The 125534-nt window shown below is 45.2% G+C and overlaps 1 protein-coding gene across 11 annotated transcripts; it reads left to right on the top strand.

Moving 5' to 3' along the window:
• The first annotated feature begins 59781 nt into the window (after positions 1 to 59781).
• ABI1 (abl interactor 1) lies at positions 59782 to 124388 on the top strand. 11 transcript variants are annotated; one of them, XM_077268427.1, is made up of 12 exons: positions 59839 to 60057; positions 82263 to 82430; positions 94046 to 94222; positions 105430 to 105444; positions 106154 to 106254; positions 108296 to 108436; positions 110414 to 110514; positions 112412 to 112483; positions 115349 to 115525; positions 118548 to 118634; positions 121570 to 121755; positions 123241 to 124388. In XM_077268427.1, the coding sequence occupies exons 1-12, from the start codon at positions 59941 to 59943 to the stop codon at positions 123414 to 123416; spliced, it is 1518 nt and encodes a 505-aa protein (XP_077124542.1). In that variant the 5' UTR covers positions 59839 to 59940; the 3' UTR covers positions 123417 to 124388. The 11 variants fall into 11 exon arrangements, with proteins under 11 accessions (XP_077124544.1, XP_077124545.1, XP_077124542.1 ...); XM_077268429.1 differs by lacking the exon at positions 112412 to 112483 and having other exon boundaries at positions 59782 to 60057; XM_077268432.1 differs by lacking the exon at positions 118548 to 118634.
• The last annotated feature ends 1146 nt before the right edge of the window (positions 124389 to 125534 follow it).

Raw genomic sequence — 125534 nt, 5'->3', positions numbered from 1 at the left:
TTTATTCCCAATAACCATATCTGCCAACTATCCCAAATTTTCCAGGACTGTCCCCACTTTTCAGAGTAGGAAACAGTTCAGGCAAATTTGTGGTGTGGTGACACAGGGCTAAAAAGGGCGAGGTTTACTCCAATCCGGCCCATAAATGTAGTTGTGATTGCGGTGGCCTCCCTTGAGGACGGTACTAAAGTGTCCCCAAATTGCCAACACCAGAGCTGGTAACTATGACCCACACTTTTTCAAGCCCCAAGTCAGCTTTCCCAACCCCCTGAGTTCAGTATTTTACATCAGTATTTGTAAGCCAAAATTATAAGTGTTTCTATTATACTTTTCCTCTGATTGTTCCACTCCTGATTTCGGCTTACAAATACTGATATAAAACACTGACTGTGGACTAATGAGCATTTCGCCATTACATGTACCCCCAAGAAATCTACAAAGTGCTTCTTCTTGGAGGGTTTTGAAGGTGCCAAGAAGTTTTCCAACTCTTCCAAGAGTCAGGAAATTCTTCCCCTTCTCCGGGAGCCTTAAGGACATTTCCAGAGAGTTGACAAATTTGCCCTTAGGATGATGTTTGTGTTTTTTATGTGGGGTTCTTTCCTTACCTAGTTTGTTGGGTGGAGGTGCCCTTCCAATGGTAACAACTGATCATCAAGCTCCATCCATGGTGATCAGATGATTGCCACATCGGCGTTGTTTTTCAAAGGCTTTACACTGAAGAAACAACTCATTTTTATGAATACAGGCAATTTTTTTTTACATAAAGAGGTTGTCTGTTGAAAACAGATTATCTCCGATCTGCTTTCCTCACGGGGAGAGGGATGTCACGCTTGGAGGCAAGGAAGGATAATATTCACCAGGTATACACAAGCATGCAACATGTTCACACTCCAGGCCACAAGGGGGAGCTTTTGATCCTATTCCTAGGTGACTCCCCTATATATATTGTGGTTTGGAGGGAAAGTTAGTTAATTCCTGTTAGTGAGGCAGAGGGAAAGGAAGCAGAGGGGCCGTGCAGCCATGAGAAAGTGCTGCAGCTCCTGGACAGAGACAACACCGAAAGAAGAACAGATTGTAGTGAGCGTTTAGGAGAGAGAGGCACAGGCGAGTGACACCTGGGGAGGACAGCAGTGATCAGACTGACTCCATGGTAAAGCGCAGACATCGGTAGCCCGAAGACCAAGGCTTTTGTGGGACCCTGAGACACATAGCAGAAACCGGCAGGACAGCTGAATTGCAAGTTACCTGTTCACCCTAATACCCAGGAGGCACAGTGACGCATAGAGCCCGGGTCGTGATAGAGACCCTGTAAAAAGGCTCGGGTCACCAGCCATACGGGTTTGTGTCTTAACCCATATGGGGGACAGAGAGAAGAACTGTGAGGACCTTATCAGAAGCCATAGGCAGTAAGGGACTACATTACCACCGCACTTGAAGGAAGGCTTTAATCTCCACCTGGAAAAGGGGACTCCCAACGTGCCTCCAAGCTGGCCATACCCTGCCTATCCTGTGATCTGGTGCTCTAGACTGCGGTTGCCTGAAGCTACAGTAAACTAGGTAAAAGACTGCAAACCTGTGTCCTCGTTCTTCACTGCACCTCTCACCATCTTCACCTATACACCCTGGGGACCTACTTCACCTGTGGGAAGTTATACCATCTAGCTGCCATACCATCGCCCCAGAGGACCCCTTTAGGCAGCGTCGGTCCCTACTGAACGTATACCACAGGTGGCGTCATGAACATAAACTTTAATCAATATCCCTTTTACATGGGCGCCCAGGGCCACGGACCGGGTCGCCGCCGTGACACGTCTTCTTAAGTATTGGACCCGGTACCGAGTACCCCACGGCCCAAACAGGCGACTCAGTACAGGAAGGAGGTGGGGAGCTAAGGGAGACCGAAGATAAAAGATGCAAAGTCAGTAAGAGAGGGAAGAAGAAGAGAAGGGGAAGGAATAAGGAGAGGGAAAAAAGGGAAGCGGGATGGGATAGAACTATAAAATAAAAGGATCAGAGGAAGAGGGTACATGTGAATAAATCTTCCCATAAGATATTACAACATGCGTCACGGTACTCATAGTCTGATGAAATTCCAACCAGGTGTTTCGAAATTTCGTGAACGTATCATGGATGGAAGAGGTTAAATCTTCCATATACTGCATACCTCCCAACCGTCCCGATTTCAGCGTGACAGTCCCGCTTTGGCACCGGGGTCCCGCTGTCCCGCTTCGGGCATTTAAAATCCCGAATTTGCGGCCGCCGGTGAAGCCCCGCCCACTTCCGGGACGTAGAGAGAGCCCGATTAGTACCCGCTGTTTGTTCCGTTCCCTGGGACTGCGTTGTAGCCACGCCCCCTTGAGTTGCCTCACCGCCCGCCTCCGGCTTCCTCCTCAACTATAGACGTGGGCGGACTCTGAGGACAGAGCGGCAGCACCCGGACTGGTTTCTGGCACGGGGGCAGAGTTGTGAGACACTCCGTGTCTGTGTGACCGCGGGAGCAGCGAGCGGATCTCCAGACTGTAAGTGAATGTATGTGTCTCTCCCCCTCTCCATGCAGCGCTGCCCTGCTGCGGTTACAGCAGAGACTCTGACAGCATAGGAGGACTGACAAACTAAACTTTGTCTCCCCATGGTGCGCGCACCCCGCTCCCACTCTCCCCCTGGTACCCATCCATCGGATTCTCCACCAACCTGGTGCAGCACCCCTTACATTCTATGGGGGCTGCCACCTGCCTGCGTTACATTCTATGGGGGCTGCCACCTGCCTGCGTTACATTCTATGGGGGCTGCCACCTGCCTGCGTTACATTCTATGGGGGCTGTGCAGCATTATATTCTATGGGGCTGTGCTGTATTACATTCTATGGGGACTGAGCTGTAATGCTGGATACAGCAGTCAGCGGCGCAGCTGGATGACACCATTCAGCGCCGTGGGAGTGGAAGCTGCCGGCTGCTGCGAGGGAGCGCGGTGAAAGGTGTTTGTGTGTACTGATGGAGAAGGCAATGATGGGGGTGGGGTAACCATGTGTGGCCATTATACTGCACCCAGCATTGTGTGGGGCCATTATACTGTACCCAGCATTGTGTGGCCATTATACTATACCCAGCATCGTGTGGGGCCATTATACTGTACAAAGCATCATGTGGCGCCATTATACTGTATGGACCATCACGTGGGGCAAGTATACTGTACGCAGCATCATGTGGGGCCATTATACAGTATGGAGCATAATGTGGCCAATGGCCATTGTACAGTATGGAGCGTCGTGTGTGGCCATATTTTTTTGTTCATAATTATTGTTAACGAAACATTGTGATCAGAAGTGCTAAATGGGTGTGGTTGGGGCGTGGCTAGTTGTGAAATGGGTGTGGCCTAAAATTTGCCGCGGCGCGCTACGCGCGCTGCTGACTTTGTCCCTCTTTCCCTTCCCCTAAAGTTGGGAGGTATGTATACTGTACATAATATCGTTAACCTTCGCCAGACAGAGTGATATAGGAGGACAAGCTTTTTTCCCCACAGTAATTAAATGCAGACACATCCAGCCATTATCAGGAATTTTAATAAAGAACTTTTCTAAGAAGCAACAGGAATCTCACAGTGATGAAGTAAGAACAGGGCAGGATCCAACTCTCCCGCAAATCCTGTGACTTTTCGTATGATATCCTTAACTTCTGACCAAAATAAGAGTATTTTACAAGTCCAGAAGATGTGAAGCAATGACCCTTCTGTCTCGCCACACCTCCAGCATGCGCAAACACACAGGCTTCGTTTTCTAAAGGTGCATTGTTGGAGAGACAACTTCCAAGTATGAATACAGGCAATTTTTTACTTAAAGGGGTTGTCCGTTGAAAAAAGTTATCTCCTATCTGTAACAACCGAGATAAAAGTGACTCATTCTGCCAATCGCTGCAGGTCCCAGCAGTCGAACCCCCGCCATCTATCCTGTGGCTTGATTTCATTAAACAATCCATTTAAAGAGTATTCCAACTATTGTCAACTGTAGCATGTCCTGGGTCGGTGTCTGATGTTCTCCTGCTGAGCCTGTGCTATGCCTGAGGACAAGAGAGAGGCCGTCCTAGTAGGCCCGTGCCAGATGACCCTGGACTGCATGAACCCGTGATGACCCCTGCCATAGTCTGAAGTCTGTTCGAGGTCAGTGTCTGATGTTCTCCTGCTGAGCCTGTGCTGCACCTGAGGCCTGAGAGAGAGGCTGTCCTAGTATGCCCGTGCCAGATAACACTGGACTGCATCAACCCGTGATGTCCTCCAGCCTTCGTCTGTTATCCTGAGACGAGTACCCTTCCTTGATGTGCGGAATTGGCATCCTGGAACCATTATGTTTTGCTTATGTACTGTGTTTTCATTTAAGTAATCTTTGTTTCTTCATACCTGAAGTTGTGCGGTGTAATCTAGTTCTGCATATCGCCATCTGCTCAGCTGTCACCGACCCTGCTCGCTGCCCTTCCCCAGTCTGGGAAGGTCCAGGTCACTCTATGTGGTCCAGTGGGTCCACATTCCGCTCCCACTTGGGACGCTCATGTGGCGCCCCAGGGTCCTGATCGTCACAGTAATGTCGCTTTCCTCGCGGGGAGAGTGATGCTACGTTTGGAGGCAAGAAAGGATAACTGTAACCAGGTACCACAAACATGCAACACATTCACACTCCAGGCCACCAGGGGGAACTTTTCATCCTATTTATTAGGCGACTCCCCATATATATATAACTGGTAGTCTGTAGGGAACGGGAGAAAGTTCCAGACAGCCGTCTGAGGAGGACAGAGGGTTTACGGAGCTGTGCATGCCCCCAGAGCTGCAGTCCCAGAAAGAGACATTTAGAAAGCAGAATTGATTGCAGCGAGCGTGCAGAAGAGGAAGCACAGGAGAGGATACCAGAAGGGGACCAGCCCCAAGCAGGCTGCCTCCTTCTGAGGCGCAGAACACCGATAGCCGGAATACCGAGGTTGTAAGGACCTCCACGCCTTACATCAGAGACCGGCAGGACAGCTAATTGCACGTTACCTGTCTGAACCTACACCCAGGAGGCACAGCGACACCCCGCAGAGCCAGGTCATCTAAGACAGTGATTTTCAACCAGTGTTCCGCGGCACACTAGTGTGTCGCGACACATGGTCGGGAGTGCCGCGGGGAAAGTTCCCCAAACTAATGGTGCCCCCTTTGTTTTGTTCCCCGGCAATGCGCAGCGATGCGCAGTCACGGAATAACACATGTGTGTGTCGTGTGTGTCTTTCCACCATTCCTGCCAGGATATCCCTTTTGTGTTTTTATCGAAACAGGCCCAGGTTTCACACTGAGTGAGTATAAATACATTTAGAATCTATATTATTAACTATATGTAGAATATGTACTGTTTTAGTGTCATTTTGTGCCATTTTGGTTGGTGGTGTGCCCCGGGATTTTTTAAGTATAAAAAGTGTGCCGCGGCTCAAAAAAGGTTGAAAATCACTGATCTAAGAGACCCTATAAACAGGCTCAAGTCACTAGTCATACGGGTTTTGTCCTATCCTAACCGGGGGACAGAGAGAGAGAGATAACATCTGTGAGTACATTATGTGAAGCTTCTAGCAGTAAGGGACTACACCACTACAGCGCAAGGAAGGCTTTTACTTTCCACCTGGATAAGGGGACTCTGGACTTGCCTCCGAACCGTCCGGACCCTACCTGCCCTGTGATCCAGTGCCCTGGACTGTGGCTGCTGAAGTCTTCAGTAAACGAGGTAAAGAGACTGCAAACCTGTGTCCTCGTTCCTTACTGCACCTCTCACCATTCTACCATCTACACACTGGGAAGCCCTGGGGATATACTTCACCTGTGGGAAGGTATACCATCTAGCTGCCATAACATCACTCCAGCGGACCCCTTAAAGCAGCGTCGGTCACCCTGACCGAATACCACAGGTGGCTTCATGAACATAAACTTTATTCCCTTTAAAGACCTTTCCCTTTTACATGGGCGCCCAGGGTCACGGACCGGGTCACATCCACTGTGACATCCCCTCTGAACACCGGACCCGATACCGAGTACCCCACGGCCTTGGTGGGCGACTCACTCGATCCACGTCATCATGGACTGGTGACGTGGAGGCGTCAGCTGGGCCGCGTCTGCGGTCGCAGCCCTAACACTCTGGCAGTGCTCCTCCTGTTCCTCCTTGCACAAAGGCTGAGGTAGCGGTCCTGCTGCTGGGTTGTTGCCCTCCTACGGCCCCCTCCACATCTCCTGGTGTACTGGCCTGTCTCCTGGTAGCGTCTCCAGCCTCTGGACACTACGCTGACAGACATAGCAAACCTTCTTGCCACAGCTCACATTGATGTGCCATCCTGGATGAGCTGCACTACCTGAGCCACTTGTGTGAGTTGTAGAGTCTGTCTCATGCTACCACGAGTGTGAAAGCACAACCAACATTCAAAAGTGACCAAAACATCAGCCAGAAAGCATTGCTACTGAGATGTGGTCTGTGGTCCCCACCTGCAGAACCACTCCTTTATCGAGTGTGTCTTGATAATTGCCAATAATTTCCACCTGTTGTCTATTCCATTTGCACAACAGCATGTGAAATTGATTGTCAATCATTGTTGCTTCCTAAGTGGACAGTTTGATTTCACAGAAGTTTGATTTACTTGAAGTTATATTCTGTCGTTTAAGTGTTCCCTTTATTTTTTTTTAGCAGTGTATATATATATATATATATAGTGGTAGATTGGCTCACTCGGCTGCACTCGGAGGTAGTCAATGGAACACTACGCCTTTAAGGGTGCACTTGGTTTATTTAGTACAGCATAAACCAAGGTTTTAAGCACAAAAATAAACATGGCCCTCTGGGCAAAACAGCAAAACAAAACAGTAGCACTTTGTGCAGTCCTTGCACTAGTGGGGGTCAGCCCACTCTGGGTTAACAATGTCCTTGCACAAGCACTATGTGCATAAACACTGTCCTGGAGTCTTCCTCTCCAGACCCTCAACAGCCCTGACTAACCCTGTGGTTCAGCTATTTAGAGCCAGACCATGTGACTCTTTATCATGTGACTGATCACATGATCCTGACATCACACAGGTCCTGTCAGGACTCTGCAGGTGGAGATACGGTGGACCTCCTCTCACCCACTCAATGAAGGTCCACTAAATCCAGCCCACAACATAACTCTCATTTCATACTCTCAACAGGTAGTGTGCTGGAGGAAACTACTCTTGTTTTACATCACTGACACCATACTGCGCAGTGACACGTATCTCCCCTTCATCACTTCACCAGTGACTCTGTATATACAGCATATATATAGTGTAATGTGAACCATGTACTGTGGTTTTAGTGTATGTTGTAAATACACTGTAAGAAGGAACAGAATAAGTACTGTTAATATCGTTATGTAGCATGACAATGTTATGGGACATAAGATAAGGGCAATAAGCTTAGTATATACTGATTTAGTTAATGTTTGGGGCTAGCCCACTGTGGGAGGCGAAATACTGAGGTTAGAAAAGGGTCTCCCTTCCTGGTAGTTGTGAAATAGGATCTGAGGTTGTGAGTGTCACAGGGTTACCGCGACATAGAGGAGGCAGAATACTGCAATGTCTGATTGCTCCTACTCCTGCACTAAAAATAAGCACTTCACATTCTTTTTAAATGGTGTAAATTTCTTCTGGCAGTACAGGGGTTAATCGGCCATGTTGGGAGTTCTGGGAGCTAGGGCTCTCTGTCCTTGGACCACAGTGCTGTTGTTCCACAACTATATCCACTACAATTCCCCTCAATAGTTTCTTCACACATTTCCAAATTCCTACTCATACTGTCTTCTCTTATATCCCCCTTGCTCCCCATTCTGTGTCAGCATACATTCTTCCTCTTGCTCCTCATATTGTGTCCCCACACATCACCCCACTCACCATACTGTTTCTGCACCCAACCCTCCTCATACTGTTTCCTCATACAGGCCCCCCATCTACCACCTGCCTCCTCATACTGTGTCCTCAAATTCCTTCCGATCCCCATATTGTGTTCACACCCATCTCTTCTTCACTCCCAAACTGTGTTCTCAGATCTTCCCCACCTTAGTTACAATAAATCTTTGGTGTCTTCAACTCCACTGGAGCACTTACCACCAATGCTGCATCGGAGAGTGATGTCAGCAGAGTGATGACATGACCTCATCACATAACCTGATCACGTTGCTGACATGTCTCTGACCCGGCGGTCAGGGTTTCAATTGCACTCATGTCTACTAGTACAATTGATCACTGGGAGCTGGCAAACTGCACATTTAATGAGCCGGCTGTCAGCTTGATCACAAAGGTGGAATGCCCATTCACTGTAATTACCAGGGAGGTTCTTCCTTTAACTCTGGCTCTAGCAGGGGTCACTGAGTTTTTTGCTAGGGCGCAAGTCTTTCTGATGAAGTATATTAAAGCACGTTGAGCCTCCCACACACCAAACGCCCCCCTTCCTAACCTGTTGCCCTGATACCAGCTGGCCATGGTACCGTATGTTAAAGCTGGAACTGATGGCCTTGCTCACTCGTGCTGCCCTTCTGCAATCGCAGGCGTGCCTCTCCAGTCATTGTCTCCTCACGGATCTTCTCTACTTGACCGTTGGCGAATATCTCCTGGGCCTGGAGCGGAAAAGACTGACAAGTGACATCTGGTCTCTGGGTCTTGACCGGCATAGGACGCAGGTCCTGGTCTTGACCGTGAACTCTGGGTCTTCTTGTATGCATTCTGAACCTTGTCAGGCTGTGATTGACACCCTGGTGGTGTGGACATCCTGCTGAGGGCTGTCATGTTTGCCTCAGCGCCATCAATGGTCCGCGTCTGCTTCTGTCTTTCTCTTGGCGCAAAATCTGCCTGTGGTTTGGCGTGCAGACTTTTATATCCAGGAACTCTGTCCTGCGAGTCACCTTACTAGGTCCAGCATGCAAAGCTTCTCCCCCTTCAGTTCTTCCATTACAAATTGGTTCCACCTGATTTTGCCCAGCCAGCAGATGGCAGTCTTTCTTCACTATGGTCACATCCCGCAAGGGCTCTTCTACTCACTACGCAATATGCTCTTCAGACCCTGCGTACTATTCCATCTGAAGCCTGGGACATCTGTAGAGACCTGGTTCACAGGCTATCATCGGCATTGGACTCCCTCTCCTTCCACATAGACTCCAAGAGGCTATTTTCCCTGCACCCTATGGAATCCTATTTTTCTACTCTGCAGCACTCCCTGATTTTAATTTTGGAGCACCTCAGTCTAGAACCTCCTCTTTGACAATGCCACCTCTGGATTATTAGTAATGATGCTCCTTCCTAGGACTGTCCTGGCAGCCCATCCTCCTGTCAGAAGAGTTACTCCTCTTTGGCTTCTTCGGCACCAGCTGCTTTGACCGCCAGTGGCCTTCATCATTCTTATGAACTGGTAACTCCTAAAGAGTTGTTTTTCTAAAAATCAATAGTGTAACAGGTAGCAGAAAAAATGTAATATATCTTATTATAGAAAAATGCCTCGTTCTCCAATTATGAGTCACGTCTTCTCTCCTGCACTGATCATTCACTCTTATAAACAGCTCAAATCTGTCCACAAATCTGTATTCCGTGAAGGAACAAATTACACATTCTACTTATAGAGTCTATAGAGAAGAATGGAGAAGAAGCTGGGGGAAGACAGGAAAGAGAGAGAAAACGAGAAGCTGCTGACGTTTTTAGTGCAGAAGCAAAAAAACTGCTAGAAAAAAAACAGGATACAACTCATATATTGACCAGAAATAGTGGTATTCCTCATGTAAACACATAGGACAGCTTATTATGGAAAGTCATATTAAGCCGGAGATAGTTTAACCCCTTGGTAACATGTAGAAAGGATGTGCACGACGCATGGGTACGCTGGTGTGTTATGCAGCCAACGTCAGGGTGTAGCTGCTGCAATAGAAGAATTGGGGATGAATCCCTACTAAAGTCATTTTTTTTAAGTTTTTTTTTAAATTTGTATTATCAAAAAAACCTATATATACATCTGGTATCACCTTATGTTTAGTAACCCATACTCAGAAAACTATGGCGCGTAATTGCTCTTTTTTTTTTTATTCTACCCCATTCGGATTTCTTTTCTATTTTTTAGTACATTCTATCTTAAAATGAATGATGCCATTCAAAAATACACATCTTCTTTCAAAATAACAAGCCCTCATATGGTTATGCTGATGGAAAACTAAAAAAAAAAGTATGACTCTTGGAAGAAGAGAGGAGAAAAACGAAAGTGGAAAAATATATATCTATCTATCTGCGTCTCCAAGGAGTTAAGGGGAACGTGACAAATCATGCTCTGTGGCCAAAGATTTGGGGGTATAGAGGCTGTACTGAGTTGGGATTTGGCCGCATCTTACATCTGCATCAGAGCAGCTTTGTAATTGAGTTTCATTTTTTACTGTTAATTTTTGTTATATACTTTTTTTTTTGCTAACAGCTTCACGTTTTTTCTTGTTGTATTTTGTTCTCAATGAAGCAAGAATATTCAAGAAAAATTACCTCCCCCGCTCCTCAGTTTCACAAAAGAATAGGGTCATCATGGGGGCCTTGATGTTGAGAGTTTTGGTTATAGGAAGAAGAAGTGCAAAAACATTTCTGTAAAAGGAGAAGGACTTGGGTAAGTGCTCCTCATATACAGTAGGCAGTTACATTTTTAGCACTGAAGCAGAAGTTGATTTTCTATTGTATATCTGATTATTTGCATTTTAGGTAAAAGATTTGATATCACTTCACAGTTTTTTAACTGAACGGTGCTTTGTAGTTACATGTATTTCCTTCTTGAAATTAATTTCAAGGCAAGAGCTAGCCAACTGGCAGTGAAGGCTTAGACTCACAGTGTTCCCCAACTCTGGTCCTCAAGAGCCACCAACAGGTCATGTTTCCAGGATTTCCTGTGTATTTGTCATGCCGTTGCTGCTGCCGCCGCCTCTCCCCACTGCAGCTCGCCGGGTGCGTGCACGCGTCGCATTCAGCTCTGCGCGTGCGCACATCTGATTCCTCTGTTGGCGTTCTTTCCTGTCCTCTCTGTCATCCTGGAGGACTGTAACCCGGAAGTAGCTCCCACGCTGCTATGTAAACTGCTTCCTGCTGCTCCTCTGTGCCTGATGTTTATTTGTGTTTACAAGTGCTTCTGCTCGCCTGTGGTCTCTGTGCATTCCTAGCTCTCTGACCTTGGGTCTCCTCCTCTCTCTGCAGTGCCCGCCTGTTTCCTGTATTCCTGCCGTGTTCCTTCAGTTCCTTTTCCTCTGCAGTACCTACCCGGCTCCTATATCCTTTCCTTGCTCCCGTCAGCCTCAGTGTCTCCATATTGTCCTGCCAGCCCCCGTGCCTCTGTAGCGTTCCCTTCTTCTCCCTCGTCTCAGTAGTTCCTTTCTGTTCCCTCTTTCCCTTTGTGCCTGCTGTGTACCCGTCTGATCTCAGTCGACCCTCCAGCTTCTGTGGTGATAGTCCCTCAGGGGCCTGCCCCTAACTCTCCCTGTATAGGGGGCGGTCCACCTGGTCAGCTCGTCCGAGAGGGGTTCGTCGTCACGGTCCAGTGGGTCCACTCTCCGTTTTTCCCTGTTTGAATCGACACGCTCAATAGGACTGCACTCGGGTGACATCCGAGTGCAGCCAGATTCTTACAGCATCACAGTATTGCACATGTGATAACTGGATCACCTGCACAAGCAATAAGTCCATCATGTGTGCATTACTAATAAAATCCTCAAAACCTTATTTGTTTGGGGCCATGAGGCCTGGAGGTGGGGAACAGTACTATAGTCTACTACTTTGGCTCAGCATCATTTATAGATCTGTAGAGGCAATAAGCCAATTTATCTGAATTTAATGGCTCAAGACCTTAAAAGGAATCTGGCAGTAAGATCAACTGGAGCGCCCCCACTGCCGCAGGGCTGAGGGGTACCCGGCACCGGGCCTCAGAGTCTCTGTGCTGGGGGGTTGTCACGGCGGCTAAGCCCGGTCCGTGGCCCTGCCTGTCAGGGGGATGTCCGGTAAAAGAGTGGTGAATGATGGTGAAGTTGTGAAGTGCCGGTCGCAATAAACAACGAGGACACCAGGTTGCAGTCTCTTTACCCCTTTACTGAAGGTTTTAGAATCCTCAGTCCAGAGCGCTGTCAACAGGGCTGTTTGAGACCGGCCGGTCCAAAGGCACATCAGGAGTTCTCTTTACAGGTGGGAATCAGTGTCTACCTTCTAGCGCTGTGTGTTGTAGTCCTTCCCTGCTGAGCTCCCGGGATAGTCCTCACAACTGATTCTGTCTGTCTCTGATGTTCGTTCTCTCCGTCCCCCAGGTGATATGGTAGGACGCACCCGTATGACGGGGTAGGCCTGGAGTTCTTCCGGGACCCTAGAGACGCCCCTCTCCCACAGCTGCCTCCGTTGTCTGCTTAGGTGATTTGTGTGAGACAGCCAACCTATAATTAGCTGTCCGGCCGTGGTTTGCAGTAGTACTTAGAGTCTCTTACTTGCTCGGCGTTCCGGCCACCGACTGTTTGCGCCTCAGAAGGATGTTGCTTCGGTCTAACAGCACGACTCCTTCTGGTCCTATCGCCTCTTTTCTGTATTCCCGTTGTTCACTGGTTAGTTCTGCTCTTAGGAATCTGCCAGGATCCCATCCCTGACAGGTCCTCTCACTAGCTCTTCCCAGTTACTTCTCTCCCTGTCTTCCTGTCCAACCCCCAGTTTTACCAGAGTGTGAGGAGTGGCCTACTAGATAGAACCACCCCCCCTGGTGGCCGGAGTGTGAAGTGTAGTGTGAGTGTTACCTGGTCAGAGAAACTCCTTTAGTGCAATCAGACGTAACATCACTCCCCTTAGTGGCAGAGCGACATCACTGCAACGACCAGGACTCTGGGGCGCTGCACAACCCTCCAAAGTAATCTACATGGGCATGTGGGTCATAGGAAGCTGAATGAAATGATACCTTGATATCGGTGATCTGGTGTCTTATTCCAGAGAAATCCACATTTTTCTTAATATGTAAATGAGCTGTTAAGATCTATGGGCCGGACATAGATCTCATTGAGAATCTGCCTGCAGAAATGAAAGGTGGCATTACCAGTGTGAGACATGTAGGTCAGGAGAGTAGACTGTCAGTCATTACATGTCTCACACTGGTAATGCCCGTTTTCATCTAAAATAAGCTCTGGAGGCAGATTCTCAGGAAGATCTATGTCCGGCCCATAGATTTTAACAGCTCATTTACATATTAAGAAAAACACGGATTTCTCTAGAATAAGATATTTGATCACGGATATCAAGGTATCATTTTATTCTATTTTCTATTACCTACATGCCCATATAGATGGCTTAGGAGGGATGATCATGCAGCTGCAGGGTTCCTACCGCTGAAGACACCAATCACATTATGTGTATTGTATTATGTGATACGTATTTGTATACATTGTGTCATGTGAATTGTGTTGTAACGTAGAGTGTAGAGTAGTATTATATTCATATATAGTGTAGGATGTGATAGTGTAAGGCATAGTGTATGCAATTGGTGGTGTAGGGATTAGTGATGAGCGAGTGTACTCATTGCTCGGGTTTTCCCAAGCACGCTCGGGTGACCTCCGAGTATTTATGACTGCTCGGAGATTTAGTTTTCATCACGGCAGCTGAATGATTTACAGCTACTAGCCAGCTTGATTGCATGTGGGGATTCCCTGGCAACCAGGCAACCCCCACATGTACTCAGCCTTGGTAGTAGCTGTAAATCATTCAGCTGCCGCAATGAAAACTAAATCTCCGAGCAGTCATAAATACTCGGAGGTCACCCGAGCATGCTTGGGAAAACCCGAGCAATGAGTACACTCGCTCATCACTAGTAGGGATAGATAGTTGACTGTAGTATAGATAGTGACATTAGGGTAAGTTAGGAGACAGTTAATGTTTGGGACTAGCCCAAAGGGGTGGGTTAGTGTTAAAGGTACCTTCACACTAACCGACTTTGCAGCGAGAACGACGACGATCCGTGACGTTGCAGCGTCCTGGATAGCGATCTCGTTGTGTTTGACACGCAGCTGCGATCTGGATCCCGCTGTGATATCGCTGGTCGGAGCTAGAAGTCCAGAACTTTATTTCGTCACTGATCACCCGCTGTCATCGCTGGATCGGTGTGTGTGACACCGATCCAGCGATGTGTTCACTTGTAACCAGGGTAAATATCGGGTTACTAAGCGCAGGGCCGCGCTTAGTAACCCGATATTTACCCTGGTTACCATTGTAAAAGTAAAAAAAAAAAAAAAACACTACATACTCACATTCTGATGTCTGTCACGTCCCCCGCCGGCGGCTTCCCTGCACTGAATGTGTCAGCGCCGGCCAGCCGTAAAGCAGAGCACAGCGGTGACGTCACCGCTGTGCTCTGCTTTACGGCCAGCGCTGACACATTCAGTGCAGGGAAGCCGCCGGCGGGGGACGTGACAGACATCAGAAGGTGAGTATGTAGTGTTTTTTTTTACTTTTACAATGGTAACCAGGGTAAATATCGGGTTACTAAGCGCAGCCCTGCGCTTAGTAACCCGATGTTTTCCCTGGTTACCCGGGTGCTGCAAGGGGACTTCGACATCGTTGAAGAGAGTTTCAACGATGCCTAAGTCGTTCCCCTGATCGTTGGTCGCTGGCGAGAGCTGTCTGTGTGACAGCTCCCCAGCGACCACACAACGACTTACCAACGATCACGGCCAGGTCGTGATCGTTGGTAAGTCGTTTAGTGTAACGGTACCTTTATAGAGAGCAACAGCCTCCTATTAGTTGATGAGATAGGGTTTGGAAAGTGAAGCGAGCAGAGCTGCATAGAAGCGTGATCCTAGGTGAGGAGACTAAGCACGAAAGGATAGTGTGATCAAGAAGAGAAGTGAGTGACAAGATAGAGTGGCCTTTTTGTCCTTGGATAAGACGCTGAGTCACAAACACCGGAGCTTGTAACGCAAAAGGTAATGGACCTAAGCAGGACTGAGTAAGATGGACTAGTGGTGATCCTGAGTGAGAGGGTTCCAGGGTGCCAATAGCAGAAGAAATAGGATGCAGAACTGAAGAGCAAGTAAGAAGACTTGCTGATCAGTATGGTAGTATAGTGAAAGCTGGTTTGTTGCTGTTGCTTAGGACTAAACAGTGTGCCTTAGTAGCCCTGGAGTAAATTGCGGAGGAAGGAGACTGATAGTGGAAAATGCTTTATATTTTAAAGGAAATGTCCATAAGACTTTGTATCTGTTATCCCTTGTATATAATTTTAACCAAGTTACCACCCAGTAAAGAATTTGGTTGGAACTGACGTCTCCTTCATTGAACTGTAAGACTCACGATTCTGGCAAGCCCTCACCACCAGCTACATGCGGCCTGCACACCCAGCCAGGATCCTCACTTTCATGTTGCGCACCATGGTGTAAAAGGAAAAGAGTACATCACTCGCGGATACTGTCCCGCATCACGCTACAATTCTGATGCCAGATTCCCTTTAACACCATTCCCCAAAAGCAGTTCTAAAAGACCAGCTCCATCAATTTTGTGTCATTTCAATGGAATGGGTATTACATTGAATTGTTTATCCACTAAATATTGGGGACCTCCTGTGTGTCCCATTCTGCAAGTCAATAAGAGACATTTCCATCAGGTAGTAAATGAGTAAGATTTTAGAGGGTCAGAAAATGACACATATTGCCTATAATAACAAAGCTTATAATGTAGAGTGTTTGTTCTCTGCTCTGATACCGTCATATTGCAGATTGTAGCTTCATGCAGATCTGAAGCTTTCCATCTTGTCCTGACTGTAAGGCGAGGGTTCTCCTGTAATTTCTTAGTTTTCTAGGTACTAAAATAATAATTGGTCTATGACATCATAAAATATCTAGAAGCAAAACTGAACCTTGCAGTGGCCTAAACTATGTGCAATGCTGACAATAAATGGAGAGATATCCAAAATGACAGCAATGACCTTGGTAATATCTGCATACATTCAGATGAAATTGTTGTTAGCCGTTGTAGCGAGCTAAAGGAGACAAGAGTGGACCCTCTGGACCGTGGGGAGACCTACCCCTGGGCGAGCGGCCTAGGAGAGAACGACCCCTATACAGGGACCGCAAGGAGCAAGCCCAGAGGTCACTTACCCACGGTGAGATGCTAGTAGGGACGGCTCCAGGAAGAGAGACAAAAGAGGCTGGGTATGGAAGGAGACTCCGGGAGGTAGCGGAAGGACCTGAGGACAGGAAGGCAGGAGAGGAGCGGACCTGAGGGAAGAAAACAGAAAACAAAACCAAGGAACACAACAGGAACGGTAGAACAGGGACAAAGGTAAATAACAAGGAGGGAGAGGAGTAAAAGGGAAGGTAGCACGGAAGGGCACAGAGTACGGGCCAAGAGGCAGGAAAACAACGGTGGGCCAAACGTAATAGCAAAGGTGCTAAAACAATCAGGCACCAGGAAGCAGGAAGAGCTACCTTTAATAGTAGACGCTGGAACAGGATTGGTTGAGGGAACCCCATGACCTCAGGAAGCGGTAGCAGGGAGGCTAGACCCGCATCCAGGAGGGAAGCTAGAACGCCTGCGCAGAGACAGGAGACCTGCTACGGACCTGGCCACCGGAAGTGCAGGGAAGGCGGAAGAGCGTGCAGACTCGGACGCAGCAGCGGCGGACCGAGAGCGGAGGAGTGCAGCGCTGGAGCGGTGAGAACCGCGACGCAGAGGCGCAGCAGTGGGACGAGGATGCAGGAGCGCAGCGCTAGAGTGGTGAAAACAGCGCCGCGGGAGAGCGGTGTGTGTAACAGTACCCCTCCTCTTACACCCCCCTTTACGAAGAGTAGCAAAAAATTTATTAAGAATACGAGGGGCATCAATGTTCTCCAAGGGTTCCCAGGACCTCTCCTCCGGACCAAACCCCTTCCAGTCCACCAAAAAAAACTCTTTACCCCGAACCTTTTTAACAGCCAAAATGTCCCTAACTTCGAAAATATTGTCCGTGCTGGCTGGTAGAGAAGAGGTACAAGAGGGGGAATGAAAACGGTTAAAGACGGCTGGTTTGAGGAGAGAGACATGAAACGTATTGGGTATTCGGAGCGAGGCAGGCAATTTCAGCTTGTAGGCGACATCGTTGACTCGACGTAGAATCTCAAAAGGACCGATGAAACGTGGACCCAGCTTGTAGGAAGGAATCTTGAGTCTGATGAACTTAGAAGAAAGCCAGACCTTATCACCAGGGGAGAAAGGAGAAGAGTCTAAACGCCTCTTGTCTGCTTGTTTTTTCATTCTGGACGAAGCTTGATTTAACGTCTGTTTGACCTCGCCCCAGATGGAAGAAAAGAGAGCCATAGAGTCAGCTGCAGGAACACCAGAGGCAGGAGAAACCGGTAAAGGAACACTCGGATGCCGTCCAAAAACAATAAAAAATGGAGACTTCGCAGAGGACTCGCTGGAATGGTTGTTATAGGCAAACTCCGCCCAAGGAAGTAGTTTGACCCAGTCATTATGGTGAGCATTAGAAAAATGCCGAAGATAGACAGCCAGAGTCTGGTTAGTGCGTTCTGCTTGACCGTTAGTTTGAGGGTGATAAGAGGAAGAGAAGTCCAGATTCACCTTTAGAAGTTTGCACAAAGCTCTCCAAAAGCGGGAGGTAAATTGAACCCCTCTGTCTGACACGATGTGCTGAGGGAGACCATGGAATTTTAAAATGTTAAGAATAAAAATGTTTGCTAATTCGGGGGCTGAAGGTAGACCGGACAAAGGGATGAAGTGAGCCATCTTAGAGAATCGGTCCACAACAACGAGGATGACCGTGCAGGCAGAAGAGCAAGGTAGATCGGTGATGAAGTCCATTGCGATGTGTTGCCATGGGGCGGACGGAACAGGAAGAGGAAGGAGATTTCCAAGCGGTAGTCGTCTGGGTACCTTGTTTCTGGCACAAGAAGGACAAGAGGCTACGAAGTCCTTTACGTCTTGACTTAAGGTAGGCCACCAATAGTATCGCGAGATGAGAAGGAACGTCTTTCTAGTACCGGCATGACCAGCCAATTTAGAAGAATGGCCCCAAGATAAGACCCTCTTCGTGTCAGCATCCAAGACAAGAGTCCGGAGGAGGCTGGAACATCCGTAAAGGAGCAACGGTGACCATTTTAGTAGGGTCAATGATGTAAGCAGGCTCCTCTATGGCATCGGATGACTGGAAAGACCTGGACAGGGCGTCAGCTCTTATGTTTTTGTTGCCGGGCCGAAAACGAAGTTCGAATTCAAAGCGAGCAAAAAACAAAGACCATCTAGCTTGACGAGGATTTAATCTTTGCGCAGTCTGCAGATAAGTAAGATTCTTGTGATCGGAGAAGATAACAAACGGATGAACCGAGCCCTCTAGAAGATATCTCCACTCCTTCAGGGCCAGTTTAATAGCCAGCAGTTCACGATCTCCAATAGTGTAGTTTCGTTCAGCGGAAGAGAAGGCTTTAGAGAAGAAGCCGCATGGAGCCGTTAGACCCTCCGGGGTCTTTTGAGAGAGCACTGCTCCGGCCCCGGTAGAGGAGGCATCAACTTCCAGAATAAAAGGCTTGTTCACCTCCGGGTGATGCAAGACTGGGGCAGAAGAAAAAGATTTCTTAAGTCGAACAAAGGACTCCTCGGCCTCAGGAGACCAATCCTTGGAGCAGGAACTTTTGCGAGTGAGAAAAGAGAGAGGACGGATTATGGAGGAGAAATGCGGGATGAATTGCCTGTAGTAGTTGGCGAATCCGATGAAGCGTTGGATGGCTTTCACTCCGCAGGGCCGCGGCCAGTTTAAAATGGCATTCACTTTCTCAGGGTCCATCTTAAAGCCGGAATCAGAAACAATGTAACCAAGGAAAGGCAATGAGGTTTGCTCAAATAGGCATTTCTCAATCTTGGCATACAAGAGATTATCTCTTAAGCGTTGTAAGACCTCGCGAACACTCCTGCGATGTGACGGAAGATCAGAAGAAAAAACAAGGATGTCGTCCAGATATACCAAAACACAAGAGTAAAGAAGATCCCGGAACACGTCGTTGACGAACTCTTGGAAAACCGCGGGAGCATTGCAGAGACCGAAGGGCATAACTAAATACTCATAATGTCCATCCCGGGTGTTAAAGGCGGTCTTCCACTCATCGCCAGAGCGGATCCGGACCAAATTATAAGCGCCACGTAAATCCAGCTTAGTAAAAATACGGGCGCCTCGGAGGCGATCGAAGAGCTCTGGTATAAGGGGCAGAGGATACCGATTCTTGATCGTGATGCTGTTTAGTCCCCGATAGTCTATACAAGGTCTTAAGGAACCGTCCTTCTTCTTCACAAAGAAGAACCCTGCTCCAGCAGGGGAGGAGGATTTCCGGATGAAACCCTTAGCTAGGTTCTCTTGTATGTACTCGGACATAGATTTGGTCTCAGCAGCAGAAAGCGGGTAAATTCTTCCCCTAGGAGGAGAACGACCGGGGAGAAGCTCCACAGGACAATCGTAGGTACGATGGGGAGGAAGGTTTTCTGCCTCTCGCTTGTTGAAGACGTCAGCGAAAGACCAGTAAGGGGAAGGTAATCCATCAGGAACTTCAGCAGGCTGGGTACGAGAAACTGGACAAACAGATCGAAGACAGCGATCATGGCACGAAGGACCCCATCGAAGTACGTCTCCTGTGCGCCAATTCAATGTAGGCTCATGTAGTCGAAGCCAAGGAAGGCCCAGCAGGAAGGCATAGGAGAGGTTAGGCAGAACATAAAAAGCGATCCTCTCGTGATGAAGGGCCCCAATTTGTATCTCCACCTCTTCAGAGACGAGAGAAATAGTGTCTTGTAAGGGTCTTCCATCCACAGAGGCGATTAAGCGGGGGGTGTCCAAAGAGATTACAGGTACGCGAAGCCTCCGAACCGCTTCAAGACTGATAAAATTGCCTGCCGCTCCAGAATCCACATACGCAACTTCGGAAGATTGATGCTGGTTAGAGATAAAAAGAATGGAAAGAGTCAGAGGTAGAGAGGAAACGTGAGCACCTAGGGAGACCTCTCTTACCTGGCCTAGGCGGAAGAGTTTTCCGGTCTGTCAGGACAACTGCGGAGTAAATGGGTAGCACTACCACAATAGAAGCAGAGACCCTGGGTGCGCCTCTCCTTGCGGCGTTGTTCCGCCATTTTAACTCGATCCACTTGCATAGGTTCGGAGGTTGGGACAGAAGGGGGAACAGTAACGGGAGCACGAGGAGAACTAGGCAAACGGAGGGTAGAAGATACAGGCATAGGTCTCCTCTCTCGAGCAGACTCCCGCGAACGCTCCTGGAAACGGAGGTCAATCCGGGTGGCGAGAGAGATAAGGTCCTCAAGGGTAGTGGGAGTGTCACGACCGGCGAGCTCGTCTTTAATACGACTGGACAAGCCCCGCCAAAAAGCACCCACAAGAGCTTCGTTGTTCCACCCTAACTCTGAGGCCAGAGTACGGAAGCGGATGGCATATTGTCCTACAGAAGAAGATCCCTGACGTAAATTAAAGAGAGACTCCGTCGTAGAGGCTAAACGTCCGGGCTCATCGAAGACCTTCCGAAAGGTCTCAAGAAACTCATCTAGATGGCAGACAACGGGATCGTCACGCTCCCATAAAGGATTCACCCAGGCTAATGCCTCTCCCTCTAGATGAGACACTATAAACGCCACTCTCGCCCGGTCAGAAGGATATTGAAGTGGCAGAAGCTCAAAGTGGAGGCGGCATTGATTTAAAAATCCCCTGCAGAGTTTAGGATCGCCGGAGTACCTGGGAGGTTTTCCTAATCGAGGAGGAGGGTGAGCGGTGGACGGAGAACTGGAATCTAGGGGAGGGGCTTGCGCGACCACAGCTGGGACAGACTGAAGATTAAATAAACGGTCATCTATAGAGGCCATATAACTCAGCATGCGGGACTGGGTATCGCGTTGTTGGGCAAGCTCTTGTTGGAGGCTAGCTAGTTGGGCGGCGTTAACTGGGTCAGTAGATTGAATCGACGTGAGGCGAGACTCCATAGACTTCAAGAAAGCCATTATGCGCTGATGGTTATCGCGCAAATGGGTTAGCTCTTTCTGGGCCGAAAAAGGGGTACCAGCGGGGTCCATGGCCTGATTGTAATGTAGCGAGCTAAAGGAGACAAGAGTGGACCCTCTGGACCGTGGGGAGACCTACCCCTGGGCGAGCGGCCTAGGAGAGAACGACCCCTATACAGGGACCGCAAGGAGCAAGCCCAGAGGTCACTTACCCACGGTGAGATGCCAGCAGGGACGGCTCCAGGAAGAGAGACAAAAGAGGCTGGGTATGGAAGGAGACTCCGGGAGGTAGCGGAAGGACCTGAGGACAGGAAGGCAGGAGAGGAGCGGACCTGAGGGAAGAAAACAGAAAACAAAACCAAGGAACACAACAGGAACGGTAGAACAGGGACAAAGGTAAATAACAAGGAGGGAGAGGAGTAAAAGGGAAGGTAGCACGGAAGGGCACAGAGTACGGGCCAAGAGGCAGGAAAACAACGGTGGGCCAAACGTAATAGCAAAGGTGCTAAAACAATCAGGCACCAGGAAGCAGGAAGAGCTACCTTTAATAGTAGACGCTGGAACAGGATTGGTTGAGGGAACCCCATGACCTCAGGAAGCGGTAGCAGGGAGGCTAGACCTGCGTCCAGGAGGGAAGCTAGAACGCCTGCGCAGAGACAGGAGACCTGCTACGGACCTGGCCACCGGAAATGCAGGGAAGGCGGAAGAGCGTGCAGACTCGGACGCAGCAGCGGCGGACCGAGAGCGGAGGAGTGCAGCGCTGGAGCGGTGAGAACCGCGACGCAGAGGCGCAGCAGTGGGACGAGGATGCAGGAGCGCAGCGCTAGAGTGGTGAAAACAGCGCCGCGGGAGAGCGGTGTGTGTAACAGCCGTATTAGAAGTTTCGTTGTGAAGCTGGGTGCTGCACAGAATAATGTGCCCATTCAATTTTCACTTATTGGCAGTCTTTTAGGCTTACTTTACAAAGCGTTAACAGCGAATCAGAGGATGGGGTCCTTGGACCAAAGTTGGGGACCTCAACATCACTTCCAGAGGGCCAAGGCAGGCGACAGATAAAGCCACTACAGTGAAATGCAAAAGAAAGAGGTCAAAGACAAATTAAAAGGGTAAAAAACCTTCTTTATTAAAGTAGTAAAATATGAAAACACACTGGTCACCATGAAATTCCACAATACATAGCCAATTGGATGATCTATGGTAAATTGTAACCGTCATTTTAATTTTTATTTCATAAATGAATAGTCCACATTAAAATAATAAACTTTGTAATATATCTTATCAGATAAATCTGCTTCTTTCTCCTCCAGTACTGTTCATTCATGGTCAAAGTTCTCAATTCCCTGGTAAAATTCTGTATTCAGTGAAGACAGACGGCTGCTACTGTTAAAATTCTATGTAGAGATACGGTAGGAAGAGGGACAAGATAGAGGTAGAGCTTTTCTCTCCTCCTTATGCAGCGCCCCAGAGTCCTGGTCGTTGCAGTACTGATGCTCCGCCGCTAAGGGGGGCTATGGTACGTCTGATGGCACTGAAGGAGTTCTTCTGACCAGGTATCACAGTCACCAATACACTTCACAGTCTGGCCTCCAGGGGGAGCTAAGGGCGCTATGTATTAGGCCACTCCTCACAATCTGGTAAAACTGGGGGTTAGATAGGAAGTTAGTCAGAAGCTGACTGGGTTGGAACCAGGCAACATCCTGTGGCAGAGGGTGTTGCAGGGGAAGATTCAGGGGGGTCCCTGTCAGGGGTGGGATCCTGACAGAGGCCTAGCGAACAGAGAGAACGTTACGGGACCGCGCCTGCACTTCATTGCTGCGGTACCCCAAGAAAGGACAAGAAGCGAGGTTTATTGTGCTGAGTGAGAAACGAGATCAACGCAACAAGGAGAAACACCAGTAGGAGTCGTGCTGTAAGACGAGGCAACATCCTACTGAGGCGCGTAGCCGGTGGCCGGAAACGCCGAGGAAGTATTGAGCTCCAGGCCTTACTTCAAACCTACAGCAGGACAGTCAGTTATAGGCGGGCTGTCTCACCCAAATCACCTAAGCAGACATAGGGGGCAACATTAGGAGAGGGGCGACTCTAGGGTCCCGGAAGAGCTCCGAGCCTACCCGTCATACGGGTGCATCCTAGCCATATCATCTGGGGGATGAAGCAGAACATCATAATCGAGTTGTGAGGGGACTTCAGAAACAGACACAACAGTTGTGAGGACTATCCCGTAAGCACAGCAGGGGAGGACCACAACACACAAGCGCTAGAAGGTAGGCACAGATTTCCACCTGCAAAGGGAACTCTGGAGGTGCCATCGGACCGGCCGGACTCAGGTAGCCCGGTTAACCGTATTCCGGACTGAGGATCCTGAAGCCTTCAGTAAAGAGGTAAAGAGACTGCAACCTGGTGTCCTCATTATTCACCGCGACCTGCACCGCACCACAACCTCATCACATTCTCAACTTTCACTGGACGCCCCTCAGCAGGGTCACGGACCGGGCCTAGCCACCGTGACAACCCCAGAACCGAGACACAGAGGCCCGGTACCGGGTACCCCTCGGCCCTGCGGCAGTGGGGGCACTCCACTTATCCTCCCGTCTACATAGAATCTTATCATTAGTAACGTTCATCGCATACCTATGTAATATAAAAATCTGTCTGCACTGAATACAGATTTTACCTGTGAATTGTGAATTTTAAAAATTGATGATCAGTCCTGGTGGACTAACAATGTAGATGAGAATAGGGTATCAAAAATAGTTCTCCAAGAAAAACCCTTTAAAGGGAACCTGACACCCCCAAAATCGAAGGTGAGCTAAGCCCACCGGCATCAGAGGATTATCTACAGCTTTCTGGAATGGTGTAGATAAGCCCCCGATGTATCCTGAAAGATGAGAAAAAGAGGTTAGATTATACTCACCTGTGCGGGCGGTTTGGTCCAATGAGCGTTGCGGTCCGGCGCCTCCCATCTCATGATGACGTCCTCTTCTTGACTTCATGCTCCGGCTCCGGCGTGCTTTGTCTGCCCTGTTGAGGGCAGAGCAAAGTACTGGAGTGCGCAGGCGCTGGGCCTCTCTGACCTTTCCCGGCGCCTGCGCACTGCAGTACTTTGCTCTGCCCTCAACAGGGCAGACAAAGTACGCCTGCGCCGAAGCCGCAGTGTGAAGTCAAGAAGAGGACGTCATCGTAAGAAGATGGAAGGTCCCGGACCGCGACGCCCATCGGACCGGACCACCCCTGGGTGAGTATAATCTAACCTCTTTTTCTCCTCTTTCATGATACATCGGGGGCTTATCTACAGTATTACAGAATGCTGTAGATAAGCCCCTGATGCCGGTGGGCTTAGCTCACCTTCGATTTTGACGGTGACAGGTTCCCTATAAAGGGAACCTGTCAGCAGGATTGTGCTTGGCAACCTACAGAGTGTCAGGTCAGCGCCGTTATACTGATTAAAATGATATCTTGGTGATGAAATCCGTCTTGTGGTTGTTGTTTAATCTTTATTTTCGGTTTTGAGTTAATGATATGCTCGTGCTCTGGGGCAGCCTGTGGGGGTCTTCATGTGGTGCTCTGATTAGGTATTCATAAACAGACTGCTGACAGGTCACTGATCCCTCACTGACCTGCACCCTAGTTCAAATAAAGATTACCTGTACATAGTGAAGAAGAAGAAAAAAAAAACCTTCTGTAGGCAGATGCCAGCCATGGCCCCTGCGCTGCAGCATAATCACATGGTTACTGTGCAGTTATTACATGTGGTTGAGCTTTTCCTGAGGAGTATAACAAATTTTTTTTTTTAAATGGGACCCGCTGCGCCTGTGCAGTAGCAGCTATTGGTGTACATAGCCAAGATCCGATAGCTGCTATTGTGCATGCGCCAGGGACACCATCTTGCTAGAGAAGAAACAAAAATTCCTCCTCCAAGATGGCGCCGCCTGCGCAGTAGAAGTTGTCGGCAATCGCCAAGAGCTGTTACTGCGCAAAGCTGTGGTTTTGACCCACATATGGTGTATCGCATGCTGAGGAGAAATTGCACAACAAATTTTGGAATCCATTTTTTCCTGTTAGCCTTGTGAAAATAAAAAAAATTGGGGTCTAAAGTAAAATGTTTGGTGAAAAAAGTCATTTTTTCCTTACACATTCTAAAAATTCCTACGAAACACCTGATGGGTTAATACATTTCTTGATTATAGTTTTGAGGACCTTGAGGGGTGCAGTTTTTAGAATGGTGTCACTTTTGAGTATTTTCATATAGGCCCCACAAAGTCACTTCAAATGTGAGGTGTCCCCTAAAAAAATGATTTTGTAAATGTTGAAAAAATTAGAAATTGTTGGTCAACTTTTAACCCTTATAACTTCCTAACAAAAAAAATTATATTTCAAAAATTGTGCTGATGTAAAGTAGACATCTGGGAAATGTTATTTGTTAACTATTTTGTGTCACATAACTCTCTGATTTAAGGACATAAAAATTAAAATTTTAAAATTGCAAAATGTTCAAAATTTTTGCCAAATTCCCATTTTTTTCACAAATAAACACAAGTCATATCGAATAAATTTTACCGCTATCATTAATTATAATTTGTCATGAAAAAACAGCTTTGATGTGGGCTTCGGCAGTGAGCTCACATCTTTTCTACAATAGTCGCGGGTGGAATTAACTAGTTAAATGCCGCTGTCAAACTCTAAATTCGACATTTAAATTGCACTTCCGGCCATCGGGCCGGAAATACGCACACCGGTGACCCCCGTCACGTGATCAGGGGTCATCGGTTTGCCAGCATGACAACCAGAGGTCTCCTTGAGACCTCTATGGTTGTCAGTGCCGGAATGCTGTGAGCGCCATCCAGTGTTCGGCGCTCATAGCAATGCAGTAATTCAGCTACATAGAGGCGATCTGAACATTTCCTCTATGTAGCAGAGGCGATCGGGTTGTGCCAGCTTCTAGCCTCCCATGGAGATTATTGAAGCATGGCAAAAGTAAAAAAAAAATGTTTTTAAAAATAAGTATATATATATATATATAGTTCAAATCACCCCCCTTTCACCAATATGGTATAATTAAAAATATTAGCTTGGTGCGCAAAAAATAAATCCTCACGCAACCCAAGATTACGAAAACTGGAGACGCTACAGGTATCGGAAAAATTGCTCGTTTTTTTTAGGAAAGTTTGGAATTTTTTTTCACCACTTAGATAAAAGAGAACCTAGACATGTTTGGTGTCTATGAACTCGTAATGACCCGGAGAATCATAATGGTAGGTCAGTTTTAGCATTTAGTGAACCTAGCAAAAAAGCCAAACAAACAACCAGTGTGGGATTGCACTTTTTTTGCAATTTCACAGCACTTGAAATTTTTTCCCCGTTTTCTAGTACACGACATGGTAAAACCAATGATGTCGTTCAAAAGTACAACTCGTCCCGCAAAAAAAATAACTCACCCTCACACGGCCATATTGACTGAAAAATAAAAAAGTTATGGCTCTGGGAAGGAGGGGAGCGAAAAACAAAAACACAAAACCGAAAAAAGCTCCGGGGGTTAACTGAGAATTCCTTAGAGAGCTCATTCTGATTGTCTGTCAGGAGAGTTTGTAGCTCTTTTCTGTCTTTTTCTGAGCTCTTCTCAGCTGCTATAAAGCCAAGACAAAACCGTTCCATATACTCTGATGTGGCCGTTTTCGGATACTGCAGCTCCCAATTACTTTAAAAGGATCTGAACTGCAGTACCTGAGGACAGCCACTGCGCAGTGTAGGGAGCTGTGGAGTTCAGTCTCCGTACACTGTTTACTTCTGCCCCCCCTCCGCAGTATCTGCGAACAGCTGATCGATGGGCTAGCGGGTGTTGGATGCCCACCGATCTGATATTGATGACCCATCCAATAGGCCTGTATGTGCTGAACAACCTATTTATCTCTAAAACCATAAGTGGGGGTAGTGAGGCTCCCATTTTATCTGTGCCTTGCATAAATGCCTTCTCCTCTGATCTCTACCAGTAGCCTCCCGTTTCCTTTTGTATTCATCACGCCGGAGTTGTTCTCGCAATCACACATAATTATTTAGTAATCATTGGCCATTGTGCGTATCAGCTACACATAATAAGCGCTGATGAGTTTGCTTTGTGCTCCTATTTTGGAAGCGCTGACACTATTGGTATTCAGGAAATCGACCTTTATTCACCCAGCGCACAGAATAAACGGAGAAACTATTTTCTCCTACTGTTCAGAATAATTATATTCATCAATTAACCCGAATGGCACCACATTTATATTCAGACTATAGTCTAACAAACAAGATGATAAAGGGACACTGTATAAGTGTTTTTTTTGTGCCTATGTTTCTTGTCTTTTAAAGGGGGTGGCCATTTATTACTATTTTATCAGATTTGTTCAGCACATGATTCTATAGCATTTGCTAATATACATGTATTATAGTTTCCCCTCTTGCCCTGTAAAGATAAAGTGATCAACCTTTTTATAGGCAATCAGTCAGAAGGTTTTTGCTATGTAATTTGAGAGCAGCATGATGTAAGCGCAGAGAGCCCGATTCCAGGGATGTGTCACTTACTGTGCTGCTTGGTGCAGTTTTGATAGAATCCCTATTTTCTCTCCTGCAGATCTAGCAGAGCTCAATATGCTGAGCTCTGTATAACCCCACCCACATCACTAATTGGAAGCTTCTTGTGCACACTGTCAGCAAGCTGCCGTTCGGTGGTGGGGGCGGGGTTACACAGATTAGCTGGACTGGCTTGCTCATGAGACCTGATCCTTTAGTGATAATCTCCTGCTGATAAAACACTTATTGTATTGAAATTATATGAAACCAGGAGCATATGGAGTGCAAATGGTTTTTACTAGTGATGTTTGATTAGAAAAATACTTTTTTTAATTCCATTTTTGTATTTAGAAACAGTCATGGGTTATCAAAATAAGAGGTAATAGGAGACAGTATCCAAATAAATACTAATAGGTAGATGCAGCCCAAACTAACATGTATTCAAAAGTTACCCGAGCAAAATGGGTATCATTAGTATTAAACTGTCGAGGGCACGTCTTACCTATATGGATAACTCAGGCTGTCATAGAAATGGATGGCACAGTCCCCGACGCGCGTTTCGCGTGGTTACATATCACTTTCTCAAAGGGAAACTACAGCGCACAGCCTAGTAAGTGACACATCGCTGCAATCTCTTCTTTTAATGTTATATTATTCTGCTCTCAGATTGAATAACAAAACCAGTTGACAGATTCCCTTTAAGAGCTCATTTAGATGAGCCGATAATCGTGAACAAGCATCTATCTGAACGCTAGTTCATGATTATTGGTTTGCGAAAACAAAAACCAAACGCTCATGTGTAGGGTGATTGGACTGTTCATGCCAACGATAATCACACAATCACAGTACTCGGCAGCACATTGTTCTATCTGAACAGGAGATGTGCTGATCATAACTATGCACAGAATGATTGTATTAAAAATCATTCAATTGACATAGAATTTGGGCCGGGCTGTCAAAACAGGCCATGAAATGACTGTATGTAGCCGGTCAGTGGTCATTTAAAGAGGACCTTTCGCTGGATTTTTCTCATTTAAACTGAGTCCCTCCTCCAATTGCTGCTGCTTCACTGATTCTGGAACAGTTTTTCTTTTTCTTTTGTGCTCTTCCCTTACAACTTTATGCCCCTGTTAATAATGGTGCAAATTTTGCCTTGAACCAACTGGGCGTGTTTCACAGAGTTTCTATCATAGAGGAGTAAAAGAAGTCAAATGTTATATGCCCGGGTGGCAGATGAGAAACTTTGAACCTTTATTACTGGGGGGCATCATTTTGAGACATAGGGGCACAGAATTAAAATAAAAAAATGTTCCAGACTCAGTGAAGCAGCAGCAATTGTAGGAGATACTCAGTGTAAAATAAAAAATCCAGTGAGGGGTCCTCTTTATCGTCCGAGGCCTTTTAAGTAATATAGAAACAGTCATTCCCAATATTAAAAGTTTGATGCGCTTTTTTTTACCATATTCGCTAAATGCTAAAATTGACCTGCCAATATGATTCTTCAGGTAATTATGAGTTCATAGACACCAAACATGTCTGGGTTCTTTTTTATTTATTTTAGTGTAAAAAAACAATCCAACTTTGGTACAAAAAAAAAAGGTGCCATTTTCCTAGACCTGTAGCGTCTCCATTATTCGTGATCTCGGGTTGGGTGATGGCCTATTTTTAGAGGGGCAAGCTGACGTTTTTATAGATACCATTTAGGTGCAGATACGATCTTTTGATCGCCCGTTATTGCATTTTATTACAATGTCGCGGTGGCCAAATAAAGTAATTCTGGCGTTTTTAATTTTTTTCTTGTTACGCCGTTTAATAATTTTTTTTATATTGATAGATCAGGCGACTCTGAACACGGCAATACCGAATATGTGTATGTTTGATTTTTTTATTTTATTTTGAATGGAGCGAAATGGGGGTGATTTGAACTTTTATATTTTCTTTAATATTTTTAAAAACTTTTTTTTTTTTGTTTTACTTTTTGCATGCTTATTCAATAGTCTCCATGGGAGACTAGAAGCTACAGTAGTCTGATCGCCTGTGCTCAGAGATTTACAGCGGCATTTAACAGGTTAACAGCCGCAGGTGGATGGTGATTCCACCCGCGGCTGTTAGGGGCACATATCAGCTGTTCAAAACAGCTGACATATGTCGGGAGAGATGTGGGCTCATCGCCGGAGTGCTATGGGGTTCAACTATTTGCAAAGTTTCTTGCTCTTTTTCTTCAACTACTTGCAATTTTAACCATTTATGTTTATGAGAATAAACCTTTAGGTAAACGACATTACTGGATGGTCGAAGTGTTATAAAGAGGTTACGATCCCCAAATATTTCTGGTCCAGTCCTGATAGATAACACCTGCTGTTATTTTGGGTCCCGTGTCGGCAGTTAATGCAAATATTGTTTTGATTTTAATAAAAACATCAGAAAATATTCCTCTGCGATTTCTCTCCTTTCTTATTCTTTAAGATTGACCTAAACATGGACAGCATTACATTTTACGCCTTCCATAGACACTTTAATGGCAGGAGAGCCCTCTCATCTGTGTGTACAGTGTGGGAGAACATGAAGGACTTGGCACATGATGTCAGCTTTGGCTTTGCAGCCGGCTTCTTAGCGTTTTCTTCCGCTAATCTTCTTTAGAAATCCACCGGGACAGACAAGCTTCATCCTGGCAGCGATCTAATCTTACATTTCCAATTCTTCCCCTATTGATAAAGTATCATGTAATGTTTTTCTAAACTGTTGGAAAGTTACAGTTGGCGAGGAAGAAAGCGCAGCAAGGAAGGACGGGGGAACAGGTTGCCATTAAGGGACGACAGTTGGGAAATGGAACGTGACATTATGTTGATGTCCTGGTGTCTTTTCCAAAGGTCTCAGGCTTCCGGAAACCATGTGAATGGCAGCGTGCTTCCAATGTTGTGGCAGCTTTTCAGTAAGAATAATCCCTGAGCAACGCCAAAAGGGAATCGAGTTCTTCCTCGAAGACTTTCATTCTGAAAACCAGTGGCAGACTCAAGTGCAAAAATACAGATCCACCTAAAGGGACTGTCCATTTTTAATTTCCAATTCCCCAAAGGATTTCTTAGTGTAAACGTAACAACCACGGCTTTTCACAACCTCTGCAAGTCCAGCAATGCCTCTCTGCTGCTGCCCCTGATCTTTATTGACAGGCTGCAGCAGTGAAAACTACTGCACATGTGACAGCTGCAGCCAATCAATAGTCATGCCAAGGCGTGTGATACGAGACCACGGAGCTCAGTGATTGGCTGCGCTGTAGGCATGGTCTCACTGCTGCAGCATGTCATCAAAGACTCAGGGCAGTAGCAGAGAGGCATTAATGAACCTGCAAAACTATATTTGTTAATTATAAGCCATTGTAGGATAGAAAATTAAAAACGGAAATGCCCTTTAGAGATGATTCATGCTGTCTAAACCATGGGCAGCATGAAAAAAAAAGGGGCCGGCTTACTCCTTTGCATCTAAGTTTTAGGGCCCCTGCAGATGAACGTATGAGAAATCGTGAGATCGTCATTTTGAAAACTTGGATTGTTTTTTCTAATTTTCATCTGTGTGTCCGCTTTTTTTTACCTCTTTATGATATTCGTGTGTGATCTGTGTTCATACTACTGCAGTAAAAAATGTACATGATCAAATACTGTACATCTCTCTATTAATAATGGAAATGTTTCAGACGTGCCGGGGAGGGGAGGAGTTGGGGTCGGGATTGATTGTTATACTTCTTTCAAACTACACTTTCTGGATATTGCTATGCCCTTCTTTGTCTTTATATGCTATGTACGAGGGGCGATCCAAAAGTAATGATAATCAGTTATTTCTATTGCACACAGAAATTAAAATAAAATGTTTTCTTCTCTCTTAGGTACCCACTAGTCCAGGAAAAAAAAATCACTTAAATAGACCACGATTCCCGGGAGCTACATTCATTTGAATATGAACTGCAGAGGAATGAACACCAAAATGGAAAAAAACGAGCTCAGAGCTGTCATCAAATACCTCTGCTTGAAAAAAATGACTACCAAAGACATACACAGCGACTTGGTGGAAACATTGGGGGACTCTTCTCCTCCATATTCCACAGTTGCACGCTGGGCCAAGGAATTTAAGCTGGGAAGAACATCGACGGAAGATGAACATCGTGAAGGACACCCATCCACGTCCCTCAATGAAGAAAACGTGAAAAAAGTTGAAGAAGTTGTATTGGCAGATCGAAGAGTGACTATCAGGCATGTAGCTGAGGTCACAGGGATCTCATATGGCAGTATTCAAAGAATCCTTGCAAAAGAATTGCATATGAGAAAGGTCTCCGCGCGTTGGGTGCCAAAAATGTTAACCGACGAGCAAAAGAAGAAACGAGTTGACATTTCAATAGCAAATCTCAAAAAGTTCCAAGCAGACAAGGAACATTTTTTGTCACTTTTTTTTACCATGGACGAGACCTGGATCCACCACTTTGATTCCGAAACTAAACAACAATCAATGACATGGCAACGAGCCGACGAACCTACGCCGAAGAAATTCAAAGTGTCAAGCTCAGCAGGGAAGGTTATGGCGTCCATTTTTTGGGACGCTGAAGGAATTATTATGGTGGACTATTTGGAGAAGGGAGCCACTATTACGGGCTCCTACTACACAGAACAAATAAGAAGATTGCGGGAGGCTATCAAGGAGAAAAGGCGCGGCAAACTGCGGGCTGGAGTGCTGTTTCACCAAGATACCGCGCCGGCTCACAAAGCTGCAGTTGCCATGGCTACCATTCAAAAAGCGGGCTTTGAACTGGTGGAACACCCCCCCATTCGCCAGATCTAGCCCCCAGTGACTTCTTTCTCTTTCCTCGGCTCAAGGAACACCTCCGGGGCAAGAAATTTGACAACAATAGCGACGTGATAACCGCTGTTGGGGATTTTTTTGAGGGTCAAGATCAAGAATTTTTTTCGAAGGGAATTCTAAGTTTAGAAAAGAGATGGACTAAATGTATAGACTTGTTAGGAGACTATGTCGAAAAATAAAATTTTTTTTTGACTATATTCATTGTGTTTAGTATTGATTATCATTACTTTTGGATCGCCCCTCGTATGTTACTGATTCTTATCTTGTTTGCAGGCAGTTATTAATAAATATTTTTTAAAAAAATAATGGAAATGTATCCATAAAACTCAGATGTCACTTGCATGTATCGCTTGCCCTCCCCCACCTAGATACACCACTGCTGGGGAGACATTAACCCCTTCATGACCTTGGGATTTTCCATTTTTACGTGTTCGTTTTTCACTCCCCTCCTTCCCAGAGCTATAACTTTTTTATTTTTCCGTCAATTTGGCCATGTGAGGGCTTATTTTTTGGGGTACGAGTTGTACTTTTGAATGACATCATTGGTTTTAGCATGTTGTGTACTAGATAAAGGGGAAAAAAATTCCAAGTGCGGTGAAACTGCAAAAAAAGTGCAATCCCACACTTGTTTTTTTGTTTGGCTTTTTTGCTAGGTTCACTAAATGCTAACACTGACCTGCCATTATGATTCTCCAGGTAATTACGAGTCCATAGACACCTAACATGACTAGGTTCTTTTTTATCTAAGTGGTGAAAAAAAATTCCAAACTTTGCTAAAAAAAAAAAAAAAAAAATTGCGCTATTTTCCAATACTCGTAGCGTCTCCATTTTTCATGATCTGGGGTCAGTTGAGGGCTTATTTTTTGCGTGCCAAGCCGGCATTTTTAATGATACCATTTTGGTGCAGATATGTTCTTTTGATCGCCCGTTATTGCATTTTAATGGAATTGCGCGGCGACCAAAAAAATTTAATTCTGGCGTTTCAATTTTTTTTTCGCTACGCTGTTTAGCGATCAGGTTAATGCTTTTTTTTATTGATAGACTGGGCGATTCTGAACGCGACGATACCAAATATGTGTAGATTTGATTTTTTTTAATTGATTTATTTTGAATGGGGTGAAAGGGGGGTGATTTAAACTTTTATATTTTTTTATTTTTTTCATATTTTTTTTAACTTTTTTTAACTTTTGCCATGCTTCAATAGCCTCCATAGGAGGCTAGAAGCTGGCACAACGTGATCGCCTCTGCTACATAGCAGCGATCTTATGTTCGCTGCTATGTAGCAGAAAATCAGGTGTGCTGTGAGCGCCGACCACAGGGTGGCGCTCACAGCTACCGTGCATCAGTAACCATAGAGGACTCAAGGACCTCTATGGTTACAATGGAGAAGCATCGCCGACCTCCGATCATGTGACGGGGGTCAGCGATGCGCTCATTTCCGGCCGCCCGGCCGGAAGCGGTAGTTAAATGCCGCTGTCTGCGTTTGACAGCGGCATTTAACTAGTTAATAGGAGCGGGCAAATCGCGATTCTGCCCTCGCCTATTGCGGGCACATGTCAGCTGTTCAAAACAGCTGACATGTCCCGGCTTTGATGCGGGCTCACCGCCGGAGCCCGCATCAAAGCGGGGCTTCTGACCTCGGATGGGATAGTACGTCCGAGGTCAGAAAGGGGTTAAAGGTGCAATAGGGTTTTATCCCACAGCACAGTAGATAACATAAGTGGTTCTGCTCTCAACACTGATCAAGTTTGGAAATTAGTTGATCCTGCTTTTGCAGGCCCAACAGGATGGAGATCCCGATGTATTAGTGTGACGCCCCAGGGTCCTGGTTGTCACAGTGGCATTGCTTTCCTCACGGGGAGAGTGATGTCACACTTGGAAGCGATGAAGGATTCCTTTTATCAGGTAACACTAAGCACACATGTTCACACTCCAAGCCAGAAGAGGGAGCTCTGATCCTGCTTAGGGGTGAACTGTGAGGACCTTGCAAGAAGCCATAGGCAGTAAGGGACTACAACACCACCATGCTAGTAGGAAGGCTTTCATCTCAGGGGACTCTGAATTCGCTTCCAAGCCGGCCGGACCCTGCCTATACCTGTGATCTGGTGCCCTGGACTGTGGATACCTGAAGTCTCCAGTAAACCAGGTAAAGAGGCTGCAACCTGTGTCCTCCATTCTTTACTGCACCACTCACCATCCTCATCTACACACTGGGAGCCCTGGGTGTTGTGAATTTGGTTTTTGGGCTCCCCCGGTGGTCACTGGTGGTACTGGACTTGTGTGCTTCACTTTCTCTGTTCACCTGTTTCCATCAGGATATGGGAGTATCCTATTTAGCCTTGCTGCTCAGTTATTCTAGTGCCGGCCATCAATGTAACCAGAGCCTTTCTGTTGCATGTTCCTGCTTCTAGACTACTATCAGCTAAGTTGGACTCTTAGTCCTAAGTTTGTTTTGCATTTTTGTTCCAGTTCACAGTTATGTTATTTTTCTGTAGCTGGAAGCTCTTGTGGGCCGAAATTGCCACTCCGGTGTCATGAGTTGACACATGAGTCTTAAAGTAATTTCGGGATGGTATTTTAATAGGGTTTTCAGCTGACCGTGAAGTTCCCTATTGTATCTTCTTGCTATCTAGTAAGCGGACCTCGCTTTGCTGAACCTACCTTCATACTGCGTATGTCTTTTCCTCTGAACTCACCGTCAATATATGTGGGGCGGTCTTGTCGCAGAAAAGTTCCGACTGCTCCGTGATGAGACCTTGTGCGTTCTTTTCTCGAAAATTTTCGCCCGCCGAGCGAAATTATGATATTGGTAATCGGGAGCTTTTGGCTATGAAGTGGGCTTTTGAGGAGTGGCGTCATTGGCTTGAGGGGGCTAGACATCAGGTGGTGGTATTGACCGATCACAAGAATTTGATTTATCTTGAGTCTGCCAGGCGCCTGAATCCTAGACAGGCGCGCTGGTCGTTGTTTTTCTCTCGGTTTAATTTTGTGGTCTCATACTTACCAGGTTCTAAAAATGTGAAGGCGGATGCCCTTTCTAGGAGTTTTGAGCCTGATTCCCCTGGTGATTCTGAACCTACAGGTATCCTTAAGGATGGGGTGATATTATCTGCTGTTTCCCCAGACCTGCGACGGGCTTTGCAGGAGTTTCAGGCGGATAGACCTGATCGTTGCCCGCCTGGTAGACTGTTTGTTCCTGATGATTGGACCAGTAGAGTCATCTCGGAGGTTCATTCTTCTGTGTTGGCAGGTCATCCCGGGATCTTTGGTACCAGGGATTTGGTGGCTAGGTCCTTCTGGTGGCCTTCCCTGTCTCGAGATGTACGAGTTTTTGTGCAGTCTTGTGATGTTTGTGCTCGGGCCAAACCTTGTTGTTCTCGGGCTAGCGGATTGTTGTTATCTTTGCCTATTCCGAAGAGGCCTTGGACTCACATCTCTATGGATTTTATTTCTGATCTCCCTGTTTCTCAGAAAATGTCTGTCATCTGGGTGGTGTGTGACCGTTTTTCAAAGATGGTTCATTTGGTGCCCTTGCCTAAGTTGCCTTCCTCATCCGAGTTGGTTCCTCTGTTTTTTCAAAATGTGGTTCGCTTGCATGGTATTCCGGAGAATATCGTTTCTGACAGGGGGACCCAGTTCGTGTCTAGATTTTGGCGGGCGTTCTGTGCTAGGATGGGCATTGATTTGTCTTTTTCGTCTGCGTTCCATCCTCAGACTAATGGCCAGACTGAGCGAACTAATCAGACCTTGGAGACTTATTTGAGGTGTTTTGTGTCTGCGGATCAGGATGACTGGGTTGCCTTTTTGCCGTTGGCGGAGTTTGCCCTCAATAATCGGGCTAGTTCTGCCACTTTGGTTTCTCCTTTCTTTTGCAATTCGGGGTTTCATCCTCGTTTTTCTTCCGGTCAGGTGGAGTCTTCGGATTGTCCTGGAGTGGATACTGTGGTGGATAGGTTGCATCGGATTTGGGGACAGGTGGTGGACAATTTGGAGTTGTCCCAGGAAAAGACTCGGCATTTTGCTAACCGCCGTCGTCGTGTTGGTCCTCGTCTTCGTGTTGGAGACTTGGTGTGGTTGTCTTCTCGTTTTGTCCCTATGAGGGTTTCTTCTCCTAAGTTTAAGCCTCGGTTCATCGGCCCGTATAAGATTTTGGAGATTCTTAACCCCGTGTCCTTTCGATTGGACCTCCCAGCATCTTTTTCTATCCATAATGTCTTCCATCGGTCATTATTGCGCAGGTATGAGGTACCGGTTGTGCCTTCCGTTGAGCCTCCCGCTCCGGTGTTGGTTGAGGGTGAATTGGAGTACGTTGTGGAGAAGATCTTGGACTCCCGTGTTTCCAGACGGAAACTTCAGTATCTGGTCAAGTGGAAGGGCTACGGTCAGGAGGATAATTCTTGGATGACAGCCTCTGATGTTCATGCCTCTGATTTGGTCCGTGCCTTTCATAGGGCTCATCCTGATCGCCCTGGTGGTTCTTGTGAGGGTTCGGTGCCCCCTCCTTGAGGGGGGGGTACTGTTGTGAATTTGGTTTTTGGGCTCCCCCGATGGTCACTGGTGGTACTGGACTTGTGTGCTTCACTTTCTCTGTTCACCTGTTTCCATCAGGATATGGGAGTATCCTATTTAGCCTTGCTGCTCAGTTATTCTAGTGCCGGCCATCAATGTAACCAGAGCCTTTCTGTTGCATGTTCCTGCTTCTAGACTACTATCAGCTAAGTTGGACTCTTAGTCCTAAGTTTGTTTTGCATTTTGTTCCAGTTCACAGTTATGTTATTTTTCTGTAGCTGGAAGCTCTTGTGGGCCGAAATTGCCACTCCGGTGTCATGAGTTGACACATGAGTCTTAAAGTAATTTCGGGATGGTATTTTAATAGGGTTTTCAGCTGACCGTGAAGTTCCCTATTGTATCTTCTTGCTATCTAGTAAGCGGACCTCGCTTTGCTGAACCTACCTTCATACTGCGTATGTCTTTTCCTCTGAACTCACCGTCAATATATGTGGGGGGCTTCTGTCTCCTTTTTGGGGGGAATTTCCCTAGAGGTAAGCCAGGTCTGTCTTTTCCTCTATTAGGGTTAGTTAGTCCTCCGGCTGGCGCTAGGCGTCTAGGGATAAAACGTAGGTACGTCACCCGGCCACTGTTAGTTGTGTGGTAGGTTTAGCTCACGGTCAGCTCGAGATTCCATCACCCAAGAGCTAGTCTGTTATTTAAGTTCTCTGACGTTCCCTTGCCATTGGGAACCATGACAGTAATTCCCCCCAAAAAGGAGACAGAAGCCCCCCACATATATTGACGGTGAGTTCAGAGGAAAAGACATACGCAGTATGAAGGTAGGTTCAGCAAAGCGAGGTCCGCTTACTAGATAGCAAGAAGATACAATAGGGAACTTCACGGTCAGCTGAAAACCCTATTAAAATACCATCCCGAAATTACTTTAAGACTCATGTGTCAACTCATGACACCGGAGTGGCAATTTCGGCCCACAAGAGCTTCCAGCTACAGAAAAATAACATAACTGTGAACTGGAACAAAAATGCAAAACAAACTTAGGACTAAGAGTCCAACTTAGCTGATAGTAGTCTAGAAGCAGGAACATGCAACAGAAAGGCTCTGGTTACATTGATGGCCGGCACTAGAATAACTGAGCAGCAAGGCTAAATAGGATACTCCCATATCCTGATGGAAACAGGTGAACAGAGAAAGTGAAGCACACAAGTCCAGTACCACCAGTGACCACCGGGGGAGCCCAAAAACCAAATTCACAACACCTGGGGACCTACTTCACCTTTGGGAAGGTATACCATCTAGCTGCCATAACATCACCCCAGTGACCCCCTTTAAGCAGCGTTGGTCCCCACTGACCAAACACTACAGGTGGCGTCACGAACACAAACTTTATTCAAAACCCCTTTAAGGACATTCCTTTTAACGTCGGCGCCCAGGGCCACGGACCGGGTCGCCGCCACTGTGACATCCCCTGTGAGTACCAGACCCGGTACTGAGTACCCCACGGCCCTGGCGGGCTTTCCAGTAGTATATGGAATTGGAATTGTGGGTAATCTGCGCTGCTGGTATCAGTCACAATAACGTGCAGGAGGAGGCTGAGGATAGATATGCGGTGTTATTTTTGATGCCTTTCTAAGTTGTCACAATTATTCAGGAGAACTACAACAATTTCACAATTCAACAAGTGTATCATCTTTGAAATGCGTCGAGAATAAAACCACGTAGCTATCCTCTACCTCATCCTGCACGTTGTGACTGACACCAGCAGCGCAGATTACCCACATTTCCTATTACATATACTTCATGTTCCCTAGTCCTTCTAGACCATGTTGTCTATAGTAATGCATAGACCCTTACAGTCAGGGAGCCTGTCCCTGATTGACGCCGTCTGTGGTTTGGGCACTTGACAGATTTCCTTTAATCTAGAGCAAGGAGATTATTAATCTGTGGTTGATACTGTGAACTGTCGTTATACATGAGCTGCCCCTGTTGGTGCCTTGTGGCTGTGGAGCGCCCCTTGTAGGGCAGTGGGGTACTTGGTATCGGGTACTTCGGTTCTCGAGGGGGATGTCACAGTGGCTGACCCGGTCCGTGGCCCTAGGGACGTCCGTTGTAAATGGGGGAAAGGTCTTTAAAGGTCTTTAAAGGTATAATGTTCGTGACGCCACCTGTGATATTCGGTCAGGGTGACCGACGCTGCTTAGGGTGTCATGGTTCTCAATGGCAAGAGACCGTAGTAAAGCATACAAAAGGACTAGCTCTTGGAAGATGGGAACTCGAGCTGACTGTGAGCTAAACCTACCGCACAACTAACAGTGGCCGGGTAGCGTGCCTACGTTTTATCCCTAGACGCCCAGCACCAGCCGGAGAACTGACTGACCCTAGCAGAGGAAAATACAGACCTGGCTTACCTCTAGAGAAATTTTCCCCAAAAGGCAGACAGTAGCCCCCACATATAATGTTGGTGATTTTAGAGGAAATTGACATACGAAGTATGAAGATAGGTTTAGCAAATTGAGGTCCGCTTACTAGATAGTAGGAAGACAGAAAAGGGAACTACACAGTCAGCTGAAAACCCTTTCAAAACACCATCCTGAAATTACTTTAAGACTCTAATATCAACTCATGACACCAGAGTGGCAATTTCAGCTCACAAGAGCTTCCAGCCTCAGAAATATTCAAACACAGAGAACTGGAACAAAAATGCAAAACAAACTTAGGACTACAAGTCCAACTTAGCTGATAGTAGTCTAGGAGCAGGAACATGCAACAGAAAGGCTTCTGGTAACATTGTTGGCCGGCATAGAAATGACTAAGGAGCAAGGCTAAATAGACAACTCCCACATCCTGATGGAAACAGGTGAACAGAGGAGATGAAGCACATAAGTGCAGTACCACCAGAAACCACCAGGGGAGCCCAGAAACCAAATTCACAACAGTACCCCCCCCTCAAGGAGGGGGCACCGAACCCTCACCAGAACCACCAGGGCGATCAGGATGAGCCCTATGAAAGGCACGGACCAAATCGGAGGCATGAACATCAGAGGCTGTCACCCAAGAGTTATCCTCCTGACCGTAGCCCTTCCACTTGACCAGATACTGAAGTCTCCGTCTGGAAACACGGGAGTCCAATATCTTCTCGACAACGTACTCCAACTCACCCTCAACCAACACCGGAGCAGGAGGCTCAACGGAAGGCACAACCGGTACCTCATACCTGCGCAACAATGACCGATGGAAGACATTATGAATAGAAAAAGATGCAGGGAGGTCCAAACGAAAGGACACAGGGTTAAGAATCTCCAATATCTTGTACGGGCCGATGAACCGAGGCTTAAACTTAGGAGAAGAAACCTTCATAGGGACAAAACGAGAAGATAACCACACCAAGTCCCCAACACAAAGACGAGGACCAACACGACGACGGCGGTTGGCAAAATGCTGAGTCTTCTCCTGGGACAACTTCAAATTGTCCACCACATGCCCCCAAATCTGATGCAACCTCTCCACCACAGCATCCACTCCAGGACAATCCGAAGACTCCACCTGACCGGAAGAGAAACGAGGATGAAACCCCGAATTACAGAAGAAAGGAGAAACCAAGGTGGCAGAACTAGCCCGATTATTGAGGGCAAACTCCGCCAAGGGCAAAAAGGCAACCCAATCATCCTGATACGCAGACACAAAACACCTCAAATAAGTCTCCAAGGTCTGATTAGTTCGCTCGGTCTGGCCATTAGTCTGAGGGTGGAAAGCAGACGAAAAAGACAAATCAATGCCCATCCTAGCACAGAACGCTCGCCAAAATCTAGACACGAATTGGGTTCCCCTGTCAGAAACGATATTCTCCGGAATACCATGCAAGCGCACCACATTTTGAAAAAACAGAGGAACCAGCTCGGATGAGGAAGGCAATTTAGGCAAGGGAACCAAATGGACCATCTTAGAAAAACGTTCACACACCACCCAGATGACAGACATCTTCTGAGAAACAGGGAGATCAGAAATAAAATCCATGGAGATGTGAGTCCAAGGCCTCTTCGGAATAGGCAAGGATAACAACAATCCACTAGCCCGAGAACAACAAGGCTTGGCCCGAGCACAAACATCACAAGACTGCACAAAACCTCGCACATCTCGCGACAGGGAAGGCCACCAGAAGGACCTAGCCACCAAATCCCTGGTACCAAAGATTCCAGGATGACCTGCTAACGCAGAAGAATGGACCTCCGAGATGACTCTACTGGTCCAATCATCAGGAACAAACAATCTACCAGGCGGGCAACGATCAGGTCTATCCGCCTGAAACTCCTGCAAGACCCGTCGCAAATCTGGGGAAACAGCAGATAATATCACTCCATCCTTAAGGATACCTGTAGGTTCAGAATTACCAGGGGAATCAGGCTCAAAACTCCTAGAAAGGGCATCCGCCTTCACATTTTTAGAACCCGGTAGGTAAGAAACCACAAAATTAAACCGAGAGAAAAATAACGACCAGCGCGCCTGTCTAGGATTCAGGCGCCTGGCGGACTCAAGATAAATCAAATTCTTGTGGTCGGTCAATACCACCACCTGATGTCTAGCCCCCTCAAGCCAATGACGCCACTCCTCAAAAGCCCACTTCATAGCCAAGAGCTCCCGATTACCAATATTATAATTTCGCTCAGCGGGCGAAAACTTACGAGAAAAGAACGCACAAGGCCTCATCACGGAGCAGTCGGAACTTTTCTGCGACAAAACCGCCCCAGCTCCGATTTCCGAAGCGTCGACCTCAACCTGAAAAGGAAGAGTAACATCAGGCTGACGCAATACAGGGGCGGAAGAAAAGCGGCGCTTAAGCTCCCGAAAGGCCTCCACAGCCGCAGGGGACCATTCAGCAACATCAGCACCCTTCTTAGTCAAATCAGTCAACGGTTTAGCGACATCAGAAAAACCAGTTATAAATCGACGATAAAAATTAGCAAAGCCCAAAAACTTCTGAAGGCTCTTAAGAGAAGAGGGTTGCGTCCAATCACAAATAGCCTGAACCTTGACAGGGTCCATCTCAATGGAAGAGGGGGAAAAAATGTACCCCAAAAACGAAATCTTTTGAACCCCAAAAATGCACTTAGAACCCTTTACACACAAGGAATTAGAGCGCAAAACCTGAAAAACCCTCCTGACCTGTTGGACATGAGAGTCCCAGTCATCCGAAAAAATCAAAATATCATCCAGATACACAATCAAAAATTTATCCAAATATTCACGGAAAATGTCATGCATAAAGGACTGAAAGACTGAAGGGGCATTTGAAAGACCAAAAGGCATTACTAAATACTCAAAATGGCCCTCAAGCGTATTAAATGCGGTTTTCCACTCATCCCCCTGCTTAATTCGCACTAAATTATACGCCCCACGAAGATCAATCTTAGAGAACCACTTGGCCCCCTTTATTCGAGCAAACAAATCAGTAAGCAGTGGCAAAGGATACTGATATTTAACCGTGATTTTATTCAAAAGCCGATAATCAATACACGGCCTCAAAGAGCCATCTTTTTTAGATACAAAGAAAAAACCGGCTCCTAAGGGAGATGACGAAGGACGAATATGTCCCTTTTCCAAGGACTCCTTAATATATTCCCGCATAGCAGCATGTTCAGGCACAGATAGATTAAATAAACGACCCTTTGGAAACTTACTGCCCGGAATCAGATCTATAGTACAATCGCACTCTCTGTGCGGAGGTAGTGAACCAATTTTAGGCTCCTCAAAAACGTCACGATAATCAGATAAAAATTCCGGAATCACAGAGGGAATAGATGACGAAATGGAAACCAAAGGTACGTCCCCATGAGTCCCCTGACATCCCCAGCTTAACACAGACATTGCTTTCCAGTCGAGGACTGGGTTATGAGATTGCAGCCATGGCAATCCAAGCACCAACACATCATGTAGATTATACAACACAAGGAAGCGAATAATCTCCTGGTGATCCGGATTAATATGCATAGTTACTTGTGTCCAGTATTGTGGTTTATTACTAGCCAATGGCGTGGAGTCAATACCCTTCAGAGGTATAGAAACTTCCAGAGGCTCTAAATCAAACCCACAGCGTTTGGCAAAGGACCAATCCATAAGACTCAAAGCGGCGCCAGAGTCGACATAGGCGTCCGCGGTAATAGACGATAAAGAGCAAATCAGGGTCACAGATAGAATAAACTTAGACTGTAAAGTGCCAATTGAAACAGACTTATCAACCTTCTTAGTACGTTTAGAGCATGCTGATATAACATGAGTTGAATCACCACAATAGAAGCATAACCCATTTTTTCGCCTAAAATTCTGTCGTTCGCTTCTGGACAGAATTCTATCACATTGCATAATCTCTGGCGCCTTCTCAGTAGACACCGCCAAATGGTGCACAGGTTTGCGCTCCCGCAAACGCCGATCAATCTGAATAGCCATTGTCATGGACTCATTCAGACCTGTAGGCACAGGGAACCCCACCATAACATCCTTAATGGCATCAGAGAGACCCTCTCTGAAATTCGCCGCCAGGGCGCACTCATTCCACTGAGTAAGCACAGACCACTTACGAAATTTTTGGCAGTATATTTCAGCCTCATCTTGCCCTTGAGACAGGGCCATTAAGGCTTTTTCAGCCTGAATCTCTAAATGAGGTTCCTCATAAAGCAACCCCAAAGCCAGGAAAAACGCATCCACATTGAGCAACGCAGGATCCCCTGGTGTCAAAGCAAATGCCCAGTCCTGAGGGTCGCCCCGGAGCAAGGAAATTACAATCCTGACCTGCTGTGCAGGATCTCCAGCGGAGCGAGATCTCAGAGACAAAAATAATTTACAATTATGTTTGAAATTCTGGAAGCGAGATCTATCCCCGGAGAAAAATTCAGGTAAAGGAATTCTAGGTTCAGATATAGGAGCATGAATAACAAAATCCTGTAAACTTTGAACCTTCCCAGCGAGATTATCCAAACCTGTAGCTAAACTCTGAGGATCCATATTAATCAGGTGAAATCAGAACCATTCAAGGATTAGAAGGAGAGAGAGACGAAGGCTGCAGTAAGCAGAGATGCTAGTGAATCAACTAATGAGCAAACTCAGGAAAAAAAAAAAAAAAAAAATTCTCTGCAGACTTCTTTTCTCTCCTTTTTTCTGCCAATTATTTTAACCCTTGGCCGGCCAAACTGTCATGGTTCTCAATGGCAAGAGACCGTAGTAAAGCATACAAAAGGACTAGCTCTTGGAAGATGGGAACTCGAGCTGACTGTGAGCTAAACCTACCGCACAACTAACAGTGGCCGGGTGGCGTGCCTACGTTTTATCCCTAGACGACCAGCGCCAGCCGGAGAACTGACTGACCCTAGCAGAGGAAAATACAGACCTGGCTTACCTCTAGAGAAATTTTCCCCAAAAGGCAGACAGTAGCCCCCACATATAATGTCGGTGATTTTAGAGGAAATTGACATACGAAGTATGAAGATAGGTTTAGCAAATTGAGGTCCGCTTACTAGATAGTAGGAAGACAGAAAAGGGAACTACACAGTCAGCTGAAAACCCTTTCAAAACACCATCCTGAAATTACTTTAAGACTCTAATATCAACTCATGACACCAGAGTGGCAATTTCAGCTCACAAGAGCTTCCAGCCTCAGAAATATTCAAACACAGAGAACTGGAACAAAAATGCAAAACAAACTTAGGACTACAAGTCCAACTTAGCTGATAGTAGTCTAGGAGCAGGAACATGCAACAGAAAGGCTTCTGGTAACATTGTTGGCCGGCATAGAAATGACTAAGGAGCAAGGCTAAATAGACAACTCCCACATCCTGATGGAAACAGGTGAACAGAGGAGATGAAGCACATAAGTGCAGTACCACCAGAAACCACCGGGGGAGCCCAGAAACCAAATTCACAACATTAGGGGTCCGCTGGGGTGATGTTATGGCAGCTAGATGTTATACCTCCCCACAGGTGAAGTGTGTCCCCAGGGCTTCCCAGAGTGTAGATGGTGGATGGTGAGAGGCGCAGTGAAGAACGAGGACACAGTGTTGCAGTCTCTTTACCTTTACTGAAGGCTTCAGTATCCACAGTCCAGGGTACAGACCACAGGGTAGGTAGGGTCTGGCCGGTCTGAAGGCAAATCCAGAGTCCCCTTATCCAGGTGGAAATCAGTAGCCTTCCTCTAGGGCCTGGATGTTGTAGTACCTTACTGCTGAGCCTCTCATAAGGTCCTCACAACTGTTGTAGATGTTCTAGATGTTATGTCTCTCTCTCTCTGTCCCCCAGATGGATAGGAACAACCCGTATGACTGCTGGCCTGAGGCTTTTTACAGGGACTCTAGCACGACCTGGCCTCTGAGGGGTGCCACCGTGCCTCCTGGGTGTAGGTCGGGCAGGTAACATGGAATTGCTTGTCCTACCAGTCTCTGGAGCAAGGCATGGAGACGGTTGCTCCCTCGGTGTCCGGCTACCGGATCCTGCGCCTCAGAAAGGAGGCAGCGTTTTGCAGGGGAGAACTCCTTCTGGTTTCCTCTCCTTTTGCTATGATTTCGTTTCTCACCCTCTACAATACAATTCGCTGTTCGTGTCTCTTTCTTAGGATGCTGCCGCACGTGGGGCAGGCGCAGCTTCATGGCCTTCTGTCTAGGCCTCTGACAAGATCCCACCCCTGTCAGGGACCTCTCTGTCTGCAGCGCTTAGATGTTCCTCCTTCCCCTCTGGCTGCCTGACAGGTACTGCCTGGGTGAAACCCAGTCAGCTTCTGACTAACTTCCTATCCAGACCACCAGTTTTACCTAATTGTGAAGAGTGCCCTAATAGATAGGAGCATAGCTCCCCCTGGTGGAGTGGAGTGTGAAGTGCGTTGTGCGGTTTGTGATACCTCGTAAGAAGATCTCCTTTATTGCCTTCAGACGTAACATCACTCCCCCTGGTGGAAGAATGACATTACTGCAACGACCAGGACCCTGGGGAGCTGCAGCTGTAATTGTGGGTGCACTATAATTGTTATTATGGGGGCTCAGCAAATGTCATACTTGGGGCCCTCTGGATTTTATAATGGGTGCACCGACGGTTACCGTAGAGTGCACGTATGGCTTTTTTTTTGCTTTTATAGATACGTTGTGGTTGTCATTATACAAGTGGGCATCCTAATCGGTGCACGGTCATTGTTATGGGGGCTCTGTGACTTATTATGGAGGCACAATTGCTGTCCCTAAGGCTAAATTGTGAACATTAACACTTCTATAATGGTCCAGAAATATATCTCAATTAAGATAATGCAATCATATCATGATATAGTAACTCCACATAAATATCAAAGACAAAGCAGGAGAAGGCAAGGCTGCAAGAAATGCCAAATTTTATTGATATTGAATTAAAACTTTAGGCTTATTACAAAAAATGATTTTCATTCTACAAAATGGCACATGCTGTCCACGAATGTCACAAAATAAAATATGTTTTTTCTATCTGTCTAATGCTTTTTTTGCGACATTTCAGCAACAAGTGTTGTGAAATTGGATTCTGGGCTCCCCCGGTGGCCACTTGTGGAATTGTACTTGTGTGCATCATCCCCTCTGTTCACCTGCTCCTATCAGGATGTGGGAGTCGCTATATAACCTTGCTCCTCTGTCAGTTTCATGCCGGTCATCAATGTAATCAGAAGCCTTTCTGTGCATGTTCCTGCTACTAGACAACTCCCAGCTAAGTTGGACTTTTGTCCTTGTGTGTTTTTGCATTTTGTTCCTGTTCACAGCTGCTGTTTCGTTACTGTGTCTGGAAAGCTCTTGTGAGCGGAAATTGCCACTCTGGTGTTATGAGTTAATGCTAGAGTCTTAAAGTAATTTCTGGATGGTGTTTTGATAGGGTTTTCTGCTGACCATGAAAGTGCCCTTTCTGTCTTCTTGCTATCTAGTAAGCGGACCTCGATTTTTGCTAAACCTATTTTCATACTACGTTTGTCATTTCATCTAAAATCACCGCCAATATATGTGGGGGCCTCTGTCTGCCTTTTGGGAAAATTTCTCTAGAGGTGAGCCAGGACTGTCTTTTCCTCTGCTAGGATTAGGTAGTTCTCCGGCTGGCGCTGGGCATCTAGGGATAAAAAAACGTAGGCATGCTACCCGGCCACTTCTAGTTGTGCGGCAGGTTTAGTTCATGGTCAGTATAGTTTCCATCTTCCAAGAGCTAGTTCTCATATATGCTGGGCTATGTTCTCTCGCCATTGAGAAACATGACAGTTTGACCGGCCCAAAAAAAAAAGGGTTAAATTACTGGCTGAGAAAGGAGAGAAAAAAGAAGTCTGCTACAATTTTTTTTTTTTTTTTTTTTCCTCTAGTTCTGAGTGTGCTCTTAATTGAATCACTTGCTAGTCTGCCTATACTGCAGCCTTCCTCTCTTTCTCTCCTTCTTATCCTTGAATGGCTCTGTGTTCACCTGTTTCAAATGGATCTTCAGAGTGTAGCTACAGGTTTGAATAATCTCGCCACAAAGGTACAAAATTTGCAAGATTTTGTTGTTCATGCACCTATGTCTGAGCCTAGAATTCCTTTGCCTGAATTCTTCTCGGGGAATAGATCTCACTTTCAAAATTTTAAAAATAATTGCAAATTGTTTTTGTCCCTGAAGTCTCGCTCTGCCGGAGACCCTGCACAGCAGGTCAGGATTGTAATTTCCTTGCTCCGGGGCGACCCTCAAGACTGGGCTTTTGCATTGGCACCAGCGGATCCTGCGTTGCTCAATGTGGATGCGTTTTTTCTGGCCTTGGGGTTGCTTTATGAGGAACCTCATTTAGAGCTTCAGGCGGAAAAGGCCTTGATGTCCTTGTCTCAGGGGCAAGATGAAGCTGAAATATACTGCCAAAAATTCCGCAAATGGTCTGTGCTTACTCAGTGGAATGAGTGCGCCCTGGCGGCGATTTTCAGAGAAGGTCTCTCTGATGCCATTAAGGATGTTATGGTGGGGTTCCCTGTGCCTGCGAGTCTGAATGAGTCCATGACGATGGCTATTCAGATCGATAGGCGTCTGCGGGAGCACAAACCTGTGCACCATTTGGCGGTGTCTACTGAGAAAACGCCAGAAAATATGCAATGTGATAGAATTCTGTCCAGAAGCGAGCGGCAGAATTTTAGACGAAAAAATGGGTTGTGCTTCTATTGTGGTGATTCAACTCATGTTATATCAGCATGCTTTAAGCGTACTAAGAAGCCTGACAAGTCTGTTTCAATTAGCACTTTACAGTCTAAGTTTATTCTATCTGTGACCCTGATTTGTTCTTTGTCATCTATTACCGCGGACGCCTATGTCGACTCTGGCGCTGCTTTGAGTCTTATGGATTGGTCCTTTGCCAAACGCTGTGGGTATGATTTGGAGCCATTGGAGGCTCCGATACCTCTGAAAGGGATTGACTCCACCCCATTGGCTAATAATAAACCACAATACTGGACACAAGTGACTATGCGTGTTAATCCGGATCACCGGGAGGTTATTCGCTTTCTGGTGCTGTATAATCTACATGATGTTTTGGTGCTGGGATTGCCATGGCTGCAATCTCATAACCCAGTCCTCGACTGGAGAGCTATGTCTGTGTTAAGCTGGGGATGTAAAGGAACTCATGGGGACGTACCTTTGGTTTCCATTTCATCATCTATTCCCTCTGAGATTCCTGAATTCTTGTCTGACTTTCGTGACGTTTTTGAAGAACCCAAGGTTGGTTCACTACCTCCGCACCGGGAGTGCGATTGTGCCATAGACTTGATCCCGGGTAGTAAATACCCTAAGGGTCGTTTATTTAATCTGTCTGTGCCTGAACACGCGGCTATGCGAGAATATATAAAGGAGTCCTTGGAAAAGGGACATATTCATCCTTCGTCATCTCCCTTAGGAGCCGGTTTTTTCTTTGTGTCTAAGAAAGACGGCTCTTTGAGGCCGTGTATTGATTATCGACTTTTGAATAAAATCACGGTTAAATATCAATATCCGTTACCACTGCTTACTGATTTGTTTGCTCGTATAAAGGGGGCCAAGTGGTTCTCTAAGATTGATCTCCGTGGGGCGTATAATTTGGTGCGAATCAAGCAGGGGGATGAGTGGAAAACCGCATTTAATACGCCCGAGGGCCATTTTGAGTATTTGGTGATGCCTTTTGGTCTTTCAAATGCCCCTTCAGTCTTCCAGTCCTTTATGCATGACATTTTCCGCGATTATTTGGATAAATTTATGATTGTGTATCTGGATGATATTCTGATTTTTTCGGATGACTGGGACTCTCATGTCCAGCAGGTCAGGAGGGCTTTTCAGGTTTTGCGGTCTAATTCCTTGTGTGTGAAGGGTTCTAAGTGTGTTTTTGGGGTTCAAAAGATTTCCTTCTTGGGATACATTTTTTCCCCCTCTTCCATCGAGATGGATCCTGTCAAGGTTCAGGCTATTGGTGATTGGACGCAACCCTCTTCTCTTAAGAGTCTTCAGAAATTTTTGGGCTTTGCTAACTTTTATCGTCGATTTATTGCTGGTTTTTCTGATGTTGTAAAACCATTGACTGATTTGACTAAGAAGGGTGCTGATGTTGCTGATTGGTCCCCTGATGCTGTGGAGGCCTTTCGGGAGCTCAAGCGCCGCTTTTCTTCCGCCCCAGTGTTGCGTCAGCCTGATGTTGCTCTTCCTTTTCAGGTTGAGGTCGACGCTTCTGAAATCGGAGCTGGGGCGGTGTTGTCGCAGAGAAGTTCCGACTGCTCCGTGATGAGACCTTGTGCTTTTTTTTCCCGTAAATTTTCGCCCGCCGAGCGGAATTATGATATTGGGAATCGGGAGCTTTTGGCCATGAAGTGGGCTTTTGAGGAGTGGCGTCACTGGCTTGAGGGGGCCAGACATCAGGTGGTGGTATTGACTGACCACAAAAATTTAATTTACCTTGAGTCTGCCAGGCGCCTGAATCCTAGACAGGCGCGCTGGTCGTTGTTTTTCTCTCGGTTTAATTTTGTGGTGTCTTACCTACCGGGTTCTAAGAATGTTAAGGCGGATGCCCTTTCTAGGAGTTTTGAGCCTGACTCCCCTGGTAATTCTGAGCCCACAGGTATCCTTAAAGATGGAGTGATATTGTCTGCCGTTTCTCCAGACCTGCGGCGAGCCTTGCAGGAGTTTCAGGCGGATAGACCTGATCGTTGCCCACCTGGTAGACTGTTTGTTCCTGATGATTGGACCAGTAGAGTCATCTCTGAGGTTCATTCTTCTGCGTTGGCAGGTCATCCTGGAATCTTTGGTACCAGGGATTTGGTGGCAAGGTCCTTCTGGTGGCCTTCCCTGTCACGAGATGTGCGAGGCTTTGTGCAGTCTTGTGACGTTTGTGCTCGGGCCAAGCCTTGTTGTTCTCGGGCTAGTGGATTGTTGTTACCCTTGCCTATCCCGAAGAGGCCTTGGACGCACATCTCGATGGATTTTATTTTGGATCTGCCTGTTTCTCATAAGATGTCTGTCATCTGGGTGGTGTGTGACCGTTTCTCTAAGATGGTCCATCTGGTTCCCTTGCCTAAGTTGCCTTCTTCTTCCGAGTTGGTTCCTCTGTTTTTTCAAAATGTTGTTCGTTTGCATGGTATTCCGGAGAATATCGTTTCTGACAGAGGGACCCAATTCGTGTCTAGATTTTGGCGGGCATTCTGTGCTAGGATGGGCATAGATTTGTCTTTTTCGTCTGCTTTCCATCCTCAGACTAATGGCCAGACCGAGCGGACTAATCAGACCTTGGAGACATATTTGAGGTGTTTTGTGTCTGCGGATCAGGATGATTGGGTTGCTTTTTTGCCTTTGGCGGAGTTCGCCCTCAATAATCGGGCCAGCTCTGCCACCTTGGTGTCCCCGTTTTTCTGTAATTCGGGGTTTCATCCTCGATTTTCCTCCGGTCAAGTGGAATCTTCGGATTGTCCTGGAGTGGATGCTGTGGTGGAGAGGTTGCATCAGATTTGGGGGCAGGTGGTGGACAATTTGAAGTTGTCCCAGGAGAAGACTCAGCTTTTTGCCAACCGCCGTCGTCGTGTTGGTCCTCGGCTTTGTGTTGGGGACTTGGTGTGGTTGTCTTCTCGTTTTGTCCCTATGAGGGTTTCTTCTCCTAAGTTTAAGCCTCGGTTCATCGGCCCGTACAAGATATTGGAGATTCTTAACCCTGTGTCCTTCCGTTTGGACCTCCCTGCATCCTTTTCGATTCATAATGTTTTTCATCGGTCATTGTTGCGCAGGTATGAGGTACCGGCTGTGCCTTCCGTTGAGCCTCCTGCTCCGGTGTTGGTTGAGGGTGAGTTGGAGTACGTTGTGGAAAAGATCTTGGACTCTCGTGTTTCCAGACGGAAACTCCAGTATCTGGTCAAACGGAAGGGATACGGTCAGGAGGATAATTCTTGGGTCACTGCCTCTGATGTTCATGCCTCCGATCTTGTCCGTGCCTTCCATAGGGCTCATCCTGATCGCCCTGGTGGTTCTGGTGAGGGTTCGGTGCCCCCTCCTTGAGGGGGGGTACTGTTGTGAAATTGGATTCTGGGCTCCCCCGGTGGCCACTGGTGGAATTGTACTTGTGTGCATCATCCCCTCTGTTCACCTGCTCCTATCAGGATGTGGGAGTCGCTATATAACCTTGCTCCTCTGTCAGTTTCATGCCGGTCAACAATGTAATCTGAAGCCTTTCTGTGCATGTTCCTGCTACTAGACAACTCCCAGCTAAGTTGGACTTTTGTCCTTGTGTGTTTTTGCATTTTGTTCCTGTTCACAGCTGCTGTTTCGTTACTGTGTCTGGAAAGCTCTTGTGAGCGGAAATTGCCACTCTAGTGTTATGAGTTAATGCTAGAGTCTTAAAGTAATTTCTGGATGGTGTTTTGATAGGGTTTTCTGCTGACCATGAAAGTGCCCTTTCTGTCTTCTTGCTATCTAGTAAGCGGACCTCGATTTTTGCTAAACCTATTTTCATACTACGTTTGTCATTTCATCTAAAATCACCGCCAATATATGTGGGGGCCTCTGTCTGCCTTTTGGGAAAATTTCTCTAGAGGTGAGCCAGGACTGTCTTTTCCTCTGCTAGGATTAGGTAGTTCTCCGGCTGGCGCTGGGCATCTAGGGATAAAAAAACGTAGGCATGCTACCCGGCCACTTCTAGTTGTGCGGCAGGTTTAGTTCATGGTCAGTATAGTTTCCATCTTCCAAGAGCTAGTTCTCATATATGCTGGGCTATGTTCTCTCGCCATTGAGAAACATGACAAACAAGTGTTGCAAATCCTTAAAGGGAATCTGTCACCCCCGGGATGTATATGACCTATTAATATGGCCAGACAGGTAATAGAAATGTTACACCAGTCCTACCTGTGTGCCTCATATTAATGGTCTTGTTGCTGAGAAATCTTATTTTATTTCCTTATGCTAATGATTTCTTCCAGGCTCCGGGGCATGCGATACGTGGAAGAAATCCCTTCCTCCTGTCCTCATTGTAATGTCACCCCATGCACGTCAGTTATGGCCTGCACTCCCTTAAAAATACATACCTCATCCTCCATTCTGTGGGCTCTGCTTTCAGGGGTCTTCTGCGCAGGCGAGTCACTGTGACCTTCGGACTGCGCTCCGATAAGATGCTCTCCCCACTCCCTCGCTGGCACCTGCGCAGAAGATCTCTGTATACAGCGCCCATAGAAGGGGGGATGAGGAAAGTATTCCTGAGGAAAAGCAGGGCGCAGGCGTGGGATTCCGGAGCCGTAACTAACATACATGGGAGGGGGGTAGTATAGTAATGAGGACAGGAGGCAGGGATTTCTTCCAGGCACCGCCTGTTGCAATACAACGCAGAACTGTGGCAGATGTGGCGCTGTTTTTGGTGAATGCAGCTAGTTTTCTCTAACCTCCAACCCTTTAAAAGGGTTATACAACATTTGATTACCTTTTTATTAAGGCTTGACTGGTTTTAAAATAATAAAAGAAGACATCCTCACACTTCAGCACCTCCACAGATCAAACACAGGCGACTCCAGAGGTCTACAACATGCCCAAGAAGTTATATGTGCTCCATTAGCAGAATCAGGGCAGTTTCTAGCCCAAAAATGACACAGGGCGAGAGTAGGAAATTTCTCCCCCCCCCCCCCCCCCCCCGGCACCGAAAATAATAAACATTATTTTTGTGGGCTTGAGTAATAAATAGAGAGCAGGCTTGTATCTTCCCTTTTTTTAATAAATTATAATTTGCCTTTAACTTATATAGAACTTGGGGAAAAGGGACAAGTATGCTAATTATTAACGGTGAGAACAAAGTTGTAGGTAAATAATATCTATTAATTATTTTGGAAACAGATCCTAAAAATTGTAGGTTGCAGATTTATGAGAAACTGACTCTTCTAGATTTAGCCGCTGCAAAAGCATTAATAGCTTCCGAATAATTCAGCTTTTCTGCCAGTTCATTTTCTATTGATAAAATAGCAAGAGATGATAACCTCTCATCTGTCATTGTGGTACGAAGATATGTTTTTATCAGCTTCAGTTTGCTAAAGCTTCTCTCACTGCTTGCAACTGTAATCGGAATAGTTAGTAATATCCTCATGGCAATCCATATGTTTTTAAACAGGTCATGAGAGTGCGTGTAATTTATGTGCTTCAAAACCTCCAGTGGTGTTATAGAAGAATTTGAAATCATTGGCTGAATATGTTTTAATTCTTCCAGCAATTCATTGCCGTCAATGTCACATTGTAGTTTGTCTACCTCTGCAGTATGGCTTAGCATATTTTCCAACGATTTGCACATATTTTTAAGTTGTTCTTTTTCTGGCAAATCTTTAATGTTGTATAGAAAGCCCCAACATTTATTATGCTCAGACAGTTGTGAGAAACGCCTCTCCAGTGATGCAACCATGTTATCTACAAGAGGGTAGAAAACAGAAATCTTAAAATGTTGCTCTGCATCTGTAATTAACTCATCCTGACTTTCATAGTCAAACAATTTTTTTTTTTTACTGGGCCTTTTATTTATTGTAAATTTAGCTTCGATGCCCAAGTCTGTAGCCATTTCAGTGGCCACGGTCTTTGCAGATTCATAGCCAGAATCACGATATTCTTTTACAAATATGGTACACTTCTTCAACAAATCGTTGCATCGAGTCATCTCCATATTTTTTGACTGCATAGATTTACTTACGATTTGTACCTGAAATAAAAGGTCATACCATACTACCAGTGTGATTAGAAAGGCAAAGTCTTCCAACATCACTGACAGTGACTTTGCTTCAGAAGCAAGAGTGGGATCATCAACCTTTTGCTCCAAATCTAGGAGAGCCTCGTGAATTTCCGGATATTGATAGCGTACTGCCTTTAAGCTTTCAACACGGCATTCCCAACGAGTAGCACATACCTTCTTCAGCGTAAGATGCTTCACATGTTCACTTATTATACACCATCGTTTAGAAGATGATGCAAACAGGTTATAAAGCCTTTGTAACACACCGAACAGATTTACAGATTTTACCGATGATTTGGAAGCGTCACCTATAACCAAGTTTAAACTATGGCATCCACAGGGGTTAAAAAATGCCCGAGGATATTTTTTTAAGATTCTAGCCTGAACTCCTTTTTGCATGCCTATCATGTTGGCACCATTGTCATATCCTTGTCCTCGACAATTGTTCATGTCCAGGTCACATTTACTAATCTCTTCTAAAAGGAGATTGGCGAGACTTTCCCCAGATGTATCAGTAGCAGGACGATAGCCAATAAAATGTTCCTTTATTGCTACGTGATCATCATCTATATCAACAAATCTTAAGGTGTATGACAACTGTTCAGTGTGACCTGCATCTTGTGTGCAGTCCAACATTATTGAAAAATACTTAGATCTTTTGGCTTTTTCTAGAATACATTTCTTCACCTGAGAGGCCATCAAGCAGATAATTTCATTTTGAATTAAATTTCCACAGTAATGTGTATGGATTTCCTGGGAAGTAATTCGTTTTAAATGATCTCTCATTACTGGTTCAAATTTTCCAAGAAGCTCTATAAGCCCAAGGAAATGTCCATTATTTGGTGTAAACAATGTATTTGACGATCCTCGAAAAGCTAAATTATTGGTTGCCAGGTATACAGTTACTGCCATAACTCTTTCCAACACTTCTCGCCAGCGGTTATGTTCCTGTGTAATCTGGGTTTGCAAATCTTTATCAATTCCTGTATTTTTTTTAAGATTATTCTGTGCATCAATCCATGCATGACGTGAATTTACATGTGCAGCAGACAATTCATGTGTAGATAGGTATTCCCCAATATGTGCCCAGTTGCTGATGCCTATAGTCCCAAGCTTGGATTTTGGATTGTGATCAAACAACTTACAGCAGAAGCAGTACACTCTGTCTGCAGAAACAGAATATTGTAGCCATCGTCTGGGTACCTTCTCTCGATTTGGCAGCACAAGGAATCCATAAAATGAGGAAAAATGACGCTTTTCATTGTCCCTGGGGTATATGAAATCAGAGGCAGGCAGAGGTTGTGGTCCTTGGAGGACAATATGGTCTTTTACTTGACCCTTGATTGGTTTTGGCCACAATGCTATATCTTTATAGGTAAAGACATCCTTATTTGAACACTCTGAGTTATCTTCGGAAATGTCTGTAGAAAGAACATCATTTGTACTTCCAGACTCATGCGATGACACAGCTGTAACAGCCTCTGCAGGTTTAGGTGCAGTCTGCTCATTTTCAGATGTATTTATTGAACAAGATGTTTCAGACTCCAGTGTTGAAGACATCATTCTTGATTTGTGATGTTCATCTCCAGATTTGGGATCACGTTCTTCATGTGAAAAGTAGCTCAGACTTTGAGAGCCTGAACCTTGTGGTTCCATTTCTGAAGAAACATATCCTGGGTGTGGTACTGCACTTTCTGTCTGCAAGTACATTGCCATTAATTTTGCACCTTTTGCATCTTCACTCTTCTTTTTTTGCTTTCTTTTTCGAAATTGTGCTCCTGAAGGCTTAGGAGGTGGCATTATAACTGGTCTTTAAAAAGAAAAGACAAAAATTTGACAGTAAAAGATATCATTTTATGTTATGCAATCATACAAGCAGAATGTTGAAATGTTTGTCTGGTGCAAAGAGTGCGCTGGGTGAGGATGCCACCAGACTGCCAAAGATGAGGTAAGTCAGCTGGGCCCCCTCCCGGGTTTCATGCTGTGGGGCATGCCAAATCAGCATGCCCCAAGGGTGGTTGGGGGGGGGGCAGGTGTGGGGGTCCCCATCCAAAAAAAAAGGCTAGCCCAACCCATCCCATCCCTCAGACCCCCTCACCTGTTCAGTGTGTCAGTGCCCTCTGCCCTCTGAGTCTGAGCGCGCTCAGACTGCTAAATGGGGCTGCTGGGAAGGGAAGGACTAATCCATAGGCAGGGGGTGGGCATTTTTGCTATACTGCTACCACTGTCAGACTAGACTGCAGCCTGTCCTGTCCAGCATTGAAATTGGCAACAGCCAGGCAGCCTAGTCTGACAGTGATAGTGTGTGTGCTTAGCTCTTTGATCACTGTCTCAGGGAGCGCCCGTGCTCAGCCGAGAGCGCGGCGCCCCTGCTATCAGTGTGGGAGTGGCCGAGCTGCCTCATCCTGGCTGTTCATTCTCGCTGTTCATCCAGCGCGGAGCGGAGGTGAGTGGCGGCGCCGAGGTGGCCGCAACCATTATGTGCGGTGCGGGGGGGGGGGCGCGGCGACGCGAGGCGATGATCTGACCGCTCAGCTGTCAGATTTGCAGCTGAGTTCGGGCAGGGCGCGCCCGCGCTCAGCACTGAGCGCGGCATCCGCGCCCCTGACAGCCCTTAAACAGCAGCAGCAGCGGGCAGGGGACCACCGGGGCCCGAGGCCTCTCCTGCGCCCCCCGGCCCCACGGCGCCCCGTGTGGCCGCCCTGCCCGCCCTGTTGAAGAAACGGCCCTGAGCAGAATCGTTGTATTTTACAACTAGCACCTGCCGGTAACGGCAGCGACCGGAACTCCGATTGCTGCTGTTTAACCCCTTTAGGTTATGCGCCCACGATGAGCTGTTGATGTTATAGATTTTTTTTGGTCTATTAGGTTGCTTGTATTTTTTCATTGAGCTTTTAGGCTGCTGTCACACTAGCAGTATTTGGTCAGTATTTTACATCAGTATTTGTAAGCCAAAACCAGGAGTGGGTGATAAATGCAGAAGTGGTGCATATGTTTCTATTATACTTTTCCTCGATTTGTTCCACTCCTGGTTTTGGCTTACAAATACTGATGTAAAATACTGACCAAATACTGCTAGTGTGACGGCAGCCTAAGGGTATGTGTCCACGTTCAGGAAACGCTGCGTGTTTGACGCTGCGCAGAGCCGCAGCGTCAAACACGCAGCGTCCAGATGTTACAGCATAGTGGAGGGGATTTATCAAATCCCGTCTCCACTATGCGTGGTAACACGCACCCGGCGGCACTGCAATTCCGGACATGCGGCGCGTCTTTTTAGATCGCAGCATGTCCGTGTACCTTGCGGGGACGCTGCGCCACCGCAAGGTAAATCACAGGGCCCTATGTGTGGGGTACAATGATGCCGGATGTGTGCAATGAACATCGCGTTTTTTACCGCAATGCGTTTTTTTTTCACGGAAAAAAACGCAACATATGCACAAAAGTTGCGGAATGCATTCTAAATGATGGGATGCATATGTATGCGTTTTTATAGCGAAAAAACACGAAAAAAACGCAAAAAATCCGGATTTACCGCAGTTTTATGCGGAATTTGTGCGGATTCCACCTGCTGTTTTGCATCTGCAGATTCCTATAGAGGAGCAGGTGTAAACCGCAGAGGAATCCGCACAAAGAATTGACATGCTGCGGAATGTAACCTGCAGCGTTTCCGTACGTTTTTTTCTGCAGCATGGGCACTGCAGATTACGTTTTACATAGGTTTACATTGTACTGTAAACGCATGGAAAGCTGCTGCAGATCTGCTGTGGATCCATAGCAAAATCCGCAACGTGTGCACATAGCCTAACATTCTGCATCAAAAAAATCATCTAAAACTCACTTATCGTGGGCACACAGCTTAAGGCCACGTTCACACGTTCAGTATTTGGTCAGTATTTTACCTCAGTATCTGTAAGTCAAAATCAGAAGAGGAGCAATCAGAGGAAAAGTATAATAGAAACATATGCACCACTTCTGCATTTATCACCCACTCCTGGTTTTGGCTTACAAATATTGATGTAAAATACTGACCAAATACTGCTAGTGTGACGCCGGCCTAATACTGTAGATACACATCACCACTTCTGCATTTATCACCCACTCCTGATTTTGGTTTACACATACTGAGGTAAAATACTCACCAAATACTGACCTGTGAACGTGGCCTTAAAGGGAACCTGTCACCCCCCCCAGGCGTTTTGACCTAAAAGAGCCACCTTGTGCAGCAGTAATGCTGCATTCTGACAAGGTGGCTCTTTTAGTTCTGGGTGCTGTAACTGCCGAAATAATCCGTTTTGTAATTTGTCAGAAATACCTTTCTTCAGTCCTGGAGGCCGGCGTTTCCCCCCTGCAGCAGACGCCACACAGCCGTCACTCAAATCTTCTTGGCGCCGGGTGCCGCCTCCTCACCGCTGTTTTGAAATGAGCCGGAGCCTGCGCTCTTTTCTCCTGCTTTGGGCAGGCGCAGTGAGCGCTGCCCGTCCTCTGTCCTCATATGCAGCCCAGCTGACTGCGCCTGTGCGGCCGCCCTGCCTGTGATTCCCAGCCCCACAGTGTGAATAAATCAGAAGACACTACAGGGCTGGGATTCCCAGGCAGGGTGGCTGCACAGGCGCAGTCAGCTGGGCTGCATATGAGGAAAGACAGGCAGCGCTCACTGCACCTGCCCAAAGCAGGAGAAAAGAGCGCAGGCGCCGGTTCATTTCAAAACAGCGGTGAGGAGGCGGCGCCCGGCGCCAAGAAGACTTGAGTGACGGCTGTGTGGCGTCTGCAGCAGGGGGGAAAGGCCTGCCTCCAGGACTGAAGAAAGGTATTTCTGACAAATTACAAAACGGATTATTTCGGCAGTTACAGCACCCAGAACTAAAAGAGCCACCTTGTCAGAATGCAGCATTACTGCTGCACAAGGTGGCTCTTTTAGTTAAAAACGCCTGGGGGGGGGGGGGATGACAGGTTCCCTTTAAGTGGCATTTTTCACAATACAAAAATAAGGAAAAAATAAATATATTTGGTTATTCTCATGTTTAGCAAGCTAGAGATCTAACGCATATGATACATGTCATTAAGAAAAAAAGAATCAAATGTTAGAATTACTGTTTTCCGCACTTTTCCCCCCAAAAATGAAGAAAAAAAAAGATCTACACGTCAAAAGGACCCCAAAATGATACTATTAGAAGCTACAGCTCACAGCGCAAAGAAGAACCCCGCACACAGAGCAGACGATGGGAAAACTTAAAATAAAAACATTATGGTTCTTGAACAATAGTGGCACAAACCAATTTTTTTTTTAACAACTTCTGAGTTTTTTTACCACTTATATAATAAAAACACGCAAAAAATTTGTTATCGCTGTCATCCTAGTGAGCCGGAGTATACAATCACCAGGTCATTTTTTATTAGAAAATGAATGCCGAAACAACAATGGAGAAATTACATTTTTTGGGGGGGCTCTGCTCCTAGAAAAAAGGAAGCTAAAAGAATGATTGCACAAAAAGAAAATTGTCTGCAGTGGAGACTTGATGAAAACTAGTACACACAAAGAAAGTGAATTATGTCGTCACAGAAATATTTATTTTGCATGGTCGCTTTCATTTTTCAAAGAGACTGTAAAAAATATAACGTTGCTATGGGCAACTAAGATAGTGGTTGGGGACAAAAAAACAACTACAAGTCCCGTGATCCTCTGCGCAGAGTACGGAAGCCGTCAGGGTGTGGGATCTGCGTAGGAAGGCGGGGCTTAGGTGAAAGCGAGGCTCGGAATCCCAGAATAGCAGGCGGGCGGGTCTGGGCTCAGCTGTCTGTCCTCGGCTGTACGAGGAAGAGATGCACAGGGCTGGACGATGGCGGAGCTGCAGATGTTGTTAGAGGAGGAGATCCCTGCCGGCAAGCGGGCGCTGATCGAGAGCTACCAGAACCTCACCCGGGTGGCGGATTACTGCGAGAGCAACTACATCCAGGTGACAGCTGCGTGATTGATGTCAGTGCTGCCGGGGGTGCTGGCCGGAGGGCGCGCAGGAAGTGCGGATGGTGCTGCCCCCCGTGCGGCCCGGCGGCGGCGGTGCCCTGCTCTGCCCACAGGGTGTGCCTATTGTCTAATGAGTCAGCCTGGCCATGGCTGCCTGTCATATCCGGCACTGTGCCAGCAGTGGGGGCACTACAACTCCCAGCGTGCCCTGACAGCAGGCGGCCGTGCTAAAACTTGGTACCATACATTGAGCAACGCTGACCTCCTATTCTCTGCCCAGTGCCAGCCTCACACTGATGGGTCAGGGCATGCTGGCAGTTGTAGTTCTGCTGACAGATGGGGAATCTTAGATTGGGCAAGGATGTTTTACCCATTCTATGCCCAGCACTGACCTCTGCTGCTGGCACAGGGCATTCTGGGAGTTGTAGTTCTTAGATTGGCCAATGCTTCCCTATAAAGGATGCACATTTACTTAGTACCCATTCTAAGCCCAGCAATGACCTCTGCTGCTGTGACAGGTCATTCTGGGAGTTGTAGTACTTAGATTGGGCAATATTTCCCTAGCGATAGAGAGGATGTTTTCATGCAGTGCCCATTCCTGGTCTGGCCAGAAGGAAGGTCCCCTGATTTACTGAATGCCCATTCTGTACCCGGCGCCAGCCTGTGCCACTGCATCGGGACATTCTGGGGTTTGTTGTTCCACGAACACTTGTCGTACGTTGGCCGCGATGGATCTAGATGGAAGGAAAGGCTGTTCATCTGCCCGATGCCCATTGTGTACCCAGAACCAACCTGTGGTGCACCGCCAGGAAATGCTGGGAGTAGTAGCCCTACACTTAGGAGCTGTTATTTGTATTGCCCTTTCTATACCCAGTGCCAGCCTGTGGCACGCCGTCATCTTACTGTCACTAGTCCTGCTGGCCAGTTGGGCCCCTGTGATGGCTGCTGACTGGCACTGCCATGGTTAGTATGTCTGCCCGGTGGAGGGTGAAGCTTTGGGGCCATGAAGCTGTCAGTGTGATGAGTTTGGGGATGACGACCCCCATGCTGTGGTGTAATCCCCTCCTGTGTACACATGCGGTGCGGGGAGATGTGACCCTGGGATTGCGGAAGTGACAGCTGCTGAGACCGTGTCCTACATAAACTGAGACCCCACTGCTTCCTGCTCTGGAGGAATCCAGAAACTCCCTCAGGGTCCTGCACTGGAATGCCAAGCTCTAAATCTGCCCCTAGATGGGGGGCTGCTGCGTCATCCATCTTCACGAGCCTCCCGCGCCCGCTCTGAAGTAGGGGGACGCTAGTGATCGAGTGCAGCGGTTCCTGGCAGTCGCCTCTGTGCTCTGTTTCCACATGCTGCAGAATTTCCTTGTGGATTTCCACTGAAGGTTCGCAGTGGATTACTGGACTGTCTCTTGGATGAGATTTCACCCACGCGCTGTGGGAGTTTTCAGCACCGCAGGGAGGATATTTAAATCTCGGTTTATTAGTTTCTGTTGCTGATTTGTTGCAGATTTCACCCCTATCGGTACAAATCCTGGTGAATTCTGCTGTCAATCCTCACTGCTATCTGCTCCTTACATTTTTCTCTGCTTGTTGAAGTTTGCAACTTTTTGATTCCATTGCTTGAGACAAAACTACAGATATTTAAAGGGACATGTTTTTTACACTTGGAAGTAGTGGTGTATCTATCTAGGCACATGTCAACTACCTCCCCTTCCATAAAACTGATAGACTTTGTAAAGATCTGATGTGTCACTCATAAAAAAAAAAAATGTAATGCAGAAGCCATAAGCAAATCGGGCTAAAAGTGGTGTTGGGGGGTGATGATGCACTCACTGACACCCCTATCCCCCCCCCGTGCAGTTGCAGTTTAATTGCAAGCAAATGTCAGAACCAAATATGTCCTCACATTACCTTGACACCTTTTCCTCCTGACCAGACACATGGACACTCGATTTGGCTGATCATGCATATGTTTTCCATAGTAAGAGGATAGTAGACTGCTCAGAGACTCCTCTGACAACGGCTTACCTTCCTCAGAAACCTAAGGTTTAAGCTCTGAAATTCAGTATATCTGCTCCTTCTTTTCCCTTCTGTCATCTATCTGGGAAGGCTCAGGAGGCCCCCATACACATAAAATAGGCCGATCCCACCCCAGTCGGGGGACTCAGCTGACACCTAAAGCTGCCATACCTGAGAGCTGTTCATTTGGCAGACCCCACCCTCCATGCACAAGAGTGCTTAGCTCAGTCGAGCATTGGTGTTTACAATGGGGACAGGGGAGAAAGCCTCTACTAGACTTCATCAATGACGTTTCTCTCCTAAGAGCAAAAGAATCAAGTATTGAAATTCCAATGGCTGTTCCTTCTGTTGGGGGTACACATCAGATGGTCGACCTGTCCTAATGCGTGTGCGGGACTCGATCTCTAGACACAAACGGGCCGTGGCGACACAGTTTACATGTAACTATTACTTTAAAGAGGTTCTCCGCTGTGTCGACCTATTAGGATCCCCATTGATCAGATTTGCAGAAACCTCGCAGGAAGGGTTTGGTTTTTCTACAGCTCCCCCACAGGGTAAATTAGGCATTACACTTCGCTCGGTCAAATCAATGCATTTTGTGTGTGTAAGATCTGCCATTAAAAGACGTTCTCATGGTTGGGAGAAGATACAAAGATGACGATCCGGACCCCTTTTGTTAATTCAGTATGTCCTAGTTAAGAGAACGCCTTTCTAGTTTCTCAGGAGAACACTTGGGGAGATATATATATATATATATATATATATATATATATATATATATATATATATATATATATATATATATATATATATATATATATATATATATATATATATATATATATATATATATATATTTTCCAAATAACTCATTAGTCCTGCCCCTATCTGGTGCCAGCCTTGCCAGATTAGAGGTTTTTACTGGGCCATGAATTGAGTCCTTTCACCCCCTGCGTCCTACTTCAGTCCGGCACCTTGTGATCTGCTCAGGTCGTGCGCAGTCTTGTACTCGGCCGGAGGATGAAGTAATATTTGCTGTGACAGTCAGAATCTGGAGGCGGAGGTCCATGAAGTCATATTGGAGCGGTGACTAACATCTGCACGGAATGATTTCATGATAGACGCTTGGAAATAGCTGATCTTCTGGACGGTCATTTTCCTCGTCTTATTGACGCCCAAAATGGTTAATTGGGAATAACAAGGATTACAGGCAATGGTATAGAGAGATCATTAGTTGTCCTTTTGATAAAGTAATTTAGTAAAATTCCAATAATCCATAATTTCAGATAGCCCCTGACTCCAATTATAATCCGGCTATGACTTATTTGGCTTTGCATTTGATGGAAGGATGGCAAGAATTTTTAGCTTTATCTGTATTTTTGTTCAGGTTATTAGTTTTATTTTTCCTTAAGGCTTTAAAAAGGCAAACGCCGCAATACTCGCCCCCCTCTATGATCTAGAATTGCTCCCGTTTGGTGAATGTTGTGTTTCTTATTTATTTTAATGTTTATTTCGATGCTGATCAAATACTCTTCCTATTGATTTCAATGACAAATACACTTTACTGACCATTCAGGGATTTTGTTTTTCTGATGAAGTTTCGAAAACCTTTTGCCTAGGGGATAAAAAAAAAAAAAAAAAGGGACCGGTCACTTTTTGCCCATTCTTTGTAGAATCTGCCCAACCTGACAGTTTCAAGTCCAAAGGCTTCTAAAAGAAAATAAAATGTCCTCCACAACAAACTCATCAAAAACACATTTCAGAGCTGAAAACTTGGTCAAAAATCGCATGGGTTTCTCTTGAAAACCACATCAGAATCTGCTTCATAATCAATACAAAAAAGCTGCAAGCACTGGCTTATTTCTTTTTGGTGTGGAGCTAGGGTTCCTTATCATTGGTATTTTCCCTGAGGATCAGCAACCTATGGCACACCAGCTGTTGTGAACTACAGATCCCAGCATTTTCTTTGGCGATTATGGATTTCCTGAATTTCACTCACTACAAAAATCCATGCATGCGCCGACATTTCTGCAATAAATCTGATTTCTCTAATGTGATATATAATTCTGCAGAACACTTCCACATCGGACACTCGGGTAGCTCAGGGTTACTTCCTTAAACCTCACACTTTTTTTTTTTTTTTTTTTTTCTTTTAGTTCTTTCTTCTTCATAGTTGCCATGTGACAAGCCGACAAGCTTATTGTCAAACTTTTTTTGTGTGTGGTTCCACCGGATGTGTGAGCTTCCTACTGCGAGGTAGAGATTATGAAAGGGTTAAACGCATTTACAGGACAGATTTATCCTGTAGTGAGGTGCACACTGTGTTTTGGCCAGCTTACATGGTGCCAACCTGTTCTGTAAGGCTGTATAGCCCTGATGTTGTCTCTGGTCAGATGAGAATCCAGAGCCTCAGCTGCAGCCAGCACCGCACAATGGGTGATCTCTGTGTGACTAATAGGACGCTCCCATGTGGCGGATATTTATCTGCAGCAGGTATGGTAAAAAGTGATGGAGACACAAATGGATGAAAATGGGGGTCTACTACTTGGATAGCCCCTGTTAAATGCAAGCGGGCCCCACATAAAATAAAAGCATTGTGTACTTGCCTTCTGGTGCCTTTTTAGGGATGTTGGTGCAGTCTGTGGCCACTGATGGGCCGCAGTGCCTGCACTTCTCTTGGAGCAAAGTAGCTGATGGGCTGCAGCGCCTGCACCTCCCTCCGAGCAAAGGAGCTGATGGGCCGCAGCGCTCGCTTTTCCCATGGAGCAAAGCAGCTGATGGGCTGCAGCGACCACACTTCCCTCGGAGCACAGGAGCTGATGGGCTGCAGTGCCCGCACTTCTCTTGGAGCAAAGTGGCTGAGGGGCTGCAGCGCCCACACCTCCCTAGGAGCAAAGCAGCTGATGGGCTGCAGCGCCTGCACCTCCCTCCGAGCAAAGGAGCTGATGGGCCGCAGCGCTCGCTTTTCCCATGGAGCAAAGCAGCTGATGGGCTGCAGCGCCCGCACTTCCCTCGGAGCACAGGAGCTGATGGGCTGCAGCGCCCGCACTTCCCTCGGAGCACAGGAGCTGATGGGCTGCAGCGCCCGCACTTCCCTCGGAGCACAGGAGCTGATGGGCTGTAGCTCTCGCATGACGTAACTATGTCACACAAGCATCGGCGCACATATTGTGCCGACATCGTTGGAGCGGCGCAAGTCCGGGTCTGGGGGTTTGTTGTTTTTATTTTATGTTGTCCTTGTATATCCCTTTAATCCTGCAACTATCGCATTTTGCCCCCATCTCGCTAGATCCGGGATGAATTTGCCCTTTTGCTTCTACTACTAGACGACAACTCTGGAAGCTGTAAGTTGTCGGCCGTATGGGTTGTCAGCAAACTGTTAAGGCTCAATGGTAATCCAGCTTTCCTACCATCCTGATCAGTGCCTCTGCCTCTGATAAGTCTTCACTCCTGGGGTGGGCAGACACTAAGGTGGTATAATGATGGTTACATTGAATAGACAGCTCCTCGGAAACCTAAATCCTTGCAGCTGTTCTCTCTCCCAGTCAGACGTGCTGGTTTTGTCCTTTCTTGCTGGTCTCTTGCTCCGCAGCTCAGCAGACAGACCAGAGAATCCAGTTCTTCCAACTCCACCCTTAATCTGCCATCAATGGTCTGTCTAGATTCCACGCATTTCACATGAAATCCCCGCGCTGTTTTTCTGCTCGGCACTGATGCTGCAGGAATAAAAGCTGTTTCATAAGAGGAATAACTCATGAATATTACATCCCGGTGTCCGCAGCTCTTACATCTTCACTAATGCCTGTTTGCTTCTGCCGTGAATAATGGCTGAGCAGCGAATGTATTCTGTATATTCTTCTGCTCCGGCACAATACCGGCTATTGTTGTTCCACCTTGGTGAATTGTGCTGTTCGGTGCCATCAGTGATGGGGTGCAAGGCTGGATTGTGCCGTCTGTCTGCTACATGGGCACCGTGTCCTCATCTGTAGCTGGCTATATACGGTACATAAGATTAGGGATCGGCCATAATTAGGCTGATCATTCAGACATCAGATCCTTGGAAATTGGGTGATCCAACCATCAGCATCGGACTGAAGTGATTTAGATGGATCATTTTCAATCCTTGGCAGCGATCGGCCAACAAGCAAAACGAAGCGGCGCCGTCCCTTTGGCAATAAGCAAAATGTATAAGGACCGACAGATCGTATTAATGAGCCTTCTTCCCCGCACAGTGCGCATTGGCCCATGGAGATCGCCTTGTTATATTGATTGGTGCTTGTTATTGGCAAAAATCTGCGCCAAGGGTTTCTCCGGGGCTGCGCACTTCCAATGTGCTGAGGACGTGGCTCCAATGTGTGCCACCCAGGGTGTGTACCATTGTGGGCAGGCACCTATCAATGGAGCTTCCCTGGCTTATCACTGGGACTTAAAGGTGTTGTCTGAGCATATGAATCCTCAGATATGTGGCGGTCTGTCACCCGGCATCCCCACTGACCAGCTCTAAACGTTGGATGGAGCTGCTCTGTATGACGTGTGACTGTCACTGCCGGGTGCTGCAGATCAGCTCCTTCTCTCCCTACTGTCCCTTACATGGGAACTCCTGGCCATCCAATGGCTTATATCCCTCCCTGGACACAAGGATCGGGGGATTGAATTCCAGCTTCCTGATCCTTATATCCCCCCAGACGCCAGGTAATCTGCAGCGTGACCGCCGTGTGTGACTGCAGCCTTAGTAGCCCACGTGTTGCTATACTGAGGCCTGTCATTTGGTGGGCAGCGTTCAGGGTCATGTCTGCTGCAGGCTGACCTACAAATGAAAGGCTTCCCAGCACAGAGCGGTAGGAGATGAAAGCTGCGCTGTAGAGCCGCGCCGCCCTCCGCTCACGGCTCTGAATTTTGGGGTCCGTCTCGTATTCTAATTACATTACAGCCTGTCTCCCTCTGCGCTGCCGCTGGCGTTTCCGTTTCTTCTGACTTGATTAGCCATGCTCCTCATATCCAGACGTTCTCACTGGCAAACACTACTTGTGTCTGATTATTCTGCTTCTCAGGGCATGAAGCGTTTTTTTCGAGCCACTTTAATGATTACATAGAGAATTGCTGAAATCTCCAAATAATGTTAAACTGCAGAACTGTGGGGACCTCCATGTCTCCTGCTGTCGCCCATCCTGAGCAGTATAGTGAGGGCCACATCCATACATGGAATATTTATGCTGGGGGAACGCCCCATTAGGGCTACCAGACAAGACCAAATGGCGTCCTATGTATCACTATACCACGAAAAATAGGGTATGCCTTAGCCTACTAGACCATGAAAAGCTCATTAGGGGGCTGTCCAGTACTGGTTATTGGGAAAGATCATCAATCTCAGATGGGTAGTGGTCTGACAACAGGGACACCCCCTATCCGCTGCTCTCCTCCGTCCGCTGTGGGAGCTGGAAACCGCGTAGAGAGCCAGGACACCAGTGCCACACTATGTAATGGCAGTTCTTGGGTACTGCAGCTCAGCATCTTGTAAAGTGAAGGGAGCTTAGGCCCCTTTCACACATCTGTTTTTTTGCCATCAGTCGCAATCTGTCGAATTTTGGAAAAAAAAAAAAAACTGATCCGGCGACTAATGCCGCCGATCCGTTTTTTCCTCATACACTTGTATTAGCGACGGATAGTCTCACGAAAAATCGGACAGCGACAGATCCAGCACCGTCAGTCATTTGCTACAATGGAAGCCTATGGCTCCGGATCTGTCAAATGACGGAATCCGGCGACTGTTTAAGTTTTTTTTTTTTTTTGTTTGTTTTTTTAACTGAGCATACTCCGATCCATATAGCCATATCCACTAGTCGGATCCGTCGCATCAGTTTTTCACAATCGAGCCAACAGATTGTGACTGACAACAAAAAACTGGTGTGTGAAAGGGGCCTTGGCTGCAGTACTTGAGGACGTCTTTTACAGTGTATGGCGCTGTGGGGTCAGGCTCTGTTCAATAATTAATTTGGCTTATTGGTGGGGGTGATAGTTGTCAAACCCCACTGAAATAAAGGCTAATTATGACCTGTTTTCCCAATAGGTAATAAATACGCCCTCAAAAATCTCTAAGGATGTAACTTTTTTTAATTTTTTTTCTTAAGGCCCCCCATACTCATTAGATAGCAGTCAGCCGGACAATCTTTGTCGGCAGCTGTGTTCCCCGACTCCTCCATGCTTGATAACATTCAGTTTGGCCTGTTCCTGTGTCCTCCTATGAGAGAGAAGCTGCCCACTCCTCCGGCAGCGGCTTATCTCCGCTCCTAACAAGAAGAGCCGCCGCTGCAACTCCAACTCCCGGATCTCCCTCTCCCTCTCCCAATTGGTCTATTAGTTAACATCGGTGGGTTTGTTTATCTGTATGGAGGCCTTTACTACACTCTAAGTCTACATGTCTGGGCTTTTCAATAGTGAGAACCCAGCAAAAAAAAGTTACGTGGTGTAGCAAAGTCTAAAGCTCTAAATATGACATATGCGGGTCATCTTTCCTGAACACCACATTGCCTGTGTGTCGCTAGCTATAAAGATATTGTTAGTGATAAATTCAGGCCGTATTTTGGGTTATATTCTTACATATATTTGCTCAAAAAAATAAATGGAACGCTAAAATACCACATCCAAGATATCACTGAAAAATTCCAGTTGCAAATCTTAGGCTACTTTCACACTAGCGTCTTCCACTGCACGTCGCTATGCGTCGTTTTGGAGAAAAAACGCATCCTGCAAAAGTGCTTGCAGGATGCGTTTTTTCCTCCATTGACTTGCATTAGCGACGCAGTGCGACGGTTGCATCGGTTGCTTGTAACGTTTTTTGGTGCGTCGTTCCCATCTTTTCCGACCGCGCATGCGCGGCCGGAACTCTGCCCCTTCCTCCCCGCACCTCACAATGGGGCAGCGGATGCGTTGAAAAACAGCATCCGCTACCCCCGTTGTGCGGCGCTTGCACAGTATGCGTCGGTGCGCTGCAACATCGCATTGCGACGTGCAGTGCACGATGCTAATGTGAAAGTAGCCTAAATTCATTACAATTCATTGGAATGTGTTGAACAACAAAACATAAAAATGATCAATGTAAATCAAAATTAATATCCCATGGAGGTCTGGATTAGGAGTGATACTCAAAATCAAATTACAGGCTGATCCAACTTCAGTGGAAATGCGTGAAGAAAAATAAATGATGCACAGTAGTGTGTGTGGCTCCCACGTGCCTGTATGATCTCCCTACAATGCCTGGGCATGCTCCTGACGAGGCGACGGATGTTCTTCTGAGGGATCTCCTCCCAGACCTGGATTAAAGCATCAGTTGGTGGATGGATGGAGATATGATGTTCTCGATTTGGCTTCAGGTCTAGGCAACAAACAAGCCAGTCCATAGCATTATTGCCTTCATCATGCAGGAACTGCTGACACTCTCCAGCCACATGAGGTCTGGCATTGTCATTCGTCAGAAGGATCGCAGGTCCCACTGCACCAGCATATGGTCTCACAATAGGTCTGAGGATCTCATCCCAGTACCTGTTGGCAGTCAGATTCCACTGGCTAGCACATGGAGGGCTGTGTGGCCCTTCAAAGAATGCCTCCCCACACCATTACTGACCCACTGCTAAACCCTTAATGCTGAAGGATCTTGCAGGCAGCAGAATGTTATCCATGGTGTCTCCAGAACTTGTTCTCATCTGTGAAGAGCACAGGGCTCCAATGTCGAATCTGCCAATCTTGGTGTTTTCTGGCAAATTCCAATCACCCATCACGGTGTTGGGCTGTAAGAACAACACCCACTTGTGGATGTCAGACCCTCATACCACCCTCATGGAGTCTGTTTCTGACGGTTTGAGCAGACACATGGATGTTTGTGGCCTGCTGGAGGTCATTTTGCAGGGCACTGGCACTTCTCCTCCTGTTCCTCCTTGCACAAAGGAGTAGGTAGTGGTCCTGCTGCTGGGTTGTCCACCTACGGCCCCCTCCATGTCTCCTGGTATCTGCTCCATGCTCTGGACACTGTGCTGACACACAGCTACCCTTCTTGCCACAGCTCGCACTGATGTGCCATCCTGGATGAGCTGTACTATTTGAGCAACTTCTGTGGGTTGCTACTGTACCTCTAAAGGTGAGATCAATTACAAAATCAATAGTGACAAACATAATCAAAAAGGATGAGGAGAGAAATGGTCTGTTGTCACTACCTGCAGAACCACTCCTTTATAGGGGATGTATTGCTAATTGCCTATCATTTCTACCAGCTGTCCGTTCCATTTTCACAATAGCAGGAGAAATTGATTCACAATCTGTGTTGCTTCAGAACTGGACAAGTTTATTTTCACCAGAAGTGTGATTGACTTGGAGTTACTTTGTGTTTTGAGAATATATATTCTGTTGTAATTCAGTATAATACTCAGTGACTTGAATATGGACAAGTCTTCATTCAGAAATGTAGGTCAGAGGACAGCACATTTCATGCTCGAATATCTCTCCCTCCCCGGGTTGTCCCCTTTAGCTATTCATATGCCTGTGGTGTTGGCAAATAACTTTTTTTGCAAAAAGGGAGAGGACGACTGTCCAGCACACCGAAGACCAGTGATGATCTGTATCTCCTAAATCACTTGCAGTAAGATCTTCCTGTGTGTATTCAGTACTGCGGTGCCTACTTGCGTCACTGCCATGTGGGCACTTGTCCATTAGGACCTTTATGCACCATCATCACTTTGTGGAATGGTTTTTAGGGCATCTTCTACTTTTTACACCATCATTTCACAGATTCTCCAAGTAGTAGGTCACTGTGTATGAATTATTTTCGGAGGGGCTAGGAATAGTGGGCTGGGTGTGGCAGTGCCCAGCGCTTCTGTGGCAGTGCCAGCCTGCTAGGATGGTATGGTGTAAGATGTACATTAGCAGCGAGGTGTTCACTCTAGAAATAACAGGAAATGGGCCATCAAAGGCCGTTTGGGAGCTCATTTACAGGCAGCGCGGTGATAACAGCTGCACACACCGGCTGATTTCCTGTTCCTTTGGCACCACCCTAGTAGTGGTTGTTTTCTCTTTTTCAGGGTCTCCATCTGGTACAGTATCTGTGTGAGGCATTAATGGGGTACAGCCAGCACAAATGCTCTGCATTGCTACATGTTGCATATGACCGCTGCTGGAAACTGACCAGATTTGGATAGGGCATGTATATAGGAAGAGATTCCTTCTGTGCATCCTATGGAAGATGCTGCAGATAAAGCTTGTTATGAAACGGGGCCTCTGCAAATAAAGGGAGGCAGTGAGTGTAAACTAAGCGCGTAGCTCCTATAAAAACCACACGTTTAGATGAGCTTCTGGTAGCGGCTTATTTCTGCTCCAAACAAAAGGATCCGTTGAATTGATGATGCCTGGAGGCCCCCATTCACTAAATGGTTGGCCAATCCCACCAAAATCAAAGGGTTGGGGGAAGGAGGGGTGTAGACCATGATGCATGGTCTACCTGTGGGCATCTGACCTCAACTTGTAAGAATCATACATACCTATGAGGCTGTTTGAGTTCAGGACAAGAGAGGTCCGTACTTGGACCATATCCTTTTTTTTTTTTTTTTTTTTTTTTGGACATCTGAATTCAGAAATCTAAAGACTAGGTATAAGGGGGTAATTGAATGAGTGCTAACATGAACAAAACCCCAAAATAAAAGAAAATGTAACTTTTAATGTATAATGCTAAAAACGGGACACACAACAAATACAAACCCCACACTAAAAAAAAAGTGCACATTGTATTCACCCTAAAGATGAACCCTGATCTATGTGCCTGCCCGGCTGCGGAGGTTGGCCGATATATACAGACGTGTGTGTATGTGTGTGGGCGCGCGTTTCGGGCTGGTTTGCTTTAGTATATTGCTAGTGCAGTATATGCCTGCTATCTGTCTCTGTGGGCAGAGCTCTGTTTGGTTTATACACTAGTAAAAGCTTGTTGTGTACAGTGGCATGTAAAGGTTTGTAGTTTTTAAAATGTAGAAGGGGGGTGACATTTTTTTTTTTTTTTTGCCTAAAATATAAAGGAAATGTCATCTTTAACTTTAGGCCTTTTAGAGATCATTTCACTATTCATAACAGTAATTTTTACCAGGGGTGCCCAAACTTTTACATGCCACTGTAAGCCCCCCCACAAAGCCTCCTACATAAAGTATGAGCCCCCACATAGTTTCCTAAATTCAGAGTGAGGACGGACATAGCCCTCTGTACGCAGTATGAGCCCCCACTTAGTCTCCTATATTCAGTATGAGCCCCCCACATAGGCTCTGATATACATTTTTGAGCCCCCCACATAGCCTTCAATATATATATAATACTACAGTACATGGTGGCCCAATACTAACTCATTGGATATTCTAGAATATGTATGTATGTGACTGACACAACTTATCCAGTAAACGTGACTGGACTACATGTCACTGTGACTGACAGAACTTGTCCAGTAAACGTGAATGAACTACGTGGCACTGTGACTGACAGAACTTGTCCAGTAAACGTGACTGAACTACATCACACTGTGACTGACAGAACTTGTTCAGTAAACGTGACTGAACTACGTGGCACTGTGACTGACAGAACTTGTCCAGTAAACGTGACTGAACTACATCACACTGTGACTGACAGAACTTGTTCAGTAAATGTGACTGAGCTACATCACACTGTGACTGACAGAACTTGTTCAGTAAATGTGACTTACTGAACTACGCATCACTATGACTGACAGAACTTGTTCAGTAAATGTGACTGAACTACATCACACTGTGACTGACAGAACTTGTTCAGTAAACGTGAATGAACTACGTGGCACTGTGACTGACAGAACTTGTCCAGTAAACGTGACTGAACTACATCACACTGTGACTGACAGAACTTGTTCAGTAAACGTGAATGAACTACGCGTCACTGTGACTGACAGAACTTGTCCAGTAAACGTGACTGAACTACATCACACTGTGACTGATAGAACTTGTCCAGTAAACGTGACAAGACTGCATCACACTGTGACTGACACAACTTGTTCAGTAAACGTGACTGAACTACTTGGCACTATGACTGCCTGTCGCTGATTGGTCGCGCCAGCCTTCCGCGACCAATCAGTGACGCGGAATTTCCGTTACAGACAAACCGAATTAGACGAATATATAGATATAGATATATTTAGATATATATATTTAGATATATATATATTTAGATTCCATGTATCCAAGGGTACTTCTGATTGAGGTCAAGATTTGCTTTTTGGCCTCCATCATGGTGTGCAGACTGCACTTTTTCATACAGCGCCATTGCAAAAAACATGAAATGCATAGTTTGCATGGCTTACTTTTTTTTCTTGCCTCTTTATAATGAGATCCTATGAGTGGTCTGTGCAGTTTGTACATCAGTTCCTTGCATTGGAAGTACATATTGGGGTTTGAGGACATACACCCCCAATACAAGGCCTCCATTGCTGTATATCGCACCTTAGAAAGGGGAGGAGGGGTCTCTTTTGCCAGCTTTCAGTAAGATAGTATTGTGCAATGAGAATTTGTGACCCCTGAATAAATGCCATCATCACGGTACTGTGCTGCCTGGTAAGCTTGTGTGTATTCATCTCTCGCCAATATTTGCAGTGGTTATACATAACACTGGGCCAGACGGATTAATCTCCCATGATACGAGCCCTGACTCAGCTTTACTGTATTCATCTACCACCCACTGTAATGGAGAGAAGACCCCGCTGCTTGGATTATGTCAACCCATAGATATGAAGTTAATCCCTATAAAAGACAAGTATTATGGAGATCTTGGAACATGATTTCCCCTCCCCCCCCAAGTGGTTGAAGAGGAATTCCCAGCAGAGACTTGAGTCTTGTCCACTTGTGCGCTGACTCTCACGGAGCTTTAGGTCAGTAGATACGGCCACTTCTGCCCTGTTAGGAGATATATAATATGGTCCCATCCTAGCGTTTAATGGTCTCCAAGATGGCCATTGATCTCTAGATTGGTTATAAAGATCTTGGGTAATTTCCATTGTCTACTACCGTAGATCAAACTGTCAATAGCCTGAGGTATCATGGGGTTAAGGTCAGGTCGCCCAGAAGGTTCCACAATAATTCCCAAATAACTCCTGTTTTTACTAAACAGGTCGTAAGTTCATAATCTGATCAGTGGTGATTTTTTATTTTTTCCCTCCAATACCAGAGAAAAACTGACACGTGACTGTTAAAATTGACACACAACGCAAATGGATGAAAAACTGGTTATCGTGGGATTTTTTTTCTTTAGTGGTCAGATTTGTGAAGAAGTCCTGAGTTTTCCATTCACCCCCTGGTTCTCCAGACCTTATACTGTATGAAGCCGATTTATCCGCAGTCATCGTCCTCCCTGTATTGAGTATAGCGCATTACTGGAGATGGCGATGATACGTTTTACACTCCCTGAGGGGCGCGTGAAGATTGCACGATGCGTCTATCGATTCTCAGCACAAAATGGATTTAGCCATTCTATTCCAGTCTATTGTGTTAATGGATCTTAGACCCTATAGTGACTGGATGGATTTTAAAAAGCTTTATGGTTGTGATTTTTTTTTTTTTTTTGTAGCATCTCACAGCCCAACATAAGACCACATCTGGGCCCCCATTTCTGATGTGCCACCGATGGAGCAAAAGACTTGCATGTCTTTGATCTCTGTTTGCCTAATTTAAACTTTCTGGCTCCGGTGGGGGCAAACCTGACTCACTTTTTGTGGGACATTTGATGGCGGTCAGAAACTGAGGCCAACACCTGCTCAGAACCTGGTGTTTTGGCCAATTGGGCTTTGTGATCCCCTTTTTTTTTTTTTCTTTATGGGGTGTCTTCGTGAGGACTTTGCCCAGTTAGCCAAAAGACTAGATTTCAAAGACTGCTGTATGTCAGGAATGGAGGGGCGCAGGAACAAAGAGTGCCAAATTCAGGAGAACAGCGAGATTTAAACCATGTAAAAGAAAAAAAAAATACCAAATGTTATTTTAAGAGTTCATCACAGACTTTGGCTTTCTTGATAAACTTGGCACCAGCGTATAAAAAAAAATAATTAAAATCTAATTTTGATGGCGCTTAAATTGCTGCTGTCTCCACTTCTGACAGTCTAAGGCTGAATTCACTTACAATTAAACTGTCTGTCGGTGGTATTTCTCAATATTCACCTTCATTTTATGCCGATATACACCCATATAATCTAAGTTTCCTCTTAGCCCCTCATTTAAATCTCCGTATACCATGACGTATACCATTTATATACGATATGTGACAATGCCACACAGCCGCATCCATAATTTACATGTTTTTAGGCATTTTCCACACGACTGATGTTTTGTTTTTTGCGCCGCCCTTCTCATATTAGATCTTCTGTTTGTTCAGAGTGAAGTAAACACGTTTGTCGATGGCGAGGATTTGGGAACCTCTCCAGAACATGCTCTTGACTTGACGTCACCTGAACAGAACCCAAAATGTGTCGTAACCTATAGACAGGAGGAAGGAAGGATGGCAATCTGCCATTGAGCAATGTCCGTTTTTAGGGTCGGAGCCTATTTATAGTGGTGGAGTTCAGGACTTTCTTTATCTGCGGCTCCCAGCAGAGTCTGAGAGTGTCAATGAGAGTCTATAAACTCTGCTTTCTAGTTTGTGTTGGCTGATCTGTGAGGTGAGGAGGGCGGGAGGAAAGGGTGGATCTCCCTATGAGTTTACATTAACTCTCGCTGTCAGTGGAAGAATGGGGACTTCCTTCCTGCCTGGAGTTTTACTTGTTACATGTGTGGAGTATACTGTGTAACACAGATGTCGCAGATGTAAGAATAATCTTTTTTTTTTTTTTTTTTTTGTGGTTCTGTGCTTTTTTTTTTTTTTTTTTCCTTTTTAAAAATTTTAGCTGATACATTTAAATGGAAAGGTCATCAGTCAGATGGTCGGTGGTCTGACATCTACCCAACCGTGCGCTGATATCTAGCTCCTTGGCCAAATGAAGTTCGCGTTGTACTGAGCCAGAACAGCACAGCTCTGTACACTGTGTAGTAGCCGTTCTCGGGTGTGGCGGCTCAGCTCCTCTTGAAGTGACTGTGCTCCGAGCCACAGCGCCACAGAACGGCTACTACATCAGGAACGCAGCTGTGCTGTTCCAGCTTCATAGACTGAATGTCCGTTTGCTGCCGCTCCAGATATCTGCAGAGCAGGGTGGGCTGCTGTTTTTTGAACCCCCACTAATATTGATCATCTGTGTCCTGTTCCCTTTAAGGTGGTCGTACATATTGGTCTAAAGTTGATTTTCAGCCTGTTCTACACTGTAACTATTTGACAGGGACTAATGAGTGGAAGCTGCAGGCCACCCAATTGTATACAACTTAGTTTTTATTTGGGCCACATCTGTAGCTAAAATCAGTCAGTAGCCCTACAAAAAGTCGCAGTGTATCCCAGGCCTAAAAGACAATGTCAACTAAAATGATCAATCGTCCGGTGACCTTTAACAACAAATGATAGTTTTAGCAAAATAATCACCAATTATGGTTGTCTGGTAAGAAGGGAATCCGTGGAAAAAACAAACAAACAAACAAAAAAACCCCAAAAAACAAATGGTTAGTGTACAGAAGAACATTCTTGAGACTATCTATTATGCCCAGTTATAATCACTTTTACTTTACTTTTTGAACTATAACCATTTTTGGTACGAAGACGTCCTGAAGAGCGCATCTCCCAAATCTAATGTGGAGGCAGCCCGAGGCTCACTGGACCTCATGAGTCAACTTGTCTTACAGAGAAAACGAGGACTTTTTTTCTCTCAGGCATTTTGGCTACACGAGGGCCATTGTGTCTCTAATCTCCGGGCTCGCTGCGCTCTGGAACGAGCCGCTCTGAATGCCGGGGATCTGGGTGAAAGTTGATGAATCGATCGCAGTTTAGACACCATTTACTGGCCGTCTCTACATCTCTAATTTTTGTAATGCTCCATTTTATTGGAAATTACCAGCATTGCATAACATCCCGGGAAGTTCCTCTGTGCCGCTCGCCCACACTGGTGTGTGTATATATAGTACGTGCCTTGTTTGTATAGGGAACTAGATAGAACATTACTTCTGGTTAGCTTATGATATGTCACCAGCAGCATGCGCGTGATTACCTGTCTGTTAAATAATAGAATATAATAGTGTTTATTTTTAGTTATTACAATTTTTGCATTTTTTTTGCCATTCATTTTGCTATTTTTACACAGTAAATTTTTAGAAAGGATCTAATGTATAGGTGTGTGGGGTATTTCTATTTTTTTTCTTTAAGTTGCGATTTTTTTTTATTTTTCCTCCCTGGTTCCTTTGGTGCTCCAAAGCTTGAGGGTATGTGCACACGTTCAGGTTTTTTCGCGTTTTTTTTTCACGTTTTTCACGATAAAAACTCTATAAAAACTCATTAAAAACTCATACATTATGCATCGTATCCTTTAGAATGCATTCTGCATGTTATGTGCACATGTGCAGCATGTTCATTAATTTTGCGGATTTTCCGCATTTTTTTCCCGCTATTCTATGCATTTGGAAAAAACGCACAAAAAACGCGTCAAAAACGCATGAAAAAACGCATGCGGATTTCTGGCAGAAATGTCCGGTTTTTGTGAGGAGAATTTCTGCAAGAAATCCTGACGTGTACATAGCCTTAATGTGTTTTCAGTGGGTAAGTGTGGGTTAGATCCCCATAGGTCATTTCTAGCCATTGCTTATCTACCCTGAGAACCAAATGGTTAGGTGATAAAATTCAACATAACTTATCCTTTTTTTTTTTTTTTTTTTGCCCACCTTTCTGACATCAGGTATTTAGGAGGCCCCAATACATAAATAAATTGTATGGTACCTCCAGTGTCTGCAGCGTTTCGGCCATTGTGTGGTCTATGATGTATGGATCGGCCATTTGGTTTCCTGACCCAAACTCAACGTCCAACCTTATATTTTCCTATACAGAGTCACGTGGCCGTTCCATATATCATGGTCAGTACTTGGACCCAGTGTCCCAGATGTGTGAATTTGACCTTAATGTGTATAGGCATTGTAACAGGAGACTGATCAGAAATTTTTCTTTTTTCCTATTCACACTAATTTTTGGTTTTGTTGGCAAAACAAAGACCGACCCTGCCATGTTTGAGTCCAACCAAAGTCCTGGTAGTGTGAACGACACACAGGTGCAGTGCTCTTCAGGCTATGAGCACACGTTCAGGATTTTTTGCCTTTTTTTCTTGTTTTTTCAGCCGTTTTCCACGGAAAAAAAACGCAAAAAAAAAAAAGCTTGCATTAAGCATCCCATCATTTCAATGCATTCCGCAATTTTTGTGCACATGCTGCATTTTGTCCGGCAAAATAACGCATCGCGGTAAAAAGCGCAGCATTGTTCATTAATTTTCTGGATTTTTAGCGTTTTTGCCTCTATATTATTGCATTGGGAAGCTCTACAAAAAAATGCAAAAAAAAAAAAATCGCATGCAGATTTCCTGCAGAAAAAGTCCGGTTTTGTTCAGGAAAATTCTGCAGACATTCCTGAACGTGTGCACATAGCCTTACAGGGCAGGTACCCAACGTAAATCTTGCCTTACACGACCAGAACAAGAATGAAGGTTCTTATTAATCGACAGAAGGCAGAGATCTTGAATACCATGAACAATTTGGTACACAGACATGTTCTGGGAAACTGTGTAACTCCATTGTAAATAAAAATAAAATGGAATTAATTTTCTATAACTTTTCCACCCCTCCAATCTGTTGGGCACTGGCCGCGCCACCCTGATTTTTTTTTCCCTGCAGATGTATTGGCGATTTTTTTTTTTTTTTTTTTTTTTTTTTTCACATTTTTCTCGCCATGATAAATGGGCTGTAGATCAGCGCGGGATTGTGAGCCGCGCTTCCAGAGTAGGACCAGTAAGTGAAATATTGTGCCGTCTGCATACAAATGTGCCTCCTGTATAGAGGCGGCTGAATAATGGAGCGTTAACCCTCTCCTCGACAGCCGGTCGCCCCCGCGCTGAGGCCACTGGCTATCTGGATGTCCTGAACAGCTGCAGTTGTGTGCCTGCCATCGATACTCTGCGCACGGCTCCTTTATCAGACATAATTTGTTACCGCTAACCAATATATACTGCTGCAGGAAGGGTGACTAAAATGCCAGTTATTCCTAAATTTCTATAGGGTAACTGTAAAGTGACTTCCTCCTTTTCCGTCCCCAGGAAGTTGAGGTACAGGGGTAAGAACGCTGCCAATAGAAATGCTATATACGCCTCATTTATCAAGTGTCTAAAAACAACCATCTTTGTTGCCCATAGCGACCAATCACAGCCCAGCTTTAATTTTATCAGCAGTTTAAAAAATGTAAGCTGAGAGCTGATTGGTTGCTATGGGCAATGATGACTTTTCTTTCACACTTTTGGTACATGAGGCTTTTGTCTGACTTTCTCCCTAGTGTCCTCCATTACTGTGCACATTTGAGCCATTTTTATGTGTATGTGAATATAATGGAACATGTGATAAGCTGGCGTTATGTATGCCTGGCAACGCTCATGTCTGAGGTAGAATAAAAGCATTGCCCAGTGAAATGGCGTGTTTGTCACAGGCCTACAAGCCTAAATTGTAGTTCTTCCATATCTTTGCGCAAAAAGATTCACTCTGCTCTGGTCCGGCATCTGACCGCTGATGATTTTAATGGCAGCACTAAGGAAACGTCCTCTTTCCCGCCAGTGATTTAGTGAAAATTTTGAGACCCACAGTGGTCACCAGCTGCGCCCCAACCACGAATCCAGCCTTTCTTTTTAGCCGTTAGGCCCCTATAGACTAAAATGGGTCTACGAATGATTGTTGATGACCGAAAATACATCTGATTACATCGGTCGGTATTGGATTTTTTTGTTGCCATTGCTAATGGCTTGAAAAAATGTCTGACCAATGTTCTGAACACTGAAAAATCATTCATCAGTGGAAATTAACTATTTTCACCAAAATGGCTGACAATCACACCTTTATCATAAAAATTTGTATGGGTTCCATTACCCTAAAACTGTTAAGTACATACTGGGGTCCATAAAGCGATACAGCTGCTATATGGAGACTGATCTAAAGGCCTCGATAGACCTAAGATGAAGGTTAGCCGAGCTCGCCGACATGACCTCAATCACCCGGCAGTCTAGTGTGTATGGGGGCGTACAACGAATTGTCGAGATGTCGAACGGACATGTCTGATTTCTGTCAATCGCTTTTTCTTGTTGATTTGCCGCCAACAGGCATGTCTGATACCTTGACTGCTTCATAGAGGACGCAAGAGTACTAGGCCGAGTTTTCATTTAGGTTCTTTCTCTCCCATCCCCACTTCTCAAAATTACAGTAAGGCTAAGTTCACACAGGGTATTTTTGTTGCCTTTTTTTGTGCTAGTTTTCATCTGCGGTTTACAGTACCAATAAAACCTACGAGATGTCAGAAATCTCATGCACGCACACTGTTTTTTTTTTTTTTTTCCCACCACCAGTATTTTGTGCTTTGCATGTTTTTTGGACATAGAGCATGTCACTTCTTTCAGCTTTTTTTTCCCCAATATCTGAGTGGTGAAAAAACGCACCAAAAACTCAACCATGAGTTTTTGCTGCGTTTTTTTTTTTTGTGTGCCAAAACCCCATTCTTTGGAATAGAACTTTTTTTTTTTTTTTTTTTCCTTCAACACTGAACTTCATCAGCATGCACAAGAGAAAAATCTAGCATGCCAAAAATGCAAGAAAAACTAAGGAAAACGCCTAGTGTGAACTTACCCTGGCTTTCACATTGAATTTTGGCACCCATTCAATGGCCCAGCGATGCTGACAGAGCGAACGTGCCCACTGATGTGCATCATTTTCGGCCATGTGCGCATACTGGAGGCGGAAAGTCAGACGTAGGAGGCAGTAGTCAACAATTGTGGCTCTCCAGTTCTTGCAAGATTACGACACCCAGCATTTTGCATGGAGTCATACTTTCCCAACAGCTCATTACAGATCGTAGATCCTCAGTACCGAACTTGTTGGTTTATGCACCCTGCTATTTAATCAAGTGGGTGTTTATTAGTCATTTGGTGCACAATTCGTGCTTTTTTGGTGCAATCTGAATTGGTCTTCTGCTTGATGGGACTTCTATAAGATGATGCACGCTGAGCCGCTGGAGCGCCTTTATACAATGCAATGTGCTGCGCGGTATCCTGGTATTTCACCTGTATAATAGCTGCAATATATAAGCACATAGTTATCTGGTTGCTAGAAGTTGGCCGCCCACGACTGCCAGCTCCGTCACATTATGTACTGAAGGATTTTTTTTTTTGTGTGTAGGAGCAGAACATTGCATATAACCCTGGCTTCTGTGAGCTTCACATAATGTGACAGCAGGAGTACAGCTCCGGAGGTGGAGAAATGTACACTTGAATCTAATCATGGAGATTTAATGAATGGCCGTTCTTAAAATAAATTTCTGTATTGTTCCTTGCGTGTATACTAAAGGTATTGAAGAAACGCACCATTACCCTTCAGGTAAATCCCCTTGACGTTCAAGCGCCAAAACTTCAGTGCCCCCCTTGGACTTTATATACCGTAATACAAGTGAAATTTTGGCTCCTTTCTATAAAAGGAAGGGTTTGTTTTTAATGATGTGGAGAGGTAAAGGGTTAACGGGGAATGTGCGCCGTTGGATATCACAACTATGTGAAGCACGCACCTTCTCCAAGGTTATGACATTATTTACTCGCATGGTTGTACATTCCTACAATGAAGAGATTGTGGACATGTCTGCACATGGGCCGTGTGATTTCATACCGTCCTGAAACGCGAGTGGTGAGGCTAAACTTGGTGTATTGCAGCTCCCGGTGGATCGATAACGCTACGTTTGCACCGGTGTACACTGTTCCACATTAGGGGGATGCCATTCTTTTTTGTTATGGACCTCATCTTGAATTTTGATACCTTACCCATTCATTAATGGCTCCTCCGTTCAATCCCTCCCGCCCTATCATTGTAATCCAGGTTCTTCTGGTGGTTCTGGTGATGGACTCGCACGGCGGTATGAATGAGACCTTTACTCACAACCTACCTCATTTAGTTGGTGCCATCGCACTGAGCTACATTTAAAATATCTTATTTATTTTGTGTTCTGCAGGCTCCAGACAAGAGGAAAGCACTAGAAGAGACCAAGGCCTACACGACCCAATCCTTGGCAAGCGTTGCCTATCAAATCAATGCATTGGCCAACAATGTTCTCCAGTTGCTGGACATCCAAGCTTCCCAGCTGCGGAGGATGGAGTCCTCCATCAATCATATCTCCCAGGTAAACTCCTCTGAACAGATGGATAAAGTGACTAGTATCTCCTCTTGGACCCCCCACCCTTTCTAAAATGAAGAAGCCATGGTGCTGGTATAGCCCTTCTAATTTTTCCCAGCACAGTGTCCGCCCCTGCCGTGATCGGAATGGGGCCATTGCTGCAATTCACTGCACAGATAAGTGGTGGGGTCAGACCGGATTCTCGGAATGGTTGGGGGACCCTGGGGAGAGACATGCATCAAGCCTAATAATGGCATTTCTGCATTAAAAACATGTACGGCTGGAAAAACACTGGATAAAAAAATGTGTTTTTGATGCATATTTTCCCATTCATTAGAGTGGGCAAAAAAACACTGAAAGAATTGACAGGTTTGAAAGTGCTTAAATCGGCAAGGAAAAATTATCAACATATGCATGAGGTTTCAGAAATCTCAATGGGACAATTTTTTTTTTTTTTCTCGACAAAAACACATTGTGTGAACATCCCCTTAATATGTACGTTCTTCACGTATTCCACAGCTGCATTCTCAATTCTATTAGTGGTCATTGGAAACGATTGACCTTTTTTATTTTGCAGTTTTGAGTGTAAAAACGTCATTTCCAGCATGAAAATCACCACACTATAGCTATGTGCAGATGTCAGGCCGTGAAAGGATGCTGGTAGTCTGGTTCGGCAGCATTGTGAATGCAGCTCTGGAGTATAATACAAGCTGCACTTCAGGATCACTATACATGAAAGGTTTTTTTTTTGTTTTTTTTCTTTTGTTAATGTTCCTTATTTGTATCTTACAATTAGAAAATTGCATCTTGCTGCACTATTCTATAGGGAAGGACATAGATATGGTTGGTCCACTGTCAGGCTACATTGCCAAAAATTTGCCCGTGGTTTAGTGCTACTTCAGGGTGATATTAGTTAAGAGGATGACAACCTCTGTGGTTTTGGGTGATGTAGTAATAACAAGATTAGTATGTTATTTCTTTGGAGAATATATAAGCAAAAAAGTCCGATGTAGGCGCTTATGCCTACAGATGAAGACTTGCATGTAACAGTTAATATCATAATTCACTTTTTATTTTTTATTCACTTGCACGTAATAGAAGTAAATGGGCAAAAAAGGTCCAAATATCCTATGTAAGACCTATAAAAAAAACAAAAACAAAAAAAAACAACCTATAAATTTGGGGAAAAAATTAAATTTTTCAGTCCCAGTACATATTGTTCTGGGAATTGAGGTCTAAATGCCCTGGTCAGAAAAAAAGTTAATGTTTTTTTTTTTTTTGCTGCTTTAGCCTATGAGTTATGGCATTTGCCCCTGTTTACATCTTCACTATAAGCCCCCCGATAGGGGCTCTGTTGACATTTCCGTCCCATTTGAAGACCTGAATAGGGCAACCTGATGAAGGGAAAAAAAACATCATGCCTGTCGGCAGTGAGTCCAGTGATTGGCTGCAGCAGTCACATGAATGAGTGATGGCAGATTAAAAGGGTTTATTTCAGTCCTTGTCCAGTACTCTACAAGCTCCTTTTACAATGTAGCTGGCAGAAAGACTCCTTCCTATGGGTTATTGGTGGATCCGTGAATATCTCTGGGAGCTGTGCCGCACCTGCTGACATTTTGCATAACTTCAATTTTGGAAACTGAGCAGAATTTGCATAATCTTCAGCTGCAATATAACATTTTCTTTTTTTTTTTTTTTTTTTTTTTGTTCCTTGTGATCCGAATGATTAGTGTAAATGTCACATTGCATATAAAGTTTTCATTTTCCCTGAAATATTTTGGCATAAATTGCTTTTTCTCGTGCCCAAATAGATCTGTGCTATGGGGTATAATGAAGATGGGTGTATTCCAGTTGGCAAATGGCCCTAGAAAATTGCTCATTTAGGGTACGTTCACACAGGACTTTTTTGCTGCTTTTTTTTGCTGCTTTTTTTTATGCTAATTTTCAGCTGCTTTTTACAGTACCATTAAAGCCTATGAGATTTCAGAAATCTCATGCACACACGTTGGTTTTTTGTTTGATCAGTATTTTCTGCTTTGCTGCTTTTTTTGGACATAGGGCATGTCACTTCTTTCAGCGTTTTTGCAGCGTTTTTTCACCCATTGACTTGAATGGGTGATGAAAAAAACGTTGCAAAAACGTTGCAAAAACGCATGTAGCATTATTTGCTGTGTTTTTTGTGCAGAAAATCATGGCCAGCAGGAAGGGATCTCACAGCCAAGAGCTTAGGGGTGTGGTTAGTGAGGTGTGAAGAGCCACTGTGAGCCATTGTGAGGTGTCCTGATTGTGATCTATTGTGAGGGAGTTCCTGGTAGTAAGGTGTGAAGAGCCATTGTGAGGTGTCCTAGCAGCTGAAAATTGGCATAAAAAAAAAAACTGCAGCAAAAATCTGCAGCAAAAAACTGCAGCAAAAATCTGCAGCAAAAAAGTCCTGTGTGAACGTACCCAAAAAACGCACCAAATACGCACAAAAAAAACCGCACCTAAATTAGCATAAAAAAAGCAGCAAAAAAGTCCTGTGTGAACGTACCCTTAAAGAGAACAGGTCACATTTTTTTTTTTTTTTTTAGAATTGTTTAGACTTCCTCCTCCAATTGCCGCTGCTCCAGGGATTCTCAAACACTTTTTCTTCTTCTATGACCCTCCATTCTAAATGTATGACTCCTGGTAATAAAGATGCAAAATTTTCACTTTTACCAACTGGGCGTAGATCGGGGGACTTCTCAGTGGGTGTGGCTGTTTTTTAATTGGCCGGCGTCGGGGCAGAAATGGGGAACGCCCACTCAAGTTCTATGGTATACGCCCAGTTGTCAAAGGGAGAAGTTGCAGCATTATTACCCAGGGGTCTAGCTTAGAAATACATGAGGCATAGAGGCAAAAGGAAAAACTGTCCCAGAATCAGTGGAAACACCAATTGGAGGAGGTACTCGTTTTCCATTGAAAAAAAATCAAACATGGCGGCTTTCTTCCTAAAACTGCTCCACACCTGTGCTGAGGTTGTGTGTGATATTGCAGCTCGGCTCCACTGGAGGAAAATCCACCCCGACAGTGGACAGATGGGGGCATCAATGAGAATCTCAGGTTATTTTCCTGGTAGGATTATATGTTCCTTACAAAGACTTGGCGGAGCCATCATTTGTCATAAATGTCATTCATTTATTTGCTATAAACGCCGCTGTTCTCCTGAACCTGGAAATGTTTTTTCTTTTTGTTTTGGCTCCCTCTTGCCTATATCTAAACCTAATCATGTTAGCTAAGTGGGCGTGGTCCTCAAAGTGGTATCCTCATCACAACACCCTTGGCTCACAATACTTGAGATATGGCCCGTTCTTCCCTGTATTCAAATAAAGACCGAGAGGCACAGGACCAAAGGAAAAGCACCACCAGCTTCAGGAGTACTGTGCCATTTACAACATGAAAAAAGAGGCATATTTATGAGAAATTAGACAATTTGGAAGCCAAAATTAACTCTAAGTCATTTCTGCATGGGTTTCTCAAAGTCCGAATTCTGTAAAGAGAAAATGACTACTTCTGAGACTCCATAACAAGACCCATCACTGACCATGTCAGATAAATCGGGTGAAATATACCATATCCTGCGCAGATTATTGTATTGTGTTAAAGGGCCAGTCTCAGTATCTATTGGAAAGGGGATAACGCTCCAATCACTGAGGGTCTGACCGTTGGGACCCCCACTAATCTCAAGAACCAGGGCACTGAAGAACCCAGTGTGAATGGAGTGTAGGTCATTCATACGCCCTGCTGCTCCATTCATTCTTATGGAGGCAATGCTGAAGACCAGATGAGCGGTGCTCTTGCCCATTAGTTAGGCAATGCTTGCATGTGTTGTGGCTGTCGAACAGGCACGAGACTTGCAGCCACGGAGACTTGAATATAATATTCGAGCACACCGAAGTCACTGTTAGCACCCGAGCATGCTGAGATAACACCTTATCAGAGCACATTTGCTCTTCACAACTTGTTTGGTTGTCACTTCAGCCTTTGCGCTGAGCCACCCATATCATGTAGAGTTGCAATAGTGATAAACCATTTTCCAGGACGTCATCCTGACAGCACTATGGAGGACGTCCTCCTCCCCCTTGCTGGGACAGGAAACACACGAGAGTTCAAAAGGTCCGGTCCCACCCCCAATCCTCAGTGTTTTTCCTGTCCCTGCAAGGGACGCACGAGAGAAGCTGCGCAGCTTACCGGAGCTCAGGGGGATCGTGCGGCTTGCCAAATCCTTCCCCCTGTCAAGAGGCTCAGGGCAGAAACCCTCCAGAGGGGGGTCCCTCTGCTCCAAAGACCAGCAGCCGCTCCTCCCGGTGGGGGGGCTCTCGGCTGCGGACGCGGTTCCCGAGGTCGGCAGCATCCATCAGCGTGAACGCCGGGCTCTGACTCTTCCGGCGGAAGTTCCGGGGACCGCGTCACTTCTGGTTCGCAGCATCCGTTACCGTCACTTCCGGTAATGCTGGATGTACAGGGGAGGCGTGCGTTCCAGCGTGGAGCTCAGGTATCGTAGCGCTTTGGCAGACGCTGCAGCGGCAAGGAGCCTGACACTGTGGAACCATGGAGAGCATGCCACCTGAGGATGGGGTAAGTGCGCAGTGCGCAAACTCCCCTAGCCCCTGTAAAAGGCAGCCACCCTGTTATGTTCCCTATCTTATGTCATTTAAGGATAAGGGAACCCCAGCCGTCCCCCCTGGTCAAGTTAAGAGATCCGGAAAGGCCTCTGGGAAGTCCAGTAGATGTCCATTATGTAACGCAAAACTCCCGGACACCCATGGCAAAACCTTATGTGCGGATTGCACATCTAAGGTTATGAGAGAGGAGCAGCCCACCTTATTATCTGAGATGAGGTCCTTAATCAGAGAAGAGGTCCAGGCTTCACTAGCTACCATGGTGGAAAAGCCCAGCCCTATGCCCAGTCGCAAAAGGGCCAGGCGGGAGCCGGAATATACTTCCGATGACAGGTCTGACTCTGAAGACCTAGTCTCTGAGGAAGAGGGCGAGCTTCCTTCTGGAAGCCAGGACCATCAGAGGAAGTACCTTTTCCAGGCGGAGGACACAAATGAGCTGGTGCAAGCGGTGCGATGCACCATGCAGGTAGAAGAGACATCTAAGCCGCAATCCAGGCAGGACCTGATGTTTGGGGGACTCATGTCACGTCGGCAGACAGTCTTCCCGGTTAGTGAGCATATCAAGGCCATGGTGCTCGAAGAATGGAAAGAGGCGGAACGTCGGCTGACATTGTCTAAAGACTTTAAGGCGCGTCTACCCTTTGAGCCGGATGATGTTAAGTTATGGGACGAGATACCCAAGGTGGACGTCCCGGTGGCGAAGGTCGCCAAAAAGACAGCTATCCCATTTGAGGACTCATCGACCTTGCGCGATCCGATGCATCGTAAGTCGGACATATTGTTAAAGAGAGCCTGGGAGTCTTCCGCGGCTCTAATTAAGACCAATATTGCAGCTACCTCGGTAGCCCGGTCTATGCACCTTTGGATGGGGCAATTAGAGGAGCACCTCTCTAATAAGACCCCAAGGTCAGAGATCCTAAACTCTCTCCCCATAATGAAATCTGCTACTGCTTTTCTATCTGACATGACGGCTGAGTCAGTCAGATTTTCAGCCAGAAATGGATCATTGTCTAATGCGGCTAGAAGAGCGGTCTGGCTAAGGTCTTGGTCGGGTGATAATGCGTCCAAGACAAAATTGTGTTCAATTCCCTTCTCAGGTGCAAGGGTGTTTGGTCCTTCCCTCGATACTATCTTGGAGTCGGCTTCAGACAAGAAAAAAGGGTTCCCAGAGGACAAGCCTAAGAGGCCTCAGTCCTTTCGGAGAGGGTTTCCCTTTAGAAGACAGTCCAACTACAGGTCCGACTTCAGAGGGGGAAGGTCCAATAGAGGTTTTAATAGGGGTTCCCGTGGCCACGGTAGTAAGAACAGGAGTTTCTTCTTCAGCCCCTCCTCTAAATCTAAATCACAATGACGCCACTCTTATAGGGGGAAGGCTTCGCCATTTTGCGGTAAACTGGAACAGAGTCACTCAAAATCAATGGGTCCTTCGCACTGTGTCAGAAGGCTACAGTATAGAGTTCTACTCCCCTCCACCAGACAGGTACATCGTACCTACGGTGGTTATGCAAGACTCTCCCATGTTAAAAGACTTAATGGACATGCTTTCCTCAAGAGTCATAATACCAGTACCACCGCTAGAGCTAGGCCAGGGACACTACTCTTCCCTGTTCTCCATAACAAAACCGTCAGGCGACTCACTCACAATCGTAAATTTAAAACCTCTGAATGCCTGGGTCAGGTACAAGAGGTTTCGTATGGAGTCCATCCGTTCTGCAATCCTTCTCATAGATCAGAACGCGGTAATGTGCACTCTCGACTTGAAGAGTGCCAATTATCAGGTCCCTGTCCACCATCTATCTCAGAGGCTTCTGAGGTTCGCGGTAGTTCTGCCGTCCGGGACCTGTCACTACCAGTTCCAGTGCCTGCCGTTTGGACTTGCCTCAGCAACTCGTGTATTTACAAAGCTGGTGTCGGAGATAGTGGCGTTCCTAAGAAACCAGGGGATTATAATAGTTCCATATCTCGACGACTTTCTCCTGATAGCAAGAACACCAGAGATCCTATCGGATCACAGGAACCGAACCATCGCGGTAATGGAGCACTTGGGATGGATCATAAACTGGCAGAAATCAGACCTGATTCCGGAGCACAAAAAGGTCTTCCTGGGTGTCTGTCTGGATTCTGCAAACAGAATATCCCTACTACCCGAATCCAAGCTGGAGGCAATTCAGATTCAGATCAGACTCCTACTAGAACGCAGAGTCTCAATAAGGATGGCCATGAGAGTGCTAGGCCTAATGACGGCATGCATACCATGCGTAAGATGGGCACAATTCCATTCAAGACCACTACAGAGCTTAATCCTCTCCAAGTGGGACCGTCGTCAGTCTTCTCTGGACAGTACTTTATATCTACCAGATCCAGCACGAAGATCTCTCCTTTGGTGGACAGACCCAGAAAAACTAAGAATTGGAGTACTATGGACTACCGATCCCTACATAGTAGTTACTACAGACTCCAGCGCCTGGGGCTGGGGAGCTCACTTACGAGGGAGGATCCTCCAGGGACGATGGCCTCCAGACGTCGCTCGCAACTCGTCCAACTTCAGAGAGCTGTATGCTGTCTGAGAAGCCCTGAGAAGAAATCATCACACTCTGGAGAATCGTCACGTCAGAGTATTGTCCGACAACGTGACAACAGTTTCCTTTCTAAAACACACCAAGGAGGCCCAAGACACCATCTTCTCCAGGAGCTGGCGGGGAGAATATTTCGCTGGGCAGAAAGGTCGATCCTCTCCATCTCTGCAATCCACTTAGAAGGCTCCCAGAACGTCATAGCGGATTACTTGAGCAGAAGAAGAGTGTTTGCAACAGAGTGGGAACTCAACCAGGACATCTTCCAGGAGCTGTGCCGGCGTTGGGGCACTCCCAGTATAGACCTCTTCGCAAACAGGAGAAACTCGAAGGTCTCAAGGTTCTTCTCGCTGAACCCTCGGGATCTGCCGGAAGGGATAGATGGTCTAAGTCAGAATTGGACGGAGCCCCTCTCATATGCTTTCCCTCCTCTAGCACTAATCCCGGCTGTTCTCAGGAAGATCAAGGAAGAACAGGCTCGAGTAATTTTGGTAGTTCCATACTGGCCAAGAAGGAGTTGGTTCTCCCTTCTGGTAGACCTGGCAATAGAGAGTCCAGTGGAGCTCCTTCACAGACCAGATGTAATCCACCAGGGCCCAGTGTACCATCCGGACCCAGAGAAGCTACATCTCTCAGCCTGGATCCTGAAAGGAACATCCTGAGGGCAAGAGGCCTGTCTGACCAGGTCATATCCACTATCAAGGCCAGTAGGAAGCCGGTCACGTCAGCAATCTACTTGAAGATCTGGAGGCGTTTCTGTCTGGAGGGTGGCAGGTCTGAGGTTGCGGCAGGCACTTACCCAGAATTCTGGATTTTCTGCAGGCTGGGTTCGATAAAGGGCTTAGGCCGAGCACCTTGAAGGTGCAGATCTCGGCACTTAGCTCCTTTCTAGACTATCCCCTGGCAACACACCCTTGGATAGTTAGATTTATCAGAGCCACCCAAAGGTTGCGCCCCACCATTAGACAATTATCTCCTCCTTGGGATCTTAACCTTGTCCTGAGATTCCTCTGCAAAAATAATTACGCCTCGGCAGATAACATGTCCATTTCAGCCCTGACACGTAAAACGGCATTCCTAGTGGCGATCCCGGCTAAGAGGGTGGGGGAAATCCAAGCCCTGTGCACACGGGACCCATACCTCCAGATTAGAGACGATAGTGTGGTCCTTAAACTAGATCCCTCGTTCGTTCCAAAAGTGGGAACTCTAAAAAATAGGAATCAGGAGATAGTGTTACCATCTTTTTGCTGTAACCCTTCCAATTCTAAAGAGGAAGCTCTGCATTCCCTGGATGTCAGACAGGCGGTCATCGACTACCTGTCAGCCACCAACCCATGGCGCATCGACCCAAATCTGTTTATTTTGTTCGGCGGTAAAAATAGGGGTAAGAAGGCCTCTAAGGCCTCCATTGCTCGATGGATCACTTCCGTGATCTCCGAGGCCTACCAGTCGGAGGGCATCCCTCCTCCAAAGGGTCTCCATGCACACTCTACTAGAGGGATGGCTACTTCTTGGGCTGAGAGGGCAGGCGCCTCTCTAGAGCAGATTTGTAAGGCCGCTACATGGGCTAGTGCGAATACCTTTTGCAAACATTATAAGCTTGATGTTTTGTCCAGTCAGCATACTGCATTCGGGAGAAAGGTTCTCCAAGCGGTAATCCCACCCTGAGGAGGTGCTTTGGTACTCTCCATAGTGCTGTCAGGATGACGTCCTGGAAAATAGGTATTAAGCTTACCGTTAATGATGTTTCCAGGAGTCCATCCTGACAGCACGGGTAATTCCCTCCCTGTTAATTTAGTTATGCTAATGTAATGTGAACCTGACATGTCTGTACTATGTTCCTAACATATGATGTAATATGTTCCTAAATACTTGGTGTTATGTTCTTTACCATTAAATATAATTTTTTTTTGCATCTCCCTTGAGGCGGTTCTTGTTACAACACTGAGGATTGGGGGTGGGACCGGACCTTTTGAACTCTCGTGTGTTTCCTGTCCCAGCAAGGGGGAGGAGGACGTCCTCCATAGTGCTGTCAGGATGGACTCCTGGAAACATCATTAACGGTAAGCTTAATACCTATTTTTTCTAGGCTCTAGAATATATGGAGAATGAAGAAACCCTTTCAAAAGGGCTTTCCAGGACTTTGATATTACCGTAATTACTTGTCCAATATGAGATCGATGAAGGTCCGACTGCCGGTGTCCCCATCGATCAGCTGATTGATTGATCCTTTCATTGTTTACAAGGCACAGCGCCACATATTTAATAGTGGCTGTGCCTGGTATTACAGCTCATTCTTATTTTCTTGGCTAGGTCTGCAATAAGCTGCAGTACCTGGCACAACCACTAGAAAATATGGCGCTGTCTACTATAAGACAAGGAAAAAATAAAAACCCTGCGCTCTGTAGGTGGGTCTAGTGCAGTCTGCGAGTGGTGGGGGACACGGCGATGTTTGACCTCTTGAAGGTATCATGGTTGGTGTTTCTCTTCTGTGGATCCACAAGATTTTACCCTGACGTGTTCCATGAGATCTAAAGAGTTTAATCAATTTACCAGAAGATGAATCAATCAAACCCGACCGAACCATAAGAAAGACACGTCGGGTCTAAAAATATGCCTGGCGCGGGGAGTCCTGGCTGGTAGCGTGCCATGGAAGAGATCAATTACATGCCAGCGAGGCGGCACTAACCGAGGCGTGGGAACGTGCTCGGGATTTAATGCTCTAGATAGCAAGTTGTCTGTTTTAAAGAGGAAGTATGACGGGCAGGATAAAAATATATTTATCCCAGAAATGCCCCTACCTATGAAATGAGCCCTCGCCCTACTGACAGGAAGGGTTTTTCAAGCTTTACAATTGATTTTTCCATTGCTCCAGCGACGCTTATCTCCTGTATACCCTGATGCATGAATATAGTGACCTCAATGGGGACATTGCACGCATGGCCAGGAAACGTGTCCTCACATTGTCTGTGGTCGTATATGCTGAGGGGGGCAAAGTTATGATCAGACTGACTGAAGGATGCTCAGTTAACTCATTCTGCAGCCAGCAATGAACAGATAGGCCGGCGTTCATAGCAGATGAGCATTTCTACTGCACATAGCAGGGCTAAAGCCTTGCTACATGTAGCACAACCGATCGGATGATCGCAGCTTCAGGTCTTCTAAGAAGGCTATTGAAGCAAATAAAAAGTTACAAAAAAAAAAATTAAAAATAAGAATTTAAAATATAAATGTTCAAATCACCCCTCTTCCCCCCCCCCCCCCCCATTAATAATAAAATATCTATAACACACCTTTGGTATTGCTGCTTTCAGAGTCGCCCTATTTATCTAAATATATAAATAATCAATCTGATTGGTAAATGATGTAATGAGAAAAACAAATCAAAACAATACATCATATCCATCCCCATCCATATGTGGTATCGATTAAAAACGTCAGATCGGCACGCAAAAAATAATTTCTTACCCAGCCCCAGATCCCGGAAACTGGAGACACTATGGGCCTCGGGGGTGGAGAGGGGGAGAATGGCACCTTTTTTAAATTAATGAAGGGAATAAAAAAAAAAACAGACATGTTCGGTATCTATGAACTCTTAATGACCTGGGGAATTATAATGGCAGCTTAGTTTTAACATTTAGGGAACATGGTAAAAATAAAACCCAAAAAACAACTTTTTTTTGGAATTTCAAAGGACTTGGAATTTTTTTCCCATTTTCCAGTACACGATATGGTAAAACAATGGTGTTATTTAAAAAGTACAACTTTTCCCTCATAAAACAAGTCCTCACACGGCCATTTTGGGGGAGGGGGGGGGGGGGAAATAAAAGTTATGTCTCTGAAAAGACGACGATCAAAAAGTGAAAACTGGTTAAAACAAAAAAAAAAAAAAAAATGGCCCGGCTGTGAACAGGTTAAGGCAACGGTGCCTTTGTGTCTTTTTTTTTTTTTTTAATTTATTTATTTATTTTTTTAAGAAACCTAACCCTTAGGTCTAGCTGCTGCCTACCTGAAAAGGCAGAATTATTAAGAACCGCCTTAATACCCTGCTTAATGTGGTCTTTGGGCATTATAGAGGTGGGTGTAAGGCCTGACATTTCTCAATAAGCGTCATCATGTTGAAGTGGTTTTTATTGCTTCTTGCAGGTAAGAGTGTAGCAATATATTATGGACAGGGACACAGCAGCTCTTGTGACGGAGGCAAATCTGTATCAGGGTTTCCTTTTAATTGATAGCTATATATATATATTTTTTTTTTTTTTTACAAAGTTTAGCAGATTATCAAATTTTTTTTATTGTAATTCTCTGAAAATCTGGAAAGTCCACAACATACTGTAGAATTGCTAGAAAGTCGAGATTTTCTGAACTCGTAAAATTCTGACTCTGAGCCCAAATATTTTCCCTGCAGACTGTGGACATCCACAAGGAGAAGGTGGCTCGCAGAGAGATCGGCATCTTGACTACCAACAAGAACACCGCAAGGAGCCATAAAATTATCGCTCCTACCAACATGGAGCGCCCCGTCAGGTACATTCGAAAGCCCATAGACTACACGGTGCTGGACGATGTAGGCCACGGAGTGAAGGTAAGAGATTGGTTTGTACGTTCGCCCTCATTCATAGGTGTTCTTTTCTTCTTCATTTCTTCTTTTTTTCTTGTAAGAAGAGTTGGGAGACAGCGTGTCTAAACATCCGATCACAGGGAATGGAATTCAGCTTCACCGGCCAATCACTGATTTGTGTGGGCACAATTGCTCCACTCTAATTTAGTGTAACACCCGTGCCATAGGATAGGGGATAAGCTGCCGATTATTGGTGCTGATGCCTTGGTCAGTCACAAGGGCGGAGATAGTCCCCCCCCCCCCCATTTCAACAGTGGTGGTCAAGCATGGGCGCTGCCACTCTATTCAGTCTATGGGTCTGACTTACTACATCTGTCCCATAGACAATGAATTTGAGTGCACTTGTTTGCCACTCCATTCATATGGGGGACTTGTGATCCCCATTGTCGAGTAAAAGCAACCAATCAGCTATCCTGTGGTCAATTTTGCAAATATTTGTTCGGACCCCCCCCCTTTAAATTCCACCATAGTGGAGTTATCATGCCGCATTACCACCCCAGCGAATTGCCCGCTGTGACGTGACGTAACCTCCGGCGGTGACAGTACGTTTCAGCTTTAAATTGCAAAATATCGCCCAACGCTAATTGCTCGAGTTACTAAAGACCGGGTTAAAAATTGTCCCCATGGCAAAACTTCCTGCGCCGGTACTGTTATGCCATTCCAACCGGGCATCACGGCAGTAATAACAGCTGAGCGGATCGGTTTATTGGCTGATCGGCAGCTATAGACGGGCAGACCGCACTTTACTGCTCACAGAACGATCGTTAATGCAATTGTTCTGCACACGTAGAATACCATTGTTCTCGGCAGCACATGTCCCACTTACAAAGGAAGATGTGCTGCTGAGCATGATTGAAAATCATTTCACCCATGAACAAGAGCTTTTGCTTGATCATCCTGAAGGTGGGTGTGTGTGTATATATGTGTGTGTATATATGTGTGTGTATATATGTGTGTGTGTATATATATGTGTGTGTATATATGTGTGTGTATATATGTGTGTGTATATATGTGTGTGTGTGTGTGTGTGTATATGTATATGTATATATATATATATATATATATATATATATATATATATATATATAATGTGTGTATATGTGTATATGTATGTGTGTGTATATGTGTGTATATATATATATATATATATATATATATATATATATATATATATATATATATATATGTGTATATATATATATATATATATGTGTATATAATACATATATATAATACTCCATACAGGCCACATACTCAATACAGGCCTGTAGCCAGGTGCGGGAAGTGTTGTCATATGGGGCTGGGAGAATGTATTAGCCCATGCTGTCTCAGAGCTGTGGTGTCGTGACTGACACAGTGCAGGCGTCTCTCCATGTAATGGGATTTGCCATCTATAAGGCTCTTGTCTGTCTCCTCTTTTCCAGACTTTCATTAATCTTTGTCTATCGGTTTACTATATTGTGCTCATGCTTTGTAACTAAACTCGAGAAATGAATTCTGTGTATAATTCCAACCCAATAGAAGTTTTGTTTTTTCCTCCGAAGCACAAGGCCGGGTCTGTTCCCCTGCACTCCTTACCCCCGGGGGGATATGAAAGCTGCCCTGTACTAATTCCCTGCTCTGCTGCATCGCTGTGATCCATGGCAATGCCTGCCCACAGCGCCACTTGCATGTCCTCAGTATAAAGCAGGCTTCACTACAGAGCATGGCATGCCAGCTTGCATTTACCTCCATGCATCCCATTATATGTCAGCTGGCTTACTGGTATTCATTCTGATGTCTTTTTGGGCTTTGCAGTTGAGATCCACCCACACTAAAAAAACAAAAAAAAAAAAACCCCAACAGTCCTATTTCCTAGCAACAGAGCACGCTGCTATTTCCTAGGTGTCTGGAACAGATATTGGATGTTTGCACAGGGAAGATTGACGTTTTACTTCTCTCCCACACTCCGAGGTTCACTTATCACTGCGACGTGACAGCTGGGACTTCAGCTTCATTTTATACAGCTTCCATGCATTTTCCTTTTGGACCATTTAAAAAAAATAATTTTTTTGTTGTATTGAAAGGAGCTGTACAGGATTAGGGAAACATGGGCACTATATATATATATATATATATATATATATATATATATATATATATATATATATATATATATATATATATATATATATATATATAAAAAATTGTGCCACATCTGATCTTATTAAATTGCTGCAATGCCCCAAACAACCTGTGCACAACGGTGGCGCTGTGTTTTTTTTAAAAAGCTTCAATTTTTGCATAACCTATTTTTAACTAGCCTTCCTTTTGTCATCTACCTGTGCCGTTAATTACTAATGACCATAACATTTCAGAATCCTGACTATTTTATATAAACTCTGCCGTATGACATGTATATGCGTTGTATGGCGGGTTTGGAAGCCGAGCCCCGATCCACAGAGCACGTTCTCCCGGTGTGACACAGCCGCCGGCTGCTACTGAAGGCTTCAATCACTGCTTTAAATGGCACCCACTCCTCTCTTACAATGTGATTGCCGGGCACAATGGTTTGCAATGGCACCCAGGGGTCTGCTAAAGACCCTCATCACTGCCATCTTGGTGCTCCTGTAAAAGGCCAGATTTGTACTCCATGACTTGCACCATATACTGCTATACCAATGTACTGAAGCTTTGTATTATACAGTATAAGCGATCAAATAATCACAGGCTCTAAAAACTAATAATTTCAATCTCCCCTCTTTCCCTGTCCAAAAATAAAAGAAATAGAAAATGCTTATTTAAGATCACTCCAAAGGCCAAGTTGACATGACCTTTTATTTTATTTTTTTTTCGCCATATCTATTTTTATTTTCCAAATTTTTTATGGTAAATCTGTCATTCAAAACTCCAAAATGTGGCGCAAAAAAACAATCCCTCAGATGGCTATGTCGCCAGGAAAGTTATGTTATGGCTCTTGGAAGAAGGGGAGGAAAAAGAAAAGCACTTAAAAAAAAAAATAATAAATAAATAAATAAATTAAAAAGAGAGAATTGTCGCATCCTTAAGGGGTTAAATACACATTAGTGGGACAGATTTATGAAGCGTTCGGAAAGAACTGTCTTTATGGCTTAGAGGAGCCAATCGCAGCACAGCTTTCATTTTGCCAGTGCAGGTTTTCAAAGTAAAAGCTGTGCTCTGATTGGTTGGGCAGCGAAGACAGGTTTTTCTCGGTGTCCTGTACATGTCTATAGAGGCTTCAGTGCCATTTCTGGGTGTAGAAACCATGGAAGTCTGTGATCACTGTAGGAAGCTCGGTGCAATAAATCTTTAATTTAGTGGGTGATGCTGAGGAAATGTAGCGTTATTGTGATGCCCATTCATATTAGTTGGCGACCATGTAATGTATGATACATTCGGCCCTCCATAGCGCGGGGTTGGGTTTCTGCTCCGGCTCATTAAGAAGGCTCCTATGAGCTGCAGTACCAGGCACTACCCAGTGACACAAAATGGTGCCGACTTGGAATGAAAGTGCAGACCCTTTTCTTTGTCATCATTCACAACATGCTTTTATCTGATGCTGCTTATCTGATCTATGAACAAAATGATCAGGCATATAGTAGTTCAGCATGCCTGATCCTTCTCTGTGCCTGCAATCTAATGAGGGAAGTTTCCATAGACCATTGTAGACTTTAGGTGGTCGACGGCTGCTGCTGACATTAAATGGGGTCCATCTTGTTGATAAGATGTTTCATAAATTGATAGTGGATGTGGGTCCCGCTAATGGTACTGGACCCCCGTCTGTCTTAGAGGTCAATGATTAACGCTGTTGTGATCTGAATTCTTAGCACCTCTTCACTAAAAGCTGCACATGACGGGGCGCACAGGGCTTTTGGGATGCAGATACCATTGGTGGGAGCTGAGTCTCCCATACATTTATGGCACATCCTGTAGATATGTATGACACATGTACGGCATGGGAAAATAGCGTTTTCATCTAGCTTACACAACAATTTTCCGTAAACTAAGAAACTGTAATTTTAGCTGTTTCTTCTTTTATGATTTTAGACTTTAAAGGGAACATGGCAGGTCTAGACTCCCTAAAAAGCAGGTTTGATATTTGGCATCTAGAATCATTGGTGAAAGTAGAAAATCGTGCTGCGCTCTGCTTCTCTGCTCATCGGGCAGCGCACAGGGCAACCACCGGTGCCCTCCAATTACGCCCAATATTTACTTGATTGACGACCCACTGGCACCTTACATGCTGAGCGGGACGTCCGTCAACTGAACAGTGGGCATGAGGACAAATCCGCGCTGAACCCCGCCCCGATGATTGGGGTGCAGCATGATAACATTTTCACTGGTGACTGCTACCTGTGACCAGGGCTGTGGAGTCCGGGAAATTGAGGAGTCCGAGGTTTGGCTTAGACTCCACAGCCTGTGGCAGACACTTGCCTTAGATTATCATCTTTACAACACACGCTGCTTTTACTCTCCTAGGGAATTTGGACCTGACAGGTTCCCTTTTAAAATAGCATCAATGATCTATATACAGCACATTTGTCGGCAACATACAACACCATAGATCACCCAGAGGAACACGCGTGCACTTCCAGGGAGGTGATCACTTTCATTCTGACTTCCCATTATGCCATTGACCACAGAGACATTTAAAAAAAAAAAATTTAAAGAGGTTATCCCTAGGGTTGATGGAATAGCTTCGGATAAGTGCTTATCCAAATAGCTATAGCGCTTCCCGAATAGCTGCCTCGGTGACCTGGATCCCTGGAGCGCTCCCGATTTTTGACGCGGTTTTTCCCAAACATTTCCCAATGCATTAGACAGTGGGAAAACCGCGAAAAAACCGCAAAATTAATGAGCATGTCCGTTTTTTTACCGCAATGCGTTTTTCATGCGGAAAAACGCACATCATGTGCACAGAAATTGCGGATTTCATTAAAAATGATAGGATGCTTAATGTATGCAGATTATTTGCGGTTTTATAGCGTTTTTATAGCGCAAAAACGCTAAAAAACCGCAAATAATCTGCACTGTGTGAACATAGCCTAAAAGAAATCAACAACAAAAATGTGGTAGTCAGTAATGGTTACTTTTTTTTTTAACCAAACATAGGGTAAAAATTATGGAGTCACTCAATTCAGAGGAAACAATTATGGAATCATGAAGAAAAAAAACACTCCAACACATCACTAGTATTTTGTTGCTCCACCTCCGGCTTTTCTAAGGCTACGTTCACATTAGCGTTAAGCTAATGTGCGTCGGGTTTGCGTCGGCGACGCAGCGGCGACGCATGCGTCATGCGCCCCTATACTTAACATGGGGGACGCATGCGTTTTTTTTTGTTGCGTTGTGCGACACATGCGTCTTTTTTGCCGCAAGCGTCGGACCAAGAAAACGCAACAAGTTGCATTTTTCTTGCGTCCGATTTACGGCAAAAACCGACGCATGCGTCGCAAAACGCAGCGTTTTTGTGTGCGTTTTGACGCGTTTTTGCGTGCGTTGTGCGTTGCGTCGCCGACGCAACGGCGCACAACGCTAGTGTGAACGTAGCCTAACAGCTTGCTGTCTCTGAGCCATGGACTTAATGAGTGTCAAACAGGACTTTTCATCAATCTGGCTCCAACTTTCTCTGATTGCTGTGGCCAGATCATCTTTGCAGGTTGGAGCCTTGTCATGGACCATTTTCTTCAACTTTCACCAAAGATTTTCAATTGGATTGAGATCCAGACTATTTGCAGGCCATGACATTGAACTTATGTGTCTTTTTTTTTTTTCAAGGAATGTTTTCAGTTTTTGCTCTATGGCAGGATGCATTATCATCTTGAAAAATTATTTCATCATCCCTAAACATCCTTTCAATTGATGGGATAAGAAAAGTGTCCAAAATATCAACATAAACTTGTGCATTTATTGAAGATGTAATGACAGCCATCTCCCCAGTGTCTTTACCTGAAATGCAGCCCCATATCATCAATGACTGTGGAAATTTGCATGTTCTCTTCAGGCAGTTATCTTTATAAATCTCATTGGAACGGCACCAAACAAAAGTTCCAGCATCATCACCTTGCCCAACGCAGATTCGCGATTCATCACTGACTATGACTTTCATCCAGTAATCCACAGTCCACAATTTCTTTTCCTTAGCCCATTGTAACCTTGTTTTTTTCTGTTTAGGTGTTAATGATGGCTTTCATTTAGCTTTTCTGTATGTAAATCCCATTTCGTTTAGGCGGTTTCTCACAGTTCGGTCACAGATGTTGACTTCAGTTTCCTCCCATTCGTCCCTCATTTGTTTTGATGTGCTTTTCCTGTTTTTGAGTCATATTGCTTTAAGTTTCTGGTCTTGAAGCTTTGATGTCTTCCTTGGTCTACCAGTATGTTTGCCTTTAACAACCTTCCCATGTTTGTATTTGGTCCAGATTTTAGACACAGCTGACTGTGAACAACCAACCTCTTTTGCAACAGTGCGTGATGATTTACCCTCTTAAGAGTTTCATAATCCTCTACTTTGTTTCAATTGACATCTCTCGTGTTGGAGCCATGATTCATGTCAGTCCACTTGGTGCAACAGCTCTCCAAGGTGTGATCACTCCTTTTTAGATGCAGACTAACGAGCAGATCTAATTTGATGCAGGTGTTATTTTTGGGTATGAAAATTTACAGAGTTATTCCATAACTTTTTCCCTATGCTTTGGTTTCATTTGGTAACCATTACGGACTACCATATTTTTTGCTCTCGATTTCTTTTAGTGTTTCTTAAATCCAGAAAGTTGCCATTTGAAATGACTAGTTTTGTGCCATGTCTGTGATCTGCTTTTTTTTTTCTGCAAAATTAAACAACTGAATGAACATCTTCCAAGGCCGGTGATTCCATAATTTTTGCCAGGGGTCGTATACATGTGCTCACTATCGCTCCATTCACACAGAAAACTTTGATGGGATGGGTGATACAAGCTACTTCGGACACCGCGCCTTTTAATATATTTAATAAAGGTCACTCAGTTTGGAAGTGCCTTCCATAGTTTGTGTATGTATAGATATATATATATATTTTTTTAATGGTTTTTAACCCATCAAATGCTAATTGAAGAATATATTCATATGGATGTGTACTTTCCGCTTTTCCTGCCCCATATAGCTGCTGGGATGGATAAAGGATACTCCTTAGTAATCACTACATGTTTCTTGTTCTGATCTACCATGTCGCCTCTCAGATATTGAATATTGGGCATACTCTGCCATTACTCGGCTTTCTCTATTCCTTATTCCTGCACGTCATCCTGTACCTAAATCGATATAGGTGAACTACTCGCGGTACTAAATCGGGAGTTTTGTACCTGAGTCTCATGGGTTTTATTATGTAGTAAGCTGCAAGTAAGGCTAGGTTCAGATTGCGTTAGTGCAATCCGTTTAGCGCGAGCGCTAGCGGATTGCGCTAACGCAATGTCTTTTTCGGGGCTGCGTTCAGGGGTCGCGTTAACGTCCCCGGGGAACGGACCTCTGGCGCGCCGCGGACGCTGCGAGCAGCGTCCGAGGCGCGCTACAAAAGACCGGCACATCGCTAGCGCGTGCCGAAAATGACACGCGCTAGCAATGCGCTCTAACATTGCCGGCAATGGGAGCGCTAACGGACGCGGTGCACAGCGTTGATTTCGCCGTGCAACGCTGTCCGTTAGCGCTATCCCATTAACGCAATGGGAACCTAGCCTAAGGCTGGGATCACACATGCGAGAAACACGTCCGTGTCTCGCATGTGAAACCCAAGCTCTGGCGCCGGCACTGTGGAGCGGAGCGTGCGGCCGCATAGCAACACATGGAGCTGCACGCTCCACTCCCAAGTGCCGGCGCCAGAGCTTGGGTTTCACATGCGAGACACGGACTTGTTTCTCGCATGTGATCCCGGCCTAAGGGAAACTCTGGGAATCTTGAAATGTCTGAGTAACGGCCATTGTCTCATAAGATAGATATTCTCCTGGAGTTGTAAGAGCGGAGCAGCCGCACAATTATCCACAATGTGCGTTCTCTCCAGCGAGCCTATTGTTCTGCCAGTCCATATAATCATTTCCATCCCTTTTTATGAAGGGGCTCGGGGAGGATCCCTCCTCTTTCCTAGGCTTCGTGAAGATTTATTTTTGCCTTTGTCTTACATGATATATGTATGACCTAAAGGGTATGTGCTGCCAGCTGCAATCCCACAGGACCTTTGGCGAGTCTGAATTTGTAAGACTGGAACAATCTTTTAGTAAATGTGCGTCGCCCTGATGCGTGTCTCTCCGGTACTGTGTAGGTTAACCTTTGGATTTGCATATACATCATTGTAATTGCACCCTTCCTCGTATATAGGCAGATGTGAAAATGGGGAAATTAAATTCTTCATATATTCCCTGTGGTCTGACCTCAAACACATGAGATTTCATGATGGGATAGCATATCCTAGGACTTGTCTATTTACCTATTCCTCAATATCAGATCAGTGGGGTTCTGCCTCCATGATCCGTTTGGCCATTGTGAGATGGGCAAGGCAGAAGTAGTAATAAACCACATCTGTTCTTCCCAAGATGCCTGTGTTTTTTTTTTTTTTTCCCCTCCTCGTTTTTACTAAACCGTGACCGTTTTAAACCCGCAGTATACATTTTACTATGTCATGGGTTTGAAGGCCGATCCAAAAACATTCAGGAATGAGAAAAATTGTTTTGTTTTTTTTTTTTTTATTTTTTTTATTTTTTTGTTGTTGTTGTTTCTACTAGTCCGGCAAGGATCAGATGACCTGTTATCAATATGAATCCATTAACATTGTTCTAGTTCCAATTGCCACAATCCGTCATCTGAAGGTTGTAGCAGACGTGCTGTGCAGTCTCGCCCGCCGTGCCCCGCTGATCCTCCTATGCTCTTCCTCTTGGCTGTGCATGTGCTGACATTTCTCTTCTCTTTGATGAGGAAGTTGTGGTGTGGAACACGTTGGCGGCAACAGCTGGCAGAATAGATAGCAGGCGGTGTGCTCTGATCCACTTCCACACTTAGATGACTTCATGAGGCTGCAGCCAACTCGTTGCTTGTCTACTAGGTTTTTCTGCGCTCGGGCACGTACCTTGCATGCACTTGAGCTGCTTTATTTTTATGCTATTCTAGGAACACTTCAAATATGTGGGTCTGTAAAAATGTAATTCTCCATCATTCTAGCATTGACTATATTGCTGGCATCTCCTAAAATGGCTGACTTTCAAACCCTTCCAGGAAGATAGGCTCATGCATTTTTGTTTTAGAAACCAATATTACTATCACCGGGATTCATTAGAGAACCCTGCCACCTGATATAAAAGATTCAGTTAAATACATTGAAACCAATCCTTGATCGCCCATGATTCTGCTGCTCTTTTCCGTTTTGCATTGCGTCGCTCCATTGCAAAGATATTCAGATTTGTTGCTTTTGAACCACAGTATGAGAAATCTCCGCTTGCAAACCAACTGGGCGTTTATTCAGCGGTTTCTCTGGAGGTGTGCGCTTTCACTTCTTTCTGCCAGATGCTGCCAATTGCATGAAAATGTCTGGGAGGGAGAGGTGTATACCCCCAAAGAAAACTGAAGCAGTTGGACTGCAAATAGAGATTTCACACACAGCGCTCCAAAAGCAACAAATGTGAATATCTCTGCAGTGAAGTGACACAATGCAAAACGGAAAAGTTTCAGAATATGGCTAGTTCAAGGTATTTACCGTAACTCATTTTTTGCGCAAGCGACAGGACAGGTCCTCTTTAAGTTATTGGTCTGGTTAGGTCCACCTAACCTACCATGCTATTACCTCTACAGTTGTGTAAAACTTTTATAAAATTTAAACTCAAGGGTTACTTTTTTGCTAACCTACATCTAGCTTACTTTGCTTCCCTAAAGTGTTTACGTGGCCTAGTTTCACTAGTTTATGACCCACAAAGGGTGTCCTCTGTTTCCATGTTAATAGTCAACATAGCCGGTTAAAAAAAAAAAAAAAGTGGATGTATTTTTACATAACATTGGCAAATCATGAACAGATTACTTAGTAGACCTGCCCCCGAGGAAACTGGAAAAGAGAGAACCTCTAAATTCTTTATATTGAGGAACCCCATGTAAGATTTGGGAACCTGAGTGTTTGTTTTTGGAAAGCTAATCTCATTCAGCCACACTTGTATAATCCATCCTTGAAGGGACATGCCAGCAAAAGTTGAATGTACCTATTGTCATCCTATTGTAGGATTAGTGATTCGTTTAGTAGCCAGACCGACATTACTGAAGTGTGGTGTCCTTGGTATTTTCTTAAATTATCTTGGTTCATGAAATTAACTTCTCCACTGTGCATGGACCAGGGATGAATGAATCCAAGGAGTATGGTATCTTCCCCAAAATTTCTAATTTTACTTCTCCTCCTCTCCTGACCCTAATGAGTGATGTTAAATGATCAATTTCTAATCAACGGGAACGGTCCCAAATATTTAGCATCGTATGTTTATCTGGAATTTCAATGCCCAGTGTTTTCTCCACACCTGTTCTGAAAATTAGGCAGTAGGGTAACATTGGATGGACATTTTGAACGTTAAAGGCTAGGCCATGGAGGGGTAATTATCTTAAGTCCAGGGCTATAAACAAGATATTTGAAAAATGTTTGAGATGTAGGTTTTGTTTTTGGAACCTGTATCTACGTCAAGAAAAGGGGTCCCAAAGCCTCATCCCATCTGGTTGCAACCATTGACGGCCATCTCACCAGACTGGTTGACTACCTTTGGGACCCTTCTTCTCGACATGTGCTGGTCTGAGATAGGATCCATATTCATAAGTCCGAGGTTGGGTTACCTGTTTATTAGTTAATAGCTGTCTCCTTTGATCTGTTGATCAGCAGAATGATGGTGCCTCATGGCTCCCGTAAGCTGGACACCACAGAATCGATATTGATTGAAGGACCTTTCTGAGAATAGGCCATCAATATTTTTCTCGTTCCTAGCTCCAGGAGTGGCCTTTCTGACTATCTTCAGTATTTTGTCCATCCCTGGTGTAGACAGTGGATTTTCGACTTTGTAGATCGGTTCAAAGACCAGAGACGGGAATCTGTTGGAATTCTTTCCTTGTATGTCTAATAAGTGACCTCTCATTGTGACCATTTTATTAATCTTTACCTTTCTGTTTCTCCCTTTGCCATCATTAAGTGGCTAAAAGCCAAGGTAAGCAACGATCTTTGTCATTTCATCCCATCTGATCCCATAGTGCCAGTAACCGCGGCTGCCGAGCTATCCACCCACTTCCATCTTCTCTTCCGCATCCTTCTGGATATTCAGCATAGCTTGATATGACCATGTAGCACTGATGTATTGACCTTATAATTGTAGCATAGTCATTCGTCTAACCTTATCGAAGCACTTCCTCATTTTGTAAATTCCTTGCTTTCTCCACTTGCATTTTATGGAAGGCTTCCCAGACAAGTTGAACTAATTTCTGTGTGTTTAGGTTTTTTTTTTTAAGGACATATGGTCTTCCAAATTCATTGTTGCTCTTGTACAAGTGTCCATGAATCTATATATGTGGAGTTTTACGTAACGGGGATTCCACAATAGTCATGTCAAAGGAAAACTAATGGTGTTCCTTAAGTTGACGTACTTTCTAGATCTCGAGACAAGGAGGTCACAGTATCTCTTGAAAATTGCCAGAAATATTTCTCAAATTTTGCTATGTTGGCAAAGTGGGAAAAAAAAAAATTTTCTTCTACAAATGTGTAAGGATGATGATGGGATACCAAATTATTAGAGGCTACATGCCGACTTGACCCTTGAGCTACGTCTGGGAACCCTGACTGCCTAATATAATCTATGTTGATAACCATTCCAGCGATGTGCTATGTATGAGTTTCTGAAATTTGTCATTTTTCCTATCCAGCATGGAAGTAACCAGGCGGCGAGAACCGGGACATTGAACAGGACAAATCCTCCTACACAGAAGCCGCCCAGTCCACCGATGCAGGGCAGGGGAACCTTGGGGTAAGACTATAAAAGAAAAACTTGTTAAAGGTGTCCTTTAAAAATGTTTGAATAATACATAATCAACTACCGTAATCTGTGGAGGACCATAGAAGCAAGCGTTCAATTATCCTGCAGCACTTCCGCAGGTGAAACGAGGCATTACACTTTTCTGACTGAAATTAATCTGGCTGCCTGTCCTAATGCTTGGGCGTATCGGGTCCACTAGAGCCAGCGACACTATTTGTAGACGCTCCTGGCTAAGAAATGAGGGTCAGTAATTGGAGTTCTCCTCTTATTAACTCAAGATTCCCCCAGTAGGGTATTTGGAAATTGATTTTCTAAACCAAACCGTGCTTTCTAGAGAAGTTTCCAATTCTTACGCAAAAAGAATGTTCATTCTTATATTTAAAGCTCTGCACCTATTTATACATCGGATTATTACTGCATTTTCGAGATCTCTGCGTGCTGTTCGTTTTTGTTTACATGCTTAGTCTAAAAACTTGGACAATCTGGATCATAGCGGATGGGATATTACAGTTGTTCTGAGCATAGAAATTAACCGGTGAGTCAGGAGTTGAGGCTAAAATGCTTCCCTACACGAATACATTGTACCAAACCATCAGGACTAGAGAGAAGTTTGTGCTGATGTGTTTAGCTTGGAGAGGATGACCTAGACTGGACCTAATCGTAGCATATAATCTTTATTTTTTATATAGCGCTAACATATTCCGCGGCGCCTTACAGACATTACCATCGCTGTCCCCGATGGGGCTCACAATCTAAATTCCCTATCAGTATGTCTTTGGAATGTGGGAGGAAACCGGAAAACCCGGAGGAAACCCACGCAAACACGGGGAGAACATACAAACTCCTTGCAGATGTTGTCCAAGGTGGGATTAGAACCCAGGACTCCAGCGCTGCAAGGCTGCTGTGCTAACCACTGAGCCACCGTGTTGCCCCTTCCTCAGCTGTGAGCAGCTTTTCATGATACCTTGAATAAGTATTTGAGGCAGACTTTTTTTTTTTTTTTTCTGCACCAAAAATGTCTCTTGGTAACAATAACGCTGCTTATAATGCGTCCGCTTTTGATGCGTTTTTTTCCCCCATTCATTTGCTGTAAGAATTAAGATGCTACAGAGATGAAACTGCTTTAAATCTGCAAGGAAACAATAAGTTGCTTGTGCGGGAGATTTCAGAAGTCTCATTCCCTTTGCTGGTATTGTGAAATGTTGCATTTTTGGGGTAAAAAAAAAAACCAAACGTGTGAACAAGCCCTAAGCATTCTTAACCTAAACCTGGAAAATCCCTTGACTGAGGATATTCCCCAGAGATTTCTATGTATGAAACTTGCTGAGTTAATGTCTTTTAAAGGGAACCAGTCAGCTGATTGATGCATATGCAAATAGCAGTACAAGCTTAAATTGCTTCAAAATGAATACCTTTTAAATTAAAGGAATCTGTGCACGTTTTTATATATGGAAGTCACGGTACAGCTGTAAAGATGCGTGTTCCCCAAGAATAACCATACTTTTTCTGTACAGATCCGCTGTACCAGTCATGAGAATTCTAGCGTAAAAGCCTGATGCAAATCAGGCTGGAAGTGCACTGGGGCGTGTCAATACATGTGGGCTATGCTTCTGCCACACCCCCTATTGCACTTGCCGCCTGATTTGCATATAATTTTTACACTAGATTCTTCACGGCTGTCACATCAGATCACTACATAAAAGGTAGAATTTATTTTTGTGATAAACATTATACATTCATACTACGTCTGTAAAAATGTGCTGACTGATTATTATTATTTTTTTAGAGAATTAGGCCTTGCTATTTTACAGTAAAGTTGTAAATATACTGAACAGTTCTTCATATTTTGAAGATCTACTTGCTTCTCTTTTTCATGAATTTGTGTTGAACTTTCCTCTAACTTCTATTATTGGCACCTTTTGGGTCTTCAGCTGTTGGCTTCTATTATATACCGTACTCATTGCAGTCCTATATTTTGCAATTGCTGGAAATGACCGGATTAAGGAGCCATCTTTTTAATTTCTTTATACAGGCGGAATACTCCGTATAAAACCCTGGAACCTGTGAAGCCTCCTACTGTTCCTAATGATTATATGACCAGTCCGGCGAGGCTCGGAAGTCAGCACAGCCCAGGCAGGACCGCATCACTGAACCAGAGACCAAGAACACACAGGTACTTGTGCTCAATGGCGTCTATCTTAAAGACGCCTTCTAACTTCTGTAAATAAAAAGTTACTCAGGTTTTTCCTTTTTTATTTCTTTATTTTTTAAAAATTACAATACTTTCCAGATTTCTTCTTGTTGTGATTGAGGTGTGTGTTATATACAAGAAGGATTCTGGAATTAATAGTGATGCAAAAAAATAACATAGTATGGTCGCCACATATATACATTATCAGCTGTTGAATTGCTTAAAGTGAACCTGTCACCAGTTTTGTCATATAAGCTAAAACTATGACATTATTTGGTGCCTATAAACACGCATATAACGCCCTGACTCCCTCCTAATATAACCCCCTAAAACTTTTTTTTTTTTTTATTCAAGTATTTTTTATTAAGGAATATATCAAAATTGTAACAGTCTGGTACAAATTCCAAACAGATGCCTAATGTTCAGAGCAATTTTGCAATTTTACTTTTTCTTTAAGCAACACCCTTGCCCAATATCCCTTATCAACCTAGTTGGTCACAGCTTGGTACAGTTACATAAAGCCTTACAGTTGCTCAACTGTACAAGTGTATAAATTCCGTCGGAAACAATTAGGCAGCGCTCAACCTATTCTGCAGTAGCTCAACAGACGCCACTCTGGATAATCCAACCATCCACCCCATTTTCAAAATGTGTATGTTGACCTCTCTTAATATGTTTCTTTCCATAAGGGCAATAAAACTTATTCTATTCCCAAATTCTCATTTAGCTGGGGGTTTCTCGTCCAACCAGTGCACCGCAATAAGTTTCCTGGCAGCGTACATCAGCCTGGTAATGGCCAATCTCCCCCATTCATCCGTAGCAATATCATCCATACGTCCCAAGAGGCAAGTCGGTGGTTAACACAAAATATTTACACCATCACCTCTTGAATCAAATTAAGCACCTTCACCCAAAAGGGCTGAAGGCGAGAACACGACCACATCGTGTAGAAGGTCCGCACCCTCTTCAGAGCATCTTGGGCATTTTGAATCTCTTCTCCGTCCTGCCTTCATCATCCATACCGGGGTCCTGTACACCCAAAAACCTTTTTATGTTCTCCCGCACTGTATGGTAATCTGGTGGGTGGTCTGATGGGCGTAGTTTCTCCATCCCTCCTCCCGGCTTCCTCTTGCCATCCTCCTTTAATTAACGTGGATGACTTTTCCTTCGTCATCCCCATTGCCGGGCGATACCTTGTGCCTGCGCACATAAATCGCGGCTCGCCCATGCGCACTATGCTTTGACCTACATACTTATGTTTTCGTCTCTGTCCGCTTTAGTGCAAAGCATAGTGCGCAGGCGCAAAATTTCGCCAGGCAGTGTCAATTAAAGAGGACGACAAGCGGCAGCCGGGGGGAGGGATGGAGAAGCCCAAAATCAGGCCCATTGGATCGGACCGACTGGATTACCATACAGCGTAGGAGATCTTTAAAAAATGTTTTTGGGGAGTCAGAGCATTGTATAACCATTTACAGACTGCAGCACAGATGGTTTTAGTTGATATGACTAAACTGATGACAGATTCCCTTTAACCAAACACAATATTGATAAAGTGGGTGGTAGTGCGAAGTTGTTGATTTTTATTATAAACTTTCTATGAGGAATAATGGAGGGACGGCGTTACAAAGTTGTGAGAAAAAGATGCCATGATTTAGAATTTGCTTTGGTCTGAGGAGCTTCATCACCACGGTGGTCTTCCCAAGGATATGCCTATAAAAGTTAACAATGCATCCATGGATCTATTTATAAAGAGTATAATGCCTCCTTTCTCCAACATTATAGGGGCATGTTTCATAGTGTATAATATAGATTTAGTATGAAGGGTCATGTCATGCTGGAGTATTCCTGCTCTGGTCCAGTACACTGTTCTCTACATACACCTGTAAATGCTGAGATATACATATAATAATAATAATAATAATAATACCGCTAGATCTGATTTTGCTGTGTCATTGACAGTGGAAGCAGCGGAGGAAGTGGAAGTCGAGAAAATAGCGGCAGCAGCAGCATTGGCATTCCTATCGCTGTGCCAACACCTTCACCACCGACTGTTGGGCAAGGTAGGGCTCCTTGTTCTGGTTTTTGGCCCCATTGTGATCGCTGTGCTTCATCTGTACGGTATTCGGAAGTTAGAATTGTGACACTAGTGAAGACACTGCCTACGTTAGTGCGGGGAACATTGTCCTCTCCACACCGTGGATCTTGGCGTCAACATCAGCAGCTCCAGAACAAATTCTTAGTCGGTCATAGATCTGTAGAAACTTTCGCCCTGGGAACAAGTGATTAAGGGTCTACAAGAACATACGTGCCAGACAGATGCAGGGGGCTTTTTGGGTGAAGCGGTCTCGACCACGACATTTAGGAATCTTCTGTGATACTTTTTGTATTTTGAGGTTTCCATTGTTGGTAGAAACCCGGCATTGTATGATGGACTTACGAGAGAGAAGTAACACGGCTAAGGATGTAGCACTGTACGTGAGGGTTGTGGAGATCACTTATGAGCTCATCCTGGGCCAAATACAAGGCAGCGTCAAGGGAAGCAACTTGGTGGAAAACTTCCGTGCAGTGCCCCCAAAAAGATTTTCTTTAGAAATGTTGTTAGATGCAACGTTTGGTTAAACCATGAATCACAAGCCGAACATAGGAGGGGAAAAAATGGATTGGCCTCACAAACTCGCCTTAGAATATTTTGGTTCTGCACTAAAGATGTGTAGATACTTCATCTGTGTTCAGGTTGACTTTTTTCTTTTTTTTGTAGAGATATGACCAGTATAGAGTTTGTGGTAAGACCTGTTGCTTCCATGACCTAAGACTGGGCCTACAAGGCAACTTTGGCTATGACGTGTGCTCCGTGCCGCTGTTACATCGTAGCCTCGTGCAAGGGGACATTGTGATTTGCATCAAGCAAATTGATTGTTGCAGCCGCGGTACATTGCAGGGCGCAATACCACCCATTATCTGCAATATGTTATGATGTAGCCATGACCTAGACCAATCTCTGGCTGCATAACCTGTATTGTGGCCAAAGATGCCGTGTAGGCCATAGTCTTCTCTCCTTGTACTTTACATTGGCCAGTAGAGTGGTTTTCCCTGACCCTTGTTCTGGGTTGTTGTCATACCATAGGACTGGGCTTCAGGAACTACTTGTGTATTTTCACAGTTCCTGGTGTTCCCATAGATTGAGCCTCCACCATCAATGAGGCGCCAGGTTTGTGATTTGGTGTCAGCTGCTCCTCTGGTGGGAAAGTTCACCAGTGGCTTATGGACTAGTTCTTCCCAGGAACTATGGGAGGTTTAGCCAAAGCTTCACTTTCCATAGACATGGATGTTTTTGGTCGTACACATTCCAATTTTTAGGCATTTATAAGAGGACTTGATGGACCAATGCCATGTGCTTCAAGTGTCCGGGAATGGAGATCACACCCTTCGCCAGTGACAGGTAGATGTATACAGAGTCAAAGCTGGCCATACACATTGGATTAATCTTGGCCTAATCCTGGTTGTTGTTTTTTTTTTTTTTTTTTATATATATATACAAGGCTCGACTGAGCCAAAAGTTTGTGTATGCTTGAGAGTATTCAGCTGACGGAAATCGGATGTGTATGGCCAGCTTTACTATCCTGTCTGATCTAGATCTGGAGGAGTGTAGACTTTTAACTGCTCATTCTGTCCCAGTCTACACAGCAAAGCTGACACAAATGAGTTACAGAACACAGGAAGTTTCATCCCATAAGACAGCTGTAGTGATCAGTCACATCCTCCTCTAATCTTACTTCAGCTTTTATAATGTATTGTTGACCTTACACACTGCGTTAGGACATCTTTTTCATTAAGTGCTGTGTATTCAGATTCACTGTGTCCGATTATTGCATATCATGTGTTGAGACTACAAAGCTTCGCTTTACAACCTTGTCTGTTCTGACAATACACGTTATTTCACTACCCAAACTCCCCCAGGTGTCTCTGGTGGTCCCACACCTTCACCACCACCTCCTCCACCGCCACCACCACCTCCACCCCCTCCTCCAGGTGAGACCTCTACAACGTGGAGTCTGGGTGCCTTTCTACATTAATCCATGGTGGTTTCAAGGTGTACCAATGATTGTAGATTCATTTCCTGGTGTTAATGATCCATAGGTGACTCACACGACTTATCATGTCTCTAATCCATGTAATGTCATTTGATGTAAAAGCCTCTGAAGTGAATTAGTTAATTTTTTGGCCTGAATACCAAAACCATCTACGTTTTCATATGTGCGTGATAGCCATCTCCTACTTGTGGTGTCATTCTGATGACTCGTTCGGTGATGCCTCATTATATTGCATGCCTCTATAGAATCACGGCTTCATTTTTCTCATAAAACCTTTTATCTACAAAGTATATAGCAATATAATAATTCTGTGAGCTCAGCCAGCCCCCTTGGGTTATTTTTTTTCAAATTCAAATAAGGGTCCCTGCTTAGATATTGAAATGAGCGGTCATCCATCACCGTTCACATACAATTCTGATCAGCTGGTCCCTCATTATCATCAGTGATGTGTCTGCTCGTCTCAGTAGCTAAGCCAGCCCCCTTCTCTGTCTAGTCTGATGTGGGTGTATATTTAGAAAGGTGGGGAACCTGTCAGCAGGATTGTGAACAGTAAGTTAGTGTTAGGTCGGCGCCATTATACTGCTTACAATGATACCTGGTGATGAAATCCGTCTTGTGGTTGTTTAATCTTTATTTTCATCGCCGGAGCACGGGCATATCATTAACTCAAAACTGAAAATAAATATTAAACAACCACAAGACGGATTTCATCAACCAAGGTGTCATTGTAATCAGTATAACGGCGCCGACCTGACGCTGTAGGTTACTGTGCACAATCCTGCTGACAGGTTCCCTTTAACTATTGAAATAAACTCAGTCATTCCCCGGCCAGCACATCTCTAATGATTTAGTGGCTCAATTCCTCAGGGTCTTCTAGATCTCTGCTAGTAGTATTGGAATGGTAGGGTAAAGGGTTTGTTCATGCTTTGAGTTAAAGTCTGCAGGTGTTCTGTGACTGTAAACTTGTGAATCCTCACAGTGCACAATATGCACGCTGTCAGGATCGTCGTGCGTCGGGAGCTGGCGGGCATGTGACTGCAAATATTCCATTGTTGCATACGTGCATAAGTGAATTATGCAAGGCCGGACACGTCTAGTCGGAATGTGATCTGTAGTATGTAGAACGCGTACTTGTGCTCACATGACTGCCCAGTCTCCCCACCGGCAATGGAAAATCCTGACCGCGCACACTGTCAGGAGTCACAAGTACGCAGTCACTTTAAAAAAAAAAAAAGAAAAAATCCTGTTAACTTTTTCTGTGCCGTGCACCAGTGAGGTCATTGTTTGGGCAGGACTGATTGTCACTCTCTGGAAGTAAACCACAGGACGTTAATCCAGGGAACTAGTCTGGCATACATGGGGGTGGCAAGTTAATGGCATCTGCCTCCTGGGGTTTTTGCCTTCCTTTGAATCATCATCTCCGGTTATAGGTTGAACTTGATGGACTTATGTCTACCATTAACCTTAAAAACCTAGCGTTGCTGATGACGTTACGACCCCGCGCACCAGTCAATGTGCACAGGTGTCGGGTACGGTGCCCGTGTCCTGTTAGAAGATAATACATGCCGTGTGTGAGGTCGTAACGCCGTCGGCACCGCTCACCTCCAATGTGGAGAATCCAGACCACCCCTGTATGGTACACGGCCATCGATCAGTGCGACTCCAGACTTCTCCCCATAAATGTGACGCATGCCACGTAGGACCCATGTGTGTAGGTTTATGGCACAGTGTCTTCAGCGTCTCCCGAGCTCGTCCTACGAGCTTCTCCATCAGTCACATTTCACTTTAGAGGCTTTGCAAAACGTCTTGTGGACTTTCCTTGCCGTCAGCGTTTCTGTTGAGCATCGTTAATAAGTAATGACTTGCAGTATTACTAGTGTCGGGACGTACAAATACATCTCGGAGGAAGTCCCACCCGATTCTTCCCGCAGAGCAGCGCGTCTGACCCAACATGACACCAGTGAGTGTCTGCTCTCATCTTGTAGCGTTAATCTGTGCCATAACCACGATCTGAACCTGGCAAGAAGGAAAGTGTTCAAGAGGTTTTCATTCATTCGGCGAAGAAATAATTTATTCTGCATGAATCTAAAACTGCTAATTCCAGATGTCTTAATTGGTGATGGATTAGATGCTGTGATCCATTTGTATATTTAGCGACAATATAAAATGCTCTGTAATGGGAATAATTACTGAAGAGCGGTAACCAGAGTCTGTGCTCCTAGATTTTCTATTTTTTGTTTTTGTTTTTAGAGATCAAATGTAACGCAGGATGAACCTGAACTTCTATACAAACTTCAACCGTTAAATGGCCACCTAAACTTGTAGTCGGGGGGACACCATGCCTTTCTTGTTTTTTTTTTTTATACAGCTTTTTGTGTACTTATTAGGGCATTCAGCCTCTGGTTCCATCTTCGGTGATCACTCTCAGTGTATTGTTCACTTGCCATCGCATGCTCGAGCATCCTCAAAACATGGCGCCCAGATGCAAAGTCCAATCCAACTTTACGTGGTGATACATGTGCATGCTACAAAGTTGGTGTGACCTCCCTTCAGACGTTCTCTGCGAGCGCCTTTCTGCACAGGACGGCGGATGTCATGATGTCGGGGAGATGGCATCATACAGGGCACAACCGCCATAAACCTGTGTCTTCCTCTACCAAGTGCCGCGGTACGAGCGGACTCCGCAGATGTTCCTGCTGCTGTTATGAGGCTCTGCGTTTTTGTTTTTTTCTCTACTCCGTCTAATGGAGGATAATAATAACTTAGCTCTTTTCTGGGGTTCTTCTCGGCTCATTCTTTGCAGTTGGTGGTGGCCCGGCTCCTGGCTCTCAGTTTGGCTCAATGGCGAGGCAGATCTCTCGGCACAACTCTACTACGTCTACTGCTTCTTCTGGGGGATACAGACGGACGCCCTCTGTCACCTCCCAATTCTCGGGGCAACCTCATATCAATGGCGGGCCTCTGTATTCCCAAAACTCAAGTAAGCCTGTGCTTTTTTTATTTTTTTCATTTATTGGTTCTAATATTCTCCAGTATTTATTGGGTGGTCTTTTTGCCTAGTCCTGTTACATAAATATGAAATACTAGAAATGACATTGGAACGTAAAGTGGTAACGGCACCACTCCTGCTCGTAGGTTGTCGAGTACTGCAGCTCATCAGATGTAGCCGAGCTACGATACCTTATATTTCTCCAAGGAGAAGACTGGTTCTCAACCTCTAAACTTACATCCCTTCTAGTAAGAACTCAGAAGAGGTCATCGATGAAGGACCAGGAGCTTGCATGACATCCAATCCTCAAAAACTAGACATTGTCACAAGTGGAGGCATCTCGGAGTAATCGGCTACTCTTATTTTCTTACATCTCTGGTTCTGGTCAGTCCCCAAAAAGCCTCGTAGGTTAGACAGCCCTTTCCTACACAGCTGTCCACAGAAATCGTACCATGGCCACTTTATTTTTGGGGATTGGTGGTCGTCTGAGCTCGCTGACCCTCACCAATAACCTTCTTGAGTTGCTGATTGACTTTAGTCCACCCATTGACTGTTCCCCTCTCGTCATATCGCTGTGTGCAGTGTATGTCGGCATTTGTGTGTGCTGTGTGCGGCGGCGGCATCTGTTTCTAGCTAATCCTCCGAAGGAACCACTTTCCTAGCGCTAACCCCCCAAACTGTTTTCACTTCTCCATTGAAGACTGGGACCCCATTAATGCCTTAAATAAAGGGACAGCGGTGCTCAGAGCCCTATAAACCTGAGAAGTTGTGGATTACAATATGTGGCCTCCTGGGCATATTATCTATGACTTCTCCGGTTTATGGGGCTCTGAGCACCGCAGGCCCTTTATTAGGATTTATGGGCTACGTCCTTTTAATTAAAGGTGTTGTCTAGGATTATATACAAGGGGGTGTGTGGGTGGAAAAAGCTTCCCAGCAGGGATTGTGATTAAGTGACACATACATGTACCGGCCTGGGACATGTGCGCCGCAGCCGTTGACTGTCCTCCTCAGTGCAGCGGTTGTGCACGGCACACAAAGTCTACAAACAGTGTGGCGGGGAATTTACTAGATGAGTGGGAAGTGATATTCATTCCCTTCAAGACAATTTTTTTTAAATCTTGGACAGTCTGTTTAAATGGGTTCTCCTGGGGTTGGATATTGTTGACCAATATCCTTATATCCTTAAAGGGTCGGCCACTTTCTCTCGTTAGTGCCGCTTTCCCTACAAATTGAGCAGCACGTCTATCCATACAAAGTCATATGACCAAGACCGGTCCTACGCTTGCTCTAATTGTAAAATTCTGCAAATTCTGATGGCCAGGTTTAGTCACATGCTACTTCACCATTATAATGCACCGCTCGTGACCTAGGTTACCGGCCACCTCTGAGTTGTTGTTGTTACCACTGTGCTTTCTACTGGATCCAACCAGGCATGGTGTCCCTGCCTCCTCCGATGCTGCAGAGCCAAAGCTGCCCCTGCTAGCAGCTTGGGACCGTGCATGGTCGGACAAGCTGCGTGACCATGTCGTTGGTCTTAACTGGATCTTCGGAAGCCCACCGCCCTTGGCAACTAGGAGACAGAAGAGCAGTGCGCCCCCTAAAGATTAATCCTGTAAACAGCTCCTTAAGAATAGTTCAACAATATCAGATCAGTGAGGCCGGATGCCCGTCACTCCATCAGTCTGTCTTACAGGTCTCATAAGTCCAGGAGGAAACCATGTAGCCTGGGACACCAGAGCTCTGTGTACACACTGTAGTGGCCGTTCTCAGGCACTGCAGATCGCCTCCTATTGATGCCAATGGGAGCTGAGCTGCAGTACCTGAGAATGGCCACTACTTTGTGCGACCTGCACAGTGCCATTCACTATCACCACACATTAATGGCTGATTCTTTAGGGGGCCGTATCGGTCCTTCACCAATCTGATACTGATGACCCAAATCTTGGACAACCCCCCTTTAAATCTCCATACCAAACCCCTGCGAACATGGCAGTGGGAGTTTAACATGGCTAGGATGATGCCCCCTTAATATAACATAACCCAATAAAGCCCTGCTCCAATCTGCATCATGTTTTCCATCTTCCTTGGACCCTATAGACTTACAATGGGGTCTGACAATACCATTGAGACATCTGTGGCTCGGATGGAAAGAACAGCGCTGTCAGACCTAACAGACAATGCAGTAAATAAACAAACATATTGCCAGTTTTCCCTTCCCAGCATATATTGTGGGGCTTTCTGATTGGTCAGAAATATAATTAAGCTGCTGATCTGTAAAGAAGAGAACAAAAATGTATTTAAAGGACCTTAGTACTGAATCTCATGACCAGGTCTGTGAATTAAATTCTTTCTGGACGGTTTGTTTGCAATTGCATAACAAGGGAAAAAAAAAATGTATTTCACCTGTTTAATTTATTCGCCTGCTGCTAATATTCGTGGAGCTTCCATTACTGTGCGACCGCGCAGAACAAGGTCCTGCTCCTCATTGTGTACAATGGCGACCTCTACTGGTCATAAGAGGGCACTGCACTATTTCACAGGACCTAATTTGGGAAATTGCTCCCAGTAATGGAAGCGTACCACCTTTTTTTTTTTTTTTTTTTTTTTTTAATTATTTGTAATGTTATTCTTCCAATAAAGACTGAAGTCGACTTGTAAAAAAAAATATATATATAAATATTTTATTTATATTGCATAAAAGCCATTTTTTTGGAAGCTATTTTGTGTTGACCACAAATTTATATTACTTCAGTTTTTATTGCAAATGTCTCCCTAATTCACTTTGTCCTAATTTTCACCAATGACACGTAAACCAGCACTTCTTTTTTTTTTTTTTTTGCAATTCGCACCAGTGTTTTTCGTTTTATTTATTTTTTTCTCCCCTTTCTGTAATTTGTAGATATGTTGCTGCTTTTGGTCCTTGTTACTGACTGCCGCTTGTTTGTCTTTTTTTCTTTCCTTACTTGTTTTTCTTTCTTTTTCGTCTCCACTGTGATGTCGCTGCTTCCAGTTTCTATCGCTTCTCCCCCTCCCCCAATGCCTCAATTGACTCCACAGATACCTCTCACAGGCTTCGTGGCCAGGGTGCAAGAAAACAGTAAGTCCTTCCACGCGCTGCTAAGGAGCACCAAGCCTCACTCTCTGCATGGCTACACACTTGGCTGCCGGTAGTGTCTGCCGTTTTGGTGGTCTACTAGGTGCTTCTTTCACACAAAGGCCGTAAATCTGCATGGTACTTGGCTCTATTAAGCCATCTTAAAGTGAGTTTACATTCCAAAATGTAAAATTGGCCGTAAATCAAATGCTAAACAAGCCACCAAAGATTAGTGATTAGCATTGCTTAGCATTCTGAGATGTTGACATTCTTGTTAGTGGCCAAAAATAACAGGAAGTGCAACCGTATTGGTTGTCACCCTTTAAAGGGAATCTGTCAGTAGGATCAACCCTCCTGAGCCGTCTATATGATCACGCAGGTCATGGAAAGATGAATAAAATGATACCTTGATGTCTGTGATCTAGGGTCTTATTCCAGAGAAATCCACATTTTTCTTAACATGTAAATGAGCTGTTAAGATCTATGGGCCGGACATAGATCTCCCTGAGAATCTGCCTACAGAACATATAATAAATGAAAACGCGCTGTTACCAGTGAGACATGTAGATTAGGAGAGCAGACTATCAGTCATTACATGTCTCACACTGGTAACTCCTCCCTTTCTGAAAGAGAACTATGTCCGGCCCATAGATCTTAAGAGCTCATTTACATATTAAGAAACTTAATTTGTCTGGGATAAGACATCGAATAGCAGATATGGAGATATCATATTATTCAGCTTCCTATGACCTGCATGCTCATATAGACTTCTTAGGAGGGTTGATCCTACGGACAGCTTGCTTTTAACTTGTTTTCACCAGATTATCCCTTTATCACTAATCCTCAGGTGATAACTAGTGATGAGCGAACGTGCTGGGATAAGGCGTTATCTGAGCATGCTTGGGTGCTAACCGAGTGTCTTCGGTGTGCTCGGATACTATGTCCGAGTCCCCGTGACTCCATGTCTCGCGGCTGTTTGACGGCCACAACACATGCAGGGATTGGCTGTTTGTTCTGCAATTCCAGCATGTGTTGTGGCTGTTGAACAGCTGCGGGGACTCGAACATTTTTTTTTTGAGCATGCCGGAGACACTCGGTTAGCACCTGAGCATGCTCACTCATCACTAGTGATAACTTACTGATCAACAGGACCAATCAAAACAATGGAGTGACAGTGCACTTGCTCTACCGCTGCTCCATTCATGTCATAGTGCTGCCGAGCTCTGCACTTTTATTTTTCCGGCAGCCCCATAGAGAATGAATGGGTGCCTGAACCTCCTGCATCAATTTGTAGTGGGGATAAAAAATTCCCATTCTGGGACCCCCACTGATCAGTAAGTCATCACTTCACCTGTGGTACGTAATAACTTATTTTTACGAGACAACCCTATTAATTCCCATTCATATTAGTATGGTGGCTGCACTAATTGTCACTTGAAATCCATTTATTTAGAGACATCAATTTTCCTTTGTCAGCCAACTTCACACGAATTTCTGATTTGCTAATTCATGGCCAGCTTTACATTTTGACTACAAATTCACATTAACGAGCTTTTTTTTTTTTTTTTTAAGATTATAGATTTTTTTGTTTTGTTTTAAATGAATGTAAATTTAGATGGATGTCTACCCCATGACATAGTATGACATCATGGGAACCATGCAGTTTACTTAATAGTACGGCGTAGTGATGGCGCTAGCGCAGGAGCTTTGTCCGCGCCATTCCTTTTTGGGTGCCTTGGAAGCAGCGCTCGGTTCTGAACGCAGCCTGACTGAGTAAGGGGCATCCCATCACCACCCTTACAACAGCCTGACAGAAGCATTTAAGTGTTTTTAAGGGCGTCTGTCAGCACAAAATGACTGGAAAATAAGTAGATGGGAAGGGTGCACTGGTGGGAAGTGGTGATGCCACTGAGCTCCTGTGCTTGGTTTGAACAGTCCTTTTGTGCTGAGACACCCTTTGATCAAGACATTATGCGATATTACAAGATTCAAGCACATCAAGGAAATACCCTTTTGATAGAAAATGAGAAGGTCCTTTCCCCTCAATTCAGACTATACTTCAGCTAGAAGTGACCCCTTTTTCAAATTTCTAAAACGGGGACCCCATGTCCTACATAAGTAGTCAGGAGATTGGCGGTCAGTGACGGCCATGCTGAGATTTCCTGCTCTGAGGGAGGAAGGGGACGCTGCTTCACTCGGAGTTTAGACACAGAACCGCTCACTTTAGTCTGACGCCATAAAAAGTGAAACCTGATTTCCAATAAATGCCATCCACAATTCCACCACTAAACTGATCCGGTAACCGTGTCCTCGTACTTGGTGTGAGTGTGCGATCACGTCTTGTGGGTTGCATTTTTCCTGTTATGTCATTTATGATGTCTAAAGTTATTAATTTTTGTGACGGCCGCATACGAGGTTGGTGAGTGTGAGATTAGATGCTTAGACCTTTGATGGTACTTGTCCTAACCTGGCCATAGACATTTGATTAATGGTAGCCAAGCCTACAGATTTTGGCAAGATCGGCAACCATCTGTTGGGGGGGGAGGGGGAAATGCTAGAACACCCCATACACATCAGATGTTGTGGGGGGGGAGTATCGGGCATGTTGCTATATAGGGTCTCTTCTGGCTAGATTATCCCTTCCCGGACAGGGTCTGGCACCAACCTGTGCCCCACTCAGAACATCTCCATGGAGGAACTGTATGAATGTCTACGTAGGGATCGGGAGACGCTTCTTAGCTGCGGCTGATGCATGATCTCTCTAACGCATGCTCGCCTCTATACTGTAATACATGGGGTTTAATTCTTTCACATCCCAGATGGCAAATATTTTTTCATTTTTTTTTTTTTTTTAATAAAAAACTATTAAAAGGGTTAAACTTTAGTTTGTTGGCAAACGCTTGAAACTTTTATAATGTTGCCCTAATTTCTTCTCAAGTTGCCGACAGTCCTACACCTCCACCTCCGCCCCCGCCGGACGAGATTCCAATGTTCGATGACTCTCCTCCTCCCCCGCCACCGCCCCCTGTAGACTATGAGGAAGAAGAAGCCGCTGTGGTCCAATACAATGACCCATATGCAGACGGAGATCCAATATGGGCTCCCAAGACGTATCTTGAGAAAGGTGAGTGGTCCGGTGGCTGTTTTTCAAAACATATTTTCAAGTGTTTGGTGTTAGATTGTGAGTGATCAGGAAGGAGTTTAGGGGTCCATTAGTTAGACACCATGTGTCTCCAGTCAGGTGCTGTGGAGTTATGATGGCGCATCGTCTTTCTGTTCTAAAGGTGGTGGTTTTTGTTGTTCGAGGTGCTATAGACTGATCTTTCACATTTGTTTGTGGTACTGCCGCGGTAGATTGTTAAATCCCTGCATGTGTTGCGGCTGTCGAACAGCCGAGAGAAACATGCAGCCGCGGGGACTCGAGCATATTATTCGAACACGCCGAAGACACTCGATTAGCACCCGAGCATGCTCGCTTATCATTACTTGCAACCATTTAAATGAATGAATGAATCGGGCAAGTTGCAGAGAACTGGGGAAAAGTTGCTGCCAGACTGGGTAAAATCCATCGTTGCCCTTGTTTCCTCCTGATGTTTGCGGTCAGGTGTTAGAGGGTCGTCCTCTACTGGACCTTTCCTGCTTAATTAATTCATGACATCAATTAAAATAAAAACAAGTGATACTCCAGTCCCACAGTGGTGCTATCTTGGCACCGCTATTCCCAGGGGTTGACGTGACAACAATCAGAGGGTTAAGTGCCAAACAACAATAACACTTCACCCTCTAGGAATAGTGGCACCGACATCGCAGGAAAAGGCACTGGTTTGGGGAGGGGGAGAATCCATTGTTTCTATTGGAGTTCTGAATTGATTAGTAAAGGGCTGTTCAGTAGAAGACAACCTCTTTTTAATTCTCCTACATGGGTTGATAAATGGCTTAAAGTTCATTTGCACGACCAAGAGTCCCCCGCTCCATCGTTGGCATGTGATTGGAGGCTGACTGAGGGTCCCTCGCAATCATTGGCATGTGATTGGAGGCTGACTGAGGGTCCCTCGCAATCGTTGGCATGTGATTGGAGGCTGACCGAGGGTCCCTCGTAATCGTTGGCATGTGATTGGAGGCTGACCGAGGGTCCCTCGTAATCGTTGGCATGTGATTGGAGGCTGACCGAGGGTCCCTCGTAATCGTTGGCATGTGATTGGTGGCTGACAGTTTGTGTCTCACCATTGTTGGCACATAATGACGGACAACCAAGGCACCCTCACCATTATTGGCATGTGATCGGTGGCCGACCAAGGGGCTATCATTGACATGTGATCGGCGGCCGACCGATGGTCATTCACTATCATTGACACGCGATTGGTGGCTAACCGAGGATCCCTCCACCATCGTTGGCACGCGATCAGCGGCTGACTGAGTGGGGTCCAGCTTTATATTTACATCATTAACCTTTGAATATTAATCAGTGAAGCCTGCCAACCAAAATGTAATGCTGGTGCCCTCCTTGTTACAGTACAGGGATTTGGCTGCATTCTCATATTGTTGCGTCTCTTTTCCCCCATTGTTTCCTCACCATTCTGCTGTTTTTTTTTTTGTTTTTTTTTTCTAGTCGTTGCCATTTATGACTACTCGAAGGACAAAGAAGACGAGCTGTCTTTTATGGAGGGATCAATAATTTACGTCATCAAGAAGAATGACGACGGCTGGTATGAAGGGGTCTCCAACGGAGTCACAGGCCTCTTCCCTGGAAATTACGTCGAAACAATCATGCACTATGCGGATTAATGATTTACATGTTTTCTTTTTTTTTTATATATTTTTCTTTTTAAAATTCAGTACCAACAAGTCTAATCTGATTTTAAAGCAAAGTTTAAAAACAAAGTCATCATATTTCTGAAACTCTGGTGTTTTTTTTTCTTTTAATTATTTAACCCATTTAGTGCCAGAGATCTGCTCTTGCATCAGAAGGGTTTCGCTCTCATGCATCTGTGCTCTAGGCAAATAACGACCCAAATTTCTCAAGACCAATTGGTTGATGGACCTAACTGACCTGGCATCACGGTTATTTGTTTTTATTTTTATGTTTTTCCAGATCAGTTCTTCATTGGGAAGTAGGGAATAGTGTAATAATAACCATTGATAAATCCTCATCTTGTGCCACGAACGCGCGCTTCTCTCTTTTAACATACGTTTTCCACGCAGCATGAAAACTAACACTACGTTAGGTTACCATTTAACATCTGGACTCCGATGTCGATGCTACTGCTGGTTGTACTGCCTTCTAGATAACCGCTCATTCTTAATATTGAAAAATTTAGTTTTTAAAGCATGCCTAAAGAAAAAAAAAAATTGTGTTGAAATATTTTTTTTAAAATCCGCAATGCTTCCAAAATTATTCTTCTAAGTACAAACCCGTTAAAGAAAAAACAATTGTCTGTGTAATGATACTGGTTGTAATCTGTATTTTGTAATTTGTACCGCTTTTACTCTGCGCCGGTCATTTCCAATCTGCCATCATTCTTCAACACAGAGCCCCGCCGACGCCTTTTTTAACACATGCGGGCGTTTGCCGCTTGCACATTTTCCATATTCCGGAGCCACATCATGGACGATAAGTGTTACCTAAAGGCACAAATCCTCTGGAATGTATCACACGAAGAGGATATTCTGGATTTATGATTATTATTATTTTTTTTTAAATATTTGGAAATATTTGTTTTTATTCTGTCTTTAATAAACTGTATGTATACAGCTCAGCGACGCCGCTGCCATCACTGCATGTCTTAAACACGATTGGATGTTACTTTGATCATACGTGTAAGCGTTTTGGACCTTTTTTTGATATGAGCTCGTTTTGTACTTTGGATTAACTGCTGTGGTGACTGGGCGGCACGGCCCATATGCGTGCATAGAAAACCACTTGGTTCCTGGCACAACGTGTGGCCCAATGATCCAGGCCTGCCATGGTGTAATCGTACAGTTTTTTTAAATATTTTTTTTTATTTTTTACTCTGCAATGTTATTGATTTTACAGACGTTAACTCTTTTTTCTTCTTACGGGCACATTTAGGCCGCGTTCCGATCTGCAGTGGCGCCTCCGTTGCACGTTCTGCCAAAATTGCCAGTCAAGATAGAAACATTCTGCTCCATTCTTTCCCCCCACTACCCAGTCAGACGGACCCCATAGTGAATTGGGGGTCTGTTGGGTGGTGCTGATTTCATGTGACATAGTTAATTGGGAATATGTATTGTTGTCACGCACTTGCAGGTGTGGACTTATCCTTACCTGGTAGGGTTAAAACCAGAGATCGGGTGGAAATTCCATTCCTGTAATTTTCCCGTGGGTGCATTGTAAATGCGCGGCATGATTGAGATTACAGGATATTATAAAATGTACATAATGAATGTGCATTTTAGAAAAAAAAAAAAATATATATATAATTTATTTTTTTTCTCCGTGATTCAGTTTTGCATGAGATAAGTAGGAAGGATCCCATGTCTCTGAAATCCTATTACTTATACAATAATGGCCTCTGATCTCATTCCGCTGGCATAACCTGAAATTCCTCTCGCTCCGTGCACAGACATGGGGGGTCCACGCCTTGTAACTTGTGATTGAAGGGGAAGAAGAGCGAGGGATATCCTGTTACTGACGGTTGTGCTACTGTGAAGGACTTGCAGAAGAGAAGCCATCAGGCTGGGATAGTAAAGTATATGGTAGTTTCTTGTATGGAATATATGGCGCCGGCTGGTAATGTGCCAACGTAACTAATCGGGGGCCTATAATCCCGTTATTTTGCCAGGTAACAAGTATAGTCATTGCAAAGGAAAAGATTGAGACACCAAATGTGTTGTGGAGACAGATGTAAAAAAAAAACCCTCTAGTGCTTGTAGTAACATTTA

The sequence above is a fragment of the Ranitomeya variabilis genome, chromosome 6 (genome assembly GCF_051348905.1).
Source record: "Ranitomeya variabilis isolate aRanVar5 chromosome 6, aRanVar5.hap1, whole genome shotgun sequence".
NCBI classification, from domain to species: Eukaryota; Metazoa; Chordata; class Amphibia; order Anura; family Dendrobatidae; genus Ranitomeya; species Ranitomeya variabilis.
Note: the sequence above shows the minus strand (reverse complement) of the source record. Positions and strands in the feature narration are given on the sequence as shown.

Excerpts from the sequence above, each read along its gene's own strand:
- ABI1 (XM_077268427.1), top strand. The coding sequence starts at position 59,941 with ATGGCGGAGCTGCAGATGTTGTTAGAGGAGGAGATCCCTGCCGGCAAG. Across the intron at positions 82,431-94,045 it reads CCATCAATCATATCTCCCAG|ACTGTGGACATCCACAAGGA; the intron begins GTAAACTCCTCT and ends TTTTCCCTGCAG. Across the intron at positions 121,756-123,240 it reads CAAGACGTATCTTGAGAAAG|TCGTTGCCATTTATGACTAC; the intron begins GTGAGTGGTCCG and ends TTTTTTTTCTAG.